Source organism: Psittacula echo (assembly GCF_963264785.1).
Source record: "Psittacula echo genome assembly, chromosome: 1".
Taxonomy (NCBI): domain Eukaryota; kingdom Metazoa; phylum Chordata; class Aves; order Psittaciformes; family Psittacidae; genus Psittacula; species Psittacula echo.
In genome coordinates this window covers 116,603,842-116,748,020 of record NC_137735.1, presented here as the reverse complement: position 1 = coordinate 116,748,020, position 144,179 = coordinate 116,603,842, and the positions used below count along the sequence as shown (strand labels likewise).

Sequence of the window (144,179 nt, the reverse complement as noted above, 5' to 3'; positions counted from 1 at the left end):
TCTATCAGAGAAGTGAGGTCTGAAAAGAATGCTAAAAATAGTGTTAAAATTTGGAAATACAGGGCAATGACATTGAAAGTTGGAAAAGATGTCTAGCCCAAACTCACTCTATAAAAGGCTTTGCATATTTTGTAATAATTATAGATATTATTTCCCCTCCCCCATTCATTTACAAAGACAGAGATAATAACAGACCAGCAAATCTGAATTTGGTTACACAGAGCCATCTGTTAATTCTGGTATATGGCAGCAGAGGGCATCTAAGGACTTCGAGTCGCGTATGTGAGCGATTAAAATCAGATGGCTGAAGGAGTTACTGCTCTCACCCCCAACCATTCACCCCACTCCATGACAGAATTTGCCACCTCAGGACCAAACAGCTCATGAAGCTGCTCCTGAAGGACTGCAGGTTTGAGCCACCCTGAAACTGTGGTTGATCTTATCACACCAAATCAAAAGCTGAAGTTGTTTAAGAGGCGAGGTATGAGTTAATTTCTCATCCGTGCTGCAGGCAGCACTCTGTAGGAGTCCCAAGAAGGATGGTTCAGGTACCAGCACAAGGGGAGACAGTAACTGCCTCAAGCAGTCTATCCAATTTAGTCTATCTACTACTGTTGGAGCTTTAATTTCCACATACCTGGCAAAACTGCTTACAGGAGGGATAAGCAATCCTGGGAATGGACAGGCCGTGCCAAGAAAAGGCAAGCTGTGGACCAATGCTCTTTCCCTAACCAGGAAGAGCAGCTTTGTGTTTGCTTCCTCTGCTGAGCCCAAAAAATGCCACTCTGTCTGGCCTGTATTTCAGTTTACAATTTCCCAACATGCCAATCAGTTATAGGATGATGCCTTGAGCCCTCCTGACATAAAACAAGCACTAATCATGACAAATAAAGAGAGAGAAGGTAGCTGGCAGCTAGCACTGTTTTCTTGTCAACTGTCCAGGTTTGTGTGACATTCCACGCCCAGCCTGTCTTTACACTGAAGTGGGGAAAGCAGCCATGCCTGTCTTGAGCCAAAAGAAGCCAACACGTCAGAGGTAGGTTAAGTTTATTACCTCGGACTCACAATGCACTCATCTGAAAAGAGTATTTGATCCGAGCAGCACATACCTATACCATGGGCAGCATATTTTCAATTAACTGTAAGAAGTTGAAAATTATATAAGCACATTAGTACACATTGATTATCCTGTTATTCAAACTCTCAAATACAGCAGCACATCAGGCCTTATACTGAAGTCTATTATAGCCTTAGCCTGAAATTTAAAAGTGGCTCATGCCTACGAAAAGGTTCTACAACTCATTTAATGATTCACAGTACTCCTGAAATGATATTCATCTGTCTGCTTTCCATGGCAGCACTTTCAATCATAAACACTTAATTGTAGGAATTCATTCTCCAGGCCAAATAGCTCTGGGTGAATTAAACCATCTTTAATATAAGAACTAGAACAGTGATTTAAAATTAATCTTTTTCTGATGGAAGACCATTTATTCAGAGACATACAACCCAGTTTCTTCTTCATCTTCATTATACTTTGCACTCAAAACTCTCCCCTTTGGAGATAGCCACTGCATCACCTGTTTTAATTTTCCTTATTAGCTTCAGAACTGACTCTTCGCCAACAAAGAAACTTTAATTACTTAGGGATTGGCAGAGCACAGGAGAGCTGCCTGCATGCCGTCTGTCAGGAAAACTTTTTCACAGACATTACTTGCTCTCTTCTAGTTTGAGAAGTAGAACTCGCAACTGGCAGGAAAACATCTCGAGCCTCCTCAAGCATAAAAGGCTTGTTTTTTCTGGCAGCATCTAGGACGAGAATGCAAGATTTCACAGTGCTTTCAGCTGTGCTATCGCTAGGATTTTTCTAAGGCAAAGGCGAGTATACATTTCTCAAAAAACCCACAACTTCAAAGACTGTGGTTGTGAACATGTGTGTGTATAGGTGTATGTGTATATATACACCTATACACCCTTTCTCAGACATATACACCCTTTTATAGCCCCAAACCCAAGGTAAACAAATAGTACAGCCACAACATCTTACACTATAATCTGAATATTGAAATCCATAGCAAATATTCTCCTAGTAGTTGTTTAAAATGCCTGCTATCACAGCAGTTCTTGCTAGCAGTCTTTTTTTCTACCGTGTTCTTGAAAAGGATATGTAATAGGAAAGAAAATGCTGTCAAAGGGTCTATATTTACAAATTATCCTCAGGTAACTTCCAGCAATATTTAGCTAGCTGTAGTTAAGAGTTAGACAATTCACAAAATAACAAAGTGACATACCTGAATTCTGCTGTTTATAAAGAAGCCTAACATAAAATAAGGTGAAAACTGCTGTGTAAATTATATTTTTAAAATATACATATATGTACTTAGTACCCTGTCACCACATTCCACTTTTCCTTAATAAGTGCAATCAAATTATATCCATATTATTTTGTTTTTACTTTAAATTGTAAATAGTAAATTAGAGAAACTATAAAATCTCCACATTTACTGGCTTTAATTAAAGATCCTCAGTGTGTCTCAATAACCTCTTACTCAGTGCAGTTGAGGCCTTTAAATGCTACTGTAAGTTTTAAATAGTTTGAAGCACTTGATGAGATGAGAGAAGGCTTTAAATGCCACTTTTTTTTATGGTCAGAGTTTCATGCTTGCTGGTGATTACCTATCCACTGAACTGCAAGAAAATAATCCTTCTTCTTCTCCACCGTCTCTGAAAGAAAATAATCTGGATGTTATTTCAAAGTACTGCTCTCTTAGTGCTACGTCTTGATGGTTTGCTTTTAAATCACAAGTGCTGGTTTTCTTTTAGAACACCACTGATTCACAGAAATTATTATCCACTGAATTTTTGATTATTCTGCTTTACCAAACATATATTCTCAAGAAAGTTAAAGCATTCACCTCTCAGTAGATAAAAATGGCAGGAAATAAGGTGGCAGCTGGTTAAGAGTAAAACTGTTTGGTATACATCATTATTTATTTCATCAAAACATTCTGTTCCTCAGGCAGCTGGAAAGAGCAGAGTAGTCCAATTTACTAAAAAGCTTGTCTCTCTGCTGTATTTATTCTGTTTTAGGAACTCTTTGTGAAATAAGCAAACCTTTCTTCTGACTGCTGAGTGAGAAATTCTCTAAGGGCTCACACTGCAGACCTTGTTTGTGGTGTGGAGCTACAATTAACTTGTTCTAATTTGCTTGAGATAAAGGCTCAAATAGTCATATTTCTCTGCTTGAGAACTAGACATGCTGACTGGCCACTGCAATCACAGGGCAGGGAGGAGTTATACACTGTTACTTAGCTCAGTTCAGGTCAACAGTTGTCAAAATATGGTCAATAAATAGATATAAGTGATAAGCAATAGTCGACAATTTTAACTAAAGCAAATTTTATCTGACCAAAAGGTATGTCATGGATAATGGCTATTTGGTGCTGCATCTTCAGAAGTGGGGATGCAGAGAACAAGGAAAGGCCCCTTGTATTCTTTCAGGTAGCTAGGTAAATCTAGCTAAATAAACCAGTAAACCTCTTCAGCAGACCAAAGCAAATTTAGCAAAATCAGCTGGGCCAAAAATGAATTCCCTCCCCCCCCCCCCCCCCCCCGCTCACGTCATATTACATAAATAAATCAGCGTGCTAGCTCTCCAGTGAATTTGGCATACTTTTCAGGAACAAAGTGAAAATCACTTCTAGCAACAGGCACTCCACACTACTGTAAAAACGTTGTTGCCTCCTTCATTGGTCATAAAAGAGGTTTTTGCCTAAAGGAAAAATAAATAAATCTATTCGTCCCTCCCCTTCTCTTTTTGAGCACATATGTTTGAAAACAAGTCAGAAGTATAATCTATTCTGCTCGTGATTTTCAAGAACTCTTACTGTTTATGTTTTCACTACTAACACATATCTCAATTTAAAATATCTACTAGATGGAAGATACCCTGCCCAAACCAAAATGTTCATGCACAGTAGAAAGTATCTGGAAAAGAAATCCCAGATTCCTTAAGTTTGTGCCTTTCATGTCCAGTTGGATGATACACCTCTAGAACTAGCTCAGAAGCATTCATAACCATATACATACAGGCAATATTTGTCCTAGAATTAATACCCCAAAATACAGACTAAAAATAAAGCACTTGCTTTGAACTGTACTTACAAATTTTAAATCCCCATTTGTACAAACTAGTTTTCTCTTCATATCAGTGGCTCTGTTTAGAAGAATTACTGTTTGTTAGTTGGCAGTTAGAAACCTTCTTTTATTTACTTGATGGAAAGCTAAGTTTTCAGTCTGCTGCTTCTTTTCTTTCTCCATTTCACACCTCCCTCCTACGCAATTCTAATTTTTTATAGAGTTAAACACTTAAGGCAGACCAAGCATGTATTAAACATCCTAATGCCAAAAAAGCAAAAAAGTAGTTTAAAGTCGTTTCATGCACCACATGTGGCCCATAATCCCAGAAATAATTTAATTTAATCACCTTTTCTTACCCTTAAAATTATTTATTTTTTTCTCCTCTGTGACTGTCAAAGACTCATGCAGACAGAGAGAACCAGCTAACATTGTTGAAAGCAACAGTGAAATACTAACTTACTCCACTGAGCCTATGGCACTTGGGGAAGTCTCATACCAGAGAATAAAGGTAACTGTGAACCTAAGTACTCTACTCTTACGAGGTACCAAAAGTGTCATTTAAAGATCGATTTTTAAGTTTGAATTTCATTGCTATTGTAAATTTATCTGATCTTTAGTACTATTTTAAAAATGCATTAACTTCTCAAGAGAAAAACAAAATAAATTAACAGAACTCTATATAGGAAAGATCCTGCTGATATACTGCCTATTTGGTTTTTATGCTACCTTTTTCATAACAATATCTGAAGTTTTAAGTAACAAATATTTATGACATTGTTCTTGTTACTGATTCACCACATAAATCACGGTCTTCCTCTCTGCCTTCACAGTAGCCAGCTGTGGTTTTAGAAACAAATTATTATGACTTCAAGTGACGAATAAACAGCAGAAGCAAAGGAAGTCTTGAGATACTATCCACATAAAAATGCCATTAATAAATAACATAGGAGAACAGAACTACAGCAAAGCTGTAAAAAGGCAGCTTTGCATCTGGACAAAGATGCATTCCGTTTTTCTAAGATGAATTAGTGAACTTTGAAGAAATAGCTCTAATTTGAACACTGTTATATCAAAATAACTTATTTTTGAGCAAAAGCTCAATGCCTGCATATAGGTATCTGGAATTGTTTTAGTAATAAAAATCGATTTATATTCCTTCTTTTTGTTGTTGCTGCTGTTGTTTTCTGAACATAGTGAAGCCAGTGCAATTCTGAAAATATTAGATTTTATACAAGGTCTCACATCGTCAGTAGCAGAACTGTAAACTAAATTTCAAAGAACACAGACATATTTTCTCCTCTGTTCAAATCAATCCAGTGAAAAGTTAGTGGGGATTCCAGAAGGCTGATCTGAGGCTATCTGAACTGCACAGACAAAAACAGGAACAAGAATGACCTTCAAGACCTAAATTGTTTTAAACCATTTCTGAGAATGCTTAAGTAAGAAAATCCATGTCTGTAATTCAGACCTCATCTGAAATCTGCTGTGCTGTCAGTGATTAGAACTACCTTTTTTTTCATGAACTAAATAATTAAATTCAAAAGCACCTTGGCATTACAAACTGATTAAACCATATTGACCAATTCACTTAACAAAGTTATTATTTTTTCCCCCCTCAGATGAATCTGCTTAATTACTAACTACAGTATTTATTTCTTTTAAGAGAACTATTAACTCCCAGTACTCTTCCCTCACCTCCTGATGTTTACAAATTCTAAGTAACAGCTGTTACAAAAGCCTTCAGGAACTGTCCTCCATGGTCCCCCGTTCTGTTTATTTTTTATATTTTTTTAAAGAAACGCTGAATTTCAGGAGTTTTTGGGGAGTGCGGCCAAGGCAGGAGTGTCCCTGCGGGAGCTTTCCCCTTGTGCAAGGAGCTGACGTGCCGCTGCTGCCCCGCTCCTTCAGCTAGACCGTCCAGTCTAATACATATTCATTTATCCCTTATATAACAAAGGCTTCCCACTCCCACACACACACTGATTTTTAAAGAGATTATTTGTTGTGTTATTTTATAGTAATTTTTCCCCAGAGGACATTAAAAACACAGCCCTTATTCCTCCTCCCGTCAAACCTGAAAAATACTCCCTTCTCCCAGACATATCTGTTGCAGGGAGACCTGACCTGCAGCCAAGCTGGGACAAATAAGGCTACTTCGGCTTTGTTTCTGTGTTTTCTTTCCTATTTATATATATAGATATTGGGACGGGGGGAGTGTTGAGGTCTTTCTAAGTCGGCTCAAGCAGCGGCGGGAGGCGGCTGGTTACCGAACAGCACCCGTGGTGCAATCAATCACCTTTAAGCCAATAAAAAAAAAAAAAAGAAAAAAAAAAAGAAAACAAAACCCACCAGCTTCGGGTTTATTTAATAATAAAAATAAATATATAAATAAATTGAAAAATCGCGGAGGGGGTGGGGGGAGGAAGGAGCGGCGCGCGCATCGTCGGGTAATGGCTGTTTGTAGCAACGAGGTATTTAGCGCCGGAGGGTGAAAGGGGGGTGGAGACCAGGGTGGGGTGTCCCAGGAGCTTCGGCCGCCGCAAGCCCCTGGCAAGGAGCTCTTGGCACCGGCCTTCCCTCCCCTCCTCTGACTCGCTCCCTGCCCCAAGGGCGGGCCCCGCTGCCGAGCTCAGGTGCCCGCGGCTGCTGGCGCAGGGCAAGGCAGGGTATCCCCCCCCACCACCTTCGCCTTCAACCCAGCCATCACTGAGGAGGAGGAGAAGGAAGGAAGGGGGGGGAGAAATACAGGACCCGCGTTCCCGCGCTCGCATGGTTACCTCAGGAGGTGCCGTGCGGCCCACTCGCGGGCGGCCGTTGGGGAGCCCGTTGGCGGAGCCGCGACTCGCGGGGCGGCGCAGGCCGCCCCGCGAGTCGCGGCTCCGCCAACGGGCTCCCTCAACGGCCGCCCGCTCGCTGGTACCTCAGCGGCCCTCAGCCACTGACCTGGCTCGCCGCGCGTCTGCCGCCCCTCGTTGGGCGGAGGGTTGGGCCCGCGGGGACTGGGAGGTGGGGGGAGAAGGTTTTAGGCGACCGCTTGCCCCGGCGTGACAAGGGGCGGCGGCTCTCGGTGCGTCGGCCCCCGGCTGGCCGCGAGTCGCGGTGGAGGCGCCGGAGCGGGTCCTGTCACATGATGCGGTTCCTGGAAAGTTCCTGGAAAGCAGCCTTTGTATGTAGCCATCCCGGGAGGGGGGAGCGGCGGGGGCAGGATGCCCTCGCCTCGCAATCAAAGGCGAACAGACCGCCCGCGCCGGGGAGGGGGGGGGAGCGGAGGGTGTTGTTTCCCCAGGAGCACCATCCTCCTCCTCCAGCAGGCTGTCTGCCCCAGCACAGCCTCGACGCTTCTCCTCGGCGGCGGGTGCTGCGCTCCCCGCTGCCGCCGGCAGCGACAACAACCTGAGTACCCCACCTCCAGGCGGAGACAGCGGCGGCCCCAACCCCGTCCGGCCGAGCCTGGGTGAGTCCTGTCGTCCTTCTCCCGCCCTGCGCCCGGTGCCCTGCCGCTCCTAGAGAGCAAGGAGCGTTGCCGCCCCGCTCCCGGGCAGGCGGGATGCAGGCTCAACCGGAGGCGGAGGCAAGCTGCTCCGGCGCTCCTCATCCCCGCCGGGAGACCCCGCCGCAGCTAACCAACACGGTCTCGCAAATCCTCCGTCCCCGCCGAGCTCCCGCGGGCGGCGGCACTTAGCGACTGGGCGCTCTCGCGCTTCCCCTTCGCAAGAGGTCGCACCCGGGCACACTCGGCAAGGCTGCTCCCACCTGCGCTCGGCCTTTTAGGCCGGCAGCCCTGCGCCCGCAGCAGCCCCGGCGACAGGCGCACCTGCGCCCGGACCCCGAGCTGGCGGCGGGAGGGTCGGGGATGCGCTTTGCGGGGGTTGCCGTGCGTGTGCCTGCCTGTATTGCGACAGAAGCCCGGCAGAGCGACCTATCAGCTGCCGCTGAAGTTGAACTTGGAAGTTACCGAGCTCCGCCGCGGAAACTTGTGACGGGAGGAGCCACCTTGGCATAGCCCGTCACCTGGCGGCGGCTGCTGCGCACCGCGGGGCAGAGGTTCTGTCCGGCCCGCAGGCACCGTTGGGGGCTCAGCCTTTCCCGAGAGCTCCCTCTCGCCTCCGGCCAAGCCGGCGGGGCTCTGCTGCGGCTGCCAGGCTCCATGTCGCTCCCGGTGTGACGGTGGGAGAGCCAGAGGCTCTTTTCGCCCTCCCTTCCCCCCGCTCGCTTCAGCTCAGCGGAAAGATAAAATTTTTTTGTAATACCGGCAGCATTTAATGGAACGGAAAAAGCATGTTTCCTGCCCGCGCTATATATATATATATCACGTCCTCCACCGCGCTGCCCCTTTCCCATACCCGAGCGGCCAGCGATCCCCGGTGCTGCCCACGCCCCAGCCCCCCGGACGCCCCGCTCTCCGGGAGGGACACACTCCCGCCCTGGCACCACGGACCGCACCTTGCTCCCGTTCCTAGAGGTACGGCTTCGCGTGTGACCTTAGTGAAAGGCGGACTGACCTGTTCCTGCGCGTCGCAGCGTGCAAGCCGGGCAGCACCGGGTCTGGGACCTGTCCCGCTCCCCGTTACTCCTCCCCCCACACCAGTCCTGCTCATACCTTTACGTGCCCAGCGTAAAGTCCCACGACTTCCTACCTCTCCAAACGCTCCCTCCCCCTCCCCTTCAGCGCTGCCGCCCGGCTTCGCCTACCCCTGCCGAGGGAGCGGCGCATCGGCGGGTTTGCCCTTGCTATAGAGCGAGACCACCTTCGCGGTCCGCCGCCTCGTCACCGGCGGAGGGGAGTCGGGGACAGGCTGGGCGTCGGGGGGAGGAGATGTCCCTCCCCCGCTCCGCCGGGAGGTGATCTCTCGCCTCGGGTCCCTCCTCTGGATGCTGGGAAGTTCCGAAGAGGGAGCGCTAGAAACGCACGGGCTGCGTCGGGAGCGCCTCTCGCGGGGCTCGCCGCTAACCACGCTTTCTCTGATCCCAGGCGGCGCCCGGGCCGGGGGCCGGGACCATGCACCCGTCGCAGCGCTGAGCACCGCGGCGGCGGCGGCGAAGCGGAGCCTTTTCCCTGCGGGCAGCCTCCGACCTGCGTGCGAGCGGGGCCGCGCCCGCCGCCGCCGCCCCCCATGACCCTGCGCTCCGCCGAGTCCCTGGAGAGCACGGAGGGCTCCCGGGCGCGCTGGGGACACCCCGGGACGGCGGCGCCTGTTGCCGAGGAGTTCTGTGAGGCGGCGCAGCTGGCCGCCGCTATGGAGGAGCTGCGGCGGGCAGGTAAGCCCGGTCTGCTGCCTTCGGAGGGGGGGGTGGGGGCGCCCGGGGGAAGCGGCACTCGCTGGGGTGCCCGACTCGCTGCCGCCCGCCTCGCCACCGACCCGAGGGAGACGGAGCAGGGCGGCGGGTTGCCCTACCGGGCCGAGAGGGGAAGCGGACCGTGGGGCGACGCTGGCCAGCACCGCCCAGAGCTGCGGGGTCGAGGCACCGCGGCGGCGAGAGGAGGCGGCGGCTCTGACCTTCCGCGGGCTGCGGCTGCCGAAGCGAAAGCGCCGGCAGCGCCGCGTCCCGGCGGCAGCCCGGGATCGCCGCCCGGGCGAGGGCCGGGCGCTGCTGGCGGCCGAGGCGGCCGCAGTGTGCCGGGCGGGCTGCGGCGCCGCCGCATCCCCTCGCTGCCGCGTACCTGCGCTCTGCTCGCCGGCGTGGCGGCGGCTCGCCCGGCCCCGCACGACGCGGGACTTGGTCGCGGGCGGATGGAAGTGGCTTTCTGGTCTTCATTGCCTCCCCTGCTCCCTGCTAGGACCGCAGCTGCACCGCCGAAGTTGTTTTCTCAGCTCTCTGCTTCCGATTGCTAGACAAAGCACATTTCAACAACAGACTACCTAGAGTTTCCAAAGCTGGCTTTCTGCGGGCTGCCAGCGTGTGCCATGCTGACGCCGCACTCGCCGCGGCATGTGCGCAGCGAGGAGCCGCGGGACGCGTCTCTGCTACCTTACGGGCAGCCCGTGGTGTCGGCAGCTTCGGTGTTAGCCTCTCAGGACGCTCTAGGAAAGTTTGTGAGCGTGTATGCATAGATAGGAAAATGAACAGTGATCTGAAAGGCTCTGTCAAACCGAGACGCATTGTGAAGCAAATGAATTTAAATCGCAATTAAAAATGTAGAATGCCTGCAGGACTTCCAAACAACAAAGGAAATGGGTTATTACAAGTCTATCAGCCAAAGAGTAGCTTTTTAAACAAACAAACACTAATAAACAAAACCAAACCCTTTTATCTCTTCTCTTTTAACAGGATGGTACTGGGGCAACATGACTGTTGCTGAAGCTAAAGAGAGATTACAGGATGCTCCCGAAGGGACCTTCTTGGTTAGGGATAGTTCACATTCAGAGTATCTATTGACTATTTCAGTAAAAACATCAGCGGGACCGACCAATCTACGTATAGAATATCAAGATGGCAAGTTTAGACTGGACTCTATCACATGCGTCAGATCTAGACTTAAGCAGTTCAACAGCGTTGTGCATTTGATTGAGTACTATGTTCTTATGTGCAAGAACAGAACAGAAACACCTTCAAATGGAACAGTTCATCTTTACTTGAACAAACCTCTCTATACGTCCACTCCATCTCTGCAACACCGCTGCAGAATAACTATAAACAAATGTACAAATCAGATCTGGGAGCTGCCGTTACCAACAAGACTAAAAGAGTACTTGAAAGAGTACCAATACCAGGTATAAATATATTTTCTAAATGCTTGTAATGTAGAGTAACTTTTAAATGCAATTCTTAAAATCAGCCAAAGAACTGAGTAACCAGTTGAACAAATCAGCATGGAATTCACTATCAAAACAGTGGCAATTGTGGGGGAAAGGTTTTAATTTCAGATGCCACAAAGGGAGACTTTATGTAGAATAATTACAGCTTGCATCCTCAGAGGTTCAACAAGGTGGCATGCTATTCTTGCAAGGAGAGAGAAGCCAGGAATCTGTCCAGATCGTGTTGCTTTGTCAATGGCATAAAATACTGCACTAATTGTCAAATGCTACCCGAAGTAGTGGGACTGGGAGAGACTGCAGAAGTGGTCAAAGACGTATGAGAGTGCATAAGTATCTCAGTTGTCTGATTCCATGATTAATTTGGTGCTGGTGTTCATATAATCCTGAAAGCTTAACTGGATCACGCAGTGGTAATCTTGCCAAAGTTATGCAAGTAATCAAATCCACTCAAAAAATTGATCTTGTATTCAGTCTTTATTGAACTATAATTCTTGTGCTTTTCTGCAAGCAAAGGAGCACTGCAAGTAAGAAGTTCAAAACATAGTTTTTCAAAGTTCTCTAAAAGCTGATCTTAAGGAGAAATGCTACATCTTTCATAGGAACCCAGTATGTTGTGGATTATACCAGATTGGTATCCCAGAATTTTCAACAGGGTTAACATCTTCCCAGTGGTGATATATCCATGTTATTACTAGTAAGCCTGTTCTGCTTGAGGCTTTAGGACTGTATGCTGCAGACTTGCAGTTACTCAGTTCCAATGTCAAAACATGGATATCAGCAGTTACAGCTGTCTTCTACAGTGTAGAATGTTTTCTTCAGCTTGTTTCCCAAAATGTGGGGAAGTATGTTTGGGGTTTTTTAGGGGATTGGGACTTTTTTTTTTTCCCTAATTCATCATTGTAGTTATCAGACTATTACTCAATAAAGTAAATCAAATTGCACAACAATCTTCCAATCTTTGTATGTATGGATTTGCTACTGTTTTTCAGGAAACAGTGATCCTAGGAATCTGTATAATTTCCCAGGTAATACTCAGATAAATGCACATGTATCAGTGAGGAAGAATATGCCTGCTTTGCCTTTATGGTGCTGCTCAAAGGAATAGCAGGATTAGGTTGAGGTTAGTGTTTTAAAGGCTGCCTGCTGAATTCATGTAGTTAGGTATTAGCATAGGACATTGTCTTTTCTGTTACAGCAGTCCTCCAAATTGGAAAAAGGGTCTGAAACCCTCAGTACCTGTTCCTTAGCCTAAATGTAAAGTGTTTGAAAGAAAAAATACCCCAGATGAGAGTAATAGGGCAACAGTAAAGAGAGAAGCAAGGGCATCAGAGAGAAACAAAGGCGTCATCTTCTGTCAACTTTAACTCTTTCCCTAGCTTACTTTTTAATTAAAGCAAATAGATCTGTGTTTGAACAAGGAGGATTGTCAAGACTTGCTGTAATGTAGCCCTGCCCAGGCCAAAACAGAAACAATATGAAATAATTGCCTTGTTTTCTTCCTGCCTTATCCGTTCTGTAGTACTGTCACTAGGCTCTGTCCCTTCTCAAAAACTCTGGAGCACCAACCAGATTATTTTGTTGCATCTAAACTCCCAGTGTTACATGCTTAGCTTTGTCATTAGCATGCTGGCAGAGATGAGTAGGACAGTCATTAAGATAAGGAAGACACTGAGAACCTGAGCCAGAAGGGGATGGTTCCTTGGTAGGGCAAATACTTGTTATGTTGTTCTCTCTATGGAAGAGGTGGTTTTTCTTTCTCTGTGTCTTCAATTCTCTCTCCCGTTTTTTAATGTAAGATTTAGCATAGAAATGGGGTGAGTTTTCTCATGAAAAACAGAACAAAAGCTTTTGGTACGTAAAATTTTTCCCCGTGCCCTGCCAAAGTGTAGCAGATTGGTGGAAGTTTTTCACATCACATGACGACCACCCTCTGTTTCCCATCTCAGAAGAGCTCTTGTATTCCAGGTATGCATCATAATCACACAGTTTTTCTGTGCTTGTCATCCGTCTTGCTAGGATCTGCCACCCTGAAGCTGAGGAGCTTTTCCTATGAGCAGTGCCTGTGAAAGAACTGTATTTCTCGGAATGCTTTCATTCTGATGAATCTGTTCTCTTACAGTCATTGTCTAGCTCTACCTTGAGATGAGATAGCTGCGGCAAAGAGTAACTTCTGTCACAGTAAGAAATGCTCTATCTGCTACATTAACTTCCTACTGGGGGCATTTTTGGCTGAGGTGATGCTTAGCTGTGATATGCTTGGGATCTCAGTGGAGAACACATTATACTAAGGTCCTTTAAAATGAGTTCACTTCAGTTTAGTCCCTGACCTGCAGGTTTAAAATCATGAACACCAATGCTGGAACTGGCAAATTGAGAAGATAAGAGTTTTGGGGTGCAGTGAGCCACTTGTGTTGTACATACAGGAAATGATTTCTGGCTCATTGCTGGCAGCCTGCTGTAAGCAGTGGCAGGCCAGGTGTTCCCCACAGCAGAGCCAAGCTTTGAGGAATGATGTGGGGCAGATGCAGAGCAGCTTGCTGGGCTTTTGTCGGCAGCTCTCCAAAGCACAAAGGTGAATGGCAGGCTGAGGACAAGGAGTGCTAGTAAAGTGAAAGGTGGCAATTCTTGTTAACAGTCCAGAGTAGTTACTGTGATGTGGAATCAAATCACCAAACGCTGAGCATACTGACTTACACTTCCTATTGTTTGTGTTGGTTACTGTGAGGAAAAATAGGGGCTGTAGCCAGGGCGTGCTCGAAGCACTGAACAATATTTTGAACAGACTGGAGGGGGAACTAGTCCTCTTTGTATGAAAGCACAGTTCTTGTCCTCACTAGGATGCCAGCCCTAGGGTTGATGCATTGCACTAGTAAAACTAAACCACGCCATAGCTTGCTGAAAGCTCGGCTTCATTCTAGCGCAGCACAGTGGAATGACTTGTTCTGGTACAAAAAAATCCAAAGATAGCACATGATTAGATTACAGTGGTGCAAAAATCTTGCATGTAGACTTCATGAATTTCCAGGCACTATCATGTTGTCCAAACATTTTAAAAAGAGTTCCAGTGCTTTCTGGGCTTTTGGGTTTGGTTGGGTTTTTTTTTCCCCCCCACTCTATGGATATGGCTTGTTCGCAGCAGTAGCTTTTAAATTGCTGCCCCTTTGGATTCCAAAAATTACTTCTAACTGATATATGTCATCTTGAATTGCTAGTACAGAGTGTTCAGTGAAGCCAGTTTCACAGGTTCAATGCCTGTGAGTCAACCTGAAATCATGATAAGGACTTTAATCCTAAGCCTTTTTTATTTTTTTTTCATCCCATGTATTGGTTTGGTTTTTTCATTTTTGAGTCTTGAGGTTTCAGATTTTCCAGTTTATTCCTGGAATGTTAGTTGCTGAATAATGAAAGGACAACTGAGAGCCCCACAATCCCCACAATCACAATTAAGGTGATGCTTAAAATAATAAAAACACAATTGTGAGATGAATGATAAAAATGGAATTGGTGACTGTATTTAATTTAGCACTAAGCCCAGCAAAAGTGTGAACTACGGCTCTGTTTTAGTTGTATGGGCATTTCCCTGCTGCGTTTTCTGTCACCAGAGACAGAAAAGGGTTCAAGTGCAAGACAGGTAGGTAGACTGGGAATGTAACCAAGCAGCTGCACCCAGTGCATCAGAAGCAATTTTGATTTAGTCTCATCTCATTAATATTTTCCTAATTGTATTTTATGTAACCACATTCTAAATCAACAATATAAAATTATTAGCAAGAAAGAAAAATTGCTGACTAGAATATGGGGGCAGAGGGTTTTTTATGTTAAAAAAATACAAACATAATTTGCATTATGTACGTTCTGAATGTACTCCTCACTGAAAACTGTGGAGCTTTAGAATCTGAGACTCTTCAAGCAAACCATCTACATACAATAGGAAGGACAGGGCTCTGTAGTTGCATGAATTCCTGTACCGTGTCTTAGCAATGTGTTTCTGGAGGTAAACCACCTTGTTGACAATCATAGCAAAACTTTATTTACTTACATGTTCTATCAAGAGCTTCTTCTTGTATTCCTGATAAAATTTTGTTTGGATTTTTCTTTTGTCTATAGGCTTAAGATCTAACAGAAAGTAAGTTGAGTGGTGTCAGGGGTTGTTCTTCTTAAGCCAAAATACATGATGGAAATGGGAAGAGATACCTTTAGATGTGGGTGTCATGTCTAATAGGAATTTAAAGAACAGTAAAATAAAACTTCTGCTGACTTTGCTGTCATTAAAATAAATCTATCATATTGACTGCTAGAGGAAATGATGGGTTGAGGGACTCTAGAAGTTGTGTCACTGATTCTCAATAAGAAACTTTTCTCTTGAAAAGACATTTAGTTAAAAATTAAAATTTAATTAAATTAGACATTTAATTAAAAATTTAAAAAAACCCAACAACCAAAACCAACATTAACCCATAGAGTCAAAGGAAAATTTTAGTACATAAACCCTGAAATTTCCAAATAGAATAATGAGAAATTACTTGGAAAGTCTGAGCTGGTTGGTGCTGTATACACAAAGTAAGTGAGGATGACAAGTTACTTTGGTATCTCAGCCCAGCTCCTGAAAACCACTTCTTTATTAGCATTCACTTCAGCAGGTCTCAGTATTTTGCTAAGCCCTTAGCATGACTGAAAATGCCTGGAAACAACATTCCACCCTCACATAACTTCAGTCACCAAGGTCTGAGCACAACAACATGGTGGTTTGCCACAGCATTGCCAAGAGTGTCTAATTTCTACAAGGGAAACTGGGAGGCAGAGTTGGTGCTGCCAGGGGCTGCGAAAGCACCACTGCTGGCCACTGCTGGTCCTCACCTGCTGTTTTAGACAGACGGCATGCTACAGGCTAGGTAAAACACAGCTGCCAGGAAACCAGATAAGAAGTTACTCTGCTTGCTGAGGAGGGAATTACCTGTCTGGCTTTTGGTGTCTGAGAAGGGACTGAAGGGAAAGGCCAGCAGCTCCTCTGAAAGGTGGCGCTTCTCACAAGGTGTGTCAAATAACTAGCCATCAGGACTAGTACAGTGCTGAAAGGTGTATTAGTAGAGCTAAGGTCATGCCTTTAGGTCCAGGGGAGTAGCTACTATCAGCACAGTTTAAACCACATCTAAACAAAGTCTGGCTGGATAACTGAATTTCAGGAACTAAAAAATAAGCGTCTAGCAAAATCAGTCTGTCCTGGTCCCAGGGTTGCCAAGGGGAGAAGTGCCCAAAAACTGTGTTTATTGATCAGGTTATCTACAGGGCTTTGAAGTAGCCATTGCCTCTAAGAAAATCCAGGGAAATGTGAAAACATGGCATCATAATGATGGTGTTTAGCCTGCCTGATAAATTGTGGATTTTTTTCAACTGAAATCCCTTTTTTAAAAAGGACTGCACCTGTGTTTTGGTTTGTTTTCTTCCAGAATTTGAGCCATTAATTCTCCAGGAACTGAAATACCAAAATAATACCATCACTTTCTATGGTATAAAGGAGGAATAAAATGGAGGAGCAAAAGCTGTTTATACTAGCATAATGAACAAGCTGGCATTTAGCAGGAGAAAGTTCAAACAGATAATACCCTGGGAAAGTTCTGTGCTGAATGCTGCAAAGAGCAAAATTAGAAAACAAACTCTAAAAATTCAATGTTCCTGCCTTAATTTTTCTTTCATTGGCAAGCAGGGTTTACGTAAGTAAATCCTTTTGTTTTCAGTCAAATTGTTCCATAACTGATGTTTCATAGCTGAGGACTGCAATTTGGTGCGAAGTCAGTTAACAAATAGTAAATGCAGAGGTATGTAAAATGTGGAAAAGGATTCAAAGCCCCAAATTCTTCTTTTGACTTTATTGAGATTATTTGGATCAGGGTTGATAGAAAGCATTATATAAGAAACAGTTGGAAGACTGATAGTTGAAGGCTGTAAAATCCCTTTTCAAAATGCTTTGTTACAATGTAATTATACCACTTTTGGATTGCAGTCCTGTTCTGGTGAGCCTCTGTGCCCACAACCCAGTTTGTCTCAGGGGGCATCTCCAAATTTGAGGGATTACGCTGGACACCTGTATGATATGTCACACATTTGCTTTTTTCTTACCTAGTGTGCAGCTTGACACAGTCTGGAGGGCAGAATAAGTTGTGCATCAACTTACCATTTACGGGGTTTTTAGCTGGTTCATTTTCTTTTAGGAAGAGAAGTACTAAACAAGACTGAGCCTATATCAGTTGCAATTTATTCATCTGTAAAATGGACTTGATGTTTTGTAACTTATCAGTGTGGGGTGAAAAGTCACCCATATTTCAATTGACATTGACAGGAATTTTAGCTGCAGTGATGGAGTACCTCTGACTGGCTGCATTGCTAGAAATAAAGAAGAAAGTTAGGAAAGTGAGATTCTTGTCTGACTAGCTTGCAGTGGAAGTGGCACCACAGCTCATGTGTGAGCTGAAGTGCTTCAGCTGCGTGTTGTCTGCAAGGGAAACTGCCTGTGAGATCATAACTGTTTTCTGGCACAATTCATGTGTTTAACTCCCTTGGTAGAGGATGCAGTACCTACTGCAGGCTGCTGAAGCAGCCCACTGTAACCACCCATGGGGCAGGTTTAATTTTGAAAGGGAACAAAATACAGTAAATGAATTTTTAATTGAAGGCGAGTTCGTTTTTGTTTAAAAACAGGATGTATGGAAAAAGTATAAGCAGTGCCAAATCTCTTGCTAGGCTACCTGTCTAAACTTTCCATAAGCCATTACCAGCTCCTGAAATGCTTCACCTGAAAGTAAGAACCTTTGAAAATATAAGTACTGTATATATAACTTGTACATATATACATACATATGTATATAACTTGTCAAGTTCAAAGCCTGAGAAAGAAACAGAAGATTACAAAAAGCAACAGTTACTCTCCTAAATAAAACCAACCTTCCAGTCTTTTATCTAAAATACTAGACAACCATTTCATGTGCTGTGATTTGCAAGCAAAATAATTTGGTTTTGTGAAAAGGTTTCAACCTTGAATCTTAAATTCCTTTTACTTACTTGTCAATGTTTGACTTTCAGGCTAATTTGTGAATTTTCTTTGTTCTCGCATTTAAAATGGTTGTTTTACATATAAAAAATAGTTTCGTAAATCTGGAATAAATATGTAGAGGCTTGCAGTATTTCATCTGTCTCCTCAAAGCATCTTTAAATTAAACTTCAAGAACAAAGACAACTACGTTAGTTCATGTATTTAGTGAAAATGGACTAAAAATTCTGAGAAATACTGAGTCACATTTTGTAAATATTAATTGCAGGGGAGTTATTGCAATTCATTGCAGAGATTCTTTTTGCTTTTTTTTTCTGGACTGAATACAAAAGTTTCACATTTGATGCCTGCTCCTTTTCTTGTAACTATTCTGCATCCAACTTTTGGCTACAGATTATTTGCATCAAAGTAAACAGTATTAAGACTTAATTCACTGCAGCACTGCCAATAAACATTTGTTTTTATTACCGAAACAAATGTAAATGTATAAGACGCTACACAGTCACTTCACACTCCATGGTTTAGGATGTTTTGAAACTCTTTGTGATGTATTTTACCTCCATGCTGGGCATGCCTTTTAATAAAATCATACTTCTAAAGAACTTCATGATGTGTCACCTACATTTTATATTCATTGCTCTCTTCAAACCCCGTTTAATTTAAAGCCTTTATTATTTATGTGAATAGAAAGTTACAAAGTATCAGAACAACCTAAGAGGCAGCCCTGGGGCTACTCCCCTTCAGTGATTCATTTCTGTCCTGCCTGCCACCTTTTCCCAGGAGTGATAAGGAATCCCTGCTGGAGTTGCAAATGCCACCTGAAGAGTGACAGACGCTCCCATCCTGCAGCCCAGCACGCCCGAACCCTGCCAGCACCCAGAGCAGCACGCCAAAGCTCGGTTTACAAATCGGGCAACCTTTCCATACCAAAGCCTTCCTTTCTTGGCATCCACCTGTTTTTCAGAGGCTGGCACAGAAATCTGGGTATTGGCATTAGGAAGGCCACACTTGCAAAGGGGTGTGCAGCAGGGACCTGGGTGAGGAGGAAGAGGACAGGGAGGAAGGGATGATCACTTGAGACAGCAGTGGATAGCAATGGCTTGCAAGACCCTCATCTGGTCTTCAGGCCACCACTTTGGCCAGCCTGACTTGTATTTTAAAGTGTTTTTGAGATGCATCACATTCAGAAATGTTTTCTGTGCTTCTTTTTCTAAAAATGACAGGCAACCATGTAATGTGTTTCTTTTTTTTTTCCATCTTCATTTCAGAGGTTTTGTGAGAGATTTAACCAATTAGATGTGTTTTTAATAAACAAATCTAGAGGCTCATATTTCTTTTCTTTTGTCCTTAAAGTTGGAATGCTGTCCTACAGACAATTGAAAACAGCATAGTCCTAATAGATTAAATCTGCTTGCACTAGTTTTAAAAACACATTTTGGCTCTTGTTATCAGCAGAAACAAATTAGTCTGTAGAAAACAAGGAAAATACGTACATGCTAGGATACAGTTTGACTCTAATTAGCATTAAAGATCCTCTCAAAAGTTTTGGGGGTTTGGTTGGTTGGGTTTTATTTTAATCTCATTATACATGTACAGAGTTTCTAAAAAGATTCGGGACTTTTAAGTGAGCTCTAAAACTGTATTCTAAACTTTAAAATCTGGTGTTCCGACCTGGAATAACCCACACGTAAAGAGAAGAGCTTTGTCAGAAGAGATGCTGCTTCACTTGGTTCCCATAGATCTGGACTTGCTACCCTGAATTCAGTGGTCCTCAAAAGTGTGGCTTGGTGACCACTGGTGCTCCCTCAGTCCGCAGAACCAGAGAGATCAAGGTTTTAGGTCTAAAAAAGTCTGATGATACTGATGTGTGGGACTGACTGTGGGGAGCTGAGCTGAACCCAAACTGGCGCAATTATACATGTCTGTCCCTAAACCTGGAATACAACTGAACCATCCTTCTGAAATTTTGTTGAACTCAGGCTATAACTGAACTGGAAGAACTTTAGCTAGGGCTGAACCCAAACAGAACCACAATAAAAGGTTTAAGGGCTTCTCTCCTTGGAGTTCAAGTATTATCTGTGTGCACCCTTATTCTGTAAGTGCAGAGTATCATCAGCACCTGGGGTGTTCAGCTGAACATGAATCCAAAACATCAGTAGCAGATTTACAATTTCCACTAGGGAATTTGCAGCGCTAGGTATAAACCAGTGGAAGGAAAAGGAAACACATTTTCCCTTTAATCAGACTTGGAACTCTGCTGTCACCTACCCTCTGCCTTACCAGGCTTATCAGTTCCTTTACACTGCTTTCCTTCTTTTATTTAGACTGTAAGCAAAGATGTGACTGAACACAGGCTGCAATACTGCTGTCATTTAATCCAGTGGGAACCGGAGCCGCTCTGTCCATATCCATGCATTTTGCTAACTTTCCAAGATATTCTTGGACAGTATAAAATAAATAAGCCTAGTTGCCTCACCTGGCAAAAAATGTGATGTAACTGCTTGTCTTCATTTTCTATTTTAAAATGTAGGCGCATCATCTGCAATTAAATGCAGCTGTCAGGATTACAACGATGTGATATTTTTAAGTCTCCAAGTCTAGCTGTTCCAATTCCAGATATAATACAGTTGCTTAGATTGTGACTGAAAAAGAAAAAAGGAAAAAAAGCTGGCAATCAGCAACAGAGGAAGCACAGAAAGGAAACTCCCTGCAGCTGTGCAGCGCTGCGCTGAGGAATGATTGTATAAGACGGTCTGTGGTGCTCTCTGCTCCCTGGTGCCTGTTTGCATTGTTTACAAATGTACTTTCTCACCACTGGTACTACAAAACTATCTGTGACATGACAGTGTAAAACCGCCTCAGCTGTGCCTTGGCTGCAACAGCAGCATACTTCATGCCTTAAGAGTTACCGATCATGGGTTATTTGTGTGGTTTCCAGTGCCGTCAAGATCATAGTAAATATGCTAATGCATCGACCTGAAACAACCCATAGGAGTATTTAATTTTATGTCTGTGTTCTTAGAAGGCTAACAAGTGTGCCTGAGGAAAAAATTAACACTTACCTTGGTTTAACAGATGTATTGGAATATTATTTATCAATTATTCAAAAGCAATTTAAACCCCTTGTATCAAATTTATTGCCTGGAAATAGTCCTAGGTAAAAGCATTATGTTGATTAAATCAAAATATTGCTTTAAAATTGCCAAATTAGTAGCATTTCTGCAGAAGCTGACCACATATTAAATATTTTTGGGGGTTTTTTTTGACATTTCTTAAATCCAGCGAGCAAACTTTGCTCTTAAGACTGCACTGTTACTTTCTGCACCGACATAAATTCTCCACTCTGCTGTCAGCCACAGGAAAATAAAAGGAAAAGGATCTAAGCTCCCTGAGTATGACTGTGTTTTCATGCAAAATCTTGTAGATAAACACCATATTAAGCATATGCAGTATGTGAGCTCTACCAGCGATACTTTCAGTTAACATTTTTCCATGCCAAGTATTTCCAGGGTAAGGTATCTAGGGAAGGCATGTAAAGGTTTCCATAGCTAACCTCCAAATACCCTTAAATCCTCCCAAATCTGTACCATTAGTCTGAAGTGACTGTACAAATGGGATTCACACGGTGGCAACATTTCTAGCAGCAGCTGCAGCAATCACCTTTCCGGCTTTTCCAGAGGGGAGGCATTTGCCAGCGGAGCAGACCGCGGCGGCTCGCTCGTGCTGCCTGCAGCTACAAAGTAGCGTGTTCCATCATTGCAGGACCTTGGGGTTTGTTTTTCCCTCTTATTGTTACCGCTATCCGGACAGGAAAGGAAGGGGCTGACACCGCTCAAGCCCGTGTGCCACCCGACACCTATGTAAGGATCGAGAAAAGTTCTTCGATGATATGATAGGAAATGACTCTGCCTCATTGTAATAGCTCTATGAATCACAGCTTTCGCTCATCTACAGTTCTTTGGTTTCAAATATTCATACAAAAGGATGTGAAAAAGATGTTTTTGTATTCAATAGTCGATGGATAAATCTACGAGAATGCGCACACATGCCCACAGCACGGCGGTAGGCACAGGCTGGATCTTACTTCACAGTTTTCATCGGTGAAAGTTTCTTCATTTTTAGGCTGTTCAGATTAAAGTAAGGGAGCTAAATACATACAGCATTCGATATAACATTGCTCTGTGTGTGATATGATGGTACCAGCACCTGTATGAAGTCTCGTTTAGCACATACATGCAGTTAGGAAGCGACGTCCCTATAGAGTAATGAAATCAGCAGTTTCTAATATGTCACGAAAACTCAGGGGTTTAGTAATTTCTAATTTAATTTTGGATACACTCGCTAAACAAACAACACCCATCAACCACCCACTCAGATGCTGAGCGCACGGCAGCTCCTCCGAGCCCCCTTGGCGGAGACACACACACACACACACACACACACACACACACACACACACACACACACACACACACACACCGGGGAAAGGCAGCAACCCGCGGTAGGGACCCGCTCCTTCCGCACTCGGCCTCACGTAAGGCAGGCTGAGCATCGGCAGAAAACGCTGCCTGCGGTCCGCTCCCCGCGCCCGACTGCAGCTCCCACCGCACCCCCGAACCTTAACGCGCAGCCCTCCCCGCCGCAGGCCTCCCGCCCGAGGCCCACCTTCCCGGCCGGGAGGAGGGGAAGGACGCGGCCGCGCGTCCCTGCCCCGCTGCCCATAGCTGACATGGCGTCCGCGGCGTCCCCCTTCCCCGCCCTCAGCGGCGCCGGCAGCGGAGGCCCTTTCTCAGCCGGCCCGCAGAAGGGCGGCGGTTGCGGGTTCCGGCGAAGCCCTCTTGCCTTCAACAAAGATGGTGCTCCCAGCGCGGGCTCCGCGGGCGCTGGGGTGCCCCGTGTAGTTCCCCACTTCCCTCTTGTAAGTACGGGCCAAGGGTGCTCTCCTCCCCTCACAGCACTCGCCGCCCCGAACGCTCTTTCTGCCGCCCGCTCCGCGGTGCGGTACTGGCGGTCCCGCTCAGCTCGGCCCGGCACCCCCTCTCGCTGCCCCGGGCGCCGGCGAGGGGGCACCAGGAGTAAAGGCGTCAGCCGGAGCGGTGCCGAGGGGCCGTACGGCGGCTGCCCCGGCACTGTGGGGCCGGGCTTCCGCAGGGCGGGCGGGGGCCGCGGGCCCGCGGGAGCGCCCGCCCCTGCTGCAGCCTCTGTCCCCGGCGGGAAGGCGGAGGGAAAGCACGGGGAAGGCTGTGGTGCTGTTGCCTGCCGGTGGGGCTGCGGCTGGAGGCTCGGGGCGCGGGGACCGGAAGGTCGAACAGCTGAGCCCTGGGCGCTGCAGGAGCGGCAGCTGCCAGACCTCGGCCACGGAGAAGAAGTTGAAAGCAAAACTTGATCTTCTTGGGGGGAGATGTTTCGCCTGTAGCCAAACGCACCCATTGGTTAGGCAGGGGGACCTTAGTCGTGGCTAAGCAAGCACAAGGGAATGCACTCGCAGTCATGAGCAGCTCGGTGCAGTTGTAGTTTGGGCAGATGCCAATGTTTCTAGCCAAGAACTGAGGGAATGTGCTTTTCAGGATCAGAAGAGGTCTCTTTAGGGTCAAGGCTTTAGAAAATTTTATCCCTGTTAGTGGACAGATTCTGTGTCAGATGCGGAAAAATGGAGGCCTGCCTGTGTTGGTGTGGTGATGAGTCAAGGACTGTGCTCGTTTAGCAGGAGGGGGGGTGTATATTGTTTCAAGTTTGTCTCTACAATGGAAGATACGTATTTTTAGAAGCGCCTGGATAAGGTTTGAGACATGTTTTGGGTAAACAGACATCTCATCTTTTTACTTTAGCACCAGCATTACTAGAGAAAATTCAGTTTAGAGCTTACTTTGGGTCCCTAGATATAGGCTGTGATTAAAATTAATTTAAATTAATCCTGTGTTGCACTGAACTCTGTCCCTACGCTGTTATGCACCAAAATCCTCATACATTTCCATATCTGGCTGCTTAGTTCGTGACTCGGGCATTTCCTTCTCACTGTAAACACACACACAAAGAAATGCTTAATCTTTAAAAAGACTTTAAAAAACATATCTTTAAAAATCAATACACTCCGTCCTGGAAATTTACTGAGCCAATGACCTTGGCGTTAAGGGCTTTAAAACCTCAGCTGCACTCACTCTGCAGTCCGTGAGCCAGAGGCCTGTTCAGCAGAAATTTCCCCCTTCAGATTCATGGCTTGATAGGTATTTTCTAGTGCCTCAAGGTAAAAACAGAGATGGTTTGAAAGGGCCTTATTTTGAAAAGCATTGACCTCTTTGGTCATGAAGAAGAGGAGCTCATCACATGCTATACAGTGACTGGAGAAGTCAGTGTTCCTCATCCTGCACATAAGTGAGGAAGCTCCTGAATGGGGATTCTCGGTGGCCTGTAAGAATGTGAAGCATAAGAGCCTCATAGCAGCTGAAACAGTTTACTATCGGGGTTGAGATAATGCCCTCAGAGCTGCTGCTGGGAGCCTTCCTTGAACTCTGCAAGTGCTTTGGGAGCTCAGGGGCAGTCAGGGAATCCCTGAAGGCAGAAATGGTGAGGACCTGCTGCCTGACTTTTGCTTTAGCTGAGTGATTGGTCACAGTAATGTAAATGTAGTGTGTTACAGAATCTTCAGCTTCATCTCTCTAAAATGAGCATCCTAACATCAAATAATGATTCTCGGAGGGCTGGAGCACCTCTCCTGTGAAGACAGTCTGGGAGAATTGGGATTATTCAGTCTGCAGAAGGCTCCAGGGAGACCTTATAGCCTTCTAGTAGCTAAAGGGGCCTAGAAGAGATCTTTGAGAGGGAATTTTTACAAGGGCATGTAGTGACAGGACAAGGGGGAAGGGCTTTAAACTGAAAGAGGGGAGATTTAGATTAGATATTAGGAAGAAGTTCTTTACTATGAGGGTGGTGAGGTGCTGGCAAAGGTTGCCCAGAGAAGCTGTGGCTGCCCCCTCCCTGGGGCAGATTCAAGGCCAGATTGGACAGGGCTTGGAGCAGCCTGGTCTAGTGGAAGGTGTCCCTGCCTGTGGTAGGGGGTGTTGGAACTGAGTGGTCGTTAAGGACCCTTCCAACCCAAACCATTCTATGATTGTATGAAATGGGAAAATACAGTTCTTTTTCTTGCCTGCTCTTTTTTCTGTCTCCTTGCTTGCAGCCATCTCATCTCACTCTGTGATGGTGTTTGATGTTTGAGCAGTACTTAGCAAACCAGCATTTTTTAAGGACATGTGCCAGGGTAGCTTTTGATGGATTCCCAAGTGACCCCTAGACACATGGTAGGCACCTCAAAATTCACTCTGGTGTATGAGAAACTTACTAGGTGCCATCCAGGATTGTTTCAGCACGCAGGGGATGTGTTTTTGTAAAGTGGCTTTATCAGAGGGTTTTCCAGTCCCACCCTTGTGATCCTATGCTCTTGCGTCCTGTGCAAGATGCCAGTTACATGCCTATATGTTCTGTTGGTTGCCTACTTCAGATTTCAACAACCAGGCCAACCAGCCAGTTTTTGATGGGGCCTTGGGAGTCAGTCGATGCCTCTGATGATACAAAGGCTTCAGGAGGTGTCTTATAGAAGCTGTGAAAATCCCTGCCTCTCCTTGTATCCTTGAGCTGAATGAAGTGCCGTTTCTGCATGGTCTAGCTGTTCAAACAGCAGCTTTTAGGTTAATAATCAGAAACTCTCGTGGTAATCACACTCAACACCTGCTGCAGTTTTTTGACTTCATTATTTAGTCATCAGAAAGTATTTAATTGTATTACTCTGTCATTTTCCTTTTCAAGTGCCATTAGTGGGCCTAGGGATATGTTTGTCATTAAGGACTGGGCTAGACATCTTGATTCAGTTCATAGGTCTGGCATGGACTCCAGGTATGGTCTTGGGTGAGCTGTTTGTTGTCTCTGGAGCTTGGTTCCTCTTCTATATAGGGGCTATAAAATGCATCTTTTTCAGCTTTTGGCTAGTCAGAGTGTTAGTCAAGAGAAATGGAAGTTGGCAGAAGGCATCAGATTGCTTCTTGTGAACACATTAGAAGGGTAAATACCAGGCAGGGAGAAGCACTACTTAAGCTAAAGAACAGCTTTGGCAGAACAAATGCTTATAAATAGAAGGTGGATAAATTTGAGGTGGAAATTCAGAGAAAATTTCTCATCATCAGATCAGTCAAGTTCCAGAGCAGCCTTCCTGGATGAGTCAGGGGGAAGAATGACCTGGTGCGTAAAGGACATTTTTACCTCTCCTGAAATTAAAATGCATTGCGTAGGCCAAAGCTACTTGCTGACTGTCTCTGCTGATGATGTCTGGCACTGCTCTAACAGGAATAGCATCAGAGCCACAAGTAACAGAGGTCAGGTGTGACATCTCTCTAACTTTTTTGGGTAGTCTCTTAAGGACTGGCAAATACTGTAGCTGCCCTTTGTAAGGACCTTGACCACTTAGTAAGTGGAGTTATTTGGTATGGTTTCTATTTCAGCAAAGGACTGGTCTTCACAGTGCCAAAAGTTCTCTTCCTGTCTCATACTTCCTAGAAATGGCTGAATTTTAGCTTGTGAGATGGTGAAATCTGAGCAGAAATAAGATGGTGGGGATCATTAATGGTTTTCCCAGGTTGATGATTCTGAGTTTGGCATTCTTTCTAAAGGTTGCCAGGTATTAAACATCACTTCTGGGTGTTAAAGGTTGAAGTATTTTCGCCTTCACACATTTCCTTACTTCTTTTCTCACGTGCTAGGTTGCCAGATGGATGCCAGAGACAAGCAGCTTTTGCGCTCCCTGCGCCTGGAGCTCTGCACAGAGGTGCTGGTGGATGGAGTTGTTATTCAGTATCTCTACCAAGAAGGGATTCTCATGGACAGTCATGTTGAGGAAATAAAAGCCCAAACCACCAGTCAGAGGAAAACCATGATGCTCCTTGATATTCTCCCCACCAGAGGACCCAAAGCTTTTGATGCATTCTTGGATTCTTTGCAGGAGTTCCCATGGGTTAAAGACAAGCTGGTGATGAAGCGTAAAGAAATAACAGTCCAAGATCCTGCAGGTAAGGCCAGAATTATTTTTACTGATAGTTTGATGCTTGTTCTCAAGATGTAATTTTGAAAGTATTGAATGTACCAGTAACTTCAAGTTATGTGGTGTGTGGATATGGAGCATGATACCGAGAAAAGGGGACAAACTGCATTTCCTGGAAGTCAGCTAAACGCCAGGAAGCATTGCAAAGTTTGGGGAGTGAGCAAGGCTGAGCTTCAGAAGACCAGGAGATAAGAGGAGAGGCTGCCTTGGGAGAGGCTGTGATGTAGAAGGACGCAGACTCCATTACTTCAGAGGGAACAGACTAGGTAGTTTTAACTAGCTGCAGAACAGACTTTTCACCATCTACACCTGATTATTGCTTGTTTAATGTTTGCTTTATAGTGGCTTGTTTCTGGATTGTTCGTATTATCAGAATTTTTATTTACTTACTTTTATTATGATTTTAATGTTGCTTTGATTTAGTACTATATGCTAATTTAGATTTATTTAATTTATTATGTTTAACACATTGCAAATACCTAGGATCATTACTTCCAAAATTACTAGCCATTGCTTGGTTGTAAAACAAATTTAAGAGCTAACTGATTTAGTAGGTGTTATATAATCTAATTTAGTCAAACCTCTGGCTTTCTGACATTTACATGTACTTCTAAAACTAGTTTTCTGGACTTGATGTTTGTTCAGAAGTGATTTCTTTACCAATCTGTGCATGCAGTTGTTGGGCTGTTTTGCAATAAAGACGACTGCTTAAAATGCACGTTTCTTGCCCTAGACTCTGGCAGCATGCCCTGGCTGCTAACCTCATGTTACCACTGAGATAGCAAAATAGTCCTCACTTGGGAACAAGATTTCCAAGCAGTCTGAATAGCCTTTCTCCAAGCCCGCCACCTCCTGCCATTTGAATTTGGTCATATGCATTTTGAATGCACATGATGTGTGGTTTTCCAGTGTCAATGTGCCTTGCGTGACACTGAAAGCCTGTGAAGGTGGGTGACTAAGACCCACTGACCATCACCTGTGTCTCAGCTGCATGTTCAGGAGCATTTTGTCAAGGTCTGCTGGACAAATCTGACATTATCCTACCTTAGGACATTTTTAGTGGGCTATCGTGACAGCTTCTCTTCCTGTTGCATCTCTGTGGAGGTAGCTTTATGCTTGCTTGGCAACAAGTAAATAATTTTCAGAGTTTGGGAAATAAATGTCCTGTGCTGCCCATACGGGAAAATACTGCAAGTTCTCAGCACAATGCAAACTCGTGTGTTCTGGAAAAGACCTTGCAGGCTGTTATGACAAATCCTGTCATTCTAATGCTCTTTATTTGCCTTACAAATCAGGCTGCTCATTTGCTAATTGCTGGTTAAGCTGTTGAATAATCCTTACAGTTCTAGAAAAGCAAACACAGCCATGGAGTATTAGTTTGTTACTAGAAAAAATGCTTCTGATTTTTGTTCTTTAGATTGTTGTGTGGATTACTTGTTCCTGTTCTGGATCGCTTGTGGCTAATGTGTTGGATTTATGTCTATCAGGTTCTCCAGTTTTGAGTGGGCTGACTGTACTTGATAATCCTCTTGCCAAATTTTGTGTGTAAGTTAGAAGAGGCTTCCAGATTAGATCAAAGATTACTGTTGCATTTACTGTGGCAATCCAGAATGTAAGAACAGGATAAGAGGCAGCTCGCCAAGGTTTTTTTTTTTGTTTTCTATATATTTAGGCAAGTTCTTTAGAAGCCAAAGAAAGAGAGCACCATCTGTGCCCTAATAAATGCTGAGTGCACCCTGGAATGAACTGGAAACCAGGGCTGCATCATCAGTGCTGATTACATGCAAGGAAATGTGGTTTGGGATAAAAAGCCTCGCTTTGCATTCTCAACAACAAACTTGTAAGCTTTTGTCTAGGCAGAATACTTGAGCAAATGCTTGGCCTTAAGCATGGAAAAAGCCATTGGCTCTAACAAAACTATAAGCATACTTAAAATTAAATATGTTCCTTAGCACCATGCTAGATAACTTCTGCCCTATTTGAAACAGTTCTTACAAATGGTGATTCGTCAGTGTTAATTTCTTTTCAAGAATCCATTTGTATTGAAAGAAGCCTGCCACATACACTTCACCTTTTTCTTAGACCCCAAAACTTTAAAATTGAACTAGGTTTTATGGTCCCAGATTTTTAAATCTTTTTTTATTTTTTTTCCGTTGAATCATGCATATTTATGGAAATGGCATGCCTGCTGTTCACTTGTTTATGCTCAATTAAAATTCTGTTTACTCAAGCAAAATATCCTCAGTTTTTGCGGGACTAAGGACTCATGGCGAGTTGTTCTGTGAAGGAAGGTTTTATTTTGTAGTCTTTCACTTCTCACTGGCTACACGTAAGACTTTTAAAGTCAGTAAAAGTAAACTGTTAGGTTTGCTGTATCTGAATGTGAAAACTGGCACGTGCATAGTGATTTTTATATGCAGACCTTTGGACTATTGTGTGTTTTGTTCAAAGAGATCAGGCTTTCTATCTTTGCTTCAGCTGAGAAATACAGTTTGTTGGTTCCCAGTTAAAAAAAAAATAAATCACAACTGTAATTGTTGAGAAGCTTTTAATTTGTTTTCTTCCCCTAATAAAAAAAAACAACCCCAAAACCCAAACCAGAAAAACCCCAAACAACAAACCAACTGAACAAAACAAACAGGGATTTCAGAGGGGCAGAAATAAAAACATTTTTGGTGACGTAGTGTAAACAGATCTGATGGACCAAGCAGCTACGAAATGGAAGACAAAGTCTGAGACCTAAACAAGACCCTGCCACTGACTCAGTGGGAGCCTTTGGGCAAATACTTCTGAGAAAATGTATTTATTGATTCCTAACTTGTGTAACTTGGTGTAATGTTCATGGAGCAGCATAGAATGTAACTGTAAATTGGCTCAGGATTCAATCCGGAGTGTGCTGTTTGGCTATGTGTAAGTAATTGAATTTTAAAACCTGCGATATCCTGAGTTTTGTTGCTGAACGTTAGTTGACTTAAAAGTATTCTGTATACTGCTATCTGCTGTAGTTCCAAGGAACACAAAACACTCTAACCCTGCAGAGCGTGAGGAATAGTTTTTTCATGGGAATCAGGAGAGTGATGTGCAGGCAGCTAGGGCCACTCACATCTGTGTAATTGCAGCAAAGAGACACAAGATTCCTTCCCCTTCCTTATTTACTTAATGCACAAGACAGTCTTTTGCCTAGGGTCACCTTTCTCCAATCTGATATGAATCTGTCCAATGGCCAGAGCTCTGGGGAAGCCTTTTCTTAAAGCAGGGAAAACGTCATTGTAAAACCCCAAAATTTCAAGAAGAAAATTTAAAGTTGTGGGTTTTTGGAGGTAACTATCTGTGACTTTGATTTCAAGATGATAAATTGTGTTTCTTACTTGTCTAAGAACCCATGATAAAACAGTTCACCCTGTCCATTGCAAGACTTAATCACTATAAACCTCAACCACAGCATGAGTTCCTGGTTTCAAAGATCAAAACTTCTGCCGTGGTAAGGGTTAACAAAAATAATGTGGGTCTGTTTCTTTGGGAAAAGACTATTCTGTTTTTTCTGCCCTAGTTTGGATAACTTTATGCCTTTGTCAGGAACATAAATCTTCAATCTAGTATTATAATTCCTATGAAAAACTACAGCTGTTGGCAACAGAATTCCATTCTTTCTAGGAACAGCAAGCAGTTACCCAACATTTTTTGCACTGAATAAAAAAATACAAGCTTCGATGGTGTTTCTTGATCAGAATGTTTTTCTGATCTCTCTCTGCTCAATTATTGTCTCTGCCTAATTATTATATTTCTCTCTGTACTATATGTTGCTGTAAAATTATTTACTTATAAAAGTGTTAGTACTGCACCTCTTCGTAGCTAAGATGATTTCTCCATTCCACAGGAAATCACGGCATACTGAGAAAAAGTCTGAGATACAGCATTTGCCAAAGGAGTCCTGCAGCAGCTGTTGCTATCTGGGAAAAGTTAGTGAATTTGGGGCATGGAGTTAGACGGAATTGTCTTGGAAAAGCTGTTCTCTCACAACTAAGCAAGGAATATTTTCTAATGCATGATTTTGCTGCTGTTGTGGTGCTTCCTCAGCAGTCTGCGTTAGAGTCCTGTTAAACTTCTGTGAGTTTTTTTATGTGAACAGATTTTGGTGTGGTTGGGGTTTTTCCCTGGATGTGTGGGGAGCGTGTGTTCTCATATAGCTATATAAAGCTTTGTATTGTGTAACACTTTGGATGAAGTATGCAAATACAAAACAAAGCAAAATATGTACTTCTGTTGAGAAAGCACACACTACCTCCCCCCTCCCTGCTTTCTCAAAGTCCTTTTTACACAGCTAGATTGTAGGTTTCTAAGAATTAAGATTCAAATGCAACAGCATTAAGACATGGGAAAGTTTAGCGTCTCCTCTTACCTTTTGTTGACTGCTTCCTGCCCTCTTCCTGTCTTGCTTCCTCTCATGTCTAATGCAGTGAGGAAACAGCCTGGTCTTTGCCTTTTCCATTTGGATGTCAGATAGAAGAGCAGCTGATGAATTCCTTTTCTCTAAAATGGTGGCAGAAGACAGTGGTTTTTTTCTTTCTTCTCTTTCCCTCCCCTTTCTTGTATAGTCCAGTGGCAGAAGGGGGAGTTTCCTGATGTGTATGTCTGAAGGAAAGGGATGGGCTTAGCAGCCTTGGCCACACTGGATAGACCTGGAGATGAAGGAATGCCCTTGTGCCACATCCCAGTCCTGGAGGCTATAGAAAATGTTCTCTGCAGAGATTCAAAGGCATCCTCATAGGAGAATTTCCCAAACTCTTTTCCACATTCCCATCTTCCCTGAAAATTGGGTGTTACATTTATGGCTGTGGCTGTGTTCTGACTGCAGCGAGATCTGTGAAGTCTGGCATTGAAGTTTTGTGTCCACACTCAATATTAACAGCATGCATCACGACATGGACAAGTAATTAACTTCCCTGGTTCTACAGAGCATTCTGTGTATGTATTTTGGTTTTAATGTGTGTATGAATGTAAGATTTTCTCCTTTTTTTACAGTTAAAGAATATTTGCTTTGGTGATTTTTCACTGTGTTAATAAGCAGCTGTGTTTGTGCTGCTTACATCTATGTTTTTCACTTTGAGAAGCCCAAATCTCAGGCATCGCTGTTAAGAACTGTAGTGTTTCCTGCCCAATCTCACACAGTTACTTTCAAGTAAGCTAATAGAAAGATACAACCATACTTGGTGTCATCCTCAGTAACACAAATGTGTGAGGCTAGTAACAGTATAGATTTAATAATAAAAATACCATCCCTGGAAACAGGTGAGGAGGAGTGAGTTCTGGCAAGAGAGGTGTTTGGGCCAGCTGTGCCTGATCTACTATTCATAACCAGTGCCCCGAAGAGAAAACAGTGGGTAACTGGGATTGAAGACTCCTTGGTATAGGGAATGGAGACATCCATCTGCTGACCAGATTTAATGACCTCCAAAGTTTGCTGTTTCCCCTGGGACTGGATCCAGGATATCACAGAGGATGCCAAGGCCTCGCCAAGCATCAAACTTTGCGACTCTCATGTGGGCACCAGTAGCACTTCAGCAGATTAAAGGTGACTACAGGGTCATGTAAAGTCATGGAGCCCAATCAGTGTTCTCCATTCTGCCATTCAAGGGGAAAAACCTGGGCAGAGGGACTCCATCCTGCATATTCGCATCTGTCTTTGCACCTGCTGTCACGGCAGCACTTTGGACTGTATGACCACGGGACTTTTTTCACCTTTTCAAGAAATGGGGACTGCTAGGGTCAGATGGGATCAACTCAATAGTGGGGGACAAAAGCATCTTGCTCAGGAGGTCTGCACAGTTGCAGTACTGTGGTGTCATTGGATTTGCAGAGCCATGGCAGGATAGTTCACGCAACTGCAGTGACATAGCGTGTGGCCTCAGGTTCTTAGACAAGGATGCCACTGCAGTGACATAGCATGTGGCCTCAGGTTCTTAGACAAGGATGCCATTGCAGTGGAGTGTCTTGAATGCACAGAGCTTTGCTATTCCCTGGGCAACAGGCTGATGAAGAGCTTATGGGTTAGGATCAGAAGGGAGCTCCATAAGAGAGACATTGTGGTGGCATCTTTTATAGGGCTTCCTGACTGAAAGGAGGTAGAGCCTGGAAAAGGGAAGATAGCAGCTTTCCAGTACCTACAAAGAGGATATAAAGAGAAGACAGGGATAGGCTCTACACAGCAGTGCATAGCGGGAAGATGAGAGGTGAAGAGTGTTAGTTGAAATGGGAGATTCTAACTGGCTCTGAGTTTTTCATCATAAGGGGGATCAAGAAGCAGAACAGGGACCCAGAGAGGCTGAGCAGTCTTCATCCATGGAGGTTTTCAAGACCCATCTAGATAGAATACTGAACAACATAGTTTGATCTCAGAGCTGACCGTGATTTCAAGAGGAGGTTGGGCATGAAGCCTCCTGAGGTCTCTTCCAACCCGAATTTCCCTATGATCCAATGAAGCCTTAAAAGAGGGCTGCTATTGCAGGCCCTAGTTCTCAGAAATCTTTAACAGCCCTGGTGTCTACTGGGAGTGTGACACAGTACAGCAACCCAAGGAGGCTTCTGGAAAGCATGAAGGACAATATCTTGATGAATGTCCTAGATGCAGAAACTAAGGGAGGTGCTCTGCTGGCCTGGGTACCCACAAACAAGGAACAACTGTCTAGGGATGTGTTTGTTAGTATCAGTCTTGGCTGCAGTTATCATGCAGTGCTCAAGTTTAAGATATTGAGAGAAGAGAGGAAAGCAAGTAGCAGTGTAAAGGTCCTGGACTTTTGCTTGTTCATAAAACTAGTTGATGGGACACTGTAGGAGACAGTTCTGAAAGCAAAAAGCACCCAGGGAGACTTAACTAATCATCATGGAAAACCTCATCAAAGCACAAACATGGTCCCAGAAAAGCAATGGGCATGGAAGGAGACTAGCTTGGCTGAAAGGGGAACTCCCAGTTGAGTTGAAATTCTAGGAGATGGAAAGTGAGAACAGGCTACCCGAGAGCAATATAGAAGCATTCTGTGGGCTTTTAGGGATCGAGTTAGGAAGGGAAAAGCTCATCTGAGTTTGAAACCATTCAAGGATGTGAAGGGTAACAAGATAGGCTTCTACAGGTACACTGGCAGTAGAAGGAAGGCTAAGGCAACCCCTGAATAAGGTCATAGAAATGGCTGGGTCTTCATTTGTGAAGTCTGCTCCGTGTTGGCCCTCATCTCTGTGCCTACTAGTGGAATTTTGATAAGGGAGATGATGTTTATAGTAGAAGGTAATTTAGTTAGGAGCTACCTGAATAGAGTGGACATACGCAAATCCATGGAGCTGGATGGAATGTGTTTGAGAGTGCTGAGGGAGCCAGCCTATGTCTTTGAAAGGCTGTTTTCTGTCATGTTTGTTAGGCTGTGGTAAGCCAGATGCATGAAGTACAGTAACGTGACCAGGAACAGCCAGCTTGGGTTTACCACAGATAAATCAGACTTGCGCAACCTGATTCTTGCCTTTTGTGATAAAATATGTTGTTTAATTGAGTTCAGCAAGGTTTTCAGCACAGTCTCATAGCATTCTTGTGGCTACCTGGGAAGATATGGGCTAAATGGGTGGTTGGTGGTTCAATATCCATCTAACTGAAGGCTAGTTCGAGTCAAGTTCCTCAGGGCTGACAGTGGGACTGATCCTGTTTAACCTGTTTGTCAGTGGCTTGGGTGATGGGAGGAACTGGATCTTCAGGAAGCTTTTAGGTGAATTAACTTTGTTTGCACACTTGTCAGTTGGTGTTCTGGGATCTTCTGAACGGTGCCTAAAGCAGAGGATGACTCCAGGCCTTGGGGAACATTTGCCACAGAAGAGTGACACTGTCTCTCAGAGGGATCCCAGGAAGCTGGATGAATGAGCCAGCAAGAACCTCATGACATTCAGCAGAAGTTCCAAGCCATGCACCTGGGATACAGAATTTCCACAATATAATGCAAGATGGACACTGACTGGCAGGTTGCAACTCTGCAGAAAAGAAGTTGGATGTCTTGATAGAAAGCGTGATGACAAAGACTAACCACACACAGGACTGCATCAGCAAGAGCAAAGCCAGCAGGCTGAGGGAAGTGATTATTCCCTTGTACTTGGTACTAGGGGTCTGTATTTAAAATGCTGTGTCAGTACAAGGGAAAGATTGACAAACTACAGTCCTGTGGAGTAGCACTGAAGAGGTTAGTTTAACATGAAACACAGAGGCTGAGACAACTGAGTTTGTTCTTGGAGAAGAGAAGGCCAAGTAAACTCAGAAAAGGTGGAGTCAGACTCTTCCTGTAGGTGTGCAGCAAAAGGAAAAGGAGTGGTGGCCACAAGTAGTAGCAAGGGAAATTCTGATGTAAGGATATAAGGAAAAAAAAATATCACAAGACAGGTTAAGCCCTGGCCACCCAAGGTTGCAGCTCAAGTGAGGCTGCCCAAATAGGCTGTGGAATCTCCATGCTTGGAGACAGTCAACACTCAACAGTAGCAGACCCCAAGCAACCTGATCAGACTTTGAAGCTGGCCTTGCAGGTCCTTCCCAACCTAAATTTTTCTGTGATTCTGTAAACTTGTCATCATACTTAGTATGTGAGATTTTAATCCAAATATAGCTAGTGCTGACATAGGACACTTTGGATATGTATGCATGACTTCCAGTTCTGATTACGAATGTGCTTTTTAAGTGAATTGGAGTATTTGAATTAGATTTTTTTCAGGTGAATCTAAACAGGAAAATGTGCTCTGGGTGTTCACGGAGTCCATAGACTAGAGCCAGTTAGAAGTGAAGCCTTCCAGCTTCGTAGAGTCTGAACGGCAGATTCTTAGCACCATCTGTGTCATCTATAGGGTCTCTCCTATTGCTCCATACTACTTGCTAATATAGACACAGACTTTTCTGCCCAGTGGATGAGGCACTTTTGTCCATAAACACCTGCAAAACAGATGCAGATGGGCATCATATCAGGGATGCTGTTGCATGCACGTAAATGCCTTTTTTTGTAAGATTTATTTATTATCATTTAAGTCTATTTCCCAGAGTTTATAGTACTGTTTCTCATCTTGGGGTATGTTCATTCTAAATAGCTTACAGAGTTCACTACCTGTAGTTTTCCATTAGACAAAATATCTCAATTGTCTGTTCAATTTCCTCTTCAACTTCCATCACAGTATGATAAAATCTTATATAAGTCCATGTCTTATAGTCCCAAAACCATGCATAATTGCAGTCCTCTGTGATCCTTGAGATCTTTTATTAATTGTTGCCAGCTTCCCTCTGTTGGTCTTGTCTCAGGGTGTGGCAAGGGAACCATTGAAAAAGCTTTGTACAGAGAGTAAAATTGTTTTCTGGAAGAGACTGTAAAACTTTTCTTGTAAGGACTTGACCTGCAGCATGATAAAGCCACTTGTAAACATGAAAAAGCAAGATGCAGTTGTTAGTTTTGCATTATGTCATCAGTATAGACATTCTGTTGATACTAATTAATGGTCCTTGTGGGCCAATAATAAACACTAATATATGCTCCCGAGTAACTGAAAGAACTTCCTACTTAAGACTTTGTAGACTTCTTTTAATGAAATTTTTCTTCATCAACATTGTCCTTCAGAGCTGGCCAGCCCTTCTTTTAGCACTTCCAGAACTGCCTTGTAGCTCCATCTGAAAATGTTCAATTTTAGTATTTCCCTTTCATGGGGAAAATCTATTGTCTTTCATAAATTTGGCCTATGAATTTGGCTGTTTATAAAAGCCCACAACCAAGCAGCAAACACACCCACCTTAACTTGAATGTGTTCTGGAGGCTGCGTGGCCATCCAAAGTCAGTAAAAATGTTAGCTAGTGTCTCACCATGAAAGTCCAACTCCAGTAAAGTCAGAAGGCAGACTCTGATTGACGAGAACAGGACAAAGGTCTTGCCACTGATGACTGAAATGGTAATTGTGTATGGTTATTATATCTTGAAACCCTGCTTGTGTTGCCATATGCAGGTAAGCTTTCCTTCCAGATTTGTTTATGGTCATGTATATGTTTATATGAATGAGAACTAGACCACCTGACTATCACTAGTTGTTATCTCAGAGTGAAGCACCTGTGGTTTATCTTGTTAGTTTATCTTTATGGTTTCGTATCCAAGACTTTTAAAGCCAATTTTTATCTATTTGGCAATTGTCTGTGTAAATAGAAAACTAATCTTGTTGCTTCTTTAGCCATTAGACCATTGCTTCAGTATAATGTCTGATCTTCTTTGTAAGTTTTCCTCGTGCTCTTGCTTTGTCTGTGAATAGATTTGTGTTGCCTCATAACACTGATATATTGGCAAGAAGTTGTATGCATGTTTTGACAAACACCTCTGCTGTGAACTGAAGCAAAGCTTCTGTGTTTCTTCCAATCTACAGTTAGAGAAGGAGCTGATTTGATTTATACTATACAGTTTGTGTGTGCAGGAAATAAGCTTTAATGCATTGGGTCAAGGGGAATAAATTGCCATTAATGCACCACTTCTTCTGGCAGCCTTCTTAATCTTAGCGTTTCACCACCTTGCCTGGGATTTTCAAAAGGACTCACAGTTAACCCAAGCTTACCCAACCCTTCTCCCCTCAAGGTCAAGGGTAAGCTCCCCCTTGGCTTTAAAAAAGGCAATTTTAGTCCTGTGCTGATGATTTTCAAAGTCTTAGCTTTCATTTGTAGTTAATAATATGTTGAGCTCTTTAACAGATGGCCTGTTTCAGTCTCTGGATCTCTCTAATAACACGTGTGCTATGGTTGGGTGAAAGGATTTTACACAGGTGAAGGGTTGACTGTGCCCCTTGCCAGCCCTGGGAGTCTTTTCTTGTCTCTGGTAGGAGGTAGGCTTCCTCTACGGGTAGCTGGTGCTGCCTTTAAGCAAGAGCATATGAATCCTCAGCAAAATAACTGTTGAGAAAGGAAGGCTGGAACAAAAAGTAAACCCAGTACTTTCTAGTATTTCTGTGTGAAGAAAGTATTTCTTTAAATATGTTTTTATTTACCGTAGGGGATGGCTGTGTTTGCTCAGCTTTTCAAAGCGACAAGACATGTTCTTTATTCTTACTCTTTTTCTGTTTAATTAAAAAGTCATGTATTTCTCTGTGTTCCAGTTCTGCCACAACCCATATGAGATTAGTTTCATCTTCATATCCTTGAACAGCAATTACTGCAGTTAGGGTTGCAAAATGCTCTCATCATCCCCTCTGTTCATGTGCTTATGGTGGATCTGATGAGTTCACCTGCAAAATGCTTGTTTTAAAAGAAATGTCAGGTTATATCTAGAAAAGCTAGCCAGCTGTTTGCAGTAGAAATTAACTCGGGATTCTTGGGGCATTCTTCTTGCAGGCACCTGGATCCAAAAGCCTTAAATCTTTCCCCATGGAGCTGCTGTCTGTACTCACAGACAGGTCCCCGGGCACCGCAGCTTTTGCCACTGGCACTCCCCAGGCACTTCAAAGCCTTCTTTGGGCAGGTCCCAGGCTGCCTGCCTCTCAACAGTGCCGAGCAGCACGGCATCTTGTCACAAGCCAGCGTCAGGACACGCGGCCAGCCATTTCTCATGTGATCTCACCTGCGGGGCTGGATCCTGTGGATGCACTCAGGTCGGATGGGACTGCATCCCTGCCAGCAGCTGGCAGTGACGCGCAGCTCTTTGCGTGGAATAGTTTAATATTAATATGACCCCACAGACAAACAGGTAGGGTATCACCTTGTGTCACCTTGACGTCTTGGACACACATCTACAGTTGATATGAGCAGTGGCCTTCAGCTGTGTTTTAGAAATCTTTGGTGGTGTCACTCCAAATTTTGAATTTTGACTGAAGTCCTTCCAGTAGTTGAAATAAGTGTATCTAAGTCCCAGAAAGAGATAAGATAGAGCTTGAGTTGTTCTCCTCCTTGTTTCATCTGGGCTAATTGAGGCAGCTTCTCAGTTGGCACAGAGGCCTCTCTGAATACCCTTTTTAATGCCCGTAACTTTCCCCAGAAATAATGCATGGATTTTAGTGAAATAATTCAGACCTGTTCTGCGGGAAGGGGATTGGTGATAAACCTGTGTCTCTGCCTTGCACCTGAATGAAGGAGAATTGACTCTGGGAGTCTAGTTTTCATTTATCGCTATTTGTTTATATATTTAATCTATCCTAGTTCTCACATATAGCAGTGTTAGTGTATCTTTAAATTGTTCAACTAGGTGCGTAACTTTCCTTTTCCTATACAAAGGATAGATACATATACTTCACTTGTCTCTTTAAAGTTGTTACCTGTGTTAGGGATTTTTCAGCTTCCAGTGTGACCACTGTGTAAAATACAGGTAAGAAAGAAATGGGTAATACCTTTTTAGCACAAATGTCTGCCATTTTATTAAAAGGCTGTTACCATACTTCTGTTTAGGTAAAATTAAGTTGATCAGCTGCTGGTGTTCCACTGTGTTGATCTGATATCTTGCACAAAACAAAGGCCTGAAAGGAGCTCCTCAGTCTTCAGAAGGCGATGGTCATTTTACATGGTGTCCATATCTCAACTAGTGGAAACATGTGCATTGCTAAAATTTGTTTAATTGGAATAGCTAGTTAAGAGGCCTGAGATAATGTATTTTTCTTGTCAAACTCAACCTGCAAACATTTATTTGTGTGGCTGTGCAGTTATCATGCTTGTTGGTCTCTCCTGGATTATGTGGATACTTTAATTATCCACAGGATTGGGCCATAAAGTATAAACAGAGTCTGTAATTGTGAAAACAACTATGTTTCCACTGATGGATGCACAGGGGGATATTGCAGGGTTGTATGTGTATTTTTGTTCTGTTAGCATGTTTCTTTTGTTTTCAATTTGCCACCTACAGTAGTGTAAAGAATAAACATCAAGTAATTTAGAGAAAAAATGAATCTCAGTAGTGTGGTGCCTTTCCATTCAGACTAATATCAGGAAGAATTGAAGTGTAAACTCTGCTGTTCACTTGAGTTTCATGCTCTAGCCTGCTGCATGACAAAATGTTTTCCTTGCTAATGCTGATCAGAAGCATTCCTAGTGTGATTACATGTCCACTGCAGTGTTCATTTTGACTTTGTGTGAGGTATGTGCACCCTCATACAAAATTCTTAGCATACCAGGCTCTGGTTTAGAAGATTTCTCCCTGTTTGTTTTATGAAGCTAGATAAGAAGGGAAATGTGATATACAGCCTTGAATTTATGATTTAAGAGCTTTCACTTCAGCTGCTTGGTAGCCCATGCACTTGGTAAAATTCTTGCTGTATCACTGAGTAGTTTTGTTGACAGGGACTATATTCTGATTAAGAAAGCAATGCACTGAGTTTCCCTCCTCTTGTTCTGCCTGCACAAATGTACTATCACTTCCCATTCAAAACCTCTTTGGTGAGTGCTGAAACGCTTTGGGACTTTTTTACAGAAAAAAAAATCTTGTTAATGACAGCTACAGCAATCCCATGAGGTTCCCTGCAAGTCTTCTGCAATCACCTCTAAATGTTAGGAAAGGCAGAACTAGCTTTTTGCTTTTGTGGATAAGCCTTTCACGTTGGTCTTAGACATTAGACTGTGTGTACTTGTTAGTATCCAGCCCTCCTGATAGTGTCCCCCAAGATGAAGTTCACCATGGTACACTTCTTCAGGTTGGTTTTTCAACTTCAGCATTCTTTTATTGAATACTATCAAATATTGGGTAACTTTTGTCCATAAAGCTTCAGAGGAAATATACAGGATGTCCATGTCTTGATGCTGCCTTCACATTGACTGATTCCTCCTGATGTTAATTACTTGTGGAAGTCACAGTATTGCTAGTGCTTCTTGTACTAAATAGTACACTGTCCAGTTAAAATTGCAAACCCTCCAGTTTATGTACAGGTGCTGGTTTTTTGTGTGTGCTGTCCTTATCTTGTAGGTTGATTCTGGGAAACTGTCATCATGTCAGTAATGTTGTCTGAGATACACACATCCAGACAAGTCTGGAGCTTTTCAGACTTCATCACTGTCTTGTATCACTGTCTATGAGATAATTATGAACTCTTTCCACACAAGGCTGGAGAGTACCAGAAGTCCTGGATTTGGGGATCTAATAACTTTTAATCCGGGAACATCAGAGCAGGCACAGTCCCAAAGCATGCCTATTCCTGGTGGGGAGAGTGAGGTGGTAAGAGATTCTGTATTGCCAGGCATTAATTAGCCTTCTGATTTGGCACCAGCTAACATTTTTCCACCTCTAGGGTTTGCAGTCACAAAGAAAGTCCTTCTCTTCTATTCTATGCTGTAAGTGTGGCTTTTTGCTTTTTCTATTGCTTAGTTTCTATACAAGTCATTGCCATGGCCCTTTTTCTTCCAACAGGGTTACCACTATTTAGTTACTCAGATTGCCAAGTTAATCTTATGCATCAAGAAAAGCATTTATATTGTCATATTATTAATGAAGAGTTACTCTCTCCATAGATTAAGTCCTTTGGTTTATTGAATAAGCTCATAGAGGTATTAAAAAATCCCCTGGAAAGCCTCCCACTTGTAATCCTATCCAATTCAATTCAGTCCTCTTCCATTCAATCTTCTGATTTTAAATGGCCCCCAAAATCTTCCAGTTTTAAATGTCCCCCTTTCTCCTTATCTGGTTCCAGTCATGACTGAGCCACAACTTCTGAGCTTTTTCCCCAGTCTGGATAGTTTTTTTCTTCTCAGTTTACTATTTCCATATGCATAACCCTTTCACTGATCAGTTAACATTATAACATACAGTCGATTTAATTCTGAGATGCAAAGCCCATTGATTGTACATACCAGAGAAGAGTTTAATAGCATTTCTGTGAACAAATCGAACTACGTCTTCTTTAAAGATCTTAAAGCAAAGTTATTTCTTGAACCTTTTTCTAGGATTGCATGTCCTGCCCTTGTCAGGATATTTGAAGTGAGTATGTTACTATTTCATGTCCTTTCTTATCAGCTTCTGAGTCCAGTGGTATCCCAAGGTTAAAAAACATACCATTGGCACATAGGATATATAAAGTATGAGGAAATGACTGCTTTCCTTCACCATGGAGAACTGCTTTAAGTTATCTGAATGCTTATTTTCTGCGTGACACTGAAATTTGGGTTTTGGATATAATTTCTTCCTTGTGTTAAAAATTGTTAACACCAAAATGACCTGGAAGTGCCTTCCTTCTACAAAAGCTGTTCATCTTTCTTTTGCAGTGGTAACATTCATGCTGGTGGTCGTGGTCTTTTATCTTCTCCAGGTTGTAATATATAAATTCTAATGTACAGTTGTGATTAGTGCTTTGTCCTTAAATCATTGCAGCTGTGCAGCAGACACCCACTTATTCCTGACCTCAGCTGATGGGCTTGCTCCTCATACTATGCTTTATAGATTTTCTCACCTTGGTTTTGAAAAAGGGGCTTTCTGAAGGCTTACTTATAATCCTATCCTATCCTTGCATCACCTACATTACAAACTTACCATGGTTCCTTGCCGTTGAGCTGTAAGGGCATATATGCTTTGATGTTTGGGGTTTTTTTTCTACCACGTGTGGGATCCATTATGTTATTAGTAATATTCTTTCTTCTATAGTAGTCTTGCAGTTGCTCAGAAAACTTCTTGACCCATGAAATCTTAGCTGTAAAAGGAGAGATGCTTGAGGTTTTGTCAGTATTTCCATAATACACTCGCTGGGTTGAGTGATGATGAAAGGACAGCCATGCTGGGTCTGTCTTACTTAATATACTCACCACATCAAGGAACTCACCATTAACCTTTGCCAGGCTCTGTCGAGCTGTACATCCACAGCACCATGAAAGGAAGTTTGACTGGGGAATCCCAACAGTGGGGTAGGACCTCTTTCCACTCTCTTTTTCTGTTCTGTCTCCAGACAGAGAGGTGCCAGGTGGCATTTTTGCTGTTTTCTTAATATGGCTTTGGGAAATGGTATCAGAGATGCCTTGTTTGAGGCTCTCCCTTGGCCCCCCCCGTTCTTACATTTTCTGAATCCCTTGACCCTCAACCCTCTCTCTTTTTTCCTTGATCATCATATACAGTCATTTTCTTGGTTTCCTTGCATCTGTCCCTCTGATGCCTGTCTCAGGTAGAAAAGCCAGTCAGGAAAGCATAAGCTGAGAATGAACATTTAATTACAGGGTTTTCAGTGGTTTCCTTTTTAGGCATAGGTTTTAGGACTCAGTTTGATTTTTTTTTTTTATTTGACTGGAGGTAGCTTATCAAAGTTCTGTCTTTTAACACCACAGTCATCATTATTTTCATGAAAAGTGATAATACAACACATACCTGAAGAAAGCACATATGCCATGTCTGGAACACCGAAATGAATTACCTCAGACATAAAGGCAGAAGGCAATCGCTCAAAACAAGGTATGATTTAGGATCAAGATACGGAAAATGCACTATTAGATAATCTTCCCCCACCATTCCAGGTTTATAAAATAAGTATTGGCGTCTGCACACAAAAGTAGTTGGTGCTTTAGGAATGCCAAAGAGGATGCAGCTATTTGACAGAACTACAACCTATTCTATGCTTGATTTTGCCTACAGGTTATGAGAAGCTGTTGAGAGCTGTTCTCAGCTTTGCATGGGTCACCTTGTTTTGGTAGCTTGAGTTCAGAATATACATACTTACCTTAATAGTTTAGGTAGCTGAGAAGAGAATTGGTGCTTCTGGTAGACCGCAGTTCTGTCACTTTGCAGTGCACCCAAGGCTGGATGGTGAACCTGTGAACTTGGGGGGAAAACCAGCTGAATCTGTTGCTGTTCTTTGTGTTTTCTAGTGGGGAAAACTACATTACTGAATTATATTTAGTACAGAAGAAAGCTACACTGCTTGTCTTTAGAATTGTTTTATGTCACTTACTTTTTTCCTTCCATACAAGTTGCTTTAGGCAGCACTCAGTTGAGCTAAGTCTCCTCAGAAAACTTATTGTGCTTTGAACAAGCACTATGTAGCAGCTGGAGCTTTGCCCCAGTACAGAAATTGTGCGTGTTACGTTTATACTGTAAAATATGCCAGAACTTAATTTCAGGGTAGTTTTCTTTGTGACTTAAGCCGGACGAAAAGCTGAACTTTGCCTTTTGTCAACAGCTGTTTTGTAGAGTTTCAATTAATCTTCAAAGGCTAGTAATTGGTCTAGTTTCGTTACAAATTCTCGAAGTGGAACTTTAAAGGATCATTCCCATTTGGAGATAAAGCCAGCTCTTTCTCCTACAAGTTGAAGATTCAAGTTTTGGTTTGTTTCTTGCTTTTGTTCTGAACACAAAGGAACCTTTCTAATATCAGGAAAGATTAAGGAAAAGGTGCTCTTGATGGGTGAAGTCTTTTCCATTCTGTGTTTTTGCATTATATTACTTCATAGTTCTTGTTTTCTTATGGACCATGAGAAACATGAACCACAGGTAGAATTTATTTTGCTAAATTTTTGGTAAACCAGCTAACTCCTGAGAACTAGGCAAGGCTGTCTTTTTTGTCACTAGTTTGTCTTTCCATGGTAAGCTTTTTGGGGCTTTTTTGTTCTTACTGTGGTTCAACAGTTGGATTGTAATCTGTACAGAAAAAAATATAGTAGGACCTTTAGACAGTGACATGAAAAATCATTTAATTTGCTAATAATTTATTAAATTGCTGTAAAGAATCTAGCCTATGGAGTAGAAGTCACTAAATCACCTGCTGATTTGTATTATATACATCTCAAGGTGAAGATGCTGGGGTTTAGGTCTCTGGTCTGCCCTAAGGAAAATGCAGGGAAAATCTGAACTTCAAACTGAGTTAGTGTTAGGTAACATCTCGGAGTAGAAACATCTCATATTCCCACCAGGCACTGGAACTAGTGAGAGAGCTCCTGTTAAGGAGAAAGCTCCCACGCTCCTTAAAGGCTAGCAATGATATATATTTTTTTTAAAGAAGCACATAAATAAATAAATAAAACCCAACTTGAAAGCCCTGATCTCACATAGGCACTTCATTCTTAGGCCCTGAAGCCTTTATAGTAGTTCATGTTTAAAACTCAGAAAAGAAGATGGAGTTGACTGGTATAATACTGAGGATCCTTAGGGCCCAGGGGCCCTGTAGCATTGTGTTCCAGAGGATGCACTTTCTGAAGAGTTGAACTTTTCTTGCAAGGTGTCTCTTGCTGCTGGAAGGGAATTTTAACACTGTGGATGATGCCTAGAAGTGTCATAGTATTCATAGCTTACCATAGGAGACATTTTTGTTAACTACAGCACAGGTTTTTAAGGTTTCAGCAGATTGTGATCAGCACCTTGGATTGCATTTGGAAGATAAGAGGAAACCAGTCTAAAGTATGTGCTGACATTCGACTGAGCTCATGGTTTCAGTAGCTGCACAAACCTCAATTTTCCTTTACTCAACCTGTTTTGATTGTATGATATTACACATAACCTAATGTTTTTGTCTTGCCCCTCTCCCCTGGGACTGAGATAAGGTTTGCTGCTGGTAATGTCTGGTGCGTTAATTGTCATGTTCTGCCTCAACTTGACTACTTTTAAAAATGGCACTGCATAATTGGCTTTTCAGGAATTGTTGCTCTTTTAAAGGGTTCAGTTTGCTCTTATCAGCAAGCGTCATTGCTGCTTTATGCTGTTTTCTCAGAATTTCTCATCTGAATGATTTATGACACATGAACTTCCCAAGATGTTCTGTAATTTACTTGACATGGATCTTAATCTTTGCCCAGGACACGCTGACTACCCATAAAAATTGTTTGGAAAAGGAATTTCCCCTTTCAACTCAATAGCAAAGAATGATACAAAAAAGTTAATGTAACTGACTGTTCGGCTCCTGTGGGTGGCTGAGATAGTCTGCAGTCACACATGCCATCTCATTGTTCTCCTAAAAAATGTTACCAGAGAAAATGGCTTTTAGATGAATGTTTACATGGCAGTTGTGCCTGTGGAAGGGATACTTAAATTAGGGACTCTGGTCTCGATCTGGACCATGACTGAACTTTGGATGCCAAACCCAGATCCCAAAAGTCTGCTGTCTCCTGAGGCTATGCGTAAGAACAGTTGCCCTCTGCCCAGGGTGTTGGGGGGTAGCTGGAGTATGCCACCCTCAGCCGCAGCCACGGTGAAGGGGGCAACACATGGCTTTCATTTCTAGCTCTTGAGAGTTAACATTTTCAAGTCTTCCCCCCTCCCTCCACCATGATGTATGTAGGGTTTTTTCTCCATGAAAACCAAGGGCAGTGTGTTTGGCAAAATGTTGCCAGGAGCAGGGCATTTAGGTAAAACAGCAAGAAGTGTTGTATCTATGGAGAAGGAGCTGTTGGCGCTGGATTGGTAGCGAAGGTGAGGGTGGGCTGTGGACATCATGGCCTGGAGACCAGCCTGGAGAACAGGCCTGCTCAGATGGTCTGTTCAATTTGTGCCTTCCTTGGCAGGCAGATTTCCATTTGTTTGTAGTACTGAGCAGGATTTTTGTTCTTTAAAGAATGGATTGGTAGCTCTCATGCATTCATAATTCTTGGCTCACTCACCCAGGCTTAACTGTGCCTTTTTACTGCCCACCTTGCAGGTCACAAATGGTGTCCTGATGTGCTGTGGACATGTGCTGGGACACCCCGTGTCCCCTCATCTCTGTTTTGTTTTATATTCTGTCCTGATCCGGTGCAGTTACCCGAATGCCATATGTCTTGCACTTCCAAAGATCAATTCTTTTGTAGATTGAGTGCAGTTATCTCCCTTCCCCCTTTAAGATTGTTGAATTTGCTCCCTGCCCTTATAATCACTGTATATGGTCTCTCCAAAGACTTCCTCCTCGAGTATCAGAAAGCTACCCTAAGAGCCATTTGCTTACATTTTCAGTAGGTGGCTTCTTCAAAGCACTCCCAGATGTGCCATCCATCCAAGTAATATCAGGCTGGTTAGTTTTAGAGCTTCTTGAGAAACATGAAAAAATTCCCATATTATTGGGTTGTGAATAAAACCTTTCCCATGAAAAAATCCATCCCTGGTTTCTTAGGGTTAATGGTTGCATTTAACAAGAAAGCTTGTTTTGATACTTGAAACAAAAAAGAAAATGGGAAGAAAAATTGCAGTGTGTGTTGGTGCCCCCTTGGTTTCACTTTGATGCTGTGTCAGTGCAGAGCATTAATTGGGCAGGAGGTTGTTTTCTTTAATCTTTCACATTTGCTTTTCACTCTCACTGTTTATTCACCCATTAATGTATTTTAAAGATCATTCTGAGCAGCATGCCAGGGTGTTGAAATAACTCCCTTGGCCTATTCCACCAGTCACTTCCGTGTATTTCTAACCTATATTTGCTGTCAAACTTGTAGCTCTGATTTTCTGTATCCTACCGATGTCTGACAGGGCATACATCTGAACCTTGCTGTCTCTGCTTGTTTCTGTCATCACATCAAGTGCTGTGCAGCTCCTTTTCACTTCTAACCTTACATGGAGAGCCATCTTCTGTCTCTATGTATAAGTATCTACAAGTATATATACTGTAAGTAGTGTGGTGGTTACTACTGGCTGCAGTATGTAACAATCCTGCTTTTTTCCTGAACTGGTGTGCTGATAATGCCCAGGCCTCCTAAAATGACCCACTTTTCTTTGAGGTTTATCAGTGCTCCCATTGCAGGGAGGAGCTCTGATTGAGCCCAAATTCATGTTATGCGGTTGCTGTTAGCCTTGTCACACTGCTCCTATCTTGAAATAACTTTCCCTTTACACCAAACTGTTAATTTTGTCTGTGTGCTTGTTTGGTATTTTTTATGCTGCAATCCACTGAATAGCGCCTAAACCAGGAAAGCAGAATGATTTGGGAATTATATTCCCAGTTCTAACGCTGATTTAAAGTGTGGCCTTGGGCAAGTGACTGGTGAGTCTGCTTTCCCTTATGTTCACTGGAGGCAATGATATTCACTTCTGCACCTCCTGGAGCTTCTCAGCTGTGGTATGAGTGCACAGGGTGGATGAACCCATGGGACCTGCAGTAACTAGCTGCAGTGGGTACTGTAGAGTACTTCTTAATCACTTGCTGTATATTTTTATTGTCCCCCTCTCAGGCCAGATGGGTTTGAAATTTATGGTTCTGAGAAATTGTATTCCTTTGTTCATACTGCATGGTTCACACATCACCACCCCCACCCCCCTTTTATTTTTCCTTTTATTTTTTTCAGAATGGGGTTATCTAATTTAATAAAAAATTCAATCAGCTGGAATGCACACATTGGAAAAGTGACAGACAGCAGAGGCTTCCACAGGAGGTCAGGAGCAGGAGCTGGCTTTAGGAGAGAGAAAGAATGAGGCAACTGCAAAGTGAAAGATACCTAATGCAGTTAACATACAAACACCGTACATGAGATGAATAGTCTGCTCTCTTTCTTCCTCATGCTAGAAAAGTGATGGTGTTTCAGACCTCATTAATTCTTTACTTCGACTGAGGTTTCGTGCTTAATGACAGGTGACAGGTTTGATGGCTTTTCTCAGATTAAAAAAAATAATATATATATAAAAATTATTTATATATATATATCCACCTGCCCCTCCTTTCATCCAGAGCCTGCAAAGGGTTAAGGACTGCTGAATGCAGACATACATGGTGCTGTATTGATATTATGTACTTTGTAATAGAAAACAGAACTATCCAGGTCAAATATCAATAACATTCTATAAGCCTTTCTAGGAAAATATAATTAAAACCATTCAAAGCTGTTTCCCATAACTGAATTTACTGTGTCTTATTGACTTCAGTCCCACATCTACAATGTGATATTATTATTGACTTTTAGAGCTCTGCCTATTTTAAAAATAAAGAAAACACAAAATCAGGTGGTGGTATTAATTTTATTAGAAATCTTGCCTGCCTTTTCTCCCTGAAGCAGACATCCTATTGAACTGTTTGAGCAACAAAATGGTGGGGTAGCCCTTCAGCTGGTTTAAATTGTCATAGTGCCACTGAAAGCAGCTAAACCAGTGGACCATCAACTGATAACCTGTCCCACAGGTAACCAGTTATCAGTTAATTCTGCATTTAAGCAACTTACTCATTTCCACCCAAGGCTACCAGTTACAGCACTACCTCTGGTTTTACTCTCAAGCTATATTAACTTGTTTTCATATTGAATATCGTGAGTAGGATTTAGAGTAGGAAGTTCACTAAATTGTTTAAATATTTCAGAGAGAATGAGTTTGCTTTTCTAATTCTGTCACTCCCTTTCCTCAAAGCAAATATTTCGTCATATCATCCACATTTAAATCAGGAGCATAAAATTTTCATAAGAAATATATTTTTCTTAAAGCTTATTTGCTAGCAGAGCCCCTTAAAAAAAACCCAAACCAACAACCAAAAAAAAAAGTGTATTATAGTGTCAGAATTTGTATGTTTATATAAAATAACTGATATCATGCTCATTAATTATATTTTTTCTAAAGATTTGTACCAAATATTAAGTATGTCTCTATTTTTCACACAAATCTGCTTGTGGAATATCTTTTAGTTATAAATATTAATAATATAGAACTGTTTCTGCAAATATTACAACAACTGAAGAAAAATATTTTCTGGGAATAGTTTTGTTATTGTCGTTGGCTGTGGGTAGCTGAGCACTTCATGGTTATCACATAATATGTGATCAATATTTAAGATTTTTGGAGAAGTCACATGTATGCAGATGTCTAAAATAGATGTGTATACACACCCACCCACAGATATATAGATAGATAGATATATAGAAGAAGAAATTAATGTAGAACCTTACAGGGAGTTTAGTTGTGGAGTTTTTATGTTTTGTTTTGTTTTGTTTTTTGCCATAAAATTCGTGTGTTCATGTAACCTTGGTCTGATTATCCTGAAATCCAAAGTTTCCCAGAAGTTGGTAGACATTGCATTGTAGAAGAGAGGGAAGAATTCAGGCTGTTTCCTTTCTCCTTGAATTGCACTATATTGGGTATGTTTGTGGCTCAAATAGAGTTACCTAGATTTAACATTAACTTCCTTTAAAATCATCCAGATATGAATATTTATTGGTTGACAGCCTAGAATATTTTTTTAGTCCACTGGTGTTTTATGTGCTTGTATTTATGTAGTTGGGGCTTAATTATTAAAATCAGGAGCACCCCTCCTGTTCTGAGGCAGACAGTGGCAGCACTTAAAAAATCTGATGGTCAGTGGTAAATGTACTCCAAAGGAGATGAGCTAAAAGAAAATAATTCTGTAAGTATTGAGAGCTGAACAGGAATATTGTGCATGGAAAAGCAAAAATAAATTAAAATATTTTGTTCCTCCAGCAAGTACCTTTTTACCTTACTATAACTTAATAGATACATGTGAAGTTGGTAGACAGAAAGGCTTCTGTATAAACCATGATTATATTCCTTGTGCTGTCCAAATTGCTACAATTCTGTGACTGAGTTTAAAAAATTATATCCTAAAGATGATACGAGCTACTGTTGTTGCTGCTGTTTGATCTGAATACTCAACTAGGAATTTGTCTGGATGCATAGCATTTTAATTTATGTTTCAGGTCATTTTAAGTCACCTGCAAATTGTAGGCAGGTCTGAGCCATAATTTTTGTCTTTAACTTTTTGGAAAAAAAAAAGAAAAAAAAAAAAAAATCTCAGTATTTTAGTTTGAAATGCAGAATACTTTAGACCCTAGGAATTTGTTTAATATTGTAATAACTGTATGTTTAGGGTCTATATTTTCTGCTCATGGTGCTAGAAACTAATATGTATATTTTATATAATAATACTAGAAATTAATATGTAAAAGGGAACGAGTAATTTAAAAATCTGTAGGGCTGTCCTGTCATTTTCATTAGTTCATGTCATTTATATTAATGTCTAGCTTAAAAATGGCTCTACAGTCTGGTTTTGGATTGATATGTCTCCTCTAAATGTGACGGTGGTGGTGGTAGTAAAACACTTGACAAGAGAATGTATAGGGGATTTTAATGGACCATCCTGTTGTTCTCTTACCTTTCAACAAAACTGCTTACAACCTCTCAGGAACAAGCACACAGACTGGGCAGTGGCTATAGATTCTCACTCACACAATTCCCTCTTTCTCAAATCTAATAGTGCTGTGTCATGCCATTTCAAGAGGAAACACTGATTATGAGCATTATAGTATCATTAAATATTCTTCATTAAAACTTCACTGTTATAGCATACAGGTGGCAGTAGGAAGATTAAACCAAACAGATGAATATTACTGAAAGACAACAGGAAAACTAATCTGATCCTGACCTGCATCACTTGTTTTCACTGCAGTTCCTCCTGACTCCCCGATTTTCACACAGCCCATGAATACTTGGAAAAAAACATTGTTAAATCAAATTTTTAGATGAATCTATAAATTTGGCAGAGTCAATTGTTTGCCTGGGCCTGTCACTTTTATATATTTGTAACTCTGTTCTTACTTGCTATGTGAGAAGCATCACTACAGTATGCAGAGAAATTGTAACTGCAGTTAACACGCAGTAGCATATTTTTTTCCAGCTGCAAATTAATTATTCCCTTTATCTTCAGGATTATTGTGGAATGCTATGATTTTATGATTATTATCAGGCCTCTTGAGGTAGTTAAGAATATTGTGTAATACTTTTATGAGTTCAGAGACTGAACTTCACTGTACAAGAGTGGTTAACGCATATGGATACACCCCCAAAGTTTCCAGTAACAATTACATTCCAAGAAAGGTGCTAAATATATTGCTACCAAGAATCTTCTGGTTTTTTCCCTCCCTCAATCTTTGATGTCATTTGGGAGTGCCAAGAATTTTCACTTCACCTACTTAAAACATTTAAATGTGAATGTAAAAATTTGCTTTAGATTTTTATCCTACACAAGAAGTTTGATTCTGTGGCTATCATCTGGCAAAAATTCCCACTGTATTAAATGTGAGTCTTCCTTGTGACGGGGCTGCAGGAGTAGGGCTGGAGTTACAGTCAGCTCTTCGTGGTGAAATTCTGAGCCCACGCGAGGCTACTGGTGGTGTTATTCTAGCTGAAAACTTCACTACAAAGGCACAAGCCCTTGAAAATAAAGTTTGCAAGATCACTTGTTTACATTTTATAATTCAGGGATGTAAACTCCTTGGTAGTGTTATGGTCAGTATTTGTTTTAATTTAGAGATGTGTTTAACCTTCTAAGTTTGTGGTTTGGGTTGGTTTTTTTGTTTGTTTTTTTGGGGGGGTGGCAAAAGAAGGTCTTAATGTATTTTCTTTTATATATGCCCAAAGCAAAAGCTGTAAACAGATTTGAAATTATGACATCTTTAGGTCAGCATTATACTTCCTACATAGTTTCTACCCACGACAACTTTGCAAAGTCAGAGCAGATGATAATTGAGGTAGTTTGCAGGCAATAACAACCTGCATTTTCTCACAGGAACCTTAGTAACTGTGACATAATGAAGGTAAAAGCAAATTGAATTAGAAAAACAGCAAACATTGTGTTTTATAACCCAAAATAAAATTCTTCAGCAGCAACTAGTCCTGTAATGTAATCCAATCTGTTTTAATACTGAGATTTTTCCAAGAAAGCAGGAAACAGTAAAGGGTAAGGCTTTCAAACCTCTGCTGTTTCGTTTACAGATCCCTTGTGTTAATTTAATGCTTCTAGGGAACTGGGGCTCTTTCTTTTTTCTCAGAATCCCTTCTCTAGGAAATACTGAGTGGTGTGGCGCTGAGAAGCAGTCATGGTTTACAACAGATAAGCCAAAGGACCTGGCTTCAAATTCCACACTTCTCTGAGAAAACAAAACACGCCAGTGCGTGCTTCTCTCTAAGGCGGATAATTTCTTGCGAACAGGCTACAGAAAATTTACCTTAGAAGGAGCTTAGCAGGCAACCTTTAGGGCCTTTACTCTCCTCCCCTCCTCCTGTCTCTCCAGTGCATGCACCAGCATCTCACAATTCTGTGCAGCCAGGGGTTTTATGCATAAAAGATAAATATTTACAGCTATTACTTTTGGAGCATTACCCTGAAAGTTTTTCTGGCACAAAATTCACGCTCCTGCTGGTGTGGCCACGCCAGCTGCAACCCCGGCAGATGCATCGCCAGCCCCTTCCCAAACCCTGCCAGTGCATTTTCCCCATGCTTCAAACACCCCTTCGCTCCCCACAAACAACAGACACCCACCTGGACAACTGGATTTTGCAGCTAGAACTGATTTTGTCTGGAGGAAAACACCAGAACGAGTTGCTTGCAAAAACCCAGCCTGGCTGATGTCAGCTGCGTGCTTGTTCACAGCCCTGCTGCTGCAACATTAGAAGATGCCTGGGCAATGCACGTTTTGGCCTCTCGCTGTTTCTTTTCCTCGTTTTGCTGGTTCAGAAGAAAAGGGTTCGCGGTGTGATTCCCAAAGTTACAACAGCCCTGTCTGCTGGGGTTTTGCTGGTGGTGCAGGTTAGGGGTGTAGGCTGCAGGAACTGGGCAGAGGTGAGGTGCCTGCTGTTGGTCTCTACGCAGCCCCCGCCGCCTGGCCCGCATGTGCTGGGGCACAAGCAGCCACTGACAGCGAGCAGGAGGAGACATCTGGAAGGGGACCATCACTGGGAACATGGCTGGGACCCACTGCTCGTCCTCAGAGGGGCAGAAGGGAACAGGATGCGTGGAGGAGAAGGAATAAGGGAGGCACAGCAGGAGCAGCTGTCTGACCCCAGCTGCCTGTCCTCCCACAGACTGAGTATGGCACATGGGGAAAACAAGGGAAATTGAGGCTAGGAAGGGGGAGAGGTTTGTGTCTTGTCTGCCCTCCCCGCTCTGTCTGAATCAATAATTAACACTTTATGTTAATTGCCAATAAAGTGAATTGAGTAAATTCTTGGAATCGAGACTGTTTTGCCTGCAAGAAGAAGGGGAAAGCAAAAATTAATAGCATGCTTTATAAGCAGCAGGCTCTCTGTCTTTGTCTGTAGCTTGCCTGGCAAGGGAGGAGATTTTCAGGAATTTTGTTCTTCTTGTAGTACAGAACATCCTGATAGACTGATCCTTTCCTTCCAGTCATTGATTTTCTTTCATTACTGTGTAAAGGCGGGGAGAATATAAAAGGCTGAGCTGTATCCTCTCCTAGTCCATGAGTAGGCCAAAAGGATCTCAGATTCATGTGGCGGGAGCAGAGATTTGGCAGAAGAGCATTGCTCTGCATCATCTGTTCTTGGTCCCAGCCCCACCCTGGTGCCATACAGTTAGAGAAAGAAAATTCAGCGAACAGTTCTAGGTGTGTCATTGAGATTCATGTTGTCAAGACAGGGCAGGTGCAGCTCCTCTAGGATCATGCACATGGCTTAGGCTTGTGGCTGTGAAATAGGTAGTTCTTGGCATCAGCACCAGAGTAGGATGTCGTGGGGCTCCAGAGATTTCCCAAGATCAAGGAAATATCTTGGTAATTTCAGGGACAGCTGTTACGCACATATAAGCAGAGGGAGACATGTCTCATGCTGTGGTAGATAAAGCACTGTCCTGACTTTCTTCGCAATCCACCATTCCTGAGGTTTATGTAGGAGGGAGAGCACTGCATCCATTTAATCAGTGAGTTGAGTTTACATTTGCAGTGTGCTTTAGATGAACTAGTATTGAGGAGTGCTGGGAGAGAAAAAAGAGCAAGTAAATTCTGGGTTTAGAGGGTATTAACATCTTGAATACTGTGCTGCTCAGATTTGTAGCAATTTTAGAGCTTCTTGCTTCATTTTCCTTTTGCAAAGGTACTTGAATCCTGCAAAGAATTATTGATAATGTCAAAATGTTGCCCTACCAATTATGGAAACAAACTTTGGAAACCCAATTGGTTAGTCAGAAATTTGCAAAACAAACTTCCTCTTCCATCCCTAGTATTTCCCGATTTTTCATTTGTTTTGTCATCCTGGTGAGTAAGCCGCTCGGGGTTGGCAGTGTAGCACAAAGTACCACCGATTCCTTCTAATCCATGTGTTAACCCTTTAAAACAGCAACTTGTGTGTGGGGTTTTTTTGTGATAACAGACTTTGAGAAAAAATGAGTGTAAAAATAATCTAAGGATGGCCATATGAAGCCATCTGTCTGTCTGTTTCAGCAACTTGTTTCTGATTAACATCACTAGCCCAGTGGCTGAGGGAAAGCTGCAAGAACAGGGCTTGCCTGTAGCAGTAGCTACCTGCCACGCTCTTCCTGCAGGCTGGGGCTTGGAGGCTTCATGAGCTGCAATTTATTTCTTGGTGTTGTATAGCCCTTAATGGATTTTTCTCTGCCTTAATCTGAGAATGAGTTGAGTTTGTTAAAATCTGGTGCCTGGAGATGACCTGCTTTCACATTTGATTGCATTTGATGCACTTCTGTTACCGAAACATGGTTGGCTTGAAGAAGAGAGAGCAGTATATTCTCAGTGAGGATGTAGCCTGTAATGACCAATACTAAGGACATCTACAAGCACAAAGGCAAATTCCAGTTCTACAAAGTGGTGTATGCAGGAAGACCCTTTCTCCATGGGCCTCCTCTCCATTCACCATGGCTCTTCCTAGAGACCAAAGTGAGCCTTTTTTGCTCTGTAAAGTTACACAGTGGGAATGTTCTAGTCTGACAAATGCTTCTGATAAAGAATAATGCCATCTGACTGCTGAAGGGTGTCAGTTTGGTGTTATTTGCATAAAGCCCCACACAAAGATTGAGGTATTTCCTTTTGTTAGTGTGCTGTGCAAGACAAAACAGCTTCACGTGTGGAAGGGCAACGTCTCTGTCTCCTCTGTATAAAATAGTCCCCAGCAGTGTTACTACAAGTGGCTGTCTTCTGGCTGGCACAACTTTCCACACTGATTATTTCTTTTCTACATAGGATTAACTTGCGCTGTTTGTGTAGTTGACCAGCAGTAACACGAAATTCCATGTGCCATGATGTGGAAGTTGCTTAATGTGGGCTGTCTTCCAGATCTCTTGAAAGAGCTGCTCCATCTACTCTGCTGCTTCATCTCTTCACTGAATTTCTTGGCAGTCAGAAGGAAGATAATAAAAATGTGCTCTCTGCATACCAGACAGATAGAATTTGCCCTGCGTCGTATTAAGTAGTGCTTATTAATTTATAGCTGCTGGGGTTTTTCTAAATGAAGATGAAAGTTTGTAGGTGTTTAATTGACAGGAGGTAGAATGGGTTTCTGTATTGCCCTATAGGTTGTAATAATAATAATAATCAGCAAGGAAATTAAGAAAGGCCTCCCATTACAAAATATGTATTGAAACCAGTCAACTTTCATGCAAATGTGGCAATCCTTGTTTTCATAAAACATTCTTCAGACATGTAGCAGGGTTTTCTGCTCACCCTGAGATACTTGGGTTTTAAACTGTTTCCTTTTGTAATGTTGTTGGGAGGTACTGAAGCCGAATAAAACTAGCATTTTTGGAGAGGCTCCTTAGAATATATTCTGTGAAAAGATATTAAAGGTGAAGTTAAAATGTACATTTTTACTTTAATGTTAACAGTATGACTGAGTTTGACCTTTGAACTTGAAGACTAGGGGTTATTAATATGAGGGTTTGTGACTGACTGTGAAGTGTCATTATAATTGCATAGCCTTTCATTCACATATAATTCATTCACGATCCAGAGCTTTGATTTTTCAGGGTGCTGCGTACCTGATATGCTTGATGTGTTGACTTCTGACATGGCTGGATTCCAGGTCATTGCATGATTTTACTTGTAAAAGCGCAGCTGGGTCAGTCGCTAGACACTGGCACAGCGGGAATAAGCCAGCGGAGCCAACGTCTATCCCCATAGTGTGATTGACTATCTGGTTGCAGTAATATGAGAAACATGAAATGAGAACCAGCCCCATTGTTATTGGCAGTCACCATCTCCAGGTGTGGAGGCCTGAATATGTAGGGCAAGGGAAAAAAAGATGATTATTTTACTTTTACATCTAACAAATTAAGCAGCAAAATGAATGGTTTCCCTAAAGTTTATGACAGATTCATGAACTACAGTTCCAGTCCCAGTTCACTGTCCTAACCACAGATGGTTTTTCCTATCATCAATTAAACAAAATAATTTGAAAGCTTTCAAGGCTGTTTATCAGGGATACTTCAGAGCTGACGGAACTGGTCCATCTTAACCTGCGAGTGTTTTAATGTCTGGTACCTATTTTACTTTAAAACATGCAGGAATTTAACTTCTGAGATTAAAGTCTCCTACTAGCTGACTTCTGAGTTCTTCTATAGTCCCAAAAGAAGAGAGAAATTGCTGTTTCCCCTGTAGAGAATTACTTGAGGTAGTATTTTAAAACCATCAGGGTGTATGTTTTCTAGAAAACCTGGTAAAATAATTCTTTAAATCCCTGAAAGATGGCAACCCTATATTAGCTCTAAATATCTTTTTTCCCTATTGTTCTTATTTCCTTCCTTGTAAATCCAGGGGCTTACTTCTCTTTGGAGAGTAGGTGGCATAGAGATGAATATGTTAAAAAAAAGAAGTGAAATTCTTTTGCAACACAGTTGTACATGTCTGAACATTAGATTCCAGTGGGCATGAAGAAAATGTATCAGATTATTTGCATTGAATTTTCTACTTGGAATCTGAAACTGGATTTGGGCAATTTTACCAAAATACGTAACTCCAGAATGCATGAACTTTAAGATGTTTCCATAATTCCTCATTTTTATAGTTATCACTGTTTATAATGAATTTGCTGCAAGTTATTTTAATGGCTTTCAGTGTGCTGGCTAGGATTCCAGGATACTTATTGTTTGTACATCATAAAACCACCATGCTGTCTTTCAACAGAAAGGTTTTCCTTTTAACAGTCCTTTTAAGTACATTTCATGGAGTAGCAAAAACAGCCATTAAAAGACAGCGTTGAATAACTTCTGCCAAGTTTCAGTGAACAAATTTTTATTTAAATTAGGAATGCAAAAGATTTTCTGAACCTTGCTTTCATTTGCTTACTGTTCCAGACAACCTCCTCCTGCTATGCCATTTGCAAAGTGATCAAAATCCCATCAAGTTCTTTGTCTTCACTACTGTCATTAAAAATATGGTCCAAAACCTCAGTGCGGTCAGGCTAGAAGCCTTCTTCCAACTTCAGCCTGAATTTCATTGTGGCCTGTTTATATCCACTTGTTCTTGAGTTAACATTGTCATTTTGCTTAAATAGCTCTTTTACTTCCTCTGCAATATATTTATAGAAACAAATCATGTAGCCCGCTCAGCCTACGTCTTCCGAGGCTAAGTGAGCCAAGCTCCTCAGGTTCTCTTCTATAGGGAAAGCTTGTCTGTTCTCTTGACCACCCCGGTAACCCTGCTCTGCACCAGTTTGAGACCAGTTTCCTTCAATATGTGTAATGAAAACCTTTACTCGGTGCTCCAGTTGAGCTCTTGTTTCGTAGAGCAAGATTACTGCAGTGATCTTTGTCTAGCTGAAGTACATCTGATACACTTTTGCTGTGTCTTTGCCTTTTATGATGATATCAGGGTGACTATCTGTGTGATTTTATGAGTTTGCCTTCCTTGACATTTCTAGCTGATGAGTTTACAGTTTATAGCAGAAATTTTGCTTTCAGTCATTTTGTTCATGACCTTGCTTTTTCAGTTTCATTTCTACAGCAGTGCTTCTCGGGCTCAGATAGTTCTTCCTATTTGATACCTCCTTAGGCCAGGTAATTATTTAATAATCTGTTTTCTTTTAGTTTATGAAACTTTCCCCTCTGAAGTCCTAAACTTTTATTACAGGTGTTTTGCTTATCTCTCTCTTTAGTTTAAACAAGAGCAAATAATACTCCCATAACTCATGATTAATTTTTTAATCCAATTGTATTCCAAATATTTTTGCTACTGCCAAAGTCAATCCTAAGAATACTCACAGACCCTCTTGTTTAACCAGTGTTTGGTAAAGAAATACATAGGATCATGTATCCAGAATTAACTGGACCTTGCAGTTACGAGATCCATTTGTTCTGGTGTCTGTATCCCGTAATCTAAAATCTTGTTTTCTACTAGGAATTGTGTCTTTTGAGTGTCAGGTAAAATTTTTTTCAGGCAAAAATGGAAGAAATCTGCTGCAAAGGAGCTGAGAGTCTATTGTAGGGGTCTTTCTCCTAAATGTATTTTGTATTATCTATGCCGCTCCTTCTTATCATATTGCCATTAATATTATTCATGTTTAGTTCTTGTCCATCATTTTTACTTTTGATTTAACCTTTCCCAAATACAGTCATGTTCTAGTCCTGATTGCATTTTCCGTTATTCCTACAACGTATTGCTTCACATTTTGCACCAGTAATTAAAATTCTACTTTTTCTTTTCTGGTCCATGGCCTAAATATTAGTACACAAACATTTTACTTGTTTCTCATTAACCACATTCATTTCCCTTACTGGATTAGGCATAATAGTTTGTTTCTTCTCAATTGCTGCACGCTGCAGTATCGCATCTGTTTTCTTTCTCAGTTTTTACTCAGTGACATTTCTTTGTCTATAGCCATATCTTTTAAGTGCAAGAGTTTTTAGGATCATTTTGAAACCTAACTACATATCCTATATACATTGATGTGCTATTCTTATTTGTAGATACAGTCAGATGACAGGTTTTCAGTTCTTGTTCAGGATGGTCTCCCATTGTTTGTATCTTCTGCCTCTGCCTCGTATTGGTATGAATCTAAATCCTTTCTCTTCCATGCTTTCTTCTGTCAGTGTAGCATCTTGCTCGCTGAGTTAGCTGCAGTCTCCAGTACAATGTGGGTATCCAGTCCCTTGATGTTTCTGTTCTTTTCTTGTAATGCTGTTTTCCTCATGTTCCCTTTCCCTTCACTGCTTGTAGATCTCATTCTCTGCTTACACAATCACCCTTATCTGGGAGATTTTTCATAAATCACAGAATTGTTTAAGTTGGGAAAGAGCCTTCTTTGGACAGAAGCCAGTACCTCAATGTCTCTCTTGTAGTGAGGGGCCCAGAACTGAACACGGGATTCAAGGTGCAGCCTCACTAGTGCTGAGTACGGGGGGATGATCACTGTCCCGGCCCTGCTGGCCACACTAGTGCTGATACAGGCCAGGATGCTCTTGGCCTTCTTGGCTGCCTGGGCACAAGCTGGCTCATGTTCAGCTGTCTCCCCATGTCCTTTTCTGCCAAGCAGCTTTCCAGCCACTCTTCCCCAAGCCTGTAGTGTTGCATGGGGCTGTTGTGAGTCAAGTGCAGGATCTTGCACTTGGCTTTGTTGAACCTTTTTCAACTGGCCTTGGCCCACCGATCCAGCCTGTTCAGATCCCTCTGTAGAGCCTTCCTACCCTCAAGCAGATCAACAGTCCTCGTCTGTAAATTTATTGAGGGTGCACTTGATCTCCTCATCCAGATCATCAGTAAAGATACTAAAAAGAGCTGGCCCCAGTACTGAGCGCTGGGGAACTGAGTGCCCACTAACTGGATTCAACTCCATTCACCACCACTCTTTGGATCTGGCCATTCAGCCAGGTTTTTACCCAGCAAATTGTATACCAATCCAAGCCGTGGGCAGCCAGTTTCTCCAGGAGAATGCTGTGGGCAACAGTGTCAAAGGCTTTACTAAAGTCTAAGTAGGCAACATCCACAGCCTTTCCCTGTTCCACTAAGCAGGTCACCCTGTCACAGAAGGAGATCAGGTTAGTCAAGCAGGACCTGACTTTTATAAACCCGTTCTGGGTTATAAACCCATTCTGTGTTTATAAAACTGGGCCTGGTCACCTGGTTGTCCTATATGTGCTGTGTGATGGCACTCCATATGATCTGCTCCATAACATTCCCTGGCACCAAGGTCAAACTGACATGCCTGTAGTTCCCCGGGTCATCCTTCTGGCCCATCTTATAGTCACAGTCAGGGCTTTACATTTTCATTCTTTCTGAAGACTGAGGCTTTATTATTATTATTATTATTGTAGTACAGCATAATTTAAAGCTTTTGAAAAATGAGTGGATGATCCCTCCGTCTCCAGCAAAACCTATGTTAAATGCATATTAACATACAGAATATTAATGAATTATTTCAGTCTGACAGTTGAATAAGAGACCAAAACCTCTGCTACAATTGCAGGTGTTTCCTGCAGCTGAGTATGAAATTAGGTAAATTTTAATTAAGTTACAGTTGCTATTTATTGAGGTTTTGCTGTTCGTAAGTTTTTTTCTCAGTTACTCTCACTGTTTTCCAGGAATTCTGGAACTAAGAAATGGTCTACTTAGAATTTGAAAACATAAAGCCTTCAGTTCAGTGAGTTTGTTTTTAAGTTTGGAAAGCAGTGAAATAGAGGTTCCTAATTTGTTATTCTATGTGCTATCTTATAAACTTGTTTAATAGGATTTAATTGCACTTCATGGAGCAAAAAAACCACAAACAGTAATTGCAGATGCGTTCTTGCTATGTTAAACAAACGAACATTGCTCTCTAAAATAGAGCGATTTTAATAACAAACAGAAAGGAAGGGAGAAGTCACTAAATAATAAAAATTTATTTTTTTTTAAACACAGGAATTATGCAATAGCTTGTTGCCATTCTTCCCTGTGCTTGAATTAAACATACTTGCTTTTTATTCTTACTGGCTTCTGTGAAAGTAGGAAGTTCTTCGTTTCCTATACTTTTCCTATTAATTTAGTTTTCACATTAAACATGCAAAACTTTGACCTTTCTTACATTGTATTCTTTTGCTTTTCCAGCTATTTCATTAGAAGTATGCTTTCTTCAGTCCTTTTCTATATTTTCCATATTTTCTCCACCCTTGTCCTTGTTTTGCTCAGGGCCCAAGTCCAGTGGTGCTCAGTATTTAGAGGAAACCACAGCAGTGTTTTCCTTAGGCTTAGAGGTCCCATCCTGTTTGTGAGGAAGAGTAGAAGATGTCCCTCCCATAGTCACCAGCACTGGAGGCTAGAAGCAGAAATCTATTATTAATGCCTCCTATTTTAAAAATTATTTTAAATGGAAAAAAAAAGGGGGAAGGAAGCTCTAGGCTGTAAATGTGAAACACAAGCAGGTATCACATCAGCAGAATTCAAGCTTGGGTTTAGGAACTGAAATTCACATGTCCTGTCATCTCAGAATGTGTGTCTCAGCTGCCAGACCTGACTTGTTGGGTGTTAATACCCAGTGTAACTCTCCTCCTTCTCTTTTCAGGGTCACGATAATCACTCCTGGGAAAAGATGAAAAAAGTGGCCTATGAACTAAAATGTACTGTATGGTAAATGGGCTGGTTCCTACATAATGTACTGTTTTACAAACAGTATAGCTCCACTAATCCTGCCTGGGATTCAACATTCTGCCATCCAAGAGAAGTGAATAATGTCTTTAGTGAAAGACTCAGTTCAGCTTAATTGAATGGTCAATCAAGAATACAAGTGCTCTCCCAGTAGTCAGGCACTGCACAGCGACAGCTACTTATCACAGTCCAGGTTTATTTGGTGTGTGCAAAGAGGATCTTTTCCAACAGTCTGTTGGAGGAAAGCATATCTAAACAGACAACAACTGATAACAAAATCAGCGCTCCCACTGTTCATCAGAGGGCTGACCATTTCCCTTTGCACCAAACCTGGGTCTCAGCAGTTTCTCCTCCAGCAGACACAGGCTGCTTATTTAAGCTCACATCTCGCCTCTCTGAAGTGGCCCTTAAAAAGGTAAGGCTTGGCCTTCCAAACCAGTACCTACCTATTTCTTGTCCTGGTGTGCATCCTGGGATACATTCCATGCTTCTCGCATTTGAGGACAAACACTATAGCATATATTGGCTGTGTGCTGTTAACCAAACAAATCCTAAGTAAGCAGTACATATGCCTGCATTTTTTTGAGGTTCTGCAGCATACCTGCAGAACCAGATACACGATTGCCCATTTCAAGATTTAATGCTGCACTTTGAGATTGATGGGCCATATGATTGATCTTACTGCCATTGAATAGTCATGCTCTTCTTTTTCTTTACTTGCATTTTTCTGGGTAAAAGCTTTTCCTTTTTGCCATCTGAATTTCTTCAGTAGATTCTAATTTCCTTCTGATAGCTGGTGTTTGCTTTGTGTCGAGCATTGTAAACTAAATTATGGTGTTCTCAGTGATGAGAAAACTATAATCCTGTTGATAAGCATGCTTTTGCTTGACATGTTGGCACTTGTAGTTGTGTGTAGAGACTGCCTTGAGTCCACTCTGTAGCAGTTACAGGTGGCATGAGTAACATCCGTTTTCTCACTTCATTGTAACAGGTAACTTGAATGAAGCAACAAGGCATTTCTTCTTCTTAACCTGCAATTTTCTCACTGCCAAGGAACAGAAGAGTTGGCCTTTTAATGCAGATTTAGTTATAATGCTGCTCTCAGTTGTCTTTTTGGCTTTTCCCATCAGATTCTAATATTTAATTATTTAAAAAGAGTTTTCTCACTGATCATGATTCTGTTGGTCAGAAGTCTCTAACCAGCTGAAATACGTAAAAATAACAAGAAGAAAACCCAGAAGATCCCTCCATAAAATGTCCCTATGCTTGTGCTGCTGGGAACAGGCATTGAAATTGGGTGTGGTAAATGCTTGTGCTGTCTTGGAGAGTAATTTTTTGTTCGAATGACTTGTTGGTAATAACTGAAAATAAGAAAGGAGACTTATGCTCCAGTGATGAAATGTGTTTTAAATGTAATGTAACCTGCATAATATCTTTCAAGGGAGGGGTGTTCTGCATCCTTGAAGCTGTACCACTCCCGAGCACCTCATACAGGACTCAGTGCTGGCTGACATCGCCACAGCTTCATTGGACTCGCACATCCATTAGGAAAATGTGGTAGTGTTCCACCCTTGGAACTCACCACAACTTTTTCTCCCATTCAGCAATGTTGACCACAGGGGTGGATAAGATAAACCATCCAAGATCTCATAACCCAGAGATGCCCAGTGATTTTTCATGCTGCCAGTCCTCTGAATGGCCACTGCCACTATCCCCAAGACTGTGTCAGCAAGTTCATCTGTCAGTCCCTTCAGCTAGTGGGCCTGTTGGGAAGAGGGACCTCTTTCCAGCAGAAGAGAGGCTGATTGAAGGCTGTATAGTGTAGCTTAGATCGCACCTCAATACAGCGCTGAGAAATGATCTTCCTCTTCCTGTGTCTTTGCCTTGTTTGTGGGTATGTATGTATGTATGAAGCCAGATTTATCAGGATGATTTAGCAGAATGATAAATCTGGTTTCAGGGCTGTGGTGGATTCTACTGGACAGTGACACTTATGCTGGATCCTGTTTACTCAGCAGCAGAGTCTCCCCCCTCTTGATGATACAGTGTACCCCCAGCCTCACCTGGGTACCCAGCATGGAGCATAGAGAAGAGGTGCTAATTCCCTAGAGGGAAAGACAATGATGTAATGGATACATGTATGTTTCAGTGCCTTCCTTAGAGAGCTCTCTCCATTTCTCCCCAGTCATGATTCCCTTCGTGATTTCCCTCTTATGAACTTCAAGCAGTTCATGCTTTCACTCCCAGGTTTCCAAACCCTCAGTCCCTTCTATTAGACATTCTCTGGGCCTCGAGTGTGGCCAAGGCATCTGTCCTCATCTCTTTCCCTTTCTGACTGCTCCCAAAAGCCTCCACTTCACTTTCCAGCGTGTACAAATGCTGTCACAATCTGGTGGATCTGTTTGCTCTTTTTTCCTATTGCTTTCTGAAATTAACTGCTCATGAATGCTTTGTAAGTGCTTAGGGCTCTTCCCAGGCTTCAGGAAGAAACCAGCACCTGGATTATCTCAGTGCTTGAAGCAATCTGCAGAAGAAAAATCTGTTTCTTCTCCCCTGAATGAGGAATATCTTCTCAAAAGAAGCTTCCCATAGTGTCTTTATGCATAATAAAAAATGAGCTCTCCTTTTTCTGCTTAGCTGGAAGGCGGGCCTGGATGGTTGAGGAAAGATGTGGTCACAATCCTGCATAATCCTTTCCAGCTCTTTTGAAGGAAGATCTTTGTCTTTACTTTTTCTCTCTCCTGCTGTTACTGTGCCTACCACTCAGTGTCTCATCTGGGTTTGGCTTTGCTCTGCAACTTTTCCCTCTGACTCTTCCTACTCTCACATACCAGCTGCCTACCCTCCCGTCCAAGCAGCTTTTCACACCGTATAATGTTTTGCTGTTCTCCTTTCCTAGTGATGCAGCACAGTGGCTTGCCAAGCCAGGACACACCTCTGTCTGACAGGAATGTGGAATATACTGGGAGAAGCCAAGGCGTGTTGCGCCGTGGTGCACTTCAGGGAGCGAAGAAAAGGGAATACCTGTGAAGAAGTGGCTGGTAGAGGGCTGGGAAGGTCTTCACTTGATCAAGGGAAATGAAGGAGGAGGGCAGGCAACCCAGCAAGCAGAGAAGCAGGAGAACCTGGTAACTAGTGGCCAGTGCAGCTTCAGTCTTTCATCATGGAGGCTGCCCAGCCTACCCACCTCTGGCTGTAGTCAGTTGTGCCTGCGTACTGCCCCCCCCGGCCAGTCACTGCTAACTGCCCTCACTGAGGCTTTCCTTGAGCCTCAAGAAAGAGTAGCCTTTCCTTGAGAGCAGCCTCTTCCTCACTGAACACAATCTGCAGTTCCCCATCTCTCCCTTCCTTATCTCTCCTGGGATCATCAGTTCTCCAGCTGACTGGGGAAGGCAGGAGAGGATGTAATGAATGTATCCCGGGAAAGCAGAGAGGGAAAGATGTTGAAGAACTGCTGCTGTAGCTCACTCTTCCTCATTAGTAGTAGTCACAAGTGAGCTGCTTGTGACTTGGTGGCTTGTGTATCTGGGACCTCTGCCAAAACATCCGTTTGGTGTGAATTTTGCTTGGTGGAGTGATACAAATAGCAGAGGGCTTGCAGAAACCAGGGACTGTCAGCTGTAGTTGCTTCTTTGCTTTTTATTTTTATTGTACTGTTAGGCTTTTAAAGTGATTTAAAATACTTTTTATCTGTAATAAACCAGAGCTTTCTAAAACCAGCATTCATAAAGAAATCCTTGAAACTTACGTGTAGTCGTTGAGGTTAGAGATCCTAGAGCAGGTGGCTTGAGTGTTCAGAGCATCCCCCTATTACTGTTAATTCTTTTCTCCCTGAGGTTTATTTGCTTGTTTTAATAGATTCTGTGTATCAAGGCCAAAATACTGAGTATCTCTTTTTCCTCTCTGAGCTGCAGTTTGCTTTTATCAGAGTATTAAGGAGAACTGGAGGCCCCTTGGCGTCCTTTGATGCCTGTGGAAGGTGGGGAAGACTCATCAGTCCGTCCTTTAGAGAATTTACTGGCATTTGATAAGGAACCTGAGTTATGTTTTTGAATTTGTGTGTTAAACAGTAAAAATAATCTTGGGGCTTATTTTTTATGTAAAGGAGAGAAAACAAGTGAGGGAGAAACGGATTCCTCTCATATTTCTTCCATTCAAGATAATAATAAAAGAGAGCTTTTCACCCACAAATGCTGAGGGAGCTGGCAGACATCATTGCTAGGCCACTCTCATTCATCTTTGAAAAGTCATGGCAGTCAAGGGAGGTGGCTGAGGACTGGTAGAAAGCAAAGACCTCAGTCTTCAGAAAGGTCAAGAAGGAGGATATAGGAAACTACAGGCCAGTAAGGCTCACCTCCAGCCTTAAAAGGTCATGGAACAGAGGCCATCCTGGAGGCCATTTCTATAAGCACATGGAAGACAGGGAGGTGATCAGGAATAGTCAGCATGGATTCACGAAAGGGAAATAATGATTAATTACTTTCTATGATGGGACAACTGGCTGGATAGATGAGGGGAGAGCAGCGAATGTTGTCTGCCTGGACTTCAGCAAGATTTTTGACACTGTCACCCGTGGCATCCTCATAGACAAGCTCAGAAAGTGAGGGCTGGATGAGTGAACAGTGAGGTGGATTGAGAACTGGCTGAATGGCAGGTCTCAAGGTTGTGGTCAGTGGCACAGTCTCTAGTTGGAGACCTGTAACTAGTGGTGACCCTCAGGGGGTCAGTACTGGGTCCAGTGTTGTTTAACTTATTCATCAGTGACTTGGATGAAGGTACAGAGTGCCTCCTCAGCAAAGTTGCCAACAATGCAAAACTGAGAGAAGTGCCTGACACCCCACAGTGCTGTGCTATCATTCAGAAGGATCTAGGCAGGCTGAAGAGGAACCTTTTGAAACTCAACAAAGGCAGGTCCCCATGCACCAGTACAGGCTGGGGGCTGACCTGCTGGGAAATAGCTCTGTGGAGAAGGACCTGGGGGTCCTGATGGACAACAGGCTGTCCATGAGCCAGCCATGTGCCCCTGTGGCCAGGAAGGCGAATGGTATCCTGGACTGCATTGGGAAGAGCATTGCCAGCAGGTTGAGGGAGGTAAATCTACCTCTGCTCAGCCCTGGTGAGGCCTCACCTGGAGTACTGTGCCCAGTTCTGGGCTCCACAGTACAAGAGGGGCATGGAGCTCCTGGAGCGAGTCCAGCAAAGGGCTGCTAGACTGATTAAGGGTCTGGAGCATCTCTGAAACAAGGAAAGGCTGAGGGAGCTCTCTTCAGCTTAGAGAAGAGAAGGCTCAAGGGATGGTCTGAGCAGTGTATATAAGTATCTAAAGGGAGGGTGTCAAGAGGATGGGGCCAGACTTCCTCTCAGTGGTGCCAAGCAATACGACAAGAAGCAATGGGCATAAACTAAACCACAGGAATTTCCATGTGAACATGAGGAAGAACTTTACTGTGAGGGTGACTGAGCATTGGAATAGGTTGTCCAGAGAGGTTGTGGAGTCTCCTTCACTGAGGATACTCAGAGCTGCCTGAACACTATCCTGTGTAATGTGCTCCAGCTGACCTTGCTTGAGGAGGGAGATTGGACTAGATGACCTCTAGTAGTCCCTTCCAACCTCAACCACTCTGATTCTGTGATTGGAGTGTGGTTCATGATAATAATAAAGAAGAGCTCTCTGCATGTGGTTAGGGTGTATTTGTTCACCAGCCCCCTAGGAATTGGTATTTTCTGTGCAGCATAAAACCAAACAGCTCTCAAATACTTCTCTCAGAGTTGTAAGAAAAGCAACATGCACACCCAAACCAACCCAACAAACCCAAAACATTCAACTCTCCAAACCAAACTGCAGCTGGAGTGGAACTCCAGAACAACACAGCTACCTATTTTGAAATTTACTAACCCTGAATTGTCATATTATTTCCCCCCCAGAATACCGAAATTAGAATGAGAACAAGTTGCCAAACTGATTTATTATTGAGCAATGCTAAAACTGTTAGAACTATCCTGTCCTCCTTCCTGCAGTCCTCTTGACCTGAAAGGCCAATATTATGTTGCACAATGGAGATTAGTGTATGTTATGCTTGTGATCCCCAAGGGCCCTGTTTCCGCTAAAATGTCCTTAAGATAAGTAAAAGTACTTGTACTTCCATTATGGCATGTTATATGTGTTGTGTATTTATGACCTATTCTATGCGTCATATGACTGTGGTGCACATCAGTGGATATCTCAGGATGATTTGCATTGTGAGGCATGTATGTGTGTATTTGAGAATGACCTTAGTTTCTTGGTAGCAAAGCTATTTTGCCACTTTGGCTTTATTTGGATGTGTCTAGGAAATTTAGTGTCTTTTTTCTAATGACTTGTGGCTAAGAGTTTGAAATGGAAATAATTCCTTAACAGCTTTATGAACATAGACCAAACTGATTGTGAACTGGAATCTGTGGCATAGAAACTACAACTAAATTAGGTGTAACTTTATCCTCAATACTAGGGTCAATGATTGAAAAGCCAGCAAGAGATGCGTCTGTGTTTGAGTTAGTCTGGCTTGTTTGGCTGATTTTATTGCCCTAAACTTTGTCCATATGCTGAGCGGGATTCAAGGTGCTTCTTTGTTTGATACTCTGACTCTTATTCAGTGGAGTTCTTAATCACAACCCTAACTTCAAGCATACAGATAGTTTCACTTATTATGCTTGTCAACAAAGCCAGCTCCAAAAGTCCATTTGCTGACTTCTGTGAGTCACATTTGAGTCTCCTTCTCTGGAGACATTCAAAACCCGCCTGGACACATTCCTGTGTAACCTTATCTAGGTGTTCCTGCTCTGGCAGGGGGATTGGACTAGATGATCTTTTGAGGTCCCTTCCAATCTCTAACATACTGTGATACTTCTTTAAATATAGCCTATTGTATTTTGCGCTAGCATAAGAAGCGATATTTGACTGTTCATCCTGTATTATCTTCCTCTTCCTGCTTTTTCACCCCCCCAAACATATTAGGTTCTTTCAGACTGGAAAGATTTCATTCCTCTTAACAGAGTGGATGAGGCACAGAAAAAGTAATGTTTATCAAAAAGACTAAGAGAACAAAATTGTACAGAGCATGGAAGTTTCAAAACACATTAGTTTGTAGCAAGGGGCAAGTGGCTTCTCAGAATGGCAAAAGGATACCCCTAATGAGAAGAACTTCTACTTTCACATGCACAGTCAGAGTATTACAGAATGGTCAAAGCTGGCAGGGAACCTTGGACGTCATCTAGTCCAACCCTCCTGCTGAGAGCAGGATCAGCTAAGGCAGGTTGCTCAAGATTGTGACCCATCAGATTTTGAGGCACTTCAAGGTCAGAGACTACAAACTCTCTGGGCAATGTGGACCATTGTTTGATCACTCTCTCAGTGAAATTATTTCCTGTGTTTTAGTTGAATTTCCTGTGTTTAAATTAGTGCCCATTGCCTGTCATCTTGTCGCTGGGCACCACTAAGAAGAGCCTGGCTCTATCTTTTTTACTTTCCCTCATGTGGTATTCACATGCACATGCATATGAGCTCCCTGAGCTTCTCTTTTCCAGGCTGAACACCCCCAGCTCTCAGCCTCTCCTCAGATGTCAGATGCTCCAGGCCTGTTCATCATCTTCCTGGCCCTTTGGTGCACTTGGTCCTGCATGTCTGCGTGTGTCTCTTTCTGAGGGGCTCAGCACTGGACCCAGGCCTGCAGCTGTCTCACTAGGGCTGAGTAGAGGATCACCTCCCTCAACATGCTAGTAGTGTTCTGCATAATGCAGTCCCAGAGGCTGCTGGCCTTTTTTGCTGCAGGGGTGCATTGCTGGTTCATGGCCAGCTTGTCCTGCAAGAACTAGAGGCCCTTCTGTGGGAAGCTGCTTCCTAGCCTGTACTGGTGCCCAGGGTTATTCCTGCCCTAGTGCAGGACTTGGCATTTCCCTTCGTTTTGCTGCATGTGGTTCCTGATGGCCTGTTTCTCCAGCATGTCCAGGTAGCTGTGGATGACAGCAAGACCCTGTTGTCAGACTCTGTTCCCAGTCCTGGCCTCAGTATCTTCTGCTGGGGTACACCTCTAGTGACTTACCTTTAGCTGGAAGACTTTGTACCGCTAACTGCAATCCTCGAAGCCCAAAGAGTCAACCTCAGTCAACCCAGTCAACCTCACTGTCCGCTTAACTAGGCTGAACCTAGTAGACTAGCTTGTCTACTAGGATATTACAGGTGACAGTGTCAAAGGCATTACTGAAATCAAGATAAGTCAGTTGCTTATCTTGACTTTATTACTGAAGTCAAGATAACATGTGCTGCTTTCCCTTTTTCACCAAGCAGTCATCTCATTGTATAAGGTTGCCATGTAAGGATTGAGGATAAAAGCAACAGCTAATATCCTTTTGGATTACTTTCTCAGGTACTGAATTTGCTAGTTAGCTGTTGAAATCTCAGTACAGTGTGAGACTGAGATGCAGTTTTAAGACTGAAGCTGGCTACTTTTGAGGTGGACAAATGTATTTTAATTTAACAAATAGTAAAACTTTTCAAGTTGTTATTATTATTGTGGTTTCAAAAAAGACATAAAATCATTGCAAAAATTATTCTTGAACTTTGGATGAAGCAAGTTAGTAATAATAATTTATGAGCTCTTTAGGCTTTAGAGGGAAGAAGGCCACGTAACACTGCAATATTACAGCTTTTCAAATGTGACTGAATATTTTTCATCCTGTGAGCTAATCAGAGTGAAATCTGGAGTTAGCAATTTTGTTTACTGTTTTGCTATTCCAGTTGGGGTCTTTGGTCTGTTTTTTTCTCTCTTGTTTAACTTTTTAACTTCTGTGCTAGTTAATAATTTATAAGTGTTCAATACTATACTAGATTTACAGGGAGTAACTTTGGCTTACTGCCTGCATAAGTAGTGCTTTTTCTGTTTCTTTTTTTTTGCCTAAGTTTTAATGTGTTGCAACTCTGCAGCCACCGTTGAGTCATGGTGTGTAACTAGGCCAAGCAGGGATGTCTTGCCTATTTCTGTCTTTCTAAGGATATTTCTAACATTTGGCTCTAATTAAGAGAATGAAGAAATGAGGGAAAACAAGGTATGTTTTTACATAACCTCCAATTACTTAAGGACAGAGTTAAACTTAACAGTTTGAGGTCTTTTGTTTAAATGAAATTAGAGCGTTTTTCATTTGTAACATGCAGTACTTTCATGGGGAGAAAATACTTGATACTAAAATAGGGGGTTACTAAAAGGTCACTTTAACAGGAACAGAAGGCATAATAGGAATCAGGGGCTGGAAGCTGAGGAAAGAAAATTTCAAATTAGATACAGAGTTCGTATTTTTAATGAGAGGTGCTAACCTTTGGAGGAAAATACTGGTTGACAAACATTTTTTTTTAGAAAGGACTAAAAGATTTTCTGGAAAATGCACTGTAGCCATACATAAATTTGTCCTGTATTCAAACACACTTGAACCTGGTGTCCTGAACATAAGAAGGACAATGGAGCTCCTGGAGCAAATCCAGAGGAGAGCCACGAGTATGATCAGAGGGCTGGAGCACCTCCCATATGAAGATAGGCTGAGAAAGTTGAGGCTGTTCAGCCTGGAGAAGAGAAGGCTGCGTGGAGATCTCACAGCAGCCTTCCAGTATCTGAAGGGGGCCTATAAGGATGCTGGGGAGGAACTCTTCATCGGGGACTGTAGTGATAGGACAAGGGGTAATGGGTTCAAACTTAAACAGAGGAAGTTTATATTAGGTATAAGGAAGAAGTTCTTTACTGTAAGAGTGGTGAGGCACTGGAACAGCCTGCCCAGAAAGTGATAAATACTCCATCCCTGACAGTGTTCAAGGCCAGGTTGGACAGAGCTTTGGGCAACCTGGTCTAGTGTGAAGTGTCCCTGCCCATGGCAGGGTTGGAACTAGATGATCTTAAGGCCCTTTCCAACCCAAATCATTCTATGATTATATGATTCTAGTACAAGAGCAGCAATCTGAACTAAAATGGCCTGTGATAATTCAAAAGGTTAGATGGGACCGGGAGGTTCAACATCTAACTCTAGATCCCACATGGCCCCTCATCCAGCCTACTGCTCTCTGTTGCTGTAGCACCCATCATGAGATGGGGTTAAGAGTAGCATGTCTCTGGGAACATTGTGGCTAATAGCTACTTCTGCTAAGACATGCAAATTCCCAGCCTGTAGACCACTTTGTGTCTTGTCCTGAAGTTTCACCATAGAGAGTATTCTGGCGGTGGTAACCTGCCCTCAGATCACACTCCCAGCATGTGGGAACCTAGCTGTATCACTGCAAAATCACCCCAGCACTGGCCCTTGATATTCACACTTGTGTAATGTGTGCTTGAAGTCTGGGATTAGATATGCAGAAAATGTTGAAGAGGGCAGATAATTTAAAAAGACAAGGTGATCTACCCACAGTCAAAATTTGAAGACTGGAAAATCTGGAATAAACTTGTACCAAATGCTCCAGGAATGTTCTCATCACTGGCATAGTGTAACTATGTAGGAATAGAGATGAAGAACCCCAAAACTCCCCTTAAGAGGTAGAAAACATTCCTTCCGTTAAAACCTAGGAAGGAAAGCTGAAAGGTAAAGATCCTCTCAATGCAATTTTAAGGGTGAGATTGGCAGGGAAAGTGGGGAGTTTCAAGGTACTGTTTAGCCTGCCCTGCATATTATAGCTCATGCATTCTGTACGGTAATTCTGTGAACCTCATAACTTCTGTTGAACTCAGTCAGATTTTTCTGGAAAAATAATGCAAGGCAAAGATGGACAGGAGCAGTAGTACTGTAGCTCAAGATGTCCATTTATAAAATGGAGAAAACATTTGGCTGATTCACAAAGGCATTGTGTAGATAGGGTGCCCTCTAATCCTCAGATGGAAGGTACAACAAATACAGCTTGTTGTTTTTTTCTGGTGATCCTGGGCGTGTGTAAAGCCTTGAAGATGAGTTAGCTATGAATTATTAATGTGTGGAGCAATTAAGAAACCCATATAGTTTAGTGGAATTATCATCTTATAAATAAGAAAATGCACTCAGACTCCTGTAGCTAGGTCACAGTTCTCTCACCACTTATGATTCTCCCACTGAAATCACAGTGACAGTGATATTAAGTGTTGGACGTTGTACTGAGTTGTATCTGTAGTCCCATGAATCAGAAATAATAGACTGTTGTGAACCAAGTCTGAGACTTCCAAATGCATGTCAGTGCATTGGGGTTCAGCTCCCGCTGAACTCCACTAGTCTTCCCTAGAAATCTCAGGTATTAATTTCCAAGCAGATTACCTGCTGTTATCTCCAACTATGAAAAAGTTGGTTATATGTTTGCCTAAAAATAAAAACAGCATTTACAGTTCATTTCAGAAACAGGTCCATTGTAATTCCTGGGGATTTGTGTTCAGAACACAGGAACAGCTCTGAGCCTTCTGTGTAGGGCTGAAAAGATGATAGGAAGCAACACGTTGTTGGGAAATTGGTATTTGTTGTGAGATTCATTTTTTTACTGTGAAACACTGCTTTAAGTGGTGTGGTTTTGTTGTTATTTTTATTGTGTGAGGTTTATTACAGGATTAGGGACTAACCAGGGACCATTATTCAAACGCAAAAAGTCATCTTCAGTTTGCAGATGGTTCCTGTGCAAGTCATAATTGACATGAATTGTCATAGCACAGAATAAATCATTTGATACTTAAAGGAAAGTTATTGGTTTGTGTAAGCAGAAACATTCTTTGTTACTAAAATCAAAGAGGTACTCTTAAAATGCGTAACTCCACCAGCACTTTGAGATCACTCTCATACTTACATTTTGGTCATCTTATTCTGTTGAGATAGAGGTAGAGTCACCATTTTGGAGGAAGCCTTTTATAAATCATATAAATAAAGCCATCAGATTTTATTTTTATTATATAAATGCTGCTTTTATGAAATTTATCTTGCTTTTGAATTTTGAATATAATCATGATGACCTTACAAATACCTAATTGAAACTTTTTATTTCATAATGTCATATGTAAATACTTTAATCATTCCATATCACATTATCTTCCCCACCTTCTCAATACATTCCAAGCTGACCAGTTGGCACATCACACATTTCATTGCCTCTTACCTAATTAGTAGGAAACAATTCCTTCTTCTGAGTTATGGAAAAACAAATTATTTGTCTTTTAGGCTGGGCAACAGAGATGTTAATCAGCTGGGCCTCTCAGAAGTCCCAGCCCTGATTTACACCACTGCAGTTACTAAGCAAATCAACCAACCACCATCGTCCACAGTGCATTATAAAGTGGTAGTTGTCAGCAAGATGGTATGCACTGAACTCAGCCTCTCCATGCTCTGAATGTTGCTGAATTTTGTAGACAGCATAGCAAAGGAGAATTTTGGAGAAAAAGTTGGAAGAAGATTATCTGAAGCAAGTGACAGATTTTCTCTCCCCATTAGCCAGCTCCTAGAGGAATGGATAATGTCTGTTAGAAGATGCTGACCTAACACAGAATCATAGAGTGGTTTGGGTTGGAAGGGACCTTAAAGCTCATGTAGTTCCTATCCCTGTGCCATGGGCAGGGACATCTTCCACTAGACCAGGTTGCTCAAAGCCCCATCCAATAGCCTTGAACACTTCCAGGGATGGGGCATGTTAAGTTGTTAATAGAGATACCCATTTCTAGAAATTCTGCAAGTGTTCTTAATAGTTACTTCAGATATTCAGATGATCTGGACTTGGATTTCTGGATTGATTTGTTTCTTGAGTCACAATGCCTAATATCACATGATAACCCTGTAGGGGTATTTGGCAGTAACCTGGAGTACTATGAGAGCTGAGATGAATGGTAGGATCTTTCTGCTAGAGCTTAAGGGAAGACTCTGAGGCAGTTGGTGGAAAGTTTGGTGTTTTGATTGATTGTTTGTTTGGGTTATTTTGAGGGAGGCCCTATTTTTGATCATTTCTCTTTGTTAGACAGACCAGTTAGAAGTTTTGGACTAGCTTGGAAAAAGAGCCTACCTAACATGGTGTTGCTTTTCTGAAAGAGCCTGATAGGATATACTGATAGAGATGTATAGGTAGGTCCTCAGTGTGTCCAAAGGCTGCATTTGGATCACTGTGTTTTGTAGTCACTGGAGGCTGTTCATCATCTGAATTTGTCTAATCTGTTTTGAACCCTATTTTACTTCAGTCTCTAGAACATCCTTTGTCTGTGAGTTTGGCAACTTGTAGGGTGAGGAAAGAAGCTACTTCTTTCTTTACTTATAAGCAGCCTGTTAAGGTATGTGTGGTAAGCACCTGTGCTTAAAGATGGCTTGCATCTGTCTTTCTGTTCCTTTGTTTTCAGCAAGTGCTGCTGACATAATGATAGGTACTAAATATAAAAAATTATTACCAAATGGGAAGTATGAGGACAAATAATCTTTTCAAGAAGATTATATATCCTCTGCACAGATGGTGGCTTTTTAGTGATCACAGACACAGTTTCAAATAAGAAAAGAACATACTTTTTTTATGACCCTTTGAAACTTACTGTAGCCCATAAAGCAGTTTGGGATATTGCTGTGGTGAAAACATACTATTTTTCAATCTCATGTTGTTGTGTGGTGTTATGAGGTTGGAATGGTTTCTTTTAGAGGTTAACAGGTGTTATCCAACCTGGAAGCCTGTGACATGTGGAGTAGCACAGGGTCTGTGCTGGGACATGGCCTGTTTAACATCAGTGACCTAGGGGTGGAGGCAAAGGTTCACCAGGTTTACAGAAGACCTCAGACTGGGGGAACCAGTCAGTATGCTAAAGCACAAGGTTGTCAGACAGCATGAAGAAATGGGCCAACAGGGACCTTAAATTCAGTAGGGACAAATGTGAAGTCCTGCACCTGGGAAAGAAGCAATACAGGCTGGGCATTTTCTGTGGGGAGCAGCTGTGCTGACAGTGAATGTAGAGATGTGACAGGTAGCAAGCAGTCATGAACCAGCACTGTGCCCTGGCAGCAGAGAAGGTCAACAGCATTCTGAGCACTTGAGGAGCAAAGCCAGTAGACCAACGGAAGTGATTGTATCTCTCTCAGCACTCATCAAGATACATGTAGATATTGCAGCTAGTTTTTGCCTCCTGAGCACAAGGAAGGACATTGATAATGAGTTCAGCGAAGGCCCACCAAGGTGGGCTGGGGGCAGGGAGTACCTGCCGTGTGAGGAGAGGCTGGGGGACCAGGACTGGTTCAGCCTGCAGAAAAGATGGCTTCAGAGGGACCTGATAGCTGCCCCTCACTGCTTATATGGGAGTGATCAAGGAGAGGGAGCCAGGCTGTTCACGGTGATGCACAGTAGTAGGGTAAGGGTCAACAGGCATAAGTTAAAACAAGAGGGGTTCAGACTGGATGCTGGGAGAAACTTTTTCTCCACCGGGATGGTCAAGCATAGGTTGCCCAGAGAGGCTGTGCAGTCTCCATGCTTGGAGGTTTTCAAGACTCATGTGCATAAAGTCCTGATTGATCTCACAGCTGATCCTGCTATGAGTACAAGGTTGGACTGGAGTCCCTTCCAATCTAGGTTATTCTGTGATCCCAGGATGCTTCAGATATGCCAAGATTTCATCCAAGGTGCATTTGTATATGCCAGTCTGTGGCAAGCTTCATGTGTGTTAAGGGCAGTTAGCATCAGTAGCATGTAGGTTGCATAAAGATAGGTTCAGTGCATAATGTGTGCCCCTTTAGAAGGCAGAGGCCAAATTGTTTTTTCTTTAAGTATGTGTCAGTGTGCCATCCTGCAGTAGGTGTGTGTCAACTTGGGAAATGTTTTTTTAATGGTATTGTTTGTCAGGGTCACTCATCTTCTGCATGCCTGCTTGTCTTTCCAATGAGAATATGAAAGATTAAAGCAAATGTGGTCCTACTACAGCTGCCCTTTTCTTTCTGTAATAGTAAGACGGACCTTGAAATGTAACCAACCAATTATTTTTAACAGACTTCAAATTTGTCCTTTCCAGATTTGTTTGGTGATTAAAGTTTATCCTCCTTTCTCCTTTTGTCTGCTTATTTTTGGATGTTGCAAATAAATAAAGTACTAATCAACTTCTCCACAGTACACTTTGGTGTATGATTCCATGGGACCGGACGATCCATCCGCGGGTCCTGAAGGAGCTGGCGAATGAAGTTGCTAAGCCACTGGCCATCATATTTGAAAAATCATGGCACTCAGGTGAAGTTCCCAACGACTGGAAAAAGGGAAATATAACCCCCATTTTCAAGAAGGGGAAAATGGATGACCCGGGGAATTACAGACCAGTCAGTCTCACCTCTGTGCCTGGCAAACTCTTGGAGCAGATTCTCCTGGAAGACATGCTAAGGCACATGAAAAACAAGGAGGTGCTTGGTGACAGCCAGCATGGCTTCACTAAGGGGAAATCCTGCCTGACCAATTTGGTGGCCTTCTATGATGGGGCTACGGAACTGATGGACAGGGGCAGAGCAGTTGACATCATCTACCTGGACTTGTGCAAAGCATTCGACACTGTCCCACACGACATCCTTGTCTCTAAATTGGAGAGACATCAATTTGATGGGTGGACCACTCGGTGGATAAAGAACTGGCTGGATGGCCGCATGCAAAGATTTGTGGTCAATGGCTCCATGTCCGTCTGGAGACCGGTAACGAGTGGTGTCCCTCAGGGATCAGTGTTGGGACTGGTCTTGTTCAACATCTTTTTTGGTGACATGGACAGTGGGATTGAGTGCGCCCTCAGCAAGTTTGCCAATGGCACCAAGCTGTGTGGTTCGGTTGATACGCCGGAGGGAAGGGATGCCATCCAGAGGGACCTCGACACACTTGTGAGGTGGGCTGATACCAACCTTATGAAGTTTAACCATGCCAAGTGCAAGGTCCTACACCTGGGTTGGAGCAATCCCAGGCACAGCTACAGGTTGGGCAGAGAAGAGATTCAGAGCAGCCCTGCAGAGAAGGACTTGGGGGTGTTGGTCGATGAGAAAATGAACATGAGCTGGCTTCAGTGTGCGCTCGCAGCCCAGAAAGCCAACCGTATCCTGGGCTGCATCAAAAGGAACGTGACCAGCAGGTCAAAGGAGGTGATCCTGCCCCTCTACTCTGCTCTTGTGGGACCTCCCTTGGAGTATTGTGTGCAGTTCTGGTGTCCTCAACATAAAAAGGACATGGAACTGTTGGAACAAGTCCAGAGGAGGTGCACGAGGATGATCAGGGGACTGGAGCACCTCCCGTATGGAGACAGGCTGAGAAAGTTGGGGCTGTTCAGCCTGGAGAAGAGAAGGCTGCGTGGAGACCTCATAGCAGCCTTCCAGTATCTGAAGGGGGCCTACAAGGATGCTGGTTAGGGACTCTTCATTAGGGACTGTAGTGACAGGACAAGGGGTAACGGGTTCAAACTTCAACAGGGGAAGTTTAGATTGGATATAAGGAAGAAATTCTTTACTGAGAGGGTGGTGAGGCAGTGGAATGGGTTGCCCAGGGAGGTTGTGAGTGCTCCATCCTTGGTGGTGTTCAAGGCCAGGTTGGATGAGGCCTTGGGTGACATGGTTTAGTGTGGGTTGTCCCTGCCCATGGCAGGGGGGTTGGAACGAGATGATCTTAAGGTCCTTTCCAACCCTAACTATTCTATGATTCTATGATTCCTCAAGATGGTTTCAAATGTAATACAGTTAATTTCCTACTGTCTCACAACATAGTAACTGGAAATTCTGCCCAAGAGGAAATAAACTGCAAATTGCATAGAATACGTTAACGTCTTCGGGTTTGTGCTGTGGCCTAAAAAAATGCAGTAATGTCATCTGTGATGCAACCAATGATGACAAATTTTATAGAAGCTATGATAAACACAAAGATTACAAAGTATTCTTGTTAATGTTCCATGGCTTGAAATAAAATTTGGTTATGACAATCTAAATACACTTTGTTGTGCTGAAAGGTACCTTCATGTTCATGAATGTGCTGCTGTTTGCTAGACATTGTCTGTTTGTTAAAGCCCTGGCTTTTGTGTGCCTGTTCCTTATTTTAACAGCAAATACACAGAAAAGGTTTTGTGCTGGTTCGTGTCCTCCCACTTGACAGCTGAGTTAAACTCCCACAGCAGGTTTTCCTTCTTAGCTCACCAGCCCCCCAGTAGAGGGTTTGATCATTGATGTTTCCAGAATACTTTTGGGAAGCCTAGTTGGATATGTAGTTTCAGATATGGTATTTAGGAAACATCACATCCTACGAATGCTTTGGAACTCTGAACCATAAATATGATACTGTATTCTCACTTTTATCAAAAATCCACAGTGCAGACCCTGATGGACATTATCTTTGTGATGTTTGAGAAGAAAATCAAGTAGATGCCCATCCATTGATTCTCTGGAAATACAGGAGCTGTCAAACTCTCCAGATTATGCTCTTAGTATGGAATATCTCTGTTAACTTGTCACTTTCAGGAAGTAAAAATAAATCCGTGAACTTGCAGAGTAGGAGGGCAATTCATGAGAAGCTGATAGAGAGCTGATAAACACCGGTGAGGCTTCCTGTGATGGATCTCATTGCTGCCAAAAGTGTTAACAATAGCAATATTTTAATTCCAGGAGCATGAGTTCAGGGACACTGATCCTTGTCCATTGCTTGTGGTCTCCTTTTCTTTCTCAATCAGTTCCCCCAATTTCCAGCAAGATTTCTAAAGGCAGGAGAGAGAAAGCCATGACCACTTTCAGAGATCCAAACTGGCTGAGATAGAGTTGGCAATAAACTCTCTCTGTTGAGACTTAAGCAGCTGGTGATTGCTTCACAGCATAAATACATGTCAAAGAGCATAAGCAGTTCCACATTTTTTCCAGCAAACATATTGGATCTACATATGATCATTATTACTGGTCCAACTTAGCAGGATTTCATGAAGTTAGATAGACAATCTAAGCCCAAAGCTTCAGCAGCACGGCGCCAGTATGGGGCATGGTGATACATCATGGGGCATGGACAAAGCTCCTATTGGAGATCCTGCGCCCAACCTTCTCTGTCCAAGGACATGAAGGAGATTGGTCATTCAGTATTCAGGCTGTGCTCTGGGGCTGCAGATCCTCTAGCAGAACAGTTTGTCTTTCCATTCAGTCCATTCCTCTGTTGTACAGCCTTTCTCTACCTCTGGTCATGGTGCTGTGATTGCTCATGGCCTTGCTACAGACTTATCCATCAACAAGGAACTTGCCTTGCCCACACTATCTTGAAACACTAGTTCCTTTTTTTGTTTCTTTTTTTCAGAATGGTGATTTTTTTTTGCATAGTTATGAACTGTTTTCTATTCACCGAATTAACTCTTTTCTGAGTTTTTACATTCTGTCTTTACTTACACTGTCTTACTCTCTTGAATGCATGTCTTGTCCTGCATAGTTCTTACCACCAGTGTTAATGGCAGAATGAAAGAGTGCAGCTAATTTTTCAGCTCCTGCACAGTCAGTAAGGCTGAGAGTTAAGAAAAGACTTCACCAAAATACTGCCCCAAGACTATGCTTTGTAAATGGAATTCATTTTATCTGGAAGTCAGTGGGACATAAAGGGTGCAGAATTTTAATGTCATTTTGATAAGCCACTTCTGAGAATAAATTTCACTTTAAAACCTCAGAATGTCAACAGATAAATATGCCTGTTAAAAGCCAGCAAGTATAGACATATCCTTAGAAGGGAATAGAAAGAAACAAACTAGTGATGGATATTCAGAGAAAGTAATGGAATATATAAACTTTTCCTCTGTACTGAAAGAGACCTCATGAGAATATTTGGGTTGCTAAAAGTTATTAAAAATTAAGAAAATGCTGAAAACAAAATTTTCTTCACTATTTAACTCCTCATGACTGCGTATTGCAACACTCGAATTATGCAGTAACATGTATGCATTTTCAGCAACAGCACCGCATCATTGCTGTGAAATCAACATTGAAATAGTTGAGGGGACTTCACTTAGGTTTTATTCAAGATTTCAAATGAAGACAGGCAGTTCTTATGTGATACTTAGTTTCCCTGCAGGAAGTATATTCACCTTTGTTGCGTAGGCACAGTACTGTACAATGGCTTTTCAGTGGGTTGTTTTTTCCTGGTTTTATTCTTCAGCTAGTCTTCACACTGAGCTGAGGAAGGATAGCATGTAATTTAATATAATGAAGATTATTGCAGAGGTAATTGTTGCATGGGTAATATTAAAGTAGTACTTGGCAGCTGATGAGCACTTCACTTCCCATTTCAAAGTGGGGAAAAAAACCCTCAACAGCAACAAAAAAAAAATAAGAAAGAGAAACGGCATCATTTAGACCTCTTTATAAGAAAGCATTAGAGCATTCTCCAGAATGAGGATATTTATCATCCATCCTCATATGCGATTTGCCGGCATAACCAATAAAGAAAAATAACACAAAGCCACCAAATGCTGTGATTGCAGATCCTCCATTATGGGCATTGTAAGCACTTTTTGAAGTTTGGGAATAAATGAGTAGGTGTTTTTAGATATTGTTGCATGATGAGGACATTTATGGTACATAAGTGTCACCATCACACGCCATAATTAAAATTTGCCTTTGTCTCATTAGTGTTCATAATCCTACTTGTGTGCTGGCTGGCCTGTGCATGCCTTTATTGGAGTATGGTCTGATCTAGGATTAATAATCAGAGTTTGGCTGTGCCCTGCTCTCCAGTTTGGACTCAGGCATGTTGTGTTCGTATGTGTGTTGCTTGACTTGTAAGGCAGCTGGCTGGCTGTGATGAAGAATCGGAGAGAAGATGTGGACTGGGGAGAGCAGCTGCTGGTTTCCTGGCAAAGTCTTCAGGTTTTTGAGCAAATATGCAACGCCGGTTTGATGGACACGCGAAGTATAGCAGGTGATCTCAAAGGACATAGCCCTTCAGCAGCAGAGCAGAAGATGGCAGAACTGCTGGGATGTTCATATATGCTTTAATCGCTTTAATAAGTGGACCATACTGCTGCCTGCTTGCAGAGCCAGATCACAAACTCCTTATCTTGTAAATCTCTGCCGAGCTCACGTGGCTGACTGAAAGCTCACAATATTTTCTGTAAGAAAAAATGCCTCAATTGAAACCATGGTGAAATCTCACATTATTTAGTTTTTAGAACTTCAGGGGCAGTTTAGGTTATCAGAATAGATAATATTGCAATATTTCACTTTATTACAGCTGTATACTTTCCTGTGTAAGAGCTGCCAGCTTTCAGCTGCCGAGCTATAATTCAGATGAGGCTGAATTTCAGGAACAGACAAAATTATTCTTAAACACAGCTTGTTTGTAGGCCTGTTTGGGACATATCAAGGATTTGTGTGAATGTTTCCTGTGAAGGTAGATTATTCAGGTCAGGTACACAGTATGCTCCCAGTGTCTTAAATTTAGGAATTTTCCTACACTTCATCATTGTCTCTCTGTGTATCAGGTTTGGAAATGCAACTGATAGCCAACTGGCTTTTCTTTTAAGAAGACTCAGAATGCTTGAACAAGTTACCAAGTTGTGAGGGCTCCCGAAGGGAAATTGCCCGGACTGGAGCTTGTCTGAGGACAGTTTGTCATCAAGGGGAGTTCTCAGCCATCTAAGAAATCTTTCACCAGCAGTAGACATCCCTTACATAGAAAACACTGCTAAGCACTTATGGAAATATTTGAACTGGAAATGACTGGCTAATTGATTGACTGGGCTTTTTCTACCACAACCTTTATTTTACCTCCCTCCCCCCCCCCCTTTATTTTTTTTCCCTTTTTAAATCAGGCTGTTTAAAAACCAAAGACATTCCTGGCCAGAACTGCTTCCTCAATTGACTCAATTTTCCTATTTCCTCCCTGGCTTCCGCCCACTGTGCTGGGACAGGAAGTTCTCCTGTGTCCTGCTCGAGACTCATCTCCTTTTGCAGCTCAGACTGATAGTTTCACTAGACTTTTGCAGACCCTCAAGCAACCACTGGTTGTGAACACCAAGGCAGGAGGCTAGAATGCTTCATGCTTTTGTCGCCTGAGGGCAGTCAGAAGAACAGCTTCACTAGGAGGGACCAAGAGGTTAGAGCAGTCTTCTGGGAACTGAGGGGTGTGAATTCAAACCTCCTTAGAATTGAACTGTGGGTGACTAGGGATGTTGAGTGAAGTGGGTTAGCGATAGCACTAGTCCTCAGATCTCATTGTGAGACAGTGATATTGCTTACTTTTGAAACGAAGGATTTGTCCAGCTCTGGAAGAGGATTCTAGGTGGAGAACCATGAATGGAGACATACATCCTGTGTTAGGCTCTCATGTTATCGAGAGGAGTATAGGTCAGCATTTCTCATTTTGCTGTTTCTTGCTCAGTCTGCCAGTTATTGTGGATCATGCTCTCAGAAGTCTCACTCGCCCCATCCACAGTGTAGAGGGAGCCTCAGCCCTCAGGAAGACATCTCAAAGTCCCATGGAAATCCAGTCTTTGAAATCCTGCAAGTTTGCGTTTCCCACTTTTCCTTTGTTCAGACCTCTGTGGAGCCCTTGACTGTTTGGAGCAGTTTTCTCTTTTTAAGCACTCAGCACAATACCTTTCATCAGCATCTTTTCCCTGAAGTGCCGTTTACGTTTGCCTGTTCCTCTGAAGAAATACAGAGCTTGCTTGCTTCTGAAACCTGAAGTGCTCTGCTTGCAGTACTGGAGCAGGTTTTCCCCTCTGGGCACATTCCAAACTACGAAACTTGTCTTTTCTCAGTTTTTCTTCTTTGTTACTCTATGAGGCTACAGCTTTTCCCACAAGATGACATGACGAGTAGATAGGTATCACTTCCCCCGCCTTCTCAGAGGGTTTACCTTCAGCTTCATGAGCCTCAGGAGAGATTAGCTTTTCAAGCTCTTGTCAGCATCTTCTGAGAATGTGTCAGACTTTTCTCCCAAAGCTTGTATTTCGTGCTTCAGTGCTGCAGGCTGCTGGTCATTTCATCCTTGAGTAAGATCACTTCTTTCTCAGTGATGCTTGACAAGAAGTTTGGAATTGCCTTTTCTTAGACTAAGATGTTCAGCTTGTTTGAGCCTCAAGTGCACTGTCTTTCAGGCAATTTAATGCTTAACCTTCTGGTTCCTTGTTTAATGGCGCACGTCTCGCTTTCAAAAAGAGCTGGAGAAGAGAGAAAAATTGCCTTACAGACATTTTGCTATCTTGCCAATTTGAGAGGCATTGAGGAGAATTGTGGGGGTTGTCTGTGAGAATCTACTAGGGATGATGTGACTGCTTCCCAGTGCTGTAATGCTCATCACCGTCCTTCTCTCTTCCCTCAGCATCTTCAACCTTGAGGCCCAGGGAAATGTTATAAAGGACAAATGAACCTACCTGAGCATAAGGATGCAAAGTCTGAGTGCTACCAAGCATTAAAAAGGTAACTTTCCTTCAATTGGAAGGAACATCTAAAGGAAAGTTGAGTATTGCAATGTGTAAAACAGGCTGGCAAGACTAAACTTACACCTGTGAAGTATTACCAAGACAGTTGCCCCAGGCACTTTTTATGATCATGGTGGCAGTTGGCAGAGCTTTTCTGAGTTCTCCATCTGCAAGGAGGTAGCTTGGAAGAGCTGCATAAGGGAGCTGAGGACAGTCTGTAGTATTTTGAAGAGTCAGTTCCAAATATTTTAATGTAAGCATACTTACAAGCAGTAGTACCAACTTGAATTGCTTAGTATGGAAGAATTTTAGAAGCTGGACCTATATTTTCCTGTTGGACTTACCCTGCATAAATTGCAGTATTTACTGACATTCAGTGATGGTACCAGAGCCCAAATTTGGTTTTCATCACAGAATTTTAATTTCATGGTCATGAAAGGTGGAACTGGACTGGACACTTTCACTTTCCTTTTTAAGGGCTATTTTTAAAGTGTTTGAATTTCTGGCTCCCCTCCATTTGACCTGTGGTGTAATGTTTGGACTAGAGATGCTTCTGGGGAAACATTAAATCCAAACAAACTCCCTTCCACCCTGTTTTTCATGAAGTCTTTCTTGGATGGTCACTAATGTTCTGGGGTTTTTTTTCCATTACATTCTCTATTAAACACAGACATGCACTAGAGATCTCATGATTAGTAACTTCCCGAAACTAAAGCCATTTTAAATGCTTTTTTTTGTTTGTTGTATTTTGGAAGGCGATTAAAAACACTGTGGTACTTACTTTTTTGGTTTGTTTTATTTTTCTTTGCTTTGGTTTTTTTGTGATTTCAACAGGATTTTTTTCTTTGTTTTTCCCGAGGATGGGCTGGAAGAAGTGAGGAATTGGAAACCCTGGAAAGCCTTATTGCTAAAATCAAAATGTTTTCCCCTAGTATCTCTGGAAATTAGGAGAGATGAGTTGTTAAAGAGTTTGTCTGTTACACTTTGATAGATGGAAACTTTCAGTAGTGACAAGGCCTTCAGTCATACTTAAGAACATATGAGTTCCTCCTTTAACAGCATGCTGACATGTTAGGTCTTCCTGAAGCTGCGCAGATCATGCAGGTGCAGCACAGGCAAGCTCTGGGAATGTTTTGAAGAGAGGTCTTTCATTTTTACAGGGAGTGTGGCAGAAGCAGAATGAAATATTCAAGGCTGACTAGTAGGAGTTTAGTAAGTGGGTCCTCTTTGGCTGATTCTCCACTAGATATGTCCCAGCAAAGGAAGAACTGAAGGTCAGAAACAGAAGGGAAGAGGGGACCAGATGATCAGGGAAGAATTGATGTGGGGTTTGCTGTGGCTGTCGTCTGTCTGAACCTTTGCTGAAGCCTGGCTTCCCAAGAAGTTGCAGTTATTTCTCTATCTTGCTTTATCCATGTGTCCTGTGTTCAGCAGTAGCAGTCATTTTTTTTTTTCTCCTTCTTAGTAGCTGGTGCAGCGCTGTGGTTTTGACTTTCGGCCTGGGAATAATATTGATAAAACCGATGTTTTCAGTTGCTGGTCAGAATGTTTACCCTGACCAAGGACTTTGTGAGTCTCATGCTCTGCCAGGGAGGAGGAGAAGCCGGGAGAAAGCAGAGACAGGACACCTGACCCAAACTAGCCAAAGAGGTATTCCATACCACAGCACGTCATGCCCAGTATATAAACTGGGGGCAGTTACCTGGAAGGGCTAGATCACTGCTGGGTAAAGGTGAGGTATCGGTCGGTGAGGTGTTGTATTCTCTCCCCTTGTTATTTCCCTTATCATTATTATTATTGGTGGCAGCAGTAGTGATTTGTGTTATACTTTAGTTACTGGACTGTTCTAATCTCAACCCGTGGGAGTTACATTCTTTCAGTTCTCCTTCCCATCTCTCCAGGGAGTGGGGGAGTGAGTGAACGAGCTGCCTGGTTGGGTTTAAACCACGACACCATACTTTATTATTTTATTTCAAGAGCCGTAAAATCATCAACTTGCAATGCAGTGAAATCTCTGCTTGCTTTGCTTATGTCTAACATACATCTCTATCTTCCTCACACCTGGAATAACATGACAAGGGGTCTCCTCATGTCTCCACAGACTGCCTTTGTTTCGGGGGTTTTAAATCAAATCATTTACTTTGTATCCAATTGTTGAATAAAATATGTATTTCATATGCTGCTTTGGTAGCCCAAGTTTCTTAAGAGATTTACATTCTTCCTGCTGGAGTGTTTTTTCAAATATATCTGGTTTGAGTTGACGAATCTGAGAACTATAATCTCTATTTTTATTATGAGCTTCTTGGCACTGATACGTAATAAATTTGCTTCGTTACCCCATCCAAGAGAAATACTGCTAAGTTGAGGGTCATGAATGTTTCATATCAATATCCTGTCTTTAATAAATCCTGGTCACTTCTGCAAAAAATGTGTCTGCTTTCTGTTCTGGGATATGCAGGAAGTAAAATATGGAGAAGTGAAATATTTCAGTCTGGGACTTCCTTCCTTTTTACTGCTTCTGTCTCCTTTGTCTTCTTGGTAGATATCTCCAGGATGTGCTAATTTGTCTGGGCTGCAGCTGAGCGCAGGAGCCGGGATGGGTTTGGTCCATCCATACTTCTTGTGGCTCACTTTCCAAAATGTCTAACTTCTAGAATTTTAAAGCTTCTGCTCTCTGAAGCCTAAATTCTTTGTTTATAAGAGCTTCCTCCCCAGCCCAATATTTTCTGTCTGTGGCAGTGGCAAGCAAAGAAGTGGCAGTATGAGACCTATAGGCTTGTGAAGTAATGGAATAAACCAAGAAGACCTAAGTGATGGGAACTGTATGCTATGCCTGGCATGTGGTATGTGGCTGTTGCACATGGGCATAGCTGGTTTTGGGGGTAAGAAGGCTTTCTCAGTATAGCATTACTTGTTCCTTTGTACTCTGGCAGTGTCCCTGTCTTGCCAACAGGCCAGCATCTACACTGGCAGCTTGTTCTGATTTTCTTTGGTTACTTTGTTTATTGGGGATGGACAGACAACCTTAGGGGTAGGCTGATGCCTTTGTGAGGGAGTAACCTCAAGTGAAAGAAAGTAGATGAAATGAGAATAAATTAAGACTGTATGTTTTTATTCTGGTTGAAGTTTCACAAGATGATCCACTGGCACTCTTCCAGTACACAAGCCTGAGACAGGGAAGATTAAACCACATCATTTTGTGTAACACCACCTGTTATCTACAACAAACACGAATTCAAGCTATGTTCTCATAACAAATGAAAGCAATGCCATAGTAGCTTCCCAGATGAGCTGTGATACCAAGATTTCAGTTTGCTTTGGAAGATGCTACCAGGATGTAATTTCATAGGTGGGTTTACTGGGCTGTTGTAACTTGTGAAAACACACTTCAATTAGTCCAATTACTGGAATTCCCTGGAGGAAGGCAGCTTTCAGAGGAATGAAAACCACAGCGTACCAGCACAAATAGCTTTTCCCCCTATTGCATAATAGGGTGACTTGCATGGTTATCCCATCGTTGGTCCTTTCCATGCTGAGAGAAGTATTTCCTATAAGAACAAAGCAAAAGTCCAGACCGTGTTCAGTGGCCTGAACTTATTTTGAAGTAAGGTTCTGAAATGGTTTAGTGGTGGACTTGGCAGTTCTGGGGTAAAAGTTGGACTTGATAATCTTAAATGTCTTCTCCAACCTAGTTGATTCTATGATTTTATGATAAATGAAGAAAGAAAACAAAGTATGGGGAGCTTGGGGGAGTTTCCTAATCATCTCACCCCCTCCATGATGAAGGGAGAAGAAAGATTTGCTGTGTATGTGGAAGACAGGAGGCATGATTTTGCATTTATGGCATATGACAGAGACTCCAGAAATCCTGAGCTTTTAGCTCTGCCCCAGATCTGTTTGCCATTCCCCGCTCTCCTTGCCACAGGCGATATTAAAATCAGTCTGGGCAGACACTGGAGTCTTGTGAGGAAGGACCCACGTTGTCTTTTCTGCCTGATGTTGTTGCAGAATATCAGGATCCATCAGCTCTGCAACACACCTAGATTTCCTCCCAGAACAAGAACAGGGTGAGTCTAGGTTCAGGCCATTGAGTGGGTGGGGGTGCACGACACTTCATGTACAGTGTAAATAAAGAGGTAATGTATTAGCATTGCTCCAGGCAGAAAATGTCTACAGTGTGCATAAACTTATCCTTTGTTTTGGGAAATGGGACCAGCACCAGATATTAAAGCCTTTGGCCTGAAGCTCCAGACTTTATCACTTGTTGTTTGGTTTGCTTTTCAGCTCACAGAGCAATTCTTTCTCACTCTAAGTTCAGCTTATCACACCAAAAATGCGTAGTGCTATTGCAGTATCTGTGGGAGATAGTGGCTTTCAATGAGATGTTCCATGTGGAAAGCAGCAGTTCCACGCAGTGCAGCTCAAGGCTCACTGGAGCTAGAGAGAACAGCTGGCTCAGCCAGTGCATGCTCTGTGATACTGAATTTGGGGTGACACTATAGAATCTGACCCATCAGTACTTTATCACTGGTGTAGGGTGCTGTGTTTCAGCTGCTGTCACTGGATCAACAATTGCTGGTGGTCTGCTGAGAACTTGTTTGTGTATGTGGTTGGGTGCTTTTTCCACTCCTATTTCCAGGTACAAGGATGGTGAGATTCGAGGAGGAAAGAGGATGGTGGCTGGTTGTCCTCAGAACTTGTCATGTTTCCAAGAGGTGTTATTTGTGTTGGTTTGAATGGAACTTACTTGTGCTAATGATGGTCACTGGACTGCATTTACTTCATGTTTTGTAGGTAGTTGTTGAGTTTTAGGAGGCCAACACCTTGCTGCTGGGACAGGATAGCACTGAATTACATCTTGCTGTGCCAGTGATCCCAATCGCACCATCGGAAGGGGGGATATCCATAGGAAGCCATGCTGCCTCGTGACCACAGCACACCCTTGGAGGCTCTGCTGGAGTAGCTTCTAAAACCCCCAACAACCCTCCACCACCAATTAAAGCAGGAAGATTGTTGCAGGTAGTTAATTAAATATTGTGTAAGGGTAGTTATGTAGCCTGGCTAGGTATGTTCTCCTGTGATACATAAAAAAAGAGGGAATTGGAGAGACGTCTATTTTTTCATTGGTAAAAGAGCAGCAGTCTTTATTTCTGAAAACAGCCAGGGGCTGGTTTGGCAGCAAAATCTTAACCCAGCAGCAGTCATGCTTTGCCATCTGCTCAGACAAAGCATACCTTAAACAAGGCTGACTACTGAGCAGAAACAGAGGCAGCATGCGATGTGTACATGCACGCTGTTCTCATCAGTGATTGCAGGGTCCCAAACCTGCTCAGACCCCTGCCCATCAACACCACTGGAAAATCAATAGCCTCTGTGCTTTTTTCTTCTCCTTTACTGGCTGCTCTCACTCTGATGTCTGTCGCACTCTCCGTGCATAGGAAGTCTGCGCTGGCTTTTGGCTGCTCTTGTCCTCTCCTCGATCACCAGTGCTTTCCTCCCTCCTTCCCAAACGTGGAGGCAGTGGGGATTAACACCAGGGCATGCAAAGCCAACTGGCAGAAGAAAAGCATCACAAGCTGTGCGTCTGCACTGGGCTATGGGGTTTGACTTACACAGCCGAAACCCTGAAAAGAGGTTTGCAAAGATACAATTCAAGAGAAAAAATCAAGCTGATTTCTTGTCAAACTTAGGGCTGGGATCTGTCCTAAAGGAAACAGAGGTGCGAGCTCTCTGCTACCTTCCGCAACAAATGCCAGTATTAACTGGACACTTATTTAGGAAATTTTAAATAAAAAAATGGCTTCTGAACCTCACTGAAAAAAAAAAAAAAAAGAAAAAAAATCTGTCTTGGTGGAAAATTTTTGTGGGTTTTTTTTTCCAATAGAAGCTGAAGAAATCATTATTCTCCCTGTCACTCTCCTTCCTGCTTCGAAAAGTGGGTGGGGAAGGAGAGAAAAAGCTGGACAAGGAAGAAAAGAAAGAAAAGAAACCGATTTCATTATTTAGAAGTAGGAGGGTTTTTTTTACGGAAAAGCTTGCAGCATACCTTTGACACAGCTGAATCCACCCATCCGGTGGGAGGTCTGCGTGCCTGCTCAGCGTGGGATAGGAGGCAGACCAATTGCCATTCTGTGGTGGAGGGACATGGTGGTAGCACCCTGCTCCAGCTCCAGAGTCCTCCAACAGCTGCAGCACAAGGCAGGGAGGAGAAGAGAGATGGAGGAGATGGCAGATGGTGGGAATTGACTAAGTCAGTGCTAAGAGTGGGAGACCAGAAGGAATCTACACTGTCTGGGAAAATCTCACTTTGTGTAAATGCAGGCATCAGAATTTGACTCAAAGGTGTTTTTTTCCAGATTAAATCCAATGCCTTAAATTCCACGTGAAGCAACTGGCAGATTAGAGGTGAGGTGCAGATATTGGAGGATGCTTTGATAAGCAGTGACTGCGGATCAGCTACAGTCTTGGTGTGGCTTCTCATGAATTTTTGAGAAATTGTCATGGCAGAACCTGCATGAGCAAAGAGTACAGATAGGAGGTATTTTCAGATACTTTCATGAGTTACTTGTTGTCACTGGATGACTGAAAACAGAACAGGGCAAAACTTCACTGTCTCCATCTTAAGTGCATGGGAGCTCCTCTGTGTGGAGCCTTCCCAGCTCTGCAGCTCAGAAGCTTCAAGAAGATCCACTTTGCACAGGGCTGCGAGGTTGAAGCCCCAGCCTTGTCCCAGGCACATGTGTGCATATTTGTCTCCATGATGTTCCAGCCTTTCTAGCTCAAATAGCCACTGACCCCTTTGGTTGTCTGCTCCCTTTGGTTATGAGAACGTCAGTGGATTTCCAAACTCCAGTAAGCTCAATTCCATACTGAGATTATTTGGGGCAATTAATTATTTACATATCTGGGACTTGGTAAATTAGGTTCTCTGATTAAAGCTGCAGAGGCATAGCCATCAGCATCTTGAAATGGACACCTTTGAAAGCAGTGGTCGTGAGTAGGAAACCCAGCATGGATGAGCTTGCTGGGCTGTCAGCTCTTCTGATGCTTTTCCTTTTGTACCTGTGGAGGCTCAGCTCTTTGGAGTTATTTGAACATACTCACAGCAATCTCTGTGTACATAAACTAATACATGGAAAGCGTTTTTCACAACCCATGCCTGAGATTGCAAACTTTCCAGCACAGTGTCCCCTCCCTACGTGTTTGTATTTAACAGGCCAGTCTCACAGGGAGTTTCCAGACAGTACAGTGTGGAAGCCATAAGATACAGTAGTTCAGATTTAAGAAAGGCTAGGAGGCTGTTGGTTCAGAGTTCCTGGAAAGCCCGGGATGGTGTACAAATGAAGTAATATCTAAAACATCTTCAAATATGTTTCTAAAGCAAATGTTGCACAATTAAATTAAGGCTTCAGAGGAATAAGAAGTAGAGGCAGATTTGTTTTTCTGTTGAACAGGACGAGTGTGTCATATTGAATGATTCCCATAGAAAAATATGGACTTCAAAATTAAAGCCACAGCTGTGTTGTCAGTCTGACAAAGTATATCAGATTGGTATGTACAGACCTGTAGACCATTTCATAAAACCTGAGGAGTTCTCACCATCTCTTTCTAGTAGAGTTTTGTCTTTTCCGAGGCTTTCTCTTTTGGTCCAATATGTGCATTCATGCAGTAATTACATTTTTTCTCAGGGTCAGAGACCAATGAGCACCAGAACTGTGCTACAGATTGCTTCAGCTGCCTCCTGCTGTCGCTGCGTGTAGCTCTGATCCTGGTTGATAGATATTCTCAAGCTGTGTTTCTTAATGAAACTGTCTTTAAAATAGCAATCCGTGCATTTACAGAGCTACAAATTTTTTACAGTTGTATATCTAAGACAATTTTATATGTTGCTTCAAATTACTTCATTAAGCTTGTGTTCAGCTGCTCCAAACATACTTCCGTTCCCTGTAAAAGTTGAGTTCCTACTGCACTTACAGACACAGGCGTCTTTGGTTGACCGAGTTTCTCTACTTGCATGTGAAAATAACTGCCTGACACAAAGAACAGTACTAAAAATTGCTTCTGCTTTCCTTGCTTGGTTTACAGAAGGGGTCTGTTGAGTCTCCTTGTCGAATACTTTGGACCTGGGTTGTTTAAAAACGACTAGTGGCTTCTTGTTCCGAGCCTCACAATCTGCCTTCACAGAGCTTCCTGAAAACATTGAAGCTCTTTGCAGTTTTCAGCTTGACTGTCCCCATTCACTTGGCAATTTTGGATGTGAAAACCTTTGTAAATCTTTAAATGCCATTATGCCTCAGGCAAGGAGTTTTCATGGGATGCCTAAAGTTCTCAAACAGTTCAAATACAGTATTAATATCACTAAATAATATCTAGTAAATAATGCATCTTGAAAAGTCTGAGTTGTGGCGGTACCTTCATGTTCTTGTCAACCTCTTTGAGTAGACAGTAAACCCTCGTTTTCAATCTACAAAACTGAATAAAGATACTTAAATAGATCAGTCTTGTGGCTTTAGGAAGCAACTCCTGCACTGCATAGCAGACTTAGAAAGCTGGAGTTTCCCAAAATGAGGGAAAACCAAAGCATTGAAGCCACATTTTTATTTGTCTTTTGCACTTGAACTTGTAAACTTTCACATGAGCCCTCTGTGCCTGTTAGCATATTTACACACACTAAAGAGCAAGTGGAAGGTCAGATTAGGTAGCTGGGCACTGTTTGTGTGGTTTGCACATAGCAAAGTTGGGTTTGCATATGCTGATGTGGTATGGCGAGTTTCTGCTGATAGAAATTTGAGGGCACTTTGGCAGAATGTGTTAACCTCACATCACCAGATCATTTGGCTCTTCTCTGATGAGCACACACGCAAAATTAGGTAACACATTGACTGTGAAGCTCAAAATACTTAGTCCTGTCTACCACCGAAATCAATTAGAATGTTCATTGCAGGGTGTGTTTGATCCCTTTATTAAATTCAGCCAATGCGTAACGGTTACAGCTGAAGATGGAAAAGAAAGATACTGATGTTTACAGTTCTGGCACTAAGATTTTCAGCATTATAAAAAAAACCCTGATCTCTTTGTTTCTGAGTTTGTACAACTAAAAAGATGTTTTCTTAAGGAAAAAAAAGACTGCTTTGTAAGATTGCTTTTCCATTGTTACCTGTAGGAGATAGCTGGGATGTCAGGAACAATTGTCAAGGAAATAACAGCCCTTCTCTCTTGTTCAGAGCAGGATTTCAGATTTTGGCTCCCCCAGGGACACAAGCATCGTTTCTATTTCTGCATCTCTGGAACAGAAAAAATTTATCTATTTTTTTTTGTTTTGCCTTTTGGTTTTGTTTCAGTCTTGCTTAGGTTAGGCATGGCTGCATAAAAATCCCAAACCAAGTAAAACAAATCTTTTATGGTCTGTCTGATCTTCCAGCCTTTTCATTTCTGATGTTAAAACATTTGTATTTCTGATTTGCTATGTACAAATGCCAGTATGACTGAAATTTCAATTCTGGACCAAAATCTGGCAGCTATTAGACTACAAAACTATGAGGGAAAACATTGTTATTTATGCATGAGACATGAAAATTAATTGTTTAAGCAAAAGATTTTTTCAGATGTTTAGGTTTTGTGTTTTGATTGTCCCACTAATGCTAGCATAAATCTTCTACAAATACCGTAAGTAATGCAAATGTTTGCTAATAGCTTATTTGATTTTGATCTGGCTTCAGTCGCTTTGGCAAAATTCTACTCCTGAGTGAGTAAAAGAGTAATTGGGTCCGCAGCTGTGAGTCACCTCATTACTTGCAGTGCTGCCTTGAGATCTGTTATGACTGCAGCTGGTCAGCATGCTGTGTCACCTGGTACGAGCCGTGTCATAGGGCAGCCACGAGCCATGCCAGTGAGCACATCACACGGGATGTTAGGTCGGTGCTGACTCAGAGGGGAAAGGACTACTCATCAAACCCATGGTAGTGTAAAACGCTCTGTGAATTATGGCCTGTTTAAGAAATGACTTCACCTATGTTCCCATTTTCATCTTTTTTCTCACAGGGTGATGTGACATTTCCTTAACCTGAATTTGTAGGAATGAAATCAAGAAGGGGATGAATTTGCCTTGCAGATATCTAAGACATTCGTATTTTTTTTTAACTAAGATTTTGAAAATGTGTGTGTGTGTGTGTGTATGTATACACATGCAAACATAATTTCACATTTGTTTTACAAATGTGAGATTTTAAAAATCCTGTGACTGTGACCTTCTAAAATGACTTCCCTTTTGGTCAGCTAAAATTGCTTTTGGACTGATCTGTCAAACCATCCATGAGATTCCAGATGACTTGGCACTTGATAGGGCTGGTTGTGATGCTAAGCCTCCCACTAGTGTGGAAACAGAGAGAAGCAGATGATGCCACCTGAAGCTCTCCTTCCTGACACCTATGGAAAGCGCTGCCTTTTGACTCAGGCGGATGAATCCCACTTGGCAAGCCAGGTGTAGTGACTGACTGTAGCTGAGCTGTGTATTTCAGCACCAGTACCTGGTTTTCCCTGTGGATTTTCAAATGTCAGAAAGTCTTCTAAAGTTCATAAGCCTTTAAGGCACTGACACAAGTAAAAGAGGGGAAAAAGAAACCAGGAGGGGTCTAAGTCCATGTTGCTTATGGCATCTTGTGAAGGCTGTTACACCTGTGCAAAACGTCTGTAAAGAGACACTCAACTAACCCACTGCATTTTATTTACTTGCTTTGCATGGGTGTAAATGATCAAATAAAATGCCAAGCAGTGTAGGATTCAGCATAATGATAGTACTGTTTTAGCTTGCTCTGCATGGCTTGTTCTATTAATATATGTTTGTGGTCAGGAAGGAACGCAGTCTCACTTTGCTAAAATCTGAAGCTCGGTAAAGTGTAATATGTGCAGTATTAATTTTGGTTTGACACCTGCCAGGCAAAGATCCTTACAGGCATTCTTCTCAACCGAGCTCCATCTGTTGCACAGATCTTCGGTTCTGATATTTCTAACTACTCGAGCCAAAGAAAAATGAAGAGCCAACTTGAAGAAAAAAAGTATCTGGGAGGAATGAACAGTTTTATCAAGGCTAAATATAATGGCTCGTTGTCATACTTGGTTTAAGTTCTGTAAGAGGAACATGTACAATTAGTTATCTTACAGGAAAAAAGAATCCTTCATACTGGCAGTATGATTTTTGTTGTTGGGTGAAAGGAACATCGATAGCTATAGTCCAAGTACATGATTTTATTGTTGAATTGCTGCAGCCTTTAGACAGATTTCTCGTTAGGGAAGTTGCTAGTAAAAAATTGACTCACTTATTGTACTGGGCAGATAAAAAGCCCAAGGACTCTGCTGTGATTATTGCGTGCAAAGGAGGAGCAGGATTAGCGCTTGCCTCAGGTCTTTGAAAGACAGCTCAGGCTATTTGAAATAAACATTCAAGTAGGGTCTGTCAAAGAAGTTAACTTCCAATCCCCTGACAAAAGTTGCCTGATGAGTTTGTCATCTAGCTGACAAATCAGTCATTAATTGCTCCAGTTGTCTTTGTTTTGCACTTAGAGTGGGTGAATTATTCCGTCAGAGCTGCCCAGCCCACATGGGTAAACATTTGCCTCCTGTGAAACCATGTGAAAACTCATGTGAAACCATACTGCAAATATGAATGTAGTTTATGATCATTGTGACTTCATACACCCATCCTCTCTTAATTATTATTTGTGATAACATGGAGGAGAAACCTGACTGAGGGAATTGATGGCTCTGTGCGCTTCAGACCAACAATTAATAGTTGAAAGTGCTGTATTATAAAACTCCATTGAATTCACTAAGAACTGCAGAGCATTCAAAGGTATGTAGAAGTCCACTGGCATACTTCAGAATATGATTTTTTTGGCATTATTTCTAGAGTTAACTCTTGGTGTGACTGCCAGCATACAAACCAGAGGCTGTCATCTCTGCTCTCTCCGGCTGTCAGGTAGCTTTGTGCTGTCTCACAAGTAGTTGCTCTGGCTTCCAAAAAATAGTCATGCATCTTCTTTCCATATAACTTTTCAAATCACGTTCATTTGGGAAAAAATCTTTGGCCAGGGTCTGAATGCTCGGTATCTGTATTCAAGCAGTTCTTCCAGATAATTCCTAGCAGCTCAGGTGTTCCTCAGAACCTCTCAGCTGAGTAGATATTTCTTTCTTCCTTAGTGTAATGCTGCATTCTGAACCTGTTCCTGCATTGATATCAAACATATTAATGTGATGATGCCACTGTTACCTGTGGCTTCAGTGCCAATGCATATAGCTTATTTATGTATGACAATATAGAAATCAATAGGAAATATCAAGCAAATTTTACTTCCACTTCAGTGCTACAGCAGCATCAAATGCTGCTAGAAATAAAAAATATAAAAACACAGTATAGTTAAGTCCAATCCTGTCTGCAATGCAGGGTAGTCCTGCTTCAAAAGAGAGCAGATATTATAGTATGTTGTGTTTGTGTTTTCTCTGCATAGATATTCTTTTCCTTGCATGCATCCATAGTCACCATTTTATTTAAGAAATTAACTATTTGATTTCATGTATGCAACTGCAGAGAAACACTAGGGAAGCAGAGTAAAATCCACACTATTAACTGCTGGAACTTCCTCCCTGTTCTTCACAAATAAAAACCAAATGAAAAAGTGAAACCCCAGTTTCTTTCAACTCCTTAAACCTGGGGATTGCTCCCTATGGCTTGAAAAGGGTGAAAATTTATGATAGCATGAATTTATTTAGTGACTTCTCTGTCAATCTGTTTAATATAGAGTGATATTGAAGGCCATCAGTATAGCAGAGATCTGTGGAGGTACAAAACCTGTAAGACAGATTAAGAGAAAGTTCAGGAAAACTGAGTAGCTACTGGAACTGCATAGTGGGAATGCGGTTGAAAACTTTTGTCATCAAATCCGAATGTTTTGTTTCAGATTTAGCAGTCTGCTGCCACATCCGCAGCTACTAGGCAGTCATTAGCAAGTGATTAGGAATATACAAATTAGCTGCTGGTACTGAGCCAAAACAGAAACATCTGTGTTTTTAAATTGCCTGTAGGTTTACAAAATCTTGTATGTTGTCTTTTTTTCCTACTCTAATACCCAGAATGTATTTAATGTCACAAAGCATGATGCTTGAGAGCTCACACAGGAGACGAAATTGTCAACAAATGAAGATACATGCACTTTTTAATAACACCAGTAGTTCAGACTCTCAGCAAGCTTTTGACAGGAAGGAGCTGAATATGGTACCATGGGTGGATTCTGCTTCACTTGAGTGAGACCGTTCAAAGTTGCCATGGATTTGATTATCATGGATCATGACCACAAGTTATTCTGCATGTTGTCTGTCATAGTATTGGATACCAAATTATTTAAAATAAGACAAAGAACTTCCTATCTTTTAATACAAGTCATAAAAACCAGCATGTTGTGGAAGAATGCAGCCAGTCTTAAAAATTAATTTTGTATTTGCTTTTATTTTGATTAGCGCCTTTCATAATTAAATTACGAGACATGGAAATAGAAGTTATCATGACAGAAATACACTTATGACTAAGTATGTTACGATCAGTAATTGACAGAGGTTGATATTATTCTGGATATTAATGTCTTTGTATTCATCAGAAGTTAACAACCTACAGAAACTTCACAATCCTGCAATCGTGAAGCAGAAGTGCAGCATATACTCAGATAAACATAAAATTCTCTGTCAAATTTGTTTTACTGTAATGTAGTCAGTCAAAAAAAAAGTGCCACTTTCTAAACATTTGTTTTAGGTGTTTTTCTTTTAATGAACTTGCAGTACAGATTCCATGCTGTAGTTTAGTCTGGGTATTTAACTGACCAAGATTTGATTTTGATTGCATTAGAGAAGATAGTATGTATTCTTGGGAAGGTAACTGGGCCTGTTGTTCCTACAAAGGTGCAGGTTTTCCATCACCAGGATTTCCCCGTGCTGAGTCAGATTTGTGGGAGGAAGAAGTGGGAGTCCTAAACAGAGAACAATGCATGCTTGGCAGTCATCATTAAGTGGTGTCCTCTGATAGCCTCAAATGGGATGAAGGAGGTGGGCATCTCTGGTAATGAGCAGAAGTCTACAGAGGAGGCAGTCTGCAAATAAGTGGAAGAGCTTGTACAGTCTTCCATCTCACAGCGATTTATGTGACTCATGAGAGGGATAGAGAGGCAGAAAGACGCAGAGGATTAACAATGCACATGCTAAAAGCAAGAGAAGGCTTCTCCAAGTTATTTTAACATCTTCTTCAAGTTATTTTAATGTTCTTTTAGGTTATTTAATCTGAGTGTATTAAGTTTATACATGGGAAGATATTTATAATGGAGTCAATTGTCTGTCTTTAAATAGTACAGGATTTACAGTTCAATTCTTCTTGCTCCTTGGCCAAACACTTTTTGAAACCCATTAAGACCAGGTGAAACCCACTAAGACCAGATCACTAGGACCCGGTAGTTTTGAATAGACTTTGGATGGGCTGTGAGATCCATGTTGTTTGCAGGTATATAGAAAAGATATGTATATGGTGATACATAGAAGAGAAATACTCTTCCACATTCTGTGGAGCACGATTATTTGGAGCTGTTGCAAAATGCTAATGTTCCCTTCCCAGCCTTTGAATCTGTCTGATGTTTAATTAGCAGCAACAACAACAACAAGAAAAAAACCCAACACCCAAATTATATAGCAAGGATTAGTTTCTGGATAGTCTGTTCTGCTGTTTTCACTGGTCAGGCATTTGAGCTTGATTCTTGTGTTTAAGGAGGTCCTGAATCAGACTGTTCTAAAGTTCACAGCAACGAAATAAACTTCGTGATCATTTTAAACTTGCACAGAAGGGAGTAAGTGCTTCATTCTCCATGCAGGCCTGCCAAATGCCATATATTCAGCATGATACTTTCCCATCTGGCATACTAGTCCTTAATTGCTGCAGGTTGGCTTAGAACTCATGAATTTGGATGTGCTGTAGGAAGAAGGCAGGCCTTTGCCTGCAGTTCCGCCTGTTAGGACTGGGTTGGGAGAGAACAGCTGAACAAGAAGGCAGAAGAGCAGCTGTACAAATGGGGGCCCACTGTCACCTCCCACCCCGTTTCCTAACAAATCAAGCCAAGCCATCCCCTGCAGTTACCCAGCACCTCTGTTTATTGCAGTCTCCTCTCAAGAACATCCACCATGATCTTGTCTTTGACTTGAGTGATCTACGGCACCCACTGGGATACCTCAAAATCCTTACTCTCTGCTTTCCCTTTCATCCAGCATCTCTGGCAGCTAAAGGGGGGCTGCAGCTCTCGAAGTCTCTGATCTCTCCATTAGTGGGAGCATTACATACCTTCCAGTTCAGGTTCTGCAACCCCACCTCACAGCTCTTGAAAGCCTGTCCCAACCTGATCCACCAAATGTTCTGCTTCATGACCCACTTTTACTGTTGTGTTCAGGCCAGGGGGATTTCACTTTAAAGTAAATATACCTGGCTATGTGCAAGTTATTTCCTATTGTGACATTCAGTCATTAAATAATTTACTGAGTGTAACACAGCTGCCAAAACACACAGCTCACAGCCTTGGCAACCATGACCATGCCTTTTCAGTGCCCACTGCTGGGTCTGTGGCTCAGGCTAGTTGAAGTCAAGTACACTTCACTCCAAGGGGACTGGAGTGAGGCAGAGCCTCGAACTAGGTTCTTTATTATATATATGTTTTCCTTTAGCTGAAGTGCCCCAAATGTTACTGGCTGCTGGCACGTTAGCCACAATGGCTCTGTAGGGCTTCAAAGTTCCTTTTAGCATAATTTCTTATAGTAACCAAGGCTGTGTGCTCCTCTGCTGTGGGCCATTGCGTGTATGCATGTACACCTAGTAGCTTCTGAACCTGCTGGCCAACCTCAAGAACTCTGCCTTCTTGCTGTTGTGGAGAGGAGCAATTTCATGACTGTCTTGAGAATCAGTAAGCAGCTGGAGAAGTCCTGAAGCATAAGTCAACTGTAGGGCTCACACCTGGGGGAAACAAGGCTGCTTTGGTTTGCTGCTTCTGGAAGTACTTGATCTAACTTTAGCACTTCTCAGGGAAGAACTGTGCTCCAGATGCCAGGAAAGGCAATTAAAGAGGACTCTGAAATAATTGCTTTGAACTCTTCAGAAATTATGAGCAGCATCTTCTAAGAAGGTCAAGTGAACAATAGTGACTTCAGCCCAGATCACTGAAGGATCACTCTTTACACCTACTAGTAGGAGATGCTGAGGCCAGATGTATGCCTAAGCAGTTACTCCTTTTTGCAGTCTAATTCCAGTTATGCGGGGTCTGAAGCCCAGAATCACCTACCTGTTTCTGATGTGATTATATAAAAATCGAACATTTGCCTAGCACTGTTTCTGTCAAGGGTTCTTTCATGCAATTTTGCTCTGTGTCAGCATACCCCTTTATTCCCAGGAGAGTTTTCTTGCCACCAGGCCCCATTCTAGAGGCTGGGAAGCATTCTTGACCCTTTCCAGTTGCTTTTTGTGTTGCATTGTGTAAAAGTGTATTGATAAGGCTCCCTGATCTCCAAGAGATGCTTTTGGTCATGCACAAAGAAGTCATACTTACATGGAGAGGGGTCCTTTAGACAAAACCATAAGTCACTTGGGATTGCCAGCAGTTCTGAGGAATCAGCTGGGTACTTTACAAATCATCCAAAAATGCCTCAGCACTTTTTGCTGCTGTGTCCTGTGTTGGAGCCAAGCTTGCTTGCTCCCCACTGCGTTCCAGCAGCACAGAGTGGGAGGTCAGTGCCTCGATGCTGATAAAGATTTCCCCATGGTGCAAGTCAGCCTAAGAGATGGTCTCTGTTTTTTTTCATCACCTAGAGGTGGTAATGAGAAAGCAAAAGCAGAAAGAAGTCTTTAAGTGATTCAAAGTCCATTTTCACTGGACTTTATCTTGCATCCTCCCTCTTGTGCCAAGAGGGGCAGAGCTGGGGTGAGTTTATTTTCCATCCCCCTCATTGTTGCAATATCTTCTTGGAGTCTCCTACTTAAAGCTGGAGAGGTCCTAAAGAAAAAGAAATTCTAAAGTGGTGACCAGCTGCCTTTGCCCCATATATAGCTCTGGTATCCAAGTTACTCTGTTTTGTCTGTGGTACCATCTATTTATATCCAGTTCTGTTTCCTGTCCACACTCACCAGCACCATCGTATCTCCCAGTCTGTGTAGCAGTCTGGAAGCACAGATGTACACACAGGCCATCTCCTGTGTTTTGACTGGGACAGCTAGGATAAAGGCTTAGGTGAATGAGCTTCCTTGACCAGCGAGAGCAGGAGATGGGGAGAAGAACGTTTCCTCGTGCTGCAACTTTGAACAGAAGGAGCTGTGTGTCTTTCTCTGGGTCAGTTTCAGCTCCAAAGCCAGGGTGGAGAGTGTTCTACTTCTCTCCAGCCAGGAGAAAGGGGATTTTAAGGGTCGTAAGTGCCATGTCAGCAATCTGGCTAGCAGACCCAGAAGAGCAGCTCTGCACCAGGCTGGCTCACTCTCCAGCACAAAGCGGTTGGTTCCCCATTCCTCAGGGACTTAGTGGCTTCAGTGTGAGTGGTGAGGCTTCAGGCTCTCTGTCTCTGCAGTGTGCAACCCTGGCACTTTGTGGCATAGACCATGGTCACAGCTGGCCATGGTGTTTCACTTGGTGTGCTCACTGGAGGTGAAGGCACTGAAATTGCCATCTCCTTAGAAGGCCACAACACCCTCCGGTGGTGCCCCAAGCCCCGCTTCTTCTTGTTTCTAACAATGTAGTCCTTGTTTTGCTAATCTGAAGCATATACCTAACATAAGCATGTACACCTCCACATCAGATCCACCTCAAGCAAAAAGAGCTTCATATTTCTTTTGCAAAACCTGAGGTCTCAGTATCCTAAACTTACCTTTCAAATACAACTGCAGGATCTGCATAATTGAAACTTCTGCTCTAATCTCATTACCTCCCTCAGGCAGTTCCTGACAAATGGAGATTATAAGAGAAGGTCTGTAGTAAACATAACTAAAAAGGCATCTTTAATGTTTTTGCAATGTGTTCAAAGCAGCTTGGGTGCTGAGCACAGAAAACTCATTTCCCTTTTACCTGAAATGCCATTATGTTTATTAAATTAAGAGTGGCATTGATCCAAGAACATATCCAAATATTTTTGTGATTTTGCATTTGTCATAACTGAAGTATCTCACTAAATATTTCTCTGTAGCTGTAAATAATATTGTCCATCACATGATACTTGTCTCAGATTTTCCTCAGTGACTTTGTATCAGATCTGAAAAAGAGCTATCACAGAAAATAAAATGGGACTAAAATAACAGTCCTTTGTATTAAATTAAACATTTGGCTTCTGTCCCAGAATTTTCCATGTCCATATTAGAATCAGATGGTAGCATAAGATGAAAAGATTTCCTGGATGGGTTTTATTCTTATTCTTATTAAAGGGCTGATAACAGGCTGAAGGCAAGATACTTGTTGCAGCAAAAAATCTGCCTAATATCAAAGGCTCGATGGACAAGCTGACATGTATTATAGTTAGGCCTCCCTGCTTGATCATATTTCAGTATCATAAAATCATTCTGCTAGTGATCATGAAGTACAAAGATTCTAGCGTGAGAGCAAAAAGCCCAGGCTGTCAGGTAGCACTCCTTTGTGCACACTGCCTTATGGTTAGTAGCTGACCGTAAGCCAAGTCAATGGTTTAATATCAAAAAACAGTGCTGGCGACAGCACAGTGTAGCTATATTTAAAATTTTAGTCATTCTCAAATATTTGCATTCATGAAAGGCAGTCCCTTGTCCTGACTTACCTGTGGAGCTGGTAACACGTGTGATGTGACAGCACAGGGCCGCCCCACTGGTACAGCTCAGCCTTCTTCAGGAGCATCCTCTGCTCTGTCCCGCAACCAGCCACTTGCCCCGGGTTTCTTCGGCAATCTGGAGACAGAAAGATCAAAGGGACCTAAATACTCTTCAGAAAGCAATTTTCCCTTTACTCAAAGCAGCTTTGTATAGTACTTACGTATGATTGGGCTTAAATTGTCCGAACATTTGCAGGCTGTGGATATTCTATGCAAAACCAATTACTTTCGATAAAATGAAGGAGTGGTGCTTTCTAGTGTTGCTGTTCTGCTGTAGTGGAGGCTGAGAGTATGATATTGGAGCTATAAATTAGATTTTGCAAAGCGGCTCTTCTGTAGGGTGTCTGCTGCTTCTGATTGACAGGCTATAATCAGCTTTTTCTTGGGGATATTTTTGATGTTTTGATGCAATATCTTCAGCAACAAAAGTAGAGCAGCAATTGCAGACTGTGCTGACCCTTCATTTCAGCTTGTAATTGCAAAGGGTATTGAAGAGCAAATGTACTTTATAGATATCTTATGCTGCTTTTCTAAATACACCTTTTTTAAAGCAACTGATATGTGGAATTGTTTCACCATCACTGAGTGTTTACAGCATCAACTTCAACAACCGAGCTTATACCCAGTGCTCCTTTTATAGTCAATTGAGGGACATGTGCATGTTTAGAGGAGTAATTCATATGCTTATTTTAGACATCTTTCTGGTGAGATGGATTGTGTTCTAGAAGTGCTTATTTCTCTTCTTGGTGATAATTAATCCTAGTGTAATTAGACTACTTGTAGTTAGGTGAGATGGATCCCATACAGCATGTTTCTGAATAGTAGTGTGTTCTCACTCTGCTATTAATACTGTTTGTATTAATACTTTTTTTTAATATAATGATCAGATTGCCACAGGGAATGCACAAAGAGATCACTTGTGTTTGTAAGAAATACTCGGTGCAGTCCCCAGGAGGTTTTTGTCACTGTTAATTACAGCTACTTTAATGCTTCCTGTGAAAGCTGTTTTGGTAGTTGTATTGATCCTGTCCTCCATGACTCAGATACTAGCTTGATGCTGAACATCTTCTCAGATAAACTGTTGGGGCATGTTGGGTGCTCGGATGATACTAAGGGACATAGGGCAGAAATCTCTGAGAGAACATGGGACTGTCCTGAAAACAGCCTCAAGAAGGCCAGATGAATGGAGCTGTAGCACAAAAATGCCTGCTTTCAGGAATGTTGCTGTAAATGGAATGAAACATAATTTGTACTGGGAACAATGCTAATGCCCTGTTCATTTGGGTTCACCTGAATCATGCTTATGGGTTTATTCAGGTAAAAGAAAAGACCTGAAGCTGGTCTCCTCAAGATGAGTTTGCCGTATGTAACAGGTCACAAACGGTAAGTAGCATTTTAGGAGACTGAGGAATTTCCTGGGGGCAGCCCTCAGCAAAACAAAACAGAAAAAATAAATAGAGTAATACCTAGTAACTAAGGAATCAAAAGTTATTTTCAAAGTGTATAAACAGAGACCCAGAATAGAAGTAATATGGTATTACTGGTCCCACATTTGTAATTTGCCACTATATCATATTGGTGCAAGCAGATTAATTTTCAGATGGCAATGGCTGCTGGAGACGTGTTCCTTGAAAATCTTTTTTGTTCACTACCCTGAAATCTGTAATTATTTTTGGAAGTCTTGGCTTTGGAGTAAAATTCTGATACGTGAATGTCAGAATAGGCTCCTTAGTATGGTCCACTGAGCATTAGCTTTCCTGTAATTAATCTTCTAGTTGACTATGTAATTAATTTTTCTAGGTGAGTATGTAATCCATTTCTTTAATTAGTTCTTTCACCTCAGCTTTGCTTATTCCCTCCTTTATCAAGGTCTTACGTTAATATTTGCAGCATCACCTAGTGACATGTGTGTGCATTTTCTTTTCTTTACAGATATCACTGAAATTGCACCATTTATTTTGAAGACTTCACCAACAGATCAGCAGCTGAACAAGCTTGCGAGGAGACTGGGACCTGAATGGGAGCATATAGTTCTGTGTTTGGGTTTGTCCCATACTGACATCTATCGATGTAAAGTCAATCACCCCCACAACCTGCAGTCACAGATTGTAGCTGCATTTGTCCTGTGGAGACAGCGCTTGGGGAAAAAAGCAACAATCCAAAGTCTGCAAGCCAGTCTGATGGCAGAAGAGGTGGATCCTTCTGTGATACAGTATATGCTGGAGTGAAGCCTTGCTATTGATCGGGAGCTTTCAAGTACTTTGTTAAATTAAATAAAGAGGGTTCATGGAAATGCATGTTGAAGATCTGATGCCTTAAACTGGAAAAAAAGGGGTTGGGAACTATGGTTTTATTAAGCTTAAACATTCCAGTTTCCTGTGGCATCTTGTGACTTGTAATTCTTTTCATGCCAGATTAATTTTTAGCAAGCATTAAAAAAATTGATCACTCTTTCCTATTCACTTTTATACTTTTCCAGTGGGGATATAGGGTGACACTTAAATTGCTTGTAAGCAGGCGCCCCTGCAGTGAGCTCAGCAAGGTTTCTGGTTTCATTGAAGGGGCAGCACTTGGTTTAACTTATTTGCTGGAGGAGTCCTTTTTGCTGCTATTCTGTGCTAGTTCCCTGATACCCCAGCAAGAAATGACAATAATCACTGTTACTAATTTAACAATTTTACAACAGTTATTGTAGGTGGCTAATTTCACATTTATAAAAGCTTTGGCACATGGAGTTTCTTTCTAGGGTAAATGACTGCTACCTTAGTCTGCCTTTGAGACTGGTGTGGCCGAGAGGGTTTCTCCTGTTATTATTTAATGGGTGTATCTGCAAGGAGATTGGCACTGTGTGTGTATTCCATCTCTTAGCATAGCACAGGTGGGGAGTTCTCAGGGAAGACACACAATAGAAGAGTGACCAGAAGATAGGCAGAAACAGGGAAACAGAGTGAAAAGAGGCCTGAAAAATGAGACAACTTTTGAGTTGTCCATGTTTGTCTCCACTGGGAGACAGCCTGGGGCCTGCTGAGTCTTGCACTATGCTCTGGATCCAGGCAGTCTTGTTTCACAGAAGTTTTACTTTTAGGTCAAGTATCCAGAGTCATCTTCCTCTGGCCACCACATGCCCAACAGGGTAGGGAAGCTTGCAGGTCCTTTCTGGTCAAGATGAGCTCCTCACTGCTCTCCCTCCAGCTTGTGCCATCCACCAGGCTCATTTGATTTCTACCAGCTTTTCTGAATCTAACAGGAGACAGAACTGTGTCTCCTGTCCCCAGTTCTTTGCCAGATGTAATTGTACCACCTGTGAGAATTAGATTTTACCCAGAAGAACAGTAAAGCCTGGGCTTTTCTCTTCCACTTCTGTCAGAGAGATTTTCTTCCTACTGAAAGACACCACTGGGGTTTTGCTGACCAGGTAAAGGGGGATAAGGCCACAGGGTATGTATCTGAAGGCGATGGGAGTGACCAGCTGCTCTCTGAGGCCTGATGATAAGAGGCAGAATATGTTTTAATTTTCCCTGAGCAGTTTACTGCAGAGTAAATGAGGAACCAAGTTTGGATACAGGGTTTCCATTTGTATTTATGAGCAAGTTATGGTAGACTAAGGAGTCATCACCAAGTAACATCTTGTAGGATGTTAGGGGATCTGCCTCATATGATATAAGAGCTGCCTCATCAGAAGTCTTAATTGGGGTAAGAATTATTGCTGCTTTTTTTTTTTTTTTTTTTCTCTTCTTTTTTGTCTTTTCTTTATTTTTTAATTCTTCCTATATCCAGATTTTAGAAGACATCTGGGCAGTTAGGAAAGACAAAGAGGTTTTAAGGAAATCTTGTCTGCCTTGGGATTTTTCAGAAGCATAGAAATAGAAAACATCCTAGCAAGGTCAGCACCTGCAGGTCCTGAAGCAATCTGATGGTATTTTGGTTTGAATCTTCTGTATACAGTTATGGCCTTTAGTAAATCATGATCCTGTTATACCTTACTCAGATCTTACCTAATCATATCCTATTATGGCTCCTTACACAGTTTAAGTCTATCAACAAATGCCAAGTAAACAATGCAAATCACTTTAGGCCTTGGAATTTATTTATTTTTCTGTTTCATGATGCTTTAATGCCATCATTAAACATGTTCTGCATTTTAGGGAACTGAGACAAAGCAGTGTCCCTGGCAGCAGTTTGGAGGAACAAAAGCTGGAGATGGGGAACAGGAGAAACTACTGAAAACATGATTTAGAGGAAGAAGCTGGCTCCCAGCGACATAAATGCAAGTATCTTATCTTGTTCTGAGCCAGCATGGACCAGGTCTAAAGACAGACTGGTCTCCAAGGAAGTCATCCTGATTCAACCCAGCATGAGCACAGAGCTCCAGGAAGGCAACCAGTCTGGGCAGTAAGACAGTGTGATGGGCACACTCATGGGGCCCTGGTACCTTTTTATTTGGGTGAACATTGCATTTCATGTTCTTCATTTGTAAAACCAGTGTCAGCTTATCCATAGATAATAGATTTAGAGTCCTTTTTTATGGTTAGGAAAACAGCCTGCAGTAGGTATGAAGTGTCATGTCAAAGAACCCTTCCCTACAGGTCAGGTATCCTTCTGTGTATCTGCTATGGGTCACTGGAAACCTGATGGGTAAGTGTCATATCAGGTAATTTCTCCACTGAAATTTGTCTTGCAGTGAGCTAAATTCTGCCTCCCAGCAGTGGTACTGAAATTAAAGGAGCTGCAACTAGGCAAGGAATTTAAAACCTGGGTCTCTTGTATTGTAGAACAAAGCACTTAATTCATAATTTATGGTTACTTTCACATTCCCAGGCCCAAAATTAATGTTGTAATACTTGAGTTGCAAATATTGAAGGGAGAGGTTTACTTATTTTATGAGATTGTTTCCATTGCTGTTATTTTTAAATTCATAGAAATGTTCCTATTGGACTCTTCAGTTTTATTAAAGCTTGTTTTTTGCACCACACAAATGCAGGCACACATTTAACTTGACAGTAGTATTCCTTTAACCCAGTGGATTTTTCCACCCACTTAGAAATATTTTTCTTCTGTATGTAATGCTTTATTTTGCACAAGGATGCAATTAAGACAATTTAATTCTTCAGATGTATAGCAAGGCCTCTTATTCTCTCTTAGGACAGCCAAAAGGTCTTAAAATGTTTATTCTTCTCTGGCTAATTTGGGAGCAAATGTTATTTATTTAAATCTCACTCATAGACAAGCCTGCAACTTGAGTATTGTTCAGGAGTGAGGCAACTCAGTGAACGAGTTTCCCCATCTCTCCCTTGGCCTCAACACCCTTGAGGGTTTGGGTGATGACAGGGGGCTTGCACAGGGGCTCCTGTCCTCCCTGCCCACCATGGCCCCAGGACTGGTGCACAGGGCAGGCTGACAGCCAGGAGCTGCCCCCAGCATGGACTCATCCCTCTTCCACTGCTCATCGCTTGCAGTGAGGTGTGTGGCCACTTCAGGCTTCAGGCTAGCATGTAGTCTCAGGGGCAAAGGTTAGCCAGCAGCAACTGCTCTCTGATGTGTTTAGGTTTCTTAACTGATGTTGAAAATGCCTTTCTAGTGAAAATGGTATAATTGCCATCTACTTAGTTGTGGCAGTGTTTAGGAGCCCCTAGAGAAGAAAGCTTAAAGGTGGCCCCTGCTGGACCTTCCACAAAATGGATGGCTTAACTTCTAGTCTTTGGAAAAAAGTAGCCACTGATTTTTCTTCCTTGGTCTGTTAAGGGGACTTAGAGATCCCATTAACTCTCCTAAGTGGTAAATATGCTTTACAAAAGCTGCTTTGAACTCTGCAAGTAGAGGTGGACTCTTAGCATAGCAACAGGCAAGGCCTAAGAGCACTCTTTCTCCCCACCTGTATGAAGTGGCATGGATGTTCACAAAGGAGGGATCTCCTCAGGGCAGAATCAGGTCAAGGAGGCTTTACAGGGCACTGAAGACTGGCTGGAGTGTACAGTAAAACGAAAATGCAGTCATCTTTGAGCTGCTTTGCCCAGATGATGTGGGGGAAATTTCCATCTTGAGTCATCTATTATGACAGTTGTTGATCTATGGAATAAAACATTCTGCAAAAGGCTGGGAAAATAAACAAAGTCGCATTATATTCAAAGAACATCAAAGGCACACTCATCTGATGCTAATGTGGTATGCTGCCAGTTTTGTTTCTTACTGGAAATAAAAACAGTCTCTGAGAAGTAATCTCTTTCTAAGCTTCCATATTCATAGCCACAGACTAATGTCAAGGCGTAGTAGTAGAGCTGAAACCGCAGTTCCAGAAAGCTTTGTGTATTTGCAATGAATATTCAAAAGCTTTGTCCAGATTTCACTAAGTGAAAAGAACTTTGACTTTTAAGGTGTCTTTCTGTCACCTGATAAATAGACCTAAAAATAAGTCCAGTGATTTGGCTCTTTTTCTGGCCTGGATACACTGTCTTTTTTAACGGATTTCCTGAGAAAAAGGAACATTCGCTGAAAATGGAAATAATCTTTCAAAATATCTTTCCAGATTAAAAAAAGAAGTATGTGCTTTAGCAGAATTCAGTTCTGAACCTAGCATTTTGGTTGTGAAAAAAGACGAATTGCAATTTCCCTTTGAAGCTGTTGAGGAGAGCTGGATGATCAGCAGAGCTGATAATGGCGCAGGAAGACTCCCAGCACTCCTGCAGCAGGGACTGCTTTAAAATGCCTGCATATGTTGCAGATACCATTTCTGACACTGATGTCTGGTCCAAGCCCCAACAGCAAAGAAACAAAAAGTCTCTTGTTAACTTCAATGAGCCTTGGATTAGGCCTTCTTTAATTGGAACCTGCTGAAGTGTGGTACTTTTATTACCTCCCTTTGAAAAGCAGACTTTATGGATTTGGGACAATAAAAAGGGAAGGGGTTTTTGTGGGTGTAGTAGGCATTCTAGGTTATGGGGTCCTCTTTTCACTGCCTCAAGTGCTACTTTGCACTATTCGCTTCAAAGTAAGCATCATGAGAAGGGGAAAAAAAGAGGAGTGGAGCCATTCAGCAAAGGATATTGGTAAGTCTTCAAAACCAAGATCATTTTGAGTTCTGGAATGTGAACATTCCCATTAAGAGGGGATTTGATGGCTCAGGAGATTGCTTATACATTCATGGAGTTTTCCACCTTGAGATCAAGGATCCAAAGCCACTATTGACCCAAAAGAAAAGCAACCTAATGGCAGCCTGTGCATTTTCTTTATTCTGTCTTCACGATTTTCACATCTGACCTACACAGCACCAGCCCTTGCTGGGCTTAGAAAAGGGCAGAGGGGATTGAATGAGCCAAGTAGTTGAACTGCTCTCTGCCCAGAATGGGTAAAGTGGGCAGCATGCTTTGCCACAGCTGGCATTAATGTTCACATGGCATGTGCAGAGAAGCCACCAGCTTCCTGGGTTGCGACCCAGACCTCTCCCCACCAGTAGCAAGCTCATTCACACAGAGGGGATGCACAGAGACATCCTTAACAGCTCCTTGCAGCATACCCTCAGAGGCTGTTTTCACTGGCTGGCTAGAGTTGTTACTCTTTTTGCGAGTGCTGTCATAGCCCTTCCTGAGGAATGTGTGTCCAGGCATAATATTTAACTGCCCAAAGTCCTGTTTCTGCATGACAGAGTCCCCTCCACGACCAGGCTCAGGGCAGGGCAGGGCAGGGCAGGACAACAACTCAGCTGAGAGCACTGCTGAAGCGCAGATCCCATCACAGTGTAGTTGAAAATGTATTTCCAGAGTTATTTTCTGGTTAAGAATACCTGTTTTTACTTTTAAATTCAGAGCTGGTCCTGGTTTGATTTCAGTGCTGGTAGAGCGAATTTTGACCTGTGATTGGGATGCTTGCGCTAGGGCATTCAGCAGCTGTAACGTCAGCTTGTCCCACGGCATGCAGCTCAGGCATGGGGCTCAGTATTAGCCCTTCTGAATTCCAAAATACTCAAATTCTTCTAGCACCTGGGACACCTGCATGTTCACTGTGGTTTCAATCATTAGCTGTTTTATTGGTATTGAGTCTAATCTTGCATCTTTGCACCATTAATCTTGAATTATCCTGAAGGTAATCACAGTTACCCTCACACACTAGGATGGGGTGGGGTTTTTTGCATGCACCCTGAACGTCATTCCCTAGGAAGCAGACATGTGGGCGCTCCTCTGGTGTTCATTTTGACTTTTTCAGTGATACTTTCTCTGCCAGGAGGGTGATGCTTCCCAGCTTCACCGTGTGAAATCAAGGAAGGGGCAAGGAGTGTTCACACTTGGCTGAGGCCAATTGGAATGAACTAACAACCATATTTGCCTTCATGGCACCTTAACGAGAATGGCACTGGGGATGCATGTTACAGCCGTTGCCCTTGAAACCTACTGGTCACCCAACAGCCCTGTAAAGAAAGTATACAAAGATGTACTAACAGGAAAATATAATTTTCAACCATCTAAGCAGGCTCACCTCAGAGATACTGCCTTTTATTGGGTAATTTTATAGGCACATTTGCTAGGCTTATTTAAATAAAAAAGCAATTGAGTAACCAGAGCATGTGGAGACTCCGGATAAGGATCTGTCTTTCAGGTTATTAAACAAACTGCATAGCAAGTGCTCAATTACTCTTCAAAATGCTTAAGCAACACCTTTTGTTCAGATTCCCATCCAGAACTACCTCCCAGTAAGTTGCCTCCCAGTAGTTTCCAAGAAGCAGTGTGCAAACAGCACACACCCCTGTTCTGGATAAAAGAGACTTCTGAGAAAAATCTCAGGATTAACAAATAAGCCATGCAGGGACCTGGGAATTCCAGCCTTCCGAAGGAATTCTGCTTGCCTCGTGCTGGGCTCGCTCTGCTGTCGGGTCTGATGTCTTCATGTGAAACGAGACTCAATAATTACATATTCTTCCTCTCCATTGCTGGTCCTGACTTTGCCGCGTTTGAGAAACCACTTCAGGCTGCAACTTGCAGAGTGATGCAGACTTCTGATGAACAGAGTGCGATGAAGGTGCAGTGAGCCTCAGATTATTCATTTAATGCGCACTTGAGGTTTGCTGCATGAGCAAGCGGCCATTGCATGGCAAGCAGGGTGCAGCACTGAAACCTTTGCGGAGCAGAGAAGACCTCTGAGGAGCCATGCTGCAAACCATGTCAGCACAGGCCTTGGGGAAGCAACCACAGGGTTTCCTCCTTGTGATGCACACAGGTTTTCTCACCCAGCAGCAAGTGTTTGCGTCCCACAGGGCTCTCAAAAACAAGAAAGCAAAACAGCAAACCAAAACCAAACCCCCTCCTGAAACTGGCTCCCTAAAGCAAGAGCCACATCACAGAAGCTGGCAAGAGTAATAGCAAAGATGTGAAGAAAACCAGACTGGAAACAAAGCCCTGAGTCTGGCTGACCAGTCTGTTGTGAATTTGAGGACTGTGATTTTTCTGTTCCAGCTGCAGACTGAGCTCCATCTCAGGGGTTGTCGGTTTCTCCACTTCCATGTCAGCTTGGGGTTCTGGTGAGTCAACCCTCAGGGAACCTGGTGCAGACAGGGCAATAGCAGACAGGGAACCGCAGACAGGTCAGAGAGGGGCACGTGTGCGTGAGGGCAAGAGTAAAGGGGTCGGGAAAGGAGGGAATGAGCTCTGGAGCTCCTGGAGGGCTTGCTCCCACCATTGCCCATCCTTGGCAGTGACCCAGATCCCTGCCTGCTGGCTCCCCATCCCTGCCAAGAGGCCGCACATGACAGGAGACGTGTCCTCTGACGGCAGCAGATGCCACAGCGGGTAGGGTTTTCCTTTCTCTCTTTTTTTCCTTTTCCCAGGCAGACACAAGTGACACATCAGATTTCACCCTGAAATCCAGCTGACAGGCTGGCTCCAGCATGAATGTTCTTTCCTAGAAGGGACATTGCTCACAGGGCAAGCAGCTGCGATTTCCAAAAGCTGTTCCCATGAGGTGTGCGTTCTGCCATCATAACAAGCCCTGAGACTGAAGCTAAGTTGCCACTGAGAACAAGCATCAGCAGGCACCTGGCCAGCCATGGCTGACAGTAACCACTTCTGGCCACAGCTGCCACCCACCCAGCAGTGTCCAAGGGGTGCGCAGTCACCACCACATCCCTGCAGTGAGACGGAGACATGAGCACCGGGTCAGTGCTGGGACATGGAGCATGCTTGACAGGAGGATGAGGCTTGGCCACCCCATCCAAAGTCTTCTGTTGGGTTTCGGGCCTCAGTCTGGGGACACGTTTAACTGCCCAAGCTGTTTGGTCCAGTTTTGGTGGAGCTGGAGGGTGTTATGGGAAGATCAGGCTCCATCAGCTGGAGAAACCTGCCTGCTGCTCTGAGCTGCAAGGGGCTCTGGTCCAAGACTGTGAGTCAATACACAGCCTTGCTTCAAGAAGCTGGCAACTGAAGTAACTGGTTCCCTGGGAACCAAAATAAGTCAACAGAAGCATCGGCTGCTTCAAAACCTCTCTCAAGTATCTCAGAAATGCAGGTCGTTCTCTGAAGTGTTATAAAAAAAGCACCTTGAAGCATAGAATCATGGAATCATGGAATCACAGAATTAGAATAGTTTGGATAGAAGGGGCCTTTACAAGTCATCTAGTCCAACCCTCCTGCAATGAGCAGGGACATCTTCAACTAGATCAGGTTGCTCAGAGCCCCATCCAGCCTGACTTGAATGTTTCTAGGGATGGGGCACCTGCTGTCTCTCTGGCCAACCTGTTCCTCTTCCAAGAAGAAGAATGGGTGAGTGCTGAACTCAAAACTGAGGTCCATGTTCCTGCTTGCTCCTCGCAGTGCCCCTTTGCTGTATGTCCAAGGTGGGCTCAACCCATGCTCGCAGCCAGTCCAGTGCTGCCTCCCCCACCATGGACATCCTCAGCATGGGCTTGCATGAGCCCTCAGGGTGGACCATGGTGGCTCACACTCCTGATGAGCCCAGCAGAAATCCAGCAATGATGAATGTGGCCTGCTGTGTCTGAGCTATCCATGCAGTGATGGATGCCACTTCCCCTGGCAAACAGCAGTGTTTGTCATTAAAAAGCCACCATTTCTCAGATACTGCCATTGTGTTCTCCTGTACTTGAGCATGTTGTCAAACATGTTTCTTAAGGGCCATTACAGCAACAAAATAGGAGTGCTGCATAAAAGTAAGCCGTAAGTGCAGCTGATCAGAAGCAGCAACACAAATTTGCCACGTTTGCTGCTGTGAACTCTCCTGGGGACATAAGCTTGGTAAGAAAAAGAGGGAAAGATGAATGGGACCATTTGAGAGTGGTTATAACTAACATGGCAGGAAAAATCCAGATGTAGTGTATAAGAGATGATCATATGGTATAACAGAATTGCTCATCTGTTAAGCATTACGAAATGCTTAGTATAGTAAGCATTGCCGATCTCCAGGAAATGTACCTAGGTGAAGCTGAAGATTTTTAAATCTAAAACTGATGGCATAAATCAAACCCTTCTTAGGCTCCTGCAATAAGAGGAGAAAAGGAAATTGCTTTTCAGCCCAGAAAGCATGCTTCTGGTAGCTGATAAACTGGCTGTGACTCCCCACAGAAGGTACAATGAATAGCAAGAGAACAAGTATCAGAACTATAACAAGCCTCCAAAGGGATACAGGGAGTGACAGCAGCTGCTGCTGGAGGAATATGGGGCCTGAAGGAGATCCCCCTGCATGGGAGGGAGGGCAATGGGTGGAAGGGGAACTGCACCCAATGGGTGGATAAGGGCCTGTAGGGTGCCCTGGTGGAGGTGCTTAGCATGCAGAGGCTTTCCTGTTTCACTTTAACTGCTTAACTCTCTGCTTAACCCTGGAGCCAGGAAAAGATACCAGAGGAAACACGAAAGCACTGATGTGTTTGCACCATGCCAGACACAAGATGAGCTGAAGCCTTACTGAGGTCATGGATGAGGGTGTGATCCTTAAGCAAAGTAACCCTATGAGGCGGAGACCTGACTTCATCCCTTCTAGCTTTCACCAGGTTAAGATCAGGCACCTGTCCTATGCTTCTGCCATGAACAGCAGAATGAAGGTGGGCACCACTGGCAGCTCAGCCCACCTGTCAGGTAGGTGTGGATGACGTCTTCTAGAGGGATCTCTTTTCCACTGGCTGTCAAGGGAATGTGGATGACTTGCTTTGGCCAACCGTTTAGCATATAAAGCCAGAGAAGGATCCATCCAACTTTACTGTAGAGACACCTACATTAGAAGTGATCCCTGTCACATCCTCTTATAGTGCAGGGAGAGAAGCAGGCATCTTTTGGGTACCCTTCATCTGCCTTTCCTTGTGGTTTTGCTAGAATGAGATGAATTCACATCCCAGTGGCTAAAATTGATGCCTATCTCAGCTGTAGGCATGTTCATTCCTTGAGATGAAAACTTCGCTTGTGTCAGATGAAATCAATCCCACCCCAAATCCCTGATTTTTGAGACAAGGTGTTTTCAGCTACTGATGGTCCTGGCTGCCAGTGCTGATGATCACTGAGGTAATGCTGCCACATCACCAGCTGTAGAGGTCCTGACAGCGTGAATTTCAGGGGGGCCATTCAAGGGGTAATAAAGAGCTCAGGTATCCAATAAAAGGAAATTGAAACTTGGTAGACAAGCTTCCCTGGAAAAAGACCTACTCAGTTTGTATAAACAGTTCACACACAGCAAAAGGTATTCTGGAACAAAACGCAGCCTTGTAATCCAGTTCTAGTCTTAGCTGTGTATAAATGCAGAGTGGATTTCTGCTACAAAACCAGATACATCACAGGAAACCCGTAAAGAGGAGGGTGCTTACTAAAGGTGATAAACTACCAATCAGGAGATAGCTATGTTACCTTGACTGCAATACTTGGCTGCTTTGTGAAGCACTCCAGCAAAACCGTTCCATTTCAGGCTTTGTGAGAGGTTTGGTGGTTTTGCTTTCTTCCCCACCCTGCTCTTTGTTGCTAGAATTTTAAAAGCTTGAATTTGGAATAGTCTTGCATTTCCTCATGTCTGTGCGTCTCACCTCAGTGCCATTAAAAGTCATGACACGTAATAGAGAAACAGCTGTGCAGGAAACTTCAGACATCTGTTTAATATTAATTGCATGTATTCCTAAAAAGTCATAGCATGTTTTTAAAATTTCCCTGCACATCTGGTGCATCACTGCTTAGGGGTTCTTTTTAATAGGCTTTATCTGTGAGTCACTGAGAATTATCAGCCACAAGCTGGCCAGGCAGTGAGGAGATACACAGGCAAGGAAAAGGGAAGAGATGTTTCTAAATAGCTGCTAGAAACCCATCACTCTGAACAGAAAATGACAAAGCCACACTGACTGTTAGCTGCCTGTTAGCAACAGCAAGCTGTAGGGAATCTAGGTTCAGGAAGGAGAGCACATTCTATTGATAAACACTGTGTGATTTAAAAGATTTATCTATCTTCCATGTGAATCCTGTCCCAAACGGTAAGCTAGGATTTTCATTCTCAGCCAGAGGCCAGAGGAGCATGAGTTCTCCCACAGCTACTCAAAACGCCACAACTTGTCCCCTTCTGTTACACCCCTTCCCCACTCTCATCCCAACCTACTTGTGTTTAGCCATAAGTTGCTTTTCCTGCAGACTTGGCAAGCCTCACACTAAAGACAGTGGTCTCCTGAAGGTCAGGTGAAACCTGTGTTCTTCAGCCTGACACGGCCCTGCAAAGCCTCCAGCTCCAGGAGGTCCTCCACTGCTCCACACTGAGCTAGCCCAGGGACCACAGAGCAACAGCCTCCCCCATTGGGGTGGAAGCCCCAGGCCCCAGGGAAGGCACAGCAACCGGGCCCACCAGCGTCCATGAGCCTCTGAAAATTAAACAAAATCTCTGAGAAGCTTTTTATGAATGAATGAATGAATGAATGAATGCTAGATAAAAGATTTGTTACACATTTTTCTGTGTGTCCACCCACTAGGAAGCAAGGACCCACGGAAGTGTCACTATGAATGTCTCTTTCTTATTTTAGACATCTTATTTTCAAGAGCTCATCTTGTGTACTGCACGTGACAGGGTGTTTCCCACTGTCAGCTGTTTGAAATACTTGCTGGGTGGTGACAACTGGTGATTAAGTCAGTAACAAATGATGATTTGAGGTCTTTATTAATGCCTCAAAGAAGGAATAGGAGGCATAGATTTGGGAAAACACAGCTCTGTCAGTGTTACATAGCAGGTGCATCCCCCAGAGAGCTCAGTTTAAAGACATACAGCAGTAGGTCTACGGTGTGTGTGTGCCTGGGGTTATCTTCAGAGGATGAGACGGCCCATGTGTGCTGGGGCAAGGGAAGGAGGGAGGGAAGCCATGGGCACGGCTGTCACCCCAACATGCTGCAGCAGGTAACTGCACCCACGTGTAAGAGGGTGTCTACGGGAGGAGCGTTCCTCAGTCCCATGCTTTGGAGGTAAATCCTGAAGAGTGAAGGTGTGTTCCTGTTCTCTGCTCAGAAGGGTTACAACTCTCTCCCTTTGACAGAGTTTCTCTAAAATGACCTTTGAATTTTCTACCTTCCTCCAGTCCTGGGGAGAGTCCTTGTTTTGGGTTAAACTTCATGGTTGGTTCCTGTGTTTGGAATGGGGTGAGCAGCCACGAGTGCCAGGGTCCTCCTTGAGGGCTTCCACTTTGAAGCCAGTGGCCTGCATGTCCTGGCAGCTGTGAGCTCATGTAGCCCCTCTTCAGACCTCTCCACTCACCAGTGAAGAGGGGCAGGGATTTTACTTTCTCCTTCCAAAAAATACTTTGAATTTTTCAAATGGGGAAGACTTGCAAAATCTAAGAGCCAGTGGGAAGATATGAAGAGTGTGCTCGCTCCAGAGGTGCAGGGGCCAAGTGTCCGCTGTGTGCTCACCTCTGTTTGCATTGAAAGCACAAGGGATACCTTCCAGTCCTTATTTTTCCTGTCCTAAAATACCTCTGCAGTTGTATGCTAAACTAGAGAAGATGAACTCCAGGCCACTGGGAATCAAGGAGGGGGCAATAAGGGGGAAATCAAGCCGCAGTGTAAGGTATCCACAATGTGAGAGGGGGAAAGGGAAGGCTCTTCTGAGCCTGGGGACCTAGCAGGTCTGGTGCCAGCTCTGGCAACTGTCTGAGACGAGTGTGTTTTGTCTTGATGTTTTTACAGATATGGATGAAATTTAATTCCTGGCAGAGAGCGAGTACATTATTTGTGGAGAGAGTTGAAGGGGGACAACATAGGACCTGTACAGCATAGTTTAAAAGTGATTTTAGTGAACAGCGGCATTCACAGGCTGCAAAAGAGAAAGCAAAAGCTCATGGGACTCAGGGCAGACAGTATCTAACCTGCAGAATCACCACAGCCCAACCACAGAGGTAAGGGTGGCTCTTTGTACCACATCCCAGCTAAGCACCTTAGGTGTCCCTCAGGCCCTTATCCACATCATGCTGCTAGGGACAGACATTACGACAAGCCCTGATTGTGTTCCTCTCGTGGGACAGGCAGGAAGCATTATGTGGCTGCTGCTGGTGGTATTGGCATATACCTGCTGGCCTCTGCTGATACAAAGACCTTTTAACATGATAAGGAGCTATCTAAGCCAGAATTAAACCCAACCAGCCATGCTAAGTCTCTCTGAACATGGGGAGAAAGTATCTATTGTGGGTAGAAGGGCAAGCCTGACCCTGGAGCTAAGACACAGCGGGCAGCCTGAGCTCTCACCTGCAGCCAGGCTGGGATGGGATGCTGCAGAGCCAGGCTATGGCACTTTGATGAGAGCAAATCTGCGTGCTTTACTAAAATGGAGCAGCTTTCCTCCCTGTCTGGTGCCCTGAGGACACAACCCCTAGCACACTTTACATACTGAGGCTGGTAAAGAGAAGCTGGGTATGACGGATCATTTCCCCTGCCCACATATCCCCCCCGCTGCCGCTGCTGGCGCTGTCCTGGCACAAGGCAGCACTTCCTTGCCCTGGGTGGGAGTGCCAGCGAGGCATCCCGACCTGCCCTGGCTCAGGCTGGGCAGTGATCACTGTCCAAGACCTTTTTCTCAGTTAGCAAGAGGTGCCAGGAACCGCCCCAAAATCAGCAAAGGAAACAGATCTCGCCAGGGCAATTGCAACCAGGAACAGGTTAAAGGCAGCAGAAGTGCCAAAGAAGAAACCACCCAGTGTGGATCTTGGGTGTTTTTCCTCACCAGCGTGCCTCACCTTAAGCAACTTTCTCCTAGCATGACTTCACCCTACACTTCCTCGCTGCTGGCAAACAGCAACACGCTGCCAAAGCTAAAAGCCTGTCTCTGGTTTATGCCTCAGCTCAGAGGGATGGCCAGGGATGAGCAGAGATAGCATGGTTGGGCAGCCTGTATTGCCACGATCCCGTCCGCCACATGTGTGTGTGTACGTGCATAGGATTCCCACAACTCCGATGTGTATGTGCAAAGGGCCAGAAACATCATTTATAGTCTGGGGTTGTTCACCTTCAGGCAGCAGTTATTCTGGCAGCGCAGGACAACCACAGCTTGCAGCACACTGAATCCTGCGGGCCATTCAGTGAGAGCATGGCTGGGGCAGCACTGAGGCTGGGGCAGGGGGGATGCCAAGGTGTTGGGATGGGGGGGCCAGGCACGGTGTGAAGGTGAACACCACACCATCGCAAGAGAGGGAGCGAGCAGCGTGCAGAACAAGATCTGTTCAATTCCATCAGTCAGCACTCTCTTCCAGAAGATGACCTATTGAACATTTCCAGGAATAGCTGTGCCAAGCCTGTCAACTGTTTCTTGGAAATACACTCAAGACAAATGGCTTTCTTCCAGTAGGGATCTGCAGAAAGCCTGGACTGGATCAAGGTTGCAGACAGACACCGAGGTGGTGATGTTGATGCAGTGGGGCGGAGGGGGGTGTGGGTTGGGGCTGCGTTTTTTCCACCTTCTCCTCCTTGTTTCACATCAGATAGGAAGGACAGGGAGGGAAGGAGGGATTTTGTTTTCTGCGGCTCATCTCAGCTTACTGATATGTTCATCCTCACTCGCAGTCTCCAGCAGTAAGCAGACAGGAAAACCTGCAATGCTGCTTGTGACTGGGCCGTCAGCTGGCACAAAACCTACCTGGGCTATTCCATAGGCAATGACTAGCGTCAGCTGCCCACACTAGCACATGCTCCCACAATTATAACTCACTCCCAGTGTGATATTATTCCCTTATAGCTCTGATGCTGGAATTAAAACCATAGCCTGAATTTATCACTGAGGTTTCGCTCCCAGCACCACCAATCGCATGGGTGATGGGGTGGAGAAGGGGTTGAAATGTGCTCTGGGAAGTCCTGGGAAGTCCTGGCTCTGTGCCAGCTGGGGGGTCCCACCAGCTCCAATCAGCTGGCAGGGAGAGTGGTTGCAAGTTGCAGGCAATGGGGGTACCTGCTGCAGCCTGTCCCCACAGCACATGCCCTGACCTGCACCTCTGCCAATGCCAAACCCAGCCCTCTTTTGCCAGCTGGAGCCAGCAAAGAACAAACCAGGGTCACACAAGGACCAGAGTTGAAATTTAAGGTAATTGTCTTGCATTAACATGTCACCATGTGGTACCAGTGCAGCAGATGGCTTTTGGGGGTCCACATCCCTCTTCACATCTCACCAGTCACTTTTCATCAACATGTTTCTGGGTGAAGAAAAATCCCATGGGAATGAACATTTCCCCACTGCTGGGTGAAACCAGGCAGACGCTGCTCTGCCATATGAGAGAGATTGCAGAAGTACCTTTTGGAGTTGCCTTGGATCAGCTCCAGATGGATTTGCACTGGGTCTTTTCTGATGGGTTACAAATAAACCAAAGCAATGGGATATAGTTTCTTTGTTTTAAGGGTGGTGAGGCACTGGAATGGGTTGTTCAGGGAAGTTGTGAATGCTCCATCCCTGGCGGTGTTCGAGGCCAGGCTGAACAGAGCCCTGGGTGGCATGGTTTAGTGTGAGGTGTCCCTGCCCATGGCAGGGGGGTTGGAACTAGATGATCTTAAGGTCTTTTCCAACCTTAACTATTCTATGATTCTCTGATCTGGCATGGCTTGGCAGACTGTTAATAGGATATAGAGTCTTTCATTTCTAGGTCATTAATTCAAACCAGCCCAGATGAGTAGTGGCCACATTTTGTTGCAGTCTAACAGCAGTGTAATAGCCTCTCTGAGCAGAATTAGGGAGTCCATCACCACAATTTATATTAACTGTCATAACTTTTGTTGGCTGTCTCAGCAAAGGGCTGGCTACGCCCCGAAGTGGGGGCTCCCTGGAGAAGTGGGGGCAGGTGGCAGTTCTTCCTGCAGCAGCCCAGTGCAGCCTCCTGGGGCCATTCCTCAGTTGCTGGTTATAAAGCGGAGCTCCCCACCTTGCAGAGACCACCTGAGCAGTAAGCATCTCTGCAGCTATTAAAAAACCAGGCTCCAGATGTAGCCTCCAGCTTAGAAAGTCCCCATAGTGCCTGCTGGACTGCTGCAAGTGTGGGATCTCTCTATATTCGCTTGCTTATATTCTTTCCAACGCATCTGTTACTGGCAACTCTCTGAGTCAGGACACCAGGTTGGCTGGGTCTATGTTTGACCTAACAGGGATCTTTCTTCTTCTTTCTTCCCTTGCATTCTTATGTTCTGAAACCCTCAGAGGGGACATTAACGATGCACAGTGCGCTTGTCTAGGACCCTGCACATACTTACCCCTAAATTCACACACGCGCTTATATACGCTCACGCACACCCAGCATTTGTCTGCGTTTTTGTAATGGCCCAGTAATGAAAAAGCCCTTTGCATGATTTACAGCTCCTTTGTGAGGAAGGAGGGTCATAGTGCTGGGGGTTTTTCTCTCTCTCTCTCTGTGTCACATGCAGCGAGCTGGCCACCAGCTCCTCTCAAAATTGACTAAAAAAAGCTTTCTGTTATCCTGGGAGGAATATTTTCATGTTCCTTGCTGGGTGTGGTCAGGATTTTTGGCAGCGCTTTGCAGAGCCGGAGCGTGCGTCTGACTAATGCAGCAAACAGGCTCGCACACCATGCCGCTTGCAGAGATTATTCACTTCATACCATCAGATCGAATCATTTGCAGTTTGTTGTAGCGATTCCAAAGAGCCCCAGAGCTTGATGCTCAGTCCGGTTTACGCGCAGACACTTTCAGCACAAGGCAGAGGGCACTGGGAGGGAGGAAGGCCATTAAACTCATGTATAAAATGGGGGCGGTGGAAAACATCAGTGTGTCAGGGATCTATAAAGGAATTTATCTACAAAGACAGCTTTTCATCAACGGGTGTTCTGCAGAAGTGATTTGTCACAGCTGACAGTTTTCACTTCCTTGCATCGCTAGCTTTGCTGCTCTGGTTCCGGGGGGTTTAAAATATTATTATAATTAAATTTATTGTTCTTCTAAAAGAGGGCCTGAGGGTCTTTTCCTTACTAAATGAACAAACAGAACTGTGAGCATCTGCTGGCTGCCTTGCCCGTGTCCTTCTGGGTGACTAACTCACCCACCATGGTGTCTGCTAACAAGGGTTGCATTTAAGTCTTGCTCTTCTAGTTTTCCTAGTAAGGAGGTTTCTGAGGGGTCTCCAAGTCTTGCCCCCACCCCTTCCTCTTGTGTAGCACGGTTGCTGGCTATCTACTGTGGACCCAGCCTTCAGCTTTAGCACCTGCTCATGAAAATCAGAGAGATGAAAGGTGATGCAAGAGCAGGAGTTAGGCCTGAACACAGAGATTTTTGAACACTCAGCGATTTTTACCCCTCTTGTTCTCCACCGGGATCCATTCTCATTCCGTTAGCAATGAAATGATGTTGATGAACAGTTGCCTTGCAGCATAGGGGACTATTGTTTTGAAGGCCAGCTTTCCCAGAGACACTCAGAAACTCCTTTGGTTACTATGTGCAAGCAGTTTAAGCTGGACAGAGAATAAAACAGAGCACTTGCAAACACTTCAAGCACTGAGTGCTCAAGGTGCCATTGAAGTATCGAGTGCAGACATTATTTAGATAATACAGAGATTTATGTGTGGCACTATGAACTGGGATAAATTTTGGAAGAGTATAACCAGGAGCTTAGATGGGTTTGGAGACCAGTGGTGGTAAATAAATAAAACAACTGAAAACCTAAAAGCCTATCAAAACATGGATGCTGCAAGGTGTATAGGTAGATCTCAGCTCTGTTACGATAATCATCTACATGCCTGTGCCAGTGACAAAAGGAAATAAGCCCTTTGATGGACAAAAAGCTTAATGGGGTTTGCAAAGCTACTGAAATTTATTGTGGAGTCTGTCATTTACGTGCCACAGCCATGAGTACAAAATTAAGCTGTTATAGGAAAATTTCCTCAACAATAATACAATTATTTTGGAAAAGCATGATCAAAGTAGGCCAGCACCTCAACCCATGTGTATATGAAGAGTCCTGTGCTCATTTTTGAGAAGACTATGCTGATTAAAACTACATACAACCCCTTTCACTACCACGAACAGGAGCTGTAGGCAGCTGTTGGGTGCATGTGGCATACTGGATCATGCAGGGCAGGAGCGCTGATACCTAAAGGCTGAGGGTGGGTATTGTGCTGAAGCATGGAGCCTCACCTTGGCAGAGCCCTGTTCCACCTCTCTCTGCAGTTCTCCAGGGCAGGCGGGATGGAGGAGGCTCTGTCTTCCCTGGTGCAGGTCCAAGTTGGGCCGAACAGCTGCCCTTTGGTGGGCATATGTAAGGGGTCTCTGCGGGGCAGCACGAGGAAGAAGGGAGCTGTAAGAGTTGCACAAGAGATCAGGAGATGTACCCACTCAGATATAGCTGGAGCAAGGCTGAGGCTGTGCTGGTGAATATCAGCATTGGTGGCTGCTTGCCGTTATACATCCAAATTCTTTCAGCAGCCACTTCCTAAGGATACAGGAACATCTTCCCTCCAGGAGTCACCAGGTTTTAGTCTGGTTTAGATTTAAGCTGATGAGATTGTAAGTGGGAAAAGGCTCAAGACAACCCTTGGGCTAATTTCTGAAGCAATCAGCAAGGGAGCTAATTCTACTGACCTTGGTGACAGCACTGGTAATTTGATCACTTATTCTCTGAGAACTGCACTGGCATCAACAGCTTGTATCCCATGGGTGATGAAACAGCAATCCTGGGAGACAAACTTGGTCACCACCAACAAACCCTGGCTTTCAGTCCTCAGTTCTACCATCTGGTTACATGACATTGCCAAATCCTCATGAGCACCATGGGATTGCTCTGTGTGCAGTCTAAACTTGATGAGAAACTTAATATGAACTGGCTTCAGTGTGCTCTTGCAGCCCAGAAAGCCAACTGTATCCTGGGCTGCATCAAAAGGAGCGTGACCAGCAGGTCGAAGGAGGTGATCCTGTTCCTCTACTCTGCTCTCGTGAGACCTCACTTGGAGTATTGTGTGCAGTTCTGGTGTCCTCAACATAAAAAGGTCATGGAACTGTTGGAACAAGTCCAGAGGAGGGCCACGAGGATGATCAGGGGACTGGAGCACCTCCTGTATGAAGATAGGCTGAGAAAATTGGGGCTGTTCAGCCTGGAGAAGAGAAGGCTGCATGGAGACCTCATAGCAGCCTTCCAGTATCTGAAGGGGGCCTACAAGGATGCTGGTTGGGGACTCTTCATTAGGGACTGTAGTGACAGGACAAGGGGTAACGGGTTCAAACTTAAACAGGGGAAGTTTAGATTGGATCTAAGGAAGAAATTCTTTACTGAGAGGGTGGTGAGGCACTGGAATGGGTTTCCCAGGGAGGCTGTGAATGCTCCATCCTTGGCGGTGTTCAAGGCCAGGTTGGATGAGGCCTTGGGTGACATGGTTTAGTGTGGGGTGTCCCTGCCCATGGCAGGGGGGTTGGAACTAGATGATCTTAAGGTCCTTTCCAACCCTAACTATTCTATGATTCTAAATGATGTGTAGCCATATCTAGCTAGGTCAAGAGAGGCAACCCACAAAGCATAACACCCATGTCCCAAGCCTTTCTCTTGACTGTATAAGACATATTAATCAATCCCCATTTAGGAAAGACTCAATATGGATGTCTTCCACATTTCCTGCCAGCTCTTGTGCAAAGCAACTATTGCGTATCTCTCAAAACATGGTGCATTTTAAGTGGAGCTAGGATTGCTCGCTGAGCTCCAAAGCACTTTGAGATCCTCCTCTGATACAGCTGGACTGTATCATTGTTATTTTAGCACAGATGTGAAAATTGTTTCCTTGTACAAGTCTGCTGGGCTAAGCCAGTTTGTTTTTTCACATCATTTAAAGGAGGAGTCTAATTTTTTCATTGTGCCTACACACTGATTGGAATCCTTAATCAGAAACCTGCATCAGAATCTTCCCTGCAGAAAACAACAAATGACAGATCGCAAATGAAACCAAGGTCTTTATTTTATCTCATTTTATGTCTATCTCTTTTGTAGAGTGATTTCCTAAAGTAATTTCATTTGTGGAACTATGCTGTCCCTATGTGTCTTTCAGGCCCTTCTTCATAGATTTGACCAGGTTGACTAGATCCCACCATATGTGACAGTGAGAGAAATCTCAAAGATCCTGCAAGTCTTAGAATCATAGAATGGTTAGGATTGGAAGGGAACTTAAGTCTTGGGATAACAGGCAGCTGTGAAGATGAAGGAGACCCAAATTCGTGGCCTTTCTGAGAGGAAAGCTTCTATACAGTGGAGCAATTATTTTATCTAATCTTTATAGCTCTATACAGCATAGTATGTGCTGCCTTCTGCCCAGGTTGCAACTGAGGGATATTGAAAGTAGTTGATACAGAGAGGGGAGAGGGGTATGTGTAAAGTGAGTAATCTAGGAGGTGTTGGAAGAATTGAAAGTCATGTAGCATGGGCAGTCATTGGAACTTGAAGATGGGAACTAGATTTGCTATAGTGTAAGAGGACAAAAGTGAGGGAAGGAAGGGACAGAGAACACAAATCCCCAAGGAAGCGGTGTGTCTTCCACTCTTGCTGCACCTGGAACAACATGTGTCTCTAAAAACCTTTACACTAATCTTTCACTCCTCATCTGCTCTCCACCAAGCTGTAACCACCCACAGGCCTTACCGCTGAGTCAGAGAACAATCTATTCACCTCCTGTTAGCACAGTTTGCTATCTTCCACACACCTCTGCCTAGCTACCATCGGCAGGAAATTACCTGCATACCCTATCCTGTTACACCATGGATATAATTTTTTACCCTTCTTCATGCAGTCTGTGACATTCATGAAGTCCTTCCTCTATTTCCATGTGCCTGAAAGGCCTTCTTCATGCACACCTGCAGTTTTCCTTACTTCTGCTAAAGAGGACACTTCTGTCTGTACTGTTGCCCCTTTCTGGGTCATCACAGTTTTGTGTGCCTCGGCTGGTGTGAGCTGCTGTAGGGCTGCTCTCAAGATCAGACTTGCCTGCACTGCATGTGAGCCAGCAAGAACAGCAGCAGGTGTGGCCTGCACTCCTTCACCAAAACACTTCTGCCTGCATGGCAGAGGGCAAGGGCAAGACCAGGGCACCTCCAGCCAATGCCTCTTCATAGACCTGGCCCTCACCTGGTATCTAATCCATTAAACAGCTCCTGTTCCCAGTGCCCTTTACTGTTCCTCATAAGGAAGTACCTTAATCAAAATCCCACAGTTTGGTCTGGTAGGCTACTTTTGAATTAGAAGCCACTTAATTCAAGCTTCCTAACCAAATAGCACTTGGATTGAAAACACTGCTGGAACATGCTGGGTTCACGTAAGAGCCAAGAACTGCAGCACAAATGGCAACTTCATGCCTGTTCGTGTAACAAGGGCTCATTTTTGTCTTCCTGGTATCCCTTCTCTTTCTGTATTTTTTTTATGTGGTTGGCTTGCAGGGTAATTTTGAAAGGCAGTTGTCTTGTACATGCGCCTAAGGACTTTCTGTTTGAAGTTTCTTTGAAAGAATTGCAGGGAAGTGCTAATAATAAAAACGTGGTTTTTAAAAAAGCCCACACCAAGCTTGGCCTAAACCCAGAGAGATTTGAATGCTGTCAACAAGAAAAAAGTGTTTCAGTCTGAGACTCATTTCCATGTTTGTTACCTCACACATGACAAGGTCTGAGTCTGGAATGAGAGCAGATCACACAGGAGGCTTCAGGGGTAAAACCTTGGACAATGACTTCAAGCTTTTAGCATGCTTTACAGCCCTTGGTGTTTTGGAACAGCATAAGGGCCCGAGAAGTGCTGTGATGTGATGTCGCACCCTGGCCACTCACCCACCCTCTGCACGAGGTGGCTGTGGGCAGTGCTGGAACAAGGTGAGCAGCATGGGGAGCACACGTCCTGCCCAGGGGCCCAGCACCAAGCGCCTGTCCAGGCACATGGCTGGCGGCTGGAGCTTCTCTGCCTGCCTCCACCATCTACTGCTTGATGTGGAAGATGTTGTGCTGAGATGGCTGCTGAAGGCAACTCCTGTGAGTCCTGAAGCTGTTGCTGCTTGATTTTTGGAGGACCGCATTGCCAGAGGGATTTTCTGTGAAACCGTGTTATTGAGTGGTGTGCATATGCGCACATCTTACCATGAACGGGAACATAAAATCACAGATGCCCCGTCTGAAAAATACATGGGGTATGTTCTGGTTTCCATCCCCGGACCCCTCATGTTTTGTGGCCCAAGAAGATGGTATGTTCCCACTTCAAACTACTGACAGCCTGAATAGCCGTTCCTCTCCTTCTCTTATGTGCAAGCGCCCAGCAAGAGTTCTGTGTTTCTCTCTTCCATTGCTCACTCTTGTTGACTTTCTGCTTACTTACAAATCACAAAATCTGCACCTTTACTCACTGAAGCAGGTACCTAGCACAGGAAACACTGCGCAATTGAGTCTTTCTTTGCTTTGTTATGGATAAATTAAAACAGGATAGACAGGGACAACACACAAGGAAAAAGCAATAACTGCTCCCTTGGCAAACAAGACACACATACCAGGACAGTAGGAAGTTTTTGCAAACTCTCTGTGCATATGGCTCTTTGTGTCTCGCTTGCTCACAGTCCTTCCTCCTGCCAAGCAGGCACTGCACCTTCTCTCCCCATAGCCATATGTATGGACAGACCCTTCAGATCCATGCAGACCCCGCAGAGGGAACAGATCCATGTAGGGGAACACACTGGGTTCTAGCCACCTGGTTGCTTACACCAAAGGCTGACCCTTTCCTGGGTAAGGTGTAGGCTGCAGCAACTTTGCAAAGTCAAAACACTTGTCTAGAAGCCTTTCTACTTTCAAGGGTCCTAACCAACTTTGCAGACACCTGTACAGATGATAATATAGGGCAACGCTTATGCCAGTGAACATGTGAAGCTGCCGTGCAAAAAGGCTCTTTATAGTGCTCACTGCCTGTTCCCACATGTGCTCAGCAAGGAGCCTGCATGTGCTCCCAGCCGCTGGGAAGCGAACACAGCAGTTTTGACAGCCTTATCAAGCAAGAAGCCAAAAGTTCACACTCCCATCCTGCTTTTGCGATTGTACAAGGAAAAAGGTAGCTTGTGGAAAAAATAACAACCAGGTGATCCAGCCTGTCAAGCTGGCTACGCCTGCCCGAGGCTGCAGGCAGTGGAGGGAAACCTGCTGTGATTCCGTGGAAGCTGTCAGGACACAACACAAGAGAACAGGAAACCTTAGAAAAGCAAAGTTCACCCCACAGAATGCCTTCTCCAGTGCGTGTCTTCGCGATCAGGAGCAAACAGATGCAAGCACGTCCTCATCTGAAAGCCCTGCTACCATAATGGTGTGTCACTGTGCTCCTGCTAGCTTAATATGTTGCGGTCATCACTGTGTTAACACAGGATTGATCCCGAGTTGGCTCGCACCTGTGGCACCCTGGCAGAGGAGCCAGAATCTGTCTGCACCTGCTCATCTGATAAACTTGGGCTGGAGCAGGCGTGCAACATAATACGCACTGTGACTGCTGGTGCATAGGACTTGTTCCACCGCTGCCTTTCCAGTGGCCTTTCCTACTGACTCTGCTTCCACCCAGGCTGGGCTGGTGGCAAAGTGGTACCCTTTGGTTGTGCCCGTGGAGGTAGCAAGGGCTGAGAGACGGCTTGAAGAACACCCCGAGTGTTTGGGGGTTTTGATGGTTTTGTAGCTCATGTATAGGGCAGTCTCTAGACTTTTCTATACAGTCCTCACGTTAAACGATCCATACTGGTTAAATAGTAACACAGGAGAAGGTGGGGATCACAACCACTGCATTGCGGTCTTGCTGATCTTTGGGAGAGTCTTGACATGAACGCTGCATTTAAGAGACACAGAGGTCCCAAGCTGGTGTGGCGTACAGTGAGCCCTGCCTCAGGGAAGAAGCTGGAACCCATCAGGGATAACTGCTTGAACAAGAGTTCCCCATTCATTCCCAAAACCTGCTGGCTATGTGGAAAACAGGAATGTTTGCTATTACACCCTACAGTTATCCTCTCAGATAACACCATCAGTTATGCACAAGCACAATAAGCATTTTTTTTTCCCTTTAAGATGTGGGGAAAAACTGATGCTTTCACCAGACAAGCTCCTCTATTTAAAGCTCATGCTGGTGAGGCAAAGCAGGTGGCATCCTGAAGCAGCTGCCTGCTCCAGGCCCCAAAACAGCCCTACTGCCTCTTTCCCCAGCAAAAATGATGTGTGGTTTTCCAACGCTAAACTTTTCTCAAGCCATGGGTGCCATCCTGCTTTTTCCCTTCCTAGCCCACAGCCAGGCTGTTTGCCATAGCAGGAGCAGCCCCATCCCTCCCAGGAAGCCTGAGTCCCATCGCCTTTTAGAGCTCCAACAGCTTCAACTGCATCTGGACCCACACGGATGCTCGGCATCCACCATCCATTTCTCAGTAGCTAAAGCTCATCCACTTCTGTACACAGCTTCATTTATAAGCTCTGCCCATTAGTCAGTGAGGCTGTGCACCTCTCACAGTTGCATATGTGGCTTTCTGGGAAGCACATGAAAGCTCTGCCTACCCTCTGCAGCAGGTCTGCATGCCAGAAGCACTCTTTTGATGATATAAACTTGCCATATGCACTCATTCAGAGATCATCTTTACAGTCTATCCCCATCTCGCACAATATGATAAGTGTTTAACTGCCTTCCAGTCCAGCTGCCGTCCTAAACTGTGATTGCTATGTTAGGGAGAGCAGTGAGGACCAGCGAGGTTGTGTTTCTAGGACCAGTCTCCCCTGAAGTGCAAGGTTCTGCCTGCACAGCACTTGTTTGGAGGAGAACAGGGGCTGCTATTCACACATTTTCCAAAAGGTCCACCCTTGGTCCTGCCCTGTAGTATGGAGAGGAGGCAGCACCCTCACTGTGTAGCAGGGTGCAATGGTGGAAGCTGGTTGGGATGGGTGCTTGAGGTGGTTGCCCCTGCATAGAGCCATGCCCATACATGCCATGGGATATCGCTCTGAGCAGAGGGGCCACCTCAAGCATGGCCATGTGGCACCTGAGGTGTCTCCAGGTGGCCACCTGCAACGGCTCATGTGCTGGAGACCCTGGATATGGGGACGTGGATGTGATAGAATGCCTTGTCCCTGTTCCTCCTGGGCACACGCCCTCCCAGAGGAACTGGGAATGGCACTGAGTATGTCCCCTGGTGCACTGTCTGTGTTGGTACTTCTGGAAAAAGCATGCTCAGATCTCTGAATGGTGTTGAAACTGCATCTATTCCTGAAGACTTCCTCTTTTTCATTCATGCTGACTGTGAGCATTGTTCAGCTTTTGGCAAGCCAATGAACTAGGTAGCACTGATGACAGTGAACCTAACAACGTTTTCGTTCCAAGAGGGCTAGATAATGGGCAGCTGCTGCTGAAAACAGCATGCAGATTTTCACCATCCAGCAGAAAGGCTACAGCAAAATCCTCAGCACCACTTCAGTCCCATTGGCTTTAAATGAAGTCAACCTAAAATAATCCTATAACCAGCTCCTTAATGGTGTGCCAGAGTCTAATAGGCTTTAAAATCTGTAAGTGGTCGGCATCTAAATACCTTTAATTTTCATTTTTGTTGAAAGAGATTACACACCTGAAATCCTCCAGAAATTGCATCTCCTACAGTTTTGATCAAGATTTTGCAGGGATAGAGTCCAGCCCGGAAACCTTAGTTTAGTTGGTCCTGCAGCAACACAGTCCATTTTTAACACTTCGATATCAGTGCAACTATACCCAGTCTTTAGGGGTTTTGCTGCAATTACCAGCTTAAGATTGGTTATTGGAGATCTCTGCTTCTGAGATGCAACTCTAAATTTTGAGCTCGGATGTTCCTCACACTCACAGGTGGGCGCAAAAGTTGGAAATCCATCAAGGATAGATAGATGTACAAATAGTAGGAACACGAGTAGATGTAAGTTCTCAGATTCCCAGGTGCTCTACTGATTTTTATAAATGACCCTTAAGCCCAGCAGTGATTTGAAGTTGAACAGAAAGGTCAGATGCAATCTGAAAATGGAAACACTGCAGCCCACAGAGGTACAGCTGTAAGCCTGTAATACTGATGGCCTGAAGCCCTTGTGGGTCAGGAAGGGCAGATTGCCCTGAGCTATGACAAATCACTAAGACGGGTGTTCTAGTAAAAAATTGCCCTTAAGTCATAATTTATTAACTGTGCTGTTACTGCATGGCCGTATCTAATCTTGTTACAAAACACGCTGTGAAACACAGCAAGAGATTTTGAACCTGATTGTGCACAAGGTAAATTAAAAGAAAGGCTCTTAATTTTGTGTTGTAAAAATGATAATGTCTGCCAGCAAGAGGGGACCAGGGGGAGGATGGATACTTGCAATGGGAGGTGGAAGAAGGGCACAAGACAGCATGGTCATTGCCCATTCCTGCTTTTATGCTGCCTGGCTGTTGGGACAGGCGCCATATAACTCCAAAGAGGGTTTTTAAAACAAACTTAGTAAAAAGTAACCCAGGACGCCCTTCACACATAAGCCAAAGTAGTAAAAACTTCTGTAACTTATTGCTGTCTTCAGGTTGTCAGGTCAGCCAAGCCTGAAAGAAGGATGAGTAGCACTAATGGCTTTTCATCATTGAGCCCTCTGATCATCTGAACTGCAGAGCCCTTTCCAGAGCTGCAAGGCAGGGAAGGGGTGGCCAAAGGGCGTGTTTTGGTCATGCAGGGACAGATAACCTGGGGCAAATCACTACCTGGAGGACCTTGTGATGAATTAATAAAGCAAGCCAAAAATGCTGCTGGTTCTTCGTCCCACATGCAGGCTGCTGGAGCACAGCTGGAGTGCTGGATATCTGAAGGGGGTAGGTAGGTTTGGGTGGGTCAGATGCCCCCACTGTCCCTGCAGCACCTGACTTCTCCAACCCACCAGTGCTGCTCTGGCTGATGGCTTCGCCCAAGCTGTGGAGTGCAGAGAGCACATTGCCAAACAGCAGCTCATTCAACCACTGTGGATGCCACCCTGTCACCCAGCAGGCTGGGGCATTGCCAGCAAGGCAAAAGTCCTGGTCCCCAGGGCCCATCGCTGAGCATGGCACTGAGGGAGTGATGACTGCAAACCAGATAAACTGTGTGTCAAGGTTTATTTCTAACCACAGTGTCCAAGGTCTTAAATGCCCAAGGATTTGGTCTGCATATCAAATAAGTCTCGACTACAATGGAGAGGTGGAGAGCATTGCTTTATGTTTGGTTTTCACTTTAAGCCAAAGGCAAGTGCTAAAAAAAAGAGATGTGAAGTCACTTTACAAGTTTAGAAACACGGATATGTCCCAGGACAGGTACTGCCTTGAAGAGCAGCCGGCTAACTCTTCCCCCCAGCAGCACCTCTCATCTTCACCCCCAGGCTCACAGACCAGGTCTCTCTCCCCAGCGCAGCTGCCCCTCTACTGATGCTGCAATGAGCTCTGCCAGGCAGAGTCTGGGAGAGTTCTTCCTGTGTAAAATCACACAAAGATCCTTCATTTCCATCGGATAAGGAAACCTTAGGACAGATAATGATTTCTACCATTAGTCATTTGGACACTTTTTCATTATTTGATTATGTATGCTCTTCCCAGTCATCTGCAGTGCAGAGTTCATTATTTTACTTCCTTACAATGATGTACAGCTCTGCTAATATCAATTAAATTCTAGTAGGATTAAGCTTCCTTGACAGTAACATTAATGGGCACATTGTGGAGCAAATGCGAAAAAACTGTCTGTAATAGAATTATTTGGGATTAGCTGCTACAACTGGCAACAGACAGGCAAATGCTTCCATGAGTCAAAGTTACAAAGGCCAGCTATCTTCTTTGATTGCAAAGCACAGGGTATGCAAAACCATACCTAATATTATTAGTATTTGGAGTATGAGTGTGTTGGGGTGGGTACCATAATTTTGATCTTGACTTCTCTTGTGCAAAAGGTTTATAGAATTTCTATCAGCATTCACAAAAGCTCGAGAAAATGGAAATGAAACTACTTAAAAGAAATTTGGCTCCTCAGTTTCCTAATCCTCTGTGCATTTGTATGCACGTAGGAGAGAGAAGGCATGCAAGAACCCATTTTCTCCTCACAATTGCATTTCATTTATATTCATTAGGAGCAAATATTTTCCAAACGCAGTGAAGGGCACGAATCAGGTTTTGTTGAAAGCTGTGGATAAATGTTTCAGTTTTGGGGAGATGGAGAAATTATCTGCGCTTTTCAAAACACACGATAATAAAGTTTTAATAACCCGTGCTTTGTGTACAATGGAAAGGTTACAAACACTCCGCTTGTCTGCCTGCAGTACTTGTGAGAAAATGAAAATTAATTGTATTTAGCATTTACTTGAAAACGCATTTAGCAAGATTGAATAATGCAAAGGTTGGAAGGACTGAATGCCCAGTCTGAGTATGCTTCTAAAGCTGTCTTCTAACTCCTACAGAGCACCCTGGAGGAGTCATTAATGTTTTAATTGTTAGAATGAAGCTACAGGAAAATCTGTTCGGAAGTATCCAAAGTGGTATGCTGGGGTTTTTCAATTGTGGCAGGGCAACAGGTTTAGCTCAGAACCAGACCTGTTCTGGGCTGCTGGCCCTGACAAAGGAAGGGTCCCATCGATCCTTAGACCTGGGGAACAGACTTGCTTTTAGTGCTGGGAGTACTAAGGAAGTACTCCTGTGCTTTCACAGGGTAGAATAAGAATCACAGAATCATAGAATTGCTTGGGTTGGAAGGGACCTTCAAAGGTCATCTAGTTGAACCCCCCTGCAATGAGCAGGGACCTTCAACTACGCCAGGTTGCTCAGAACCACATCCAGCCTGGCCTTGAATGTCTGCAGGGGTGTCACATCCACCACCTCTCTGGGCAACCTGTTCCAGTATTTTACCACCCTCATAGTAAAGAATTTCTTCCTCATGTCCAGTCTGAATCTCCCCTCTTTTAGTTTAACACCATCATCCCTCATCCTGTCGCAACAGGCCCTCCTAAAAAGGCTCTCCCCATCCCTCTTACAGGCCCCTTTTAAGTACTGAAAGGCCACAATAAGGTGTCCCTGGAATCTTGTCCAGTAGACTGTGAGCAATGCCTGGTTCTCACAGAGAACAACTGAGTGCTTTAAACTGCACATGAAAAGGGAGCTAATGGTGTGTCACACAGAAAACCTCAGCTTCAATTTTAGTCCGGGCACTGGTACACGGGCACTGTCACTGGGTATGTCCAGCAGTGCTGGAACATTAGATTTTGAGATGCCTTACTTTTCACTGCCCCCACAGGCTCCTGGGCTGCTGGTGGGTGAGCCAGAGGAGCCATCTTGCTCCTGGCAAGCCGGGTTTGTGCAAAAGTAGGAGTTGGCCCACGTGTCTGGACATAAGTCTTATGAGATTTGCAAGACTCGAAGAAGGCGTCAGGTCTGTAGTATGAAATCTTTCCAATGAACTAAGGAAGTTTCCTAAATGTTGGAATAATCCCTTATTTCCTTTTGAGTCCTTGGGAACTGATACGTTTTCTCTTTCACTCTGGGTGGAAATGCGTTCTGTTGCATGAATAATTCTGCTGCAAAGCCTCTTCCCCTCCATTAGGTGCCAGCAATTACGTACCTCTTGTTGCATGTCAGATGTTGCACATCAGGAAGCTGGAGTTGCAAAGCAAATTTGGGAACAAGCATGTCTGTATTTGTTTCTCTAGATTTCATTTGGTTCTTGCAGGAAAATACAGTCTTGAAGATGCATACACAGCTCCCCTCCATTGTTCCTATCTCAGCCTGAGCAAACCACATGGCCTCTGTATGTATGTTATCCATGGTCTGTAGGACAAGTATTAGAGTAATTTTTTTGTCTTGTGTGCTTAGATTACAAATACAGAACAGCTTTCAGCCTGAAACCCATGCCAAAGTGTAGGCTTCTTCGCATCAAAGTTTGTTTCTTCTGTGGCGGCATCATATTAGAGTTCTAACCTGCTGACTAGATTGAAGGCTTCCTCCACGCAGCCTGGAAAAGAAGCAGCTAATGACATATGTCATGGCCCATATTAAATCAAAGAGAAATCAGGGTGTACAGCTCCAAATTTGATTCCAGCTTCTATAAAATCAGAAAGGCCCCACTGTGCAATTACTAATACTTGGTGATATTTGACTACAGCACATCGACATAGCTTCCCTGTGTCATCTGGTACACTTACAACACTCACGCAATTTTTGAACAATAGCGATGGGGTGCGATTTGGCAGTTTGGACCTCAGGAAGCCATTATTTCCCCATGACACAATATTATCTAATATACTGGCTATCTTGGATTGCAGCGGCTCTGAAAGCTAGCGTGGGGGTTATGATTTAGCTCAAATAATAAAATCCGTTTATTGCTTATTAGACACGAAGCAATAACGTTTCTGGCATTCCACCTCTGCTCTCACCACAGTCTCTCCTGAAGAGGAGAGAGCATGCCGTTTGAATTTAGGGCTCTTTGCTGGTGTTTTTCAGAAGAGCACTTAATGCTCATGGCTGTGCTCGGTGTAGCTGGGTTCCCACACACCATTGTTTGGCAAGTAGGCTTCTGCACAAATCCATCTCCTATGCCTCCCCACATTGTCTGCTGTAGTAAACGGAAGTGCTTTGGGGATGTCCTCCCCAAACTCAGCCTTGCAGGAGGCAGTGGAGAGAGGGCCAGGAGGACAGCAGAGTCTGGCTGGGGACCCAGCCCGTGCTGGGGGCCTGTGAGGCAGCAGAGGTGGATGGCAGCCCACTCACAGCTCATTGGCTGGCATGCCTGCAAGAAAACATCCTCTGGGATGTGCCATTTGTGGCACAATGTGGTTGTTAGGAGTGGCACAGACAGCAGCTAGAGTGTGGGGTTGTTCGGACTGGCATTGACAGCAACTAGAGTCTGGAAGGCACCACCACTTGTGGTAGAAAGCCCATTCCAGGGTCAGATGCGGTCCGTGGTGGTGATAGTCTTTCTGTCTTCGGTTGTTATTTACTGTAGAAAACCTTCAGGCATGTCCTATGACTGCTATTAGAAATTAATCGAGGGTTTAAAATCCCACCTTTGAGGCCATTTCTTTCTCATTGCCTGTTTTTCTTTCTGCATCTTTGAATAACTCTTTCCTTTTAATTTCCCCTCATTTCGTCACCTTTTATTTAATGGATATTATGTACATGTTATGCAAAGCCAAATTATTTCCACGAATTTGGTATTTCTTATGTTGAGAAAGAATCTGAGTGTGAGACAACCAACTGGCTAAAGCAGTTTGCCATGCGGATGCTGCTGCGGGACAAATTCTGCTTTTGTTTACACTGATGTAAACCAAGTTGTTTCATGACATCCAGTCACGGTATTCTGTATTTACATCAGATGTGAGGTCTGTTATCCTCTGAACTCCATCAGAATGTTGAAGAAATAAGCTTTTGAAGAATATGCTCTTTAAAAAAAAAAAAAAAAGTATTTTGAAAATCATATTGGATTTAAAAATTATTTTTGATAATTATCCAATTACATTGGATTTAAAAATTATGTTCTTAGCAGCACTTTAGCTTGATGTACTTTCTTATTCAATACTCACAATGCCCATATGTTAGCTGCCAGCACTGCTTCTTGCCTGTTACCACGACCTTCTCCCAGCACATAAACTGTTCAGGATCTGATTTTCCTATGAGTTTAACCCCTCAGATTTCCATACACAGTGCCACACACAGCGCATGTTAAAATGCTATAAAAGGTATTAATAAAGCTTGGATCTACAAAGCAGAGCACAGAAAGAGAAAGGATAGAAAGGCAAAACATAATTCTGCCTGCTGAAATTTAAGCAGCACAATGAGATTAATTCTGCAGCTCTTACAAAAAGCGTCATGGGATCTTTAAAGACCGCAGACAAACCGGGCCAAGATCTTTAAGTCCCTTCAAGAGTAATGCTCCCTTCACACCATATAAACCATATAGAAGAACCACGGAGGGAAAATCTCGCAACAATTTAAACAGCTGTGTAATGTGTAACTCAATGCCGGGAGGGTTTATGTGTCCATGCACCCAGTGCATCCTCCTGATCAGTTCATGCCAAAGAGACAGATGGATTGCCGATGGGCAGCTGAGCAGGGGGAAGGCATCACTGCATGGCAGCAGTTTCTTGAGCAGATGTTTGTGACTGCCCAGGCTGCTGCAGATGCATTTAGTGAGATTAACTCCCCAAATGAGAAGTCTTCAAAAGAAATGTATTAATAGTTGCCTGTATTCTCCCCTTAACGAGACACATCTACTTGAAACAGAGGCACACCGGCACAGGCAGCCCCAGCATCACTGACAGCAGTGAACTGTTTCCCTGAAGAGCTCTTTGTTGGCCAAGTAAAACGCCGTGAGTCGAGCTGCTGTCCTTCCTCACTCCTGTGCCAGGGCTGGACCCCGCCACAGAGCTTCTTGTTCCTCCTGGGATGCAGGGTCTCCTTTTCTCTGCAAGACAGATGCGGGAAATGGAAATTTTTCCAGAGCTCGTGTGAGAAGGAGGGGTTTCCTCCTGTCCAGCAGCATACTGTGGCCAGTCTGCCCTTGCTGCCCGAGGTCTAGAAGCCTCCCTGGCCAGGAGGGGAATTAGTAATTGTGGACAGTGCAGACACAACTCAACAGGTGTTACTGACAAATTGCCAAGAGCCTTTGGACAGAAAGAGGAAGCTTCTAATGTCATCATGAATGCAAAGAAAAATGGCATTGCCGGATTGATCATGACAAAGCTGCACATCTGCAGATGAAAGGAAAGAGAGTGCAGGGAGAAATGAGCTCAGCCACAGGGAAGAGGCAGTGGTAGGGGAGTTCTGCAGCCTACCCACAGCTTGGACAGCTTGCACGAACCCCAGAGAGACAGTTTCTTGGCTGCAAGTGTGGGTTTCTGAGTAACTAGGTCAGGAGCTTGCACATCAGAGGGAAAGGTATTCCTTATTCAGTCTTAATTAACACACAGGAGTTAATTCAAAGCAAATTACAGTAGCTGAATATTAAATAATTAAGGACAACCATATAATTAGACTCATAAAGGGAAAAGATGGTAAGTGACATGGTTCTGGTAAGCATTAAAAAATAAGGTGAGCAGGTTAGCTTAAAAGACATTAAAATAAAATAAAAAAATCCCTAGAAAGTTGCCTACTCTAACCGGTTGTATAGTGTCAGAAGACACGCATAGGGTTGAATAAAAGGGATCCAGACAGGCAGAGGAATGTCAACTGGCAAGATTTAGTGGCAAGAAGTAGTTTGAGCCAGTCCTTCAGCATTTAGAAATCCGACCCTACTGAGGGCAATAAACAGGATTATAAATTATGGTAGGTGATAAAATATCAGGAAATCAGAAGGATCAACATAGGCTTCAAAGGGATATAGCTAAAAAAAGTACAGATAAAAAGATGTTTTCTTAAGTCTAGCACAAGTGATAGTCATAGGAAAGAATCCGTGGGGCTGTGAGAACATCAGGGACCAAAGGAAGCAACTAAAGGAAGACAAAGTTATTTTTTTGTAAGTACGGTTATCTTCTGGTGTTTTTACCACTGATGATGTTGGACCTGTTCCTAAGGATCAGATGAAGCTGCTGAACAAACTGAGATCACAACTGAGATGTTAGAGCAAGCAGAAAAAGTTGCAAGTTGCTATATTCAGACAGTGTATCCGAGCTTGGGAAGGTGCTCCACTTTTCAAGGAGTTTTATGGGCTGAAAGAAAGCGAGCTTTTTGTATGCCTGAGGACTTCAAGTGGCAAGCTTATCCAGTATTTACACATGAACAAGGGAAAATCTGGTGATGCTGCACTTGGACCTCAGAACTGGTTAAAAATATCATTGAAACTAGAAATGTCTGGGAGCAGAATAAGTTTTCTGGATTTCTACAGGGATCTATAGGGACCCAGCAGTTAAACAGTGAAAAAGTAAGAGTCAAAGCACTATCATGATCCAAGCCTTGTGCAGGAAACAGAAAGCAGTGGGTAGGACTAAAGGTTTGTTTTCCCTATGACAAAACAGTGAAATGCAGAAAATCCTGTCCTGGTGCCTGTGTTATTCAATATGTTTGTCAATCACTTGGAAATCGGGGTGGGTTGTCAGGTGACAAAATTACAGGTGATGCAAAAAAGGAAGAAGAGGAAGATTAATTTATCACGTGACATCCTTGGCATATACTTACCTTATCCTTTTGGGAAAGCTCCAGCGATGGAGACCCTTGCCAGTCAGCTCCAGTGCTGCACAGTCCTACTATTGCAAAAGCTTTCCTGATGAGTAACCTGTCTTCTTTGTTGTGGGGCCTGACATGGCTCTTAATCCAACCCCCACCAGACACCGAGAACAGTTTATTCCTTTCCTATGACCTAGCTTTTACATATTTAAAGAATTATTTTTATGTTTAGTAACATATGTGTGTCATCATGAGATATTTAAGGACTCATAATCTCTCACAGGAGTCTCCTCCACATTAAGCCAAATTCCTCCAGCCCTTTACACTACCAACTCCTAGAGGACAAATTCCTCTCGAATCACTGTGACCTAAATGGGACACAACCTCACCAGCACCACATACAGCAAATAAATTACATCATATTTCACATACTGGTCATATTTATCCATCATAACACAGCTGCTGCCTATTCTGTGTCTGAATTCTTGACAAATAGTGACTTTGCAGACTACTATATACTATCAAACTGTATTACCCTGCATTAATTGGCCGTTCTCCTTTTATGTTTCCGGATCTTGCTATTCCTATTTAATTATTAAAACTTTTAATTTATCCTTTTTCAGTTGCACGCTATTTCTTCTAAGCCATTTCTTCGATTTGTCAAGATGGTTCTACCTTCCCATCTTGTCCTCTGTCATCACTGCAGCTTCTCTCAGTTTAGTCATCTATTTAATTAAAAAGCATATGCCTGCTCTTTCATGTAGCTGTTAAAAATCTTGAATAGTGCTGGACACGGTACAGACACCGCTGAAACTCAGCAGACACCTTTTGTGAGTTAGAGAATAAGTTGTTGATCACTGCTCTCTGAGCACGTGGGTTTACCCACTTACGGTACTTCCTAACATCTATGTACTCCTTTTTCCCTGCTTATTTATGGGAATGTCATGCACAGCATGTTGAAAACCTGAATAAACTAAAGGTATGTGCCATTAACTTCTGCCTTCTAACCAACAAGACCTGTTGTCCTCCCTGAGGGTGTAAACAATGTTAGTTTCACATGACAGAGCCATAGGTGTCATTTGTCTGTGTTTTATCTTCCAGATGCCCCAAATCCTGTTTTCTTGTTCCAGCTCTACAATTTCTACAATTTCCATCTCTACAAATTGAAAAAAATACGATTGCGTTATAATTCCCTTGTTCCATTGTAATGATGAGAACTATGCTGATCTTTTCTTAGACTTGTGATTTATCCAGATTTGCCTATGACACCCAATTCTTGATGTCCTCCTCACTAGGATAGATCATACTTTTGCCCTTACTGCAAAAGTTCAGGGACTCTCCACCTTCCCTAAGTCCTTTCTCTGTCCATCTGTTTTGTGTATTGAACTTGCCTGCTAGATCTCTGAATATTTTGAGGACCGCTTTCTTAAGTCTCATATTATTCTGGTCTTTTATCTCCCTGCTTTCCTAATAGTTATAGGATGTGTTGCATCATGTCACACTTGTACAGATTACCTTCACTTCCACATTCTTCCATAGAAGCAAATGAAGATCCTCTCTTGTAGTTGCTTTCTCCACCCTCTGCATTAATAGTGCTGCTCATGATACATCCCAGGATCTTGCAGACTATCATGCTTTTTTTCTCGTCTAGGTAATTCCTGTGTAGGAGTTAATCTCATTAATACTGAGTCTTGTGTTTTGGGTGGTTCTATCAGTTGCTAAGAAAAAGTTGCATTCACCTGATCTTCCTGATGTTGCAAAATCCTGCTGTGCTCGTGCCTGTGCAAATCTTCTCCTTTTCTATTTACTCTGTGACTTTATGGCCGCGAAAGTACAACAGGGAACTGGGTTGTTTATGTTAGGTAGAAGATGTGGGTAGTTCTTTCTCCCTTGTAATGATATGCCACTGGCATGTGAAAAGTAAGAAATTTGAGAGAGATAAAAGGAAGCCTTTTCTTCCACAGACTTATAATTAGGCCATTTATTGCCATGGGAACTCTTTTTAGCTGAAATGTAAAATTCAAAAAGCCACATGGGGCATGATTGCACATACAGAACATTTCCAGATAGGATGTGGACAGAAAACAGTGTCGAAGAGAGACGCTAAATCTTGTTCCCCAAAACTCAGGCCAGTCTCTAACAATACAGTGACTCATGAGGTGCTAAAATGGCTTACTCTCCCAAGGTGAAAATTCTTATGTGGGAGCTAAGGAAACTTTCTGAGTCCCCACATCAAGTCTGTGTGGCATGTTTCTTACCATGGGTAGTATCAGAGAAATGCCATTGGGCTGTTCTTCCCAACCTGAGCACTTCTTGATTTACCTCTGCCCCACTTAGTGCTCTTACACCTCCCCCTGAAGCATTTGCTGCCAGAATTTATGGACGACACAACAAGGTTTCCAAACTGAATCAGAAGGAGCTGCTTTCTTGTTTGTAATATTCAATCACATTTTGGCAGCAATTTCCAAACTTTTTACTTACAGTCCCACTTCCAGCATTGTTCATCTACTTCTGTTTGCCCTTCTAGACTTGCAAACCCTTCTGCAGATGCTGCTGCTTTATGGCATCATGTGCTCCCCACATTCCCTTCTTCTGTATCCACATCTTCCCTGCACTCCTACCTCACCCTCCTGCTCACATTCCTCACCTCTACTCAGCTCATCGTCTGTTCCCTTCCTCCATTCCTATCCTGCACCTCTCTCTTGCAGATGCCACTGCCATGCTTCCTTCATTTCCTCTCCCTTGAGGTACCCCGTTTTCCTCAAAAAACCCTGCAAAGGTCTTGCTGCATTTTCAAAGTCCCTCCAGACTTCTCTTGAATCCTGTCCCACATCTGTCAGTGTTTACTCCAGACTGTTCAACTCTGATTTGGCATCACATTATGTCACGAGTGACAAAAGCTGCTCATGACAGTTGTCAGAGGTAAAGTTTGAGTCAAAGGAAACTGGGATTTTCCTAGATCATTTTATTGGAGAAAGTTGCAGGGAACAAAGAAGCAAGGTGGTGGCATGGACAGTTGAATTTGTTGTTTATTAGGAATTGTGCTGTAGTGTAAGGACCCCATAAAACATATACTAAAAAGCAGTAAAAAGAAGGGGCTGCAGCTACGTGAAGGAAACTTCATTGAATTTGAAAGTGAACAATAAGAATGTTAAGACAGGATTGTTCTTGGTAAGATCTTAATCTTTTTCTAACAAAAAAGGGCTTTTTGTCCCACTGTGAGTGACTTGTACCTGCAGGACTGGATCTAGGTGCAAGCGGTTGCTTCCTAAGCTGGACAGTCTGACTAACGGGGCAGGAATGGTGCCTATAAATCTCCTTGCCCCTACACCCTCAATCAGCCAACCTCTGCACGGACTAACAATTTGCTTTCAGGGAAGGAAAAGAATGGGACTATTTAGCAAATAGCACAGAGAAAGCTTGCAATGCATTAACAAATGCTTTTGCTGGCTCTGTTTTTGAAGAAAAGATTTTTCCTGACTTAGAAATGCCTACAATGGTAACAAAGACAAATCTCCCAGAAAATCACTGGAAAAAATATATAAGGAAGAGGCTGTTTAATTTCCGAAGTAATTTTCTAGGAGATTTGCCTTCATTGTCATTGAAGGTGTTTCTAAGAAAGAGTCTGATTAATTTCCAAAGTTAAGGCTGCCCTTGTTTAGACAGAAAATCGTGTTTGCCATGTTTCCACTCTGGTGATTTACATTTTTCGCTTTGGGCACAGGCCAGAAGGATTTACAGCTTGAGAAAGGATCTTCCGTCTTCCTAGGAAGTTAAATCATTGGCACTGCTTCAGCATTTCTGTATAAAGGAGATTAACATCATATTGACGTATAAGGTTGAATGAACCACAAAACAGATGTTTGGATAGTCAACTGAACACTGAACCCAATGGAAAAATTCCATTTTGATCAGTTTGAGGTAGGCCTAGTCGTCTTGTGGCTGTCCAGGATACTAAAATCTGGACTTTATAAATGAAACACTCATTTAAAAAAAAGATCCTGGAGAAACACAACTGCTTCAAGCTTCTCATTTTATTTTTTTTAGCTGCAGTGATCTCCAGCATGGCTGGTCTAGCCCAAGTGGAATACATTAACATTAGTTATTCTGATATTGATGGATTTTCAGCTGATAGCCATCTCCTAATCACAGCTGGTCCCCAATTAAAATACTCCTGGTTGCCATGATGTTATCGTGTGAGTGACTTTTCACAGAGG

The 144,179-nt window shown here is 43.3% G+C and overlaps 2 protein-coding genes across 4 annotated transcripts; both read left to right on the top strand.

The window, feature by feature from the left end:
• Nucleotides 1-7,105: 7,105 nt before the first annotated feature.
• SOCS2 (suppressor of cytokine signaling 2) lies at nt 7,106-18,550 on the top strand. Of its 2 annotated transcripts, XM_080623059.1 has the most exons (4): nt 7,106-7,306; nt 7,452-7,594; nt 9,113-9,399; nt 10,411-18,550. In XM_080623059.1, exons 1-4 carry the CDS (start codon nt 7,268-7,270, stop codon nt 10,857-10,859), a joined length of 918 nt encoding a protein of 305 aa, XP_080479185.1. In that variant the 5' UTR covers nt 7,106-7,267; the 3' UTR covers nt 10,860-18,550. The 2 variants fall into 2 exon arrangements, with proteins under 2 accessions (XP_080479185.1, XP_080479184.1); XM_080623058.1 differs by lacking the exon at nt 7,106-7,306 and having other exon boundaries at nt 7,329-7,594.
• An 8,148-nt stretch (nt 18,551-26,698) lies between these two features.
• On the top strand, nt 26,699-105,672 carry CRADD (CARD and death domain containing adaptor protein; the record flags this gene model as incomplete). 2 transcript variants are annotated; one of them, XM_080626109.1, is made up of 2 exons in its annotated part: nt 26,699-26,996; nt 105,377-105,672. In XM_080626109.1, 2 exons carry the CDS (start codon nt 26,699-26,701, stop codon nt 105,670-105,672), a joined length of 594 nt encoding a protein of 197 aa, XP_080482235.1. The 2 variants fall into 2 exon arrangements, with proteins under 2 accessions (XP_080482235.1, XP_080482234.1); XM_080626108.1 differs by having other exon boundaries at nt 26,699-27,045; nt 105,288-105,672.
• Between the last annotated feature and the right edge of the window lie 38,507 nt (nt 105,673-144,179).

Coding starts and splice junctions, on each gene's coding strand:
- SOCS2 (XM_080623058.1), top strand. CDS start 7,347: ATGCCCTCGCCTCGCAATCAAAGGCGAACAGACCGCCCGCGCCGGGGA. Junction 7,595..9,112: donor CCCCGTCCGGCCGAGCCTGG/GTGAGTCCTGTC, acceptor CTCTGATCCCAG/GCGGCGCCCGGGCCGGGGGC. Junction 9,400..10,410: donor GGAGGAGCTGCGGCGGGCAG/GTAAGCCCGGTC, acceptor CTCTTTTAACAG/GATGGTACTGGGGCAACATG.